General features: G+C 34.6%; 6 protein-coding genes across 6 annotated transcripts; 2 read left to right on the top strand and 4 right to left on the bottom strand.

The window, feature by feature from the left end:
- Window positions 1–6,065: 6,065 nt before the first annotated feature.
- LOC132547616 (uncharacterized) lies at window positions 6,066–30,413 on the bottom strand. Its single transcript, XM_060211400.1, has 8 exons — window positions 30,369–30,413; window positions 23,153–26,417; window positions 17,541–17,904; window positions 17,105–17,181; window positions 11,962–14,529; window positions 11,612–11,796; window positions 11,008–11,223; window positions 6,066–9,587 (listed from the first exon to the last, which is right to left on the bottom strand). The coding sequence occupies exons 1-8, from the start codon at window positions 30,411–30,413 to the stop codon at window positions 9,543–9,545; spliced, it is 6,765 nt and encodes a 2,254-aa protein (XP_060067383.1). The 3' UTR covers window positions 6,066–9,542.
- A 41,292-nt stretch (window positions 30,414–71,705) lies between these two features.
- On the top strand, window positions 71,706–84,332 carry LOC132547613 (uncharacterized protein CXorf65 homolog). The gene is made up of 5 exons (XM_060211397.1): window positions 71,706–71,773; window positions 78,717–78,803; window positions 79,812–79,928; window positions 83,397–83,468; window positions 84,167–84,332. Exons 1-5 carry the CDS (start codon window positions 71,725–71,727, stop codon window positions 84,316–84,318), a joined length of 477 nt encoding a protein of 158 aa, XP_060067380.1. The 5' UTR covers window positions 71,706–71,724; the 3' UTR covers window positions 84,319–84,332.
- A 4,621-nt stretch (window positions 84,333–88,953) lies between these two features.
- Window positions 88,954–105,449, bottom strand: LOC132547615 (mitochondrial sodium/calcium exchanger protein-like). Its single transcript, XM_060211399.1, has 17 exons — window positions 105,317–105,449; window positions 103,320–103,489; window positions 101,712–101,870; window positions 101,258–101,310; window positions 100,717–100,774; window positions 100,390–100,501; window positions 99,489–99,656; window positions 98,212–98,295; window positions 97,415–97,489; window positions 95,527–95,696; window positions 94,595–94,727; window positions 93,919–94,040; window positions 93,127–93,204; window positions 91,849–91,924; window positions 91,531–91,611; window positions 89,538–89,602; window positions 88,954–89,283 (listed from the first exon to the last, which is right to left on the bottom strand). The coding sequence occupies exons 1-17, from the start codon at window positions 105,447–105,449 to the stop codon at window positions 89,092–89,094; spliced, it is 1,929 nt and encodes a 642-aa protein (XP_060067382.1). The 3' UTR covers window positions 88,954–89,091.
- Window positions 105,450–106,656: 1,207 nt separating this feature from the next.
- LOC132547609 (uncharacterized) lies at window positions 106,657–107,471 on the bottom strand. The gene is made up of 2 exons (XM_060211392.1): window positions 107,444–107,471; window positions 106,657–107,071 (listed from the first exon to the last, which is right to left on the bottom strand). The coding sequence occupies exon 2, from the start codon at window positions 107,066–107,068 to the stop codon at window positions 106,742–106,744; it is 327 nt and encodes a 108-aa protein (XP_060067375.1). The 5' UTR covers window positions 107,069–107,071; window positions 107,444–107,471; the 3' UTR covers window positions 106,657–106,741.
- Window positions 107,472–107,828: 357 nt separating this feature from the next.
- Window positions 107,829–121,821, top strand: LOC132547595 (uncharacterized). Its single transcript, XM_060211375.1, has 7 exons — window positions 107,829–107,982; window positions 109,268–111,740; window positions 112,174–112,302; window positions 114,591–114,734; window positions 114,935–115,022; window positions 117,217–117,331; window positions 120,298–121,821. The coding sequence occupies exons 2-7, from the start codon at window positions 109,394–109,396 to the stop codon at window positions 120,394–120,396; spliced, it is 2,922 nt and encodes a 973-aa protein (XP_060067358.1). The 5' UTR covers window positions 107,829–107,982; window positions 109,268–109,393; the 3' UTR covers window positions 120,397–121,821.
- Window positions 121,822–123,364: 1,543 nt separating this feature from the next.
- On the bottom strand, window positions 123,365–142,849 carry LOC132547603 (coronin-1B-like; the record flags this gene model as incomplete). Its single annotated transcript, XM_060211387.1, has 9 exons — window positions 123,365–128,044; window positions 134,722–135,051; window positions 135,555–135,656; window positions 137,484–137,544; window positions 138,474–138,619; window positions 139,645–139,743; window positions 140,354–140,470; window positions 142,116–142,291; window positions 142,597–142,849. Coding segments are annotated over 9 exons (1,413 nt in total), but the record flags the coding sequence as incomplete, so codon positions are not given.
- Between the last annotated feature and the right edge of the window lie 1,330 nt (window positions 142,850–144,179).

The following is a 144,179-nucleotide window of genomic DNA, read 5'->3' as shown; positions in this document are numbered from 1 at the left end:
AGATGTGTTTAAAGCTTATTGATTTGACCTGGTGATTTCTTGGTTGGTGACCTTATTATTAATTGAGTACGTGATATAACATACATTGGCATCAGCAGTGAAGCAAAAGATCTAAGCCCTTTCTACTTTAAGCATCAGGAACACGTGGTCCTTATGTATATTTTTAAAAGTCTTAGTCTAAATCTTTCTTGGGTACCTTTGTTTTGCCCTTATTTGGTTTAAGATCTTGTTTGCCAGTGTTTGTATATGATGTTGAAACCACTGTTCGAGAGGAAGTACAAAATATTCAATGCTATGAGGTGCAAATACACATGGTGATGCTCACAGTGACTAGCAGTAATAGTTCTTTACATGGACTAAATTACCTGCCTTAAAATTTTACTTTTCTTTGCTTCGTATTTTAGTTTGTTTGTATGTATTTTTCCATATCGTATCCGTATGCGAGTTTTAGTTTAGCCCTATGCTATTTTCTCACGTAAGGTTAAGAAATACATTTTTCAAATTTTTAATGCTAGCCGTTGTTAATGTGCCTTAAGTTAACAGTCTGTGCTACAGGATGTTCCATCTGTATAAGGATGATCACATACAGGTGTGCAGTTTGTTGGCATTTTGTTGTGTCATCCGAATCCTCGAATCCAATACAAATGCGGTCGCTGTCAGTAGATATTGTTGTTGAAGTATGAATAACAAAACAGACGCAAAATTGTGTTTTTTTTTTACATTAATGTACGGTTGTTAACGTGTAGATAAACAAAACTACTTTTAAAATCAATATTATGTTAATGTTAATCAGAAATCGCTGCACAAATAATTTGAATGGTTTTAATCTTAGTGAAGCTTTTGTCGAGATTTGTTATCATCGCACAGCCAGATCACCTTGGTCACTAATTCCGGATTTCCTGAGGATAAGTGTTGGCTGGATGACAAACGTGAACTACGCAGATAACGTGAATGTTGACCCATAAACCAGGCCAAAATTTATAAACGATTTGTACTATACAATATATAGCTATGAAGGGTCCTCATGGGAGTTAAGTATTGCAGTATAAAAACAAATGGCCTGACCTATACCATATCCTGAGACTTAGTAATTTCATATCAGTAAGATATAACGCGTTATGTAAATAAAGTGAGTGACATATGCTGTTGATATCAGACCGCTGTAAAAGTGGTGCATATTAGCTCTTAAATAACCTTATGATTTTTATTAGTATTTTGACTTCATGCGACAAAATTTAAATTTTACAAAGTATGGTTTCCCAGCAACTCAATGATAATTTGGATTGCATTCATACAAGTACAAATATGTTATGAATTACTACACAACACTATGACAGCATTTAGGCGCCATGTTGACCTACGTTACGTCTTTAAAGTAAATTTGTATTTTTAATCATTCAATCATGACTGCGTCTGCTAGTCAACTTTACTGACGAGGCACCTGGTTTAAAGGGGCATTTGGATGAAAGTTTGGTACAATCATGATTGTTATTTTCTCTGATTAATGGCAACTAACAATAGTGTTTTCTTATTTGTTAATTTCTTTTAATATATATTCTAGATTCTGATTTTTTAGTCTTAGCGTTATCAAATGTCACTCTATAATTCACTGACTAGTTGATTGATGTGTCTGACGTTTGCTTGTTTTTGTAAAGAGAGACCTATCATAGGCTATGCTTTTGCCCAATTCCTTTTGTCATCAATATCCTGACAATAAAATATTTTGTAGTGCAATAAAGACATTACGTCAATGATTTGAACGTCACCTCAGACACAACGTGTTATATATCATATATTATGATTCCGTTTCTTGAGAAATACCAAATTTTCAATTCCTGTGAAACACAAAATTTCTACCATCTAAGCCGTACCGTCCCTGACAAAATATCAAGGAACGGATACGATCGTGAAATAATCACAATGCGATAAGAAAAAGATATTTGGAAAGAAAACCTTTTGTTAAGTTGTAGCTCAATGAAGAAATACCACGGATCTCGTTCATATTCCGAGCAGGTGTTAAATCTACAAGTATTACAACATATACACAACATAATTTGGAGGAGGCATGTTTCCAACAGGAAATGGAAGGTTCATGTTATCATGTTATTTTGAAGCTTTGTAGTTGACATCACGCTGTAAACGAATCTGGAAATGATTTAATGGAGTCCATAGTGTTGTTGACACACAGGTTCAGGCAAGGGAGATCAATACAGGCTTATTGCTACTTGTTTTGTGATAGATTTCATCCAAATATATGTAATTAATCTAAAAAGTGATGGTGGGTTACTTTGTATCCGGAAATTATATCATCAATCAATGCTGTGTCCACTTTTCCAATTTCTGTGGATTTCTTGCGTATCGAATAATGTGACCAGAGTACTCGAAAGCATGTATATTTATCTCTGCCGACCCCCGTTGATAAGGTATTGCCATTATTTTAGGACGCTCTTGTTTTGTTTCAGTTTAGTTTGAACGACCCTATTCATTGGCACTATCCTTTGAAACGTCGGGTAATTGATACTGCTGCTGTGCGTGGTTTTCGTTCATCGAAAGGTGTATGACGTTTTTAGACTCGTAGTTCGGGTATCCTTTTATCATTCTTATTTGCTATGCAATAGTGTTTCTTCTCCACAATTCTTTCGCTTGTGGTGAGCCAAAGAATCAAGGAATCTAATAATAAATCTGGTACAGAATGAGCAATTGCACCAGTTTGGTCGGAAGTTCTTTAAAAATTTCATAGAGCATTAAAAAGTATCAAAGGATTATTGTAAAGTAATATCACTGTAACCTTCAGTTCGAAGTTTGAATGCCACTGGTATAAATGCTGGTTATTCTTAAGAAGCTTTCGATTACGATACACACGAATGAAATTTACGTTCTGGTCATAAACATGTACTGAACAATATCATCACAGAAACATTATTGGAATGCATCTCTTCTTTCCTAATAAAGCGATATTGAGTAATTTCATTTTAATAGCAGGATGCTACGGAACCACATTACATAACTTACGCAATTTTAATCAAGGCCAGCAGGATTCCTTTCCTTATCGAATTTGGAGAAAGTAAGGACCACCTGTCTGACCATGTACCAACAATGCGATCGCCAAGTGTAGTTCTAAAAAATTCTTCAACTGATTTTTATTATTCTTTTAGAACAAGAGAGTTTAACATTTTGTCAAGGAGACCATTAAATGATGGATTAAACTTCAATCAAGGAGAAAAGTACACCATGAAAACAAGAGCACGGAAGGTTTGTCCACTGAGTGAAGTAAACAAGCGCCATTTTTTAAACTCTCTAAATGGCGCTTCAACGTTACCTTTGTTACAGCAGAGTGAAAACTCTCCATTTTTGGTAGCTGCTGAAAATTGTAGAGGTATGTAAATATATAGCAGATTTCTCTTATCAAATGCAAGTGTTTTAAACGCCAGTATAAAATCTTATCTACATTTGTAAAGAATATTTGCAGTATTCGAACAAACCGATTTTTATTAGAAACCTACCAAGTAATCGGACATTATAAATGTATAGAAGAAGCGATCGAAGTAAACAAGTTTACAGTCTTTATGGTCATTTATCAAAGACACAACAAAAACGCTACTTTATAAAAAGGACTGCCTGCCAAATGTGTAAACAAGGAAGCATGTTCGCGTACGTTCATGAACTACACCATTTTTTTTTTATACATGTATATCATATTCTGGTGACAAAGCATATTTCCAATTCCGGATGTTACACAACTATAATATAGAACCACGCAACAAGTAAGAGTCTGTTATAAACATATATTTATCATCCTAATTAGTTGTCAAAGGCTGGTTATTACAAATAGCGGTCAGATGTAGCCAGCAAAACGGATATGCATAGCTATCTGTAAACTAAAATTGTGATATAAGCATGGAAAAGCGTTACTCTGACTCGCGATGATAAAGCAAAATATTATTATACATACATACATACATACATACATACATACATACATACATACATACATACATACATACATACATACATACATACATACATACATACATACAATGTATCGATATGAATGATATTTGACCCAACACTGGTAATAACGATAAAAGATATATATCGTTTAGATACCTCAAGAGTATTGACATAATCTATTTATTCATTTTTTTTCTCCCTATTTCTATCAATTTTATATACCTGGAACATTTTATCACTTTGTCACACTGTGACTAAACTTTTTTTACTACTTTTGTTTTGTCAGAAGCATCCTTGCGGGGGGATTGTTTGTATTTACTTCGTGGACAGTCTGCATTTGCCCTTTCTCTTTGATCCTGTTGCCTAGTCATGATGCTTCTTATACTTGTCATATCTGAAGTATTATGAATTTTATGTTGCATTCTTGTTATGAGTATAAATCTTGTACAATGTGGTTTCTTTAAGAATATACAATTTTAACATTAGTGTATTTATTTAACTGATCACATTGTAGAAACATTTGTTCATCCACCTAGATTATTCCGTTCGCTCGTGTCTTAGGTTTTGCGATTTAGGCCCGGGACACCACGAAACAGCTGTATAATTTGGTTCAGATTCTATTCATAACTATTTATTTCTAAAACTTGTGTATGTATTACTCATTTACTACAGAACTAGCTTTATGTAACCTAAAGCGCCGTCAGACGTCATGTTATTCAGAATTATGCTTTGTATTCAATTTAATGTTGTTTGTTATGAGTGAGGTGCATACTGAATATAAACAACAGAACTTGTGCTATTAGAATTAATACGAAGCAATAATGAATGACAATGGCTGTTACACCGGAGCTTGAATAGTTCATTTATTTTGGCATTTGGGTTCCTATAATTCATACAGACTATTTTTCTCTACCCGATTTCACAATAATTGACACATTGCATTCGATCGGTGCTCTAGTATGCTCGTACATCTCAAAGGCAAACGTCATGAGTTATCACAAACGGCCACTCGGTATTTGCGAAATCGATTGTGACAGTACATTTTTTATACACATTCAATTCGCCCTTTTGGGATTGAAATCGATTAAGAAAAGAAAACATATTTTCATAATTAACGGTTCGATCTGTAACTCTGGCAGTTGTATCTCAGAAACTTCCTCTGGTTTTACTTCATGACAAAATGTCCCTAGCAATTCACTGGTGATGAGAACAATATAATACAAAACTTAATTAGCAAACAACCTTGTCAATGAAAACAGTTCTGTTTCATTAACCAATATGTGATGGTAGAAAATATTTGCAAGGCATCTTTGGCTTTGAGCTCGGTCGGCATGCTTCTCTTCTTATCTAATAAAAGTTCGAAAAAAGGAAAGAAAACTACCAAAAAAATAATGAGTCTATTTTATTTTATTCTTATATGGCATCACTTCTTTTAAATTCAAGTATAACAAAGTACAAACCATTAGTTATAAAATTTTGCATTATTCATTGTACAAACACTTAATTATACGTGTACTTACGTTGCAATACGATATAAGTATATCGATTACTTACAAAGATACTTTATAATCACTAACCCCCTTGTCACACCACACTTACATGTTCATACAAGTTCATACATTTTACAAAAGACATGAACATTCAAGGTACAGCCCAAATCAAATCCGAGATATTAACTGTATTACATTTTAGCCTTTAATACATTAAAATGTCATGCTTTAAAGTATTTTTATTACCGTACATATCAAGCAAGGCAAACAAATTATTTATTTCACTTCGTTCCAGACAGAAAATGAACATTTATCGAGAAAGATTATTATATTTGGTACAAAATACTAGCTGAAGAATAATGGTGGGTTTTTTCCAAAATTAGTAAACATTGTTTGCAAAAACAGCTGATATTAATTTTGTTAACGTCTAATTTAGTAACAAATAACTACGTTTTCAATTCTTTATACAAAAACTCTACGTTAAAACAAAATTACAAAAGGAAGAATCCGCACAAATTTATTCAATTTTAAGAAAACAATAATGACATCACAGTATATCAACTAAGGGAATATTTTAGTTGTAAACATATACTATGTTATATAGGATTTCAATAGAAACGGTAACAAAATATAAAACTATATAATATAATCAAGACTTAATGGCTATAATAATGATGGTAAGATTTCAATAATTTCAGAAATACATCAAATTTAACAATACCAACCTAATAAAGCACGCGAATAATTCCACAATATATATATATATAACAAAACAGAATACGGAAGGGTGAAGCAATGACGATGCTCTTATCTAGACAAAGAAGGTTCGATTCCCCGATTGGGCAGGAAAATATATCAAGTCAACCGTCATACCTCGTTGGTTTTCACCGAAGACTCCAGTTTTTACCTACAGACCCCTCGCATACACAATCAGACCAAACAAGATTGATAGATATAAGTGATAGCTCGTTTCACAATTCTTGAAAGATGAATACATATACGATACCGTTTATGAGAAGAGTACAGACCGTCCAACAGACCTAATGTGTGAAATCACGACGCCAAAACCAAGCTGAATTTAAAATCGCACCATGAAAAAATGACAGATATTCCTATAGCCTTTTAAGCTTCCAAGTGTACGCCCTGGACATCACTGAAGAGTTCTAGACGAACAAAACAGCTGTATGATGCAGAATAGTTTATTGTTTGTCTCTACTGTATCTAACTCATAGTAAGTTATAAAATGGTCTATTCACTTGTTTGTCTTCTGTACATTCATTAAGATACACCAATTAATATTTTATTGTGTTTTGACGTCAATGTTATTACAAAGAGAGAAATAAAAAACGGTATAACCTGTTACATTTTCGAAAACTATCGCAGAACAATAAAGTAATAGCGCAAATGTTCTATTGAAATCATTTTAAAATATACGACATTTATTAAACTACTTGCACTATGGAATACCATATCAACATTTTAAGAAACTATGATTCCATCCATTATTTGTAACATATTGTATCTAAAAATAATTTCGAATTGAAAGATGCTATTCACAGGTGTTTCTTTTACAATATCCTCTGTTTCATATACTATATGGCACATAGAAATATCATCCGCAATATCAACTGTAACTCGTATTACCGTCGTATCGCTATATTCACTAGCAGACGTTAAGAATATAAATTATCATATTTATGTTTCTATCGGGATATTTCAATCGATAAATGTTGTCTTTTTTTCATTCCAATTCTTGAAAATTCAGATTCGCAGTAATATATATTTTTACAGTATTACATAAATATGCGATAATGGAAGTCATGATTCATCAAAATGTTCGACTAATATAACCTGTTATATCATTTCTCTCCGTGAAACAAATAGAATATGGCACTTTTAATTTGATATCGTTAAATTGAATTAAACTTCAATTGTTTTAATCACTAAAAGACTTACATTGTATTTATAAATACATTTTACATCCCCATGTGGGATTAAACTTCATTACTGGGTTTTCATTACAGTTATTAATAGGTTGACTTGACATAATTAATTTTATACCTGCAAAAAGAAAGCATATGACTACATCGACAACTCACACTAATTTACAAAACGTACATTAACTAATAACATTCATTTGATACTGTTTTTCTTTGCTTCAATGCAATTTAAATACGTATGTTTGATTAGAGGTAAATCGAATTGGTTCCCAAAATCAAATATGTAAATTAGATTATATTTATCTATCGATTTCCTAACTATCAGTCATATGTAATTCTAGGCATGTAATTCTAGGCCAATTTATAATAACACAACACACTCACTGAACACATAAACATTGTAATGCCCTTGTCTCTTTGAACTGTAGATTGGTCATGGCTTTCGTATAATGCTTTTAAATAAGTTGATGAAGAATGAAATGATTAAATCATAGAATAATGAAGGATATGGATTGCATTTCACGGTATCTATCTCTAAACTACGGACCTTTGATAGGTGGTATGTGCTTAAACCTAGGAAAACCTTAATTAACACAGAAAGGAACATGCCAGTTTCAAATATATATGTATAACAATTATTCTGTTGAACAGAAGGAGTAGAGACAATGACATTTCAACAAATATTATTTAAAACATCAAAGGCACATGATAAAGAATTGAGCATTATTTTTCAAGCAAAAAGAAAGTAATAAATCCATTGCATTACACGAGCATATTATCTAATTCCTGCTGATAAATTGCTTAACTGCAGTACAATGGTGTTGTCATTTAAATTGACCACATTCCATGATAACGTCATTTAAACCTCTATGTACAGTTTTCCTTTTCATTCGTTGCTGCAGTTATAAATAGGATTTGTCTTGCTGATACAATACCTGTGACGCCATATGTTAGTATTGAAATTCACTCAAGGAAAGGGGGAAGGCAAAGGATGAAACACGCAAATTCATCAGTTATTGTTAATATTTAAATTACTAGTGTTTGAGAAGTGTATGAAAAATAAAATATTTTCTTGAGACATAAGTTTCGAAGTTTTTCACTTTTTCCCGTGGGCACTTTAATTCGTGGAATAATGTTACTCACACGAAAAATATTTATGAACGTTATAAAGTGATTTAAGCTCGTTGACAAATTATTTGAAGATTAAGAGAATCTATAAAAAAAAAAGAACGAATAAAACTGTGATTTGTTTTTACAATTAATCACCAAGGTAAATGCGTAAATCAAATGCGCTATTTCTTCGGTAAATGTCTACAATTACTAATGCTATTTTGCCTTGATATAATGTACAATAGGTTTACGAAATGTTTTACATATTGGTGACAATAAACACACAAGATTCTCAAGCAGATAATACACGTCTATACAGGGTCATATAGAAATACAAAATTATCAAATTCAGTCACAAGACCACATTTTGACCTCCATAGACAAAACGGGGAAAACATTCTTTCGTGCGCAAAAAGCATGTTTTACTTTTTTCACAATTTTGTTGATCGAGTCATTTGGTGTGAATTATTTATAAAGCAAATAGACGAACAGATGTATTTATGAAGACTTTGTAAGAGGATATTACAAACCTTGATGTCTTCAATACAATCACACAATAAACAGCAGGTTTGAGCCAATATAGTTTTACTATATATCAGAGATAATACTGTTTAAGTAATATCTATTACCGTTTGAAGTTTTCAATGATAGTTCTTGGCATAAAATTGTTCAGAAATTCGTTATCTGTCATGCTGATAAAACATTAACTAAATCTATACATGCATGTTTCTCTTAGTAACTGTTTTTGGTATATGTATAAGCAGACATAAGATTTTTTCAGACAATATACACTATGCACAGACGTAAAAATCTTTGCTAAAAAATACTTGGAAATGCACTGATCTGAACTTGTTAAAGGTAAGGAATTCTAAAGCAACATAGATATATGCACCCACAAGAAAAAGCTGCTGTTTGAAGATAAATGTAAAAGTTGGTTTCCTGCAGAGGGACCCCATCGCTTTATATATTGCTAGTTAAGGATGGCATCCAAAATACTTAATCAAATGTGTAATTGTTTTTAAATCAATTTGGTCGGCGTCTTTCAAAACATCTATGAGGATTTGCATTCGTGAGAATGTGAGACCCAGTGGTTCAGCTGCAACATACAAATGAATAAAATATCATCAACATATTACCAAAGCAAGATGATAAAACATTTAGACACTCTTTTTAAAACAATATTATACAATTGTTGAAGAAATAGTTCTTGTCGGAAAGTACATCATAGGAACGCTCGAAGATGATTTTTTTTTACTGAAACGGGCTTACATTTTTTCATGGTATCTAATTTTCGCGGTTTTATGCCATCGTTTATAACATAACTTCATTTACATTAAGTTTGATATAGATTGCCACTAGTGGCACATATGCTACTCAAAGCTACTGTAGTAAGCAAAGCTGTGAAAGTTAAGAACGATCTTAACATTATCTTGATTACATCGAAGATTTATAGAAATATATTTGCACTTGCGAAGCGTAATCACTATACAACATTACCATATCAAATCGTCTGCCATACTAGTCTGGAAACATGGACATTTGACCTCGCGCATGAAAATGTTACAGGAACTCCTTTTGTCAAACACGTGTATATATAATAATAACATTTCTTTTTTACATTAATAAATAATTTTATTTACGATCTGGTTTAATGAAATGATTCGTGAAAATGTTTCTGATATTTTTTTTCTATCACATTTAAGAACATTTTATGGACGCATGGCAAATGTTTCAATAAGCTGTGAGGAGTCACCAGTGACTGTTTTATTCATGAAACCCCCTCCCACTAATGACCGTCTTTTCCGGAGTTATTCTGTCACATACTAACAAGGATTGTTTTACAGCAAATTTTGATGAAAGAACATTGATGTAAATATACAATGTTAACCATGTTTATGGTCGGGTCGGTGGTCGGGTGGCGCACTCGCCTTTCACCTAGCCGACCGGGGTTCGATTCCCGGAACGGACGTGAAAAGGTAAGGGGTCACCTGCCCGACCACGTGGGTTTTCCCCGGGTACTCCGGTTTCCTCCCACAATAAGACCCCTCGCGCGCTTACATCCGGGCCAACAAGAGTGATTAGTATAAGTTGACATAACTTGTTTCGCAATTGTTGTAAAATAAATAAAGTTTATATATATGTTTTATGGAGCAGTTCCTTTAGGAATATATTCTAAATGGCGTGATAACGCATTCCATAGAATATATTCTTAAAGGAATTGCACCAGAAAAGCATGTTTTACATAACAGTAAAATCCAACCCCAATATAAAACATCATCAATGTAATTTCGTATTTTTTCGAATATCGATGGAACAAATGTTTTCATATCTACATAATTTTATCAATGAACTCTTGTTATCAATATATCACAGACAGAATAGAAATAATGATTTACGTCCTTCGTTAGTACAAATAATTAGTAGAAGTAGTGGACAGGTACTTTAACTCTATTGAAGTATGAATAGAATGTAAGATAAGATTAGTAAGTATTCTTTGTAATCAATGATCAGCCTACCTGACACGCCTGACTACAGTACCAAATAAGTTTGCAGTTAGAACACAGGAACATGGCTGTCTTCCCACAAACTTTACAGTTGCCGTTAATCTGTTGCAGCTGTGGGGGTGCTTCTTGCTGTACCACCGAAGACGAATACCCAGATGTTGTGGGTAGATCCTGTGTATATCTAGCGCTTGGCTGAATCGTTGAGGACGTGTGTACCTGGCCATAATTCTGAATTTCGAACAATTTTTTTTATTAATTTTATATCAAACAATATAGAAGCAATTCCACATTAACGTAATGTGACATTATATTGTCGTGGGACTCAAATTTCGTGGTTGAACAACAATGTGCAGTTTCCTTGGCACCTGATTCCATGAATAAATCTTAAAGATAGATCTAACGAAATTCACTATTACTAAACCCAATTTCATATTTTTTCTTTATCTTTAATCATTTCGTGGATACCTATATCCGTGAATTAAGAGTCGTCCTGAATTCAACAGAAATACAATTCCCACAAAAAATAATAATTTAACAGTAATCATTACTATCATTTGAATAGAATCATAGACAACACTGCTGCATTGTTTAAAATAATTGAATATTTATGTCGTACCGTTGATGTACCGTTGTTGTTGCTGAGGACATTTGTAGGTTTATTTGGTAAAGTCGCCTGTTGAACTGCTGTATGCGCTCTCACTGCACTTTCCGGTCTATTGTTCAAATGTTGGTGATGAGTCACACGAGGAACATTGTTACTTAAAAGTTCCCCAGGGACTGCGGTATTATGATGTTGTTGCGCTACAAATTGTATTGAAAGGTAAATTTTGAATTCAGTATTTACTCTCGGCTCAAATTTATTCAACATATTAAACAATTCTTTTAACGAATTAATTTAAAATATAGTATATAAATTTATCAATATCTGGAATTATGTCAGTGGCAAAAAGTAATATATTCACATACCCGTGACGACTGGATATCTGTTGTACGTTGTATTGACAGCAGAAGTCGACTGAATCACCGCAACTTGTCCGTGTGAATTAGTTTGGTTATAAGCAATAGGATAGCGAGTATCACTAGTCACATCATCAGATGTTTGGATACTTTTTTGTTGCTGCTGCTCTGATAAACTCGTCTCAGTCATGTTTGCAAAAATGCCGCTGGTACCAGTTCCAAAAGGTACTGTGCGAGCACCGACAAGAACCCGCTGCGATTGATGATTATGCGTTGTTTGTGGCATGGAGGGTGTTGTAGCGCGAGGTCGCTGCAACACCAACAATTGGTCTTGGTAGCCGGATTCGCGAGAAGGCCTGGCAGGAATTATATTGTTATTGGAACTTTGGCTTGTGATGTTGACAGGAACTCGAAGCCTATTCGCCAGTTGCGTTTGAATCATTGGGTTGACGTTTTGATTTCCATAAGGTGTCATCAAACGTGAATGTCCCGACGTATGAACTTGAAGATGTGTCTGACCTTGACCTGTGCTTCCAGAAGCAACTTGCATTTTATTTTGTTGGTGAAACTGCTGCATGTTACGTTCTTGTGGTTGTGAATGTTGGTTCTGGTGCTGTTGCTGATACTGTTGTTGCTTATGCTGCTGCTGCTGCTGTAACATTTGTTGTCGTATTTGCTGCTGCTGTTTTATGTGTTGTTTCACATGTTGTTCAAATGGTTGTTGCTGTTGGTGGTGTTGTCGATTTTGTTGTTGTATTTGATGTTGCTTTGATTGAAGTAAAATGTGTTTTTGGGTTTGCTCAAGCGTAATCAAGTCATTTTGCGCTTGCTGGGGATTATTTGGCTGCATTAACATATGCTGACGCGTTTGTTGTTGTTGTTGACTTATCCTCTGTGTATACTGCTGTTGTTTTCTCTCTGCTTCTTTTATCTTTTCCTGTGCACTTTCTTGAATACTTTTAAAAAGCTTTGGATCGATCTGAAAACTGTTTGGAATGTCTGGTTTACCTGATGAAATTTTTTCTTTTTGATTTAAATTTTCAGAATCATCGAATCGTTGGCGTTTAGCTAAAGCTTCATTCAGTTCACGCTGAACTACCAGTTCAGTATCACGATTCTTATCATTTACCTGTAATTGTTTAACAGGCTGTTGCTGAAAAGTGTTACCTGAGGAGGTTGTGCTTAAATTCTTAACTGTGTGGTCGATAAGCGAGCAATCCGCCGGAGAAGACGAAACATGTTTTATTTCTTGCTGGCTCTCATTTTGAACTTTAGTTTGAATACATTTCTCGGATCTGACAATCGTCTTATTTTGAGCTTCAGATAATACGGCTTCATGTACACATGGTGAAGAAACAGTAGTTTTTGCATTTGAAACGACTGACTCATCATTAATTGTGTTAGATGATGACTTTTTAGCTAATTTTGTCTTATGCTCCAAAAAAGAAGGCAAAGGGTAAATCAATTGCCCTGCGCTTTGGAATGGAGTTTGACTGTGGGCTTTAGGTGGTTCACTCTTTGTTGGTAGAGGGTTAGCAAACTCAAATGGGGGCCTTGTAAGTGGATCTTTTCTTTTCATATATGGGCCTGTGACATCGATATTCGCTGGTTTCGGTGCCTTGCACCTGTTAATTTCTTGACAAAGTTCCACGATGCTCTTGCGAATATTCATATGAGCAGGAGAGGGATTATCTGGTAAATCAGTGCGTTTTTTCTGAGGCTGGCGAGAAGTACCATGTCTTGGATGGTAACGCAAAGCATTTTTTATTTTTCCAAGTAATTCAGCTTGACATTTGTACTGTTTCTGATTAGACTTGGGTCCACGCATTGTGGTTGCAAGGTTGATGGCAGGCGATTGATTAGGATCTCCATTTATTGGCTGGATTCCCAAACTCCCACCATTTAGATTTCTAGGTTTCCTTTGCATGCCTAATTGTCTTAATAAATTTGCTTTTTCGTTCTTTAACTTAATAAGTTCTGCCCTTTCCCTTGCCATTCGAGCCTCGCGTTCTTGAATTTGCCGATACTCTATAAGATGTTTATACACTTCCTTGTCAAACTCTTTCGTTTTTTGAGATGCTCCTAAATTTTCCGCTGTGGATGTATTTGACAAGTTGGTATCGTTTGTTTGACCTTCTATGATATGACTCTTTGAGAGATGTCTTGCATCATCTTGCATATGATTCTGGTTAGTTTGAACACCACATTGCGGTGAAGCATGTGGCGCTGATGTTGAGGACACGGAACTTATGACTTGATACGAACTTCCTTGAACAACTGTCGAGCAAGTACTTGCATTGTTCGATACAGGGACAGAACTGAGAGTCGGAATGGTATGACCTGTACATTCCATACCTGGTGTTGAGGTCATCCTGCAGGAAGAGTCAGAAATTCCGATATTTGATTGTGATTGTTTAAAACTTCTTTCATTCTTTTGGACAATGTCTTTGGCTTTATTCGATAAATCTGAAGGATCATTCTCTGTTGTTTGTATGATGCATGGATTTGCTTGTATATTTCCGTCCAATGGCGTTTTAGGCTCGAGAACAATATCTGCAACCGACTGGGTTCTCTGCTCTGTTTTAAGTAAACAAAACGTACGTTAATTTTTTGGAAAATAGTAAAGAAGACACACAAAGCAATAACACAGTAATGCAAATGTACCAGACCCATAATTCAAGACATTTCTTAATTTTCATATATCTAACAATTTTAAACCAACGCCACTCTTCGAATTAATTAAAACGTGGCATGCAAGTTACGACAAACCTGGGTGACTAAAAGTTCACTAGCATGTCATCTACCTGCAATTTCGATGATGTACAAAAAAAACCCACAAGGAGGTAGCATCTTTGATATATATTTAGTTAGATACAGCAAAGTCACACAAAGAATAAACTACACAATACAGTTGTTTTGTCCTTCTAGGATTCATTAGTAATGCGAAGGGCCGATAGTTTGAAGTTAAGGAGGGTATAAAGATTTTGATATCTTGATCAATTTGTAACAAATAGCATATGGTTTATGATTTTTTTTCTGAATACTCGAACTTCATTAGTTTATCTTATCTCTAAATCGTTAATGTAAACAGAAATGCATTTGATAATTGATAAAAGAGTTTACAGTATCAACGCTTCTTCAAAAGTTTTAATGATGATATACAATAATATCAGGTTTTACTGGGCGGCGTCGTGAGACTGTTAATATACATTCAACAATAAGATGTATCGATACATGACAAAATTCAATATAAAGGGCCAAGTATCTGAAATATCTTCACCAAATCGAAAAGAGCAAATGTGACAAACAGAGTTTGTGGAAAAGGAAGACGTATCGAAATTAAACGTAGATAATATTATCTGATTCCACTGAATTGAGACAACTACAAGAATTTTTAAACATCACGTTTTTAATTACATTGAAGCATGGCTCGGTTAAACACAGGTATTTATGGAGTCTTTTTTAAAATCCAATATTTGAAAATTTTGAATTTTATTAAATTACGCGAGAAATGCAACCTCCAATCTTACGACTAATTGTGTTGTTCATTCCAACACTAGCACCTCTGATGAGTTTTGGCAGGGGAAAAAGTTGTGTGATACCGTTTTTTGCCTTATTTGGCTTTACAGAGTCTAATTTATAGATGCTTTTCTCTTGTGTGTCTTTTTATAATCGTATGACATACAAATGTATGACGCGAATTCGACATTACTTGGCAAAAGTCAGTCATATGTGATGGTACGTGCAACAAGTGAATATTGAATACATATCCTGATACATGCTACATGAATAAACTGCAATTACTGAGCATATACTCTGATACATACTGCGATGATTTTATAACGACTTATGTCACACAAAGTCATATATAAAAGAAGGATTACCAGGCGGTTATTAAACGTATACCCTGACACATATAACAAGGATATACCCTGACACATACAACAATGTTTACCTGGCGACGACTGTTAAACATATACCCTGACACACACAACAATGTTTACCTGGCGACGGTTAAACATATACCCTGACACATACAACAATGTTTACCTGGCGACGGTTAAACATATACCCTGACACATACAACAATGTTTATCTGGCGACCATGAAACGTTAACCCTGACACATACAACAATGTTTACCTGGCGACTATTTAACATACTCTGACACATATTACAAAGGTCAACCTGTCGAGTATTCAACATACTCGGACACATATTACAATGATTACCTTGTGACTATCAAAGATACACGGACACATAAAACAATGATTAACTTGTGACTATTGAACGTTTCCGTACATATGTAACAAGGATCATCGTGTAACAATTGAACATATACCCTCTATAAAAACAAATAATACCTGGCGCGTATCACCCTAACACGCCGACACAAAAAATAAGGTTTTACATGCGCCTTTACACATATTCCGGCACACGCTTTGCAGATGAACGTGAAACTGTACACTATACTGTAAAAATTTAACATATACCCTGACACAAACATCAAGGACTATACTGTAACTATTTGACATATACCCTGACACAAACACCAAGGACTATGCTGTGACTATTTAACATATACCCTGACACAAACACCAAGGACTATGCTGTAACTATTTGACATATACCCTGACACAAACACCAAGGACTATGCTGTGACTATTTAACATATACCCTGACACAAACACCAAGGACTATGCTGTGACTATTTAACATATATCCTGACACAAACACCAAGGACTATGCTGTGACTATCAAACATATAACTTGGCACGTGCTACATGACAACCGTAAACAGACATATCGACACATACTATAAAGATGACCTTGCCACAATTAAACAGATACCTTGAAACATAATACAAAGACCATGTTGTGACTATTAACCTTTTATGCTGCGACAAACAGCAATGGTCATTCTGTGACTATCTAACACATACCCTGATATATACAAAAAGGACTAACTTATTACATCTTCTCTGACACAACATGTCGTGTATTTAGCAAATACAAGGACTACCTGGCAACTAATTACATCTCCTTTGACACAACATGTCCTTTATTTAGCAAAAACAAGGACTACCTGGCGACCTATATACAACTTATTTGACAATACAAGACATGTATTTAGCGAATACAAGAAGGATTACCTGGCGACGTTTTCACACATAAATCGAGAGGTGCGTTTACAGGACACGGTTCGTCGTCTTTCGTAGTGTCAATAGTGCTGTAAATATACAGTGAAATGCATATATATATATATATTAGAAAATAGTGCTTCTAAGAAAAATTACACACACGTACTCTGTCATATAAATAAATAGATCACAGCAAAAAAAAATTAACGTCATTTTTGTCATCATTTTGATTTCTTGATTTGAAAGTCTGGAACACATTTTGGAAATATACAGATGTTGGGTCTTTTTATTTGTTAATTGTGTCTATAACAAGAAGGAACATACGTCGGATGGCGTTCTGTATGTCTGCCAAGAGGGAGAATGTATGACGTATTTGTTTGTATATATGTCACGTGAAAGTATACACATGATGTGTCAGTCATTATGGCATAGGGGTATCTGCCGGTACCTGATTCCTTCTGACGTCACTTCCACCGGATGTTGATTTTCAGTGCATTCGATATTTGGGTATTCATCTACGGCAGTTGTCGTAGATACCTCCATCTCTGTGGTATCTTCGGCCATGTTAGTCTTAGTGACATCATCCGGGCACTGTTTTGAAGTATTACATGGCTCTGACGTTGGACTTGTCTCTTTCTTGTCACTGACGTCCTTTTCTTCTTCCTTCTTGTACTTGTTTTCCAACCAATTGTGGCGTGGAAACTCCTGCACGAGCCTGTCCATATCAGCGACAACTGGTTTCGACTTCAAGGTACCCTGTATATTTACTCGTCGTCTCTTCGGGGGCAAAATGGTCGGTAACTCATCTTCATCTATTTAAAAATATATTGCTTGGATAAGTTTCGTGTAAATAACTCCAATATCATAATTCGGAGCTGGAATACTCCGTCATTTCAACACACCAAATTTTATCAAGAGATAAAGTAAAAGAATAAGTTCGAAGTGTAACAGTATTTGATTGATTTAAGTATGTTTTCCTCTATAAAGAGATTTTTACATGAGTTTCCGTTTATGTGAGATTCATGAAAAGAATCTAAAGATCGTTTCAACTTTACCGGGTCTCTGGCGAGCTTACAAACGTTCGTAAGAGTATAATAAATTGGATATCATATAAGACCGAATGTAAGATTATCAAATTACTCAGACACTTTTGCAATATTTGTAATAAACAGTGTTTTTACTATACTTATCATCACTCTTTTAAATCAATACTCTCGATCTATATCGCTTTCTTTGGTGACGTCACAGTAGTATTAACGCATTTGTGTTTGTCTATAAATGATTTATATCTAATAACATTTGTGTGAAGTCATTTCAATACCTTATATATGGTCTCCAATTATTACAATGTAATATATGACTAAAAACCGCCATGTTATTATTTAAACCTTCCTTCACATTAGATTGTGTTACGCATGTGTAATTCGCAAAATGCTACACTGGTATGTGTACTGATGAAAAGTCAGTCTTGTGAAATACGCAAAATACTACACTGGTATGTGTACTGAATAAAAAGGCAGTCGTAGAAAAAGGGCGTGTATGTAATGTCGTCATGTGTTCTTCTCGTATAGAAACGATGTTCACGTACAATTATAATTCAGATAGAATTTTAGAGGTGTTACTTTCTTTCTGTATATTCATATATAGATTCCTTATAAAAGGCATGAAGGGTATTGGGGGATTATCATAAAAAGAGGGACAAAGTATTATCGTGACAACCAACACAAAGGAAAGGTTACCCCGACAGTGGGAAACACGATTTGAGCTCAGCTGAGTTAACAAATTTGATCTGAATATCAATATCGCCTTCATTACATTTCTGTTATCTTAACATATATTTCCACATGTTTTGTACATTTGTCGGCATAAAATTAATTATTTGACATAATGTCCTATATGTTTGCCGGCACTACTTACTGTTCTTCCAATAACCTGAAAAATGTCATTCCAGGTCGTATGTAATCAGATTGCACAGGAATGCATCGCAATTTTAGTTTCCGAAAGACATGTTATAATCCTTATCAGTAGTTTTATCCGGAACAGGGTCAAACACACAAACATCAATCGATTTCCGAACAGGACAGAGATAAAATATAGGACGAGGTCATGTTGCCCATGACATCAGATCCTGTCTATATTAAGCGTGTGCACTGATAACCTTAGCAGCAGAGACAATTGTTTTGCATAGAGACGACATTATTATTTGAACTAGTCGTTTATTTAGGGTAATACGATATACAATGAATTAGTCTTATATTCTAAAAGCTGCATTAAATTGTAGTATGACCCAATAGAGATTTCAGATTAAATCGCCAATAAAAAAAAATTAAAAAAAAAATTAAAAAAATACGGAATCGACGACAATTGCATTTAATTTGCAAACCGTTAAACCATGTTTAACATAAGGTTGTCCGGTAATAACATGGAATTTGAATCCTAGACACTAGTACTAAACTATGTGTATATATACACTCGTGTACTGCAAAAGAGAGAGCTCTTTCGCTATTACAAATACAAGATTGACCTCTAAACTACAATCGTTGTCTCTATATTGCCATGTGTAATATTGCATATTCCATAAAGATAACCAAATATATGAATAGAAACTTTGAAGAAGAACTTACCTGAACTCGGCCATAGATACATAGTGTCTACAAACACCCTACGTGATAACATCTAGCAATCAAAACCGAACAAATTTTGTTTCTGAGGTCGGCATTGCGAGTTAATCCGGTAAATCTAGTATAGAGGGACATCATTCTAACGGATGTAGTATAAGTGGCGAGCCCGGTACAAATGAGGAACTTACCACTTACGCGTTTACTTCCTCGGCTCGCTATTGTTCTCACATGAAAGCACTTGTTAACGGATTACTCATACTCTTTTATCCAATTACTTAATTTTTTACCGAAACAAAATAGATAAATTATATAAGTTTGTTGGTTTTATAAATTAGTGGTTTGTACAGCATTTATAGATAAACTTACCATCATTAAATTGAAGTTACAAAATATTATTTTCGCATTTTTTATCAACGAAATATAATTGTTGCAGGTATTTGTAAAATATTTAGTTAGGAATAGATTCTTGTGTTATTACCATTAATCATTGATTGCAATACATGCTGCAATTAACAATTGGGTAACAAATATATGAATAGTGGCATTTTAACTATTTGCAAACAGCTATTGAATGGCATTGATATGACGCCAACTTGTATTCATTTCATATGACAGTTAAGATCAATGGGAGGCACCGAGGAAAGAAAGGTTACGCATTCTTATAAGTCGGACAGCAGGACGCGAATATTTATTTGAGTACGACACATAATCGTTGTTGCACAGTCAAAATGCTACAATACGAACAGACAGACAGACAGATAGAAAATAAATAAGGATCACGTTCCCAGACTATATACACTATTCAAGATAAATAACTTTTCTCCGTATATCTAAATAAACCTTACAAACACACCAGCAAAGAGCATGAACTCCATAAAAACAAAACAAAACACCGTTCATATGCCTAAACACAATAGTAAACCTTCACAGCAGCGGAGGGCAAGATTCAACGGTACAACAGACCAGGAACCTGTATATCGCGCCAAAAATATGTCTGAACATTCTAAAAAATTTCTAACAAAGAATGTCTCTACATGATAGCATATTCTACAATTAAGGACGGTTGTGTTTATTTTTTTACTTACAAAAGGATATGAAGCTCTTAAAGATGAAGTGAACTGTATCGTTCCCGCGAGGTTTATTTTCCTTCAAGTGTCTAAGTGAGCAACAGAAGAGATAATTAATGCTTATGTTTGCTTAGTCCATTTTAAAACTCTCGCGTAATGCACTTTAAGTTTATCCTGCAGTAAATTTGCATCACTTGGTAAGATTGTTACAGAACGGCTGCTGGGTCGCGTCCGTCAATAATCAACAAAAACATAGTTCAAAAGTGCGATTAAATTATTATAATAAAGATATGATGTGCTATTAAATAAGACATTTCAACATTTGAATGTCATTTTCACAAATGCCCACTTTCTACTTTTCGTAGAGGTGTTATCACAAGGCACAAAAAGCATTACGTGTTGTTGTTTTGGTTACATCACGCGAGGCCATTCATTTGCTGGAAGTCCCGATTTGAAATTGAAAAAAACAAAAGAAATAAGTTGACACATTCAAAGGCTTAAACAAGATGGTGAGAATGTTGACATAGTAGTCAGTAATGCAGGATTAGTATTGTTGAAGGGTCTAATTTAGTAACACGTGGTGCCGATCTGGTCCAAGCAGTCATGGCACTGTTTAGGCTACGTAGGGTCATGTATATTCTACGACAGACTCAGCACTCAATAATATCTTGCTAATGACTGGCGACCGAGTATTCAAATATTAAGGTACATGTATGTAACAGAGCTGTCAAATATATCTGACCACCTACGACCATTTTTTTTGTATAATAATTTCGCTTGAAATCCCTAATGCATTATAGATATCACGTAATAGATAAGTGTTCATGTACATTTTAATGATGCGTTGGGTGTTTGTTTTCAGATAATCTGTCAGTATCATATTGTTAGTGTTTCGTTGGCGTATAAAAACAACTGTTTTACCCGGGAACACATGTTGTACAGTAGACAAGACAACAATATTACTCATACGCCATTGTATTTTTTCGTCCCGAGCAACATCAAGTGTTTTATTTACTTCATCAGGAATTGAAGTGACTGGATTTTATTACTTAAATCGAGGCAACGCGAAACGGAAATGTTTATATGAACTCAAGGTTCAACAAGAAAACATATCAACACGAAAGCATGTATAAACAAGATAACATGTGTCAACACGAAAGCATGTATCAACACGATAACATGTGTCAACACGAAAGCATGTGTCAACACGATAACGTGTCAACACGAAAGCATGTGTCAGCACGATGACATGTCTCAACACGATGACATGTGTCAACAATATATAGCATGTCTCAACATGATTACATATGTCAACACGATAACATGTATCAACACGATGACATGTGTCAAAACTATAACATGTTTCATGTGTGACAACATGTATCAACACGACAACACGATAACATGTATCAACACGATGACATGTGTCAAAACTATAACATGTTTCATGTGTGATAAAATGTCTCAACACGATAGCATGTGTCAACATGATAACGTGTCAACACGATAACACGTGTCAACACGATAGCATGTATCAACAAGATAACATGTGTCAACACGATAACATGTGTCAACACGATAAATGTATCAACACGATAACATGTGTCAACACGATAACATGTATCAACAAGACAACATGTATCAACACGACAACACGATAACATGTATCAACACGATCGAATGTATCAACACAACATGTGTCAACACGATAAATGTCTCAACACGATAACGTGTGTCAACACGATGACATGTATCAACACGACAACATGTATCAACACGACAACACGATAACATGTATCAACACGATCGAATGTATCAACACAACATGTGTCAACACGATAAATGTCTCAACACGATAACATGTGTCAACACGATGACATGTATCAACACGATGACATGTGACTACGAGATAATATGAAAACTCACAAACACGACAAGAACGATATATACAAGTCACGACAAGAACGATATATACAAGTCACGACAAGAACGATATATACAAGTCACGACAAGACAGCATGTGTCGACAAAACTAAATGTCTCATAAAGAAAACGTGTTCCATCAAACGCGGTAAGACCTTGTAGCAAAACGATAACTTTATCTCCAACTCAAAAAATGTGTATGCATAATTCACGAAAAGCAATAACTTTAACAAGTTGCTTTAACCAGATAACTCCACCATGTCTCCTTTAGATTGATTGGTTAATAACATTCAGGCGGCGAAATATGGAATTGTGGAGCAAAAAGTAAATGTGTTGCAAGGATAATACAACTAGTTAACTGCAAATTACAGATTGTAAACTGACTGCTTGCTTGGTTGACGTCAAGCAAATCAAACTTTCGATATCACGTGGTCTGTGTTTTCACTTACCTAAAGGAGGTTGATCATCGCCCTCAATAAGTTTCTTTATGTCAGGAAAGTCTGGCGCTTCTGTCTTCCTTCCTCGTTTCCCCCTCTTTGCAACTGTAAGGCGTGACCGTTTGGTATATATTCGTCTTGATGTACTGCGACCATTTACTGAATTCTTAGACCGAGTGCGTTTACGTTTCTGTTTGTCATTAATTACGTTGCCTGCACTTGGATGATCAGTAATATCCACATTTGTTTTAACCTGAGTTTTTCTAGGAGATCTGGAAATGATAAGCGTTAGCTTCTCTTCTGTATTTTTATTTCTGGAGGGTTTCTTTTTTACAACTTCCTTCTTGCTAGCATATTTACGTTTTTGTCTACTAATAGGAGTGTTAATGCCATCTGGTTTGGTAGTGTTGTTTAACGTAACTGAAATGGGGGCGTTGGACGTTTTCTTCCCCCGAACCTTCCGCTTTCCAGCTATGTGCGTTACATCTACGACTTCTGGAACGTCCGTTGATTCTGGCAATGAACCCGATGTTAAATCCATATCCTCTCCATTGTTTTCGCAAACAGGTGTTTCCTTGTTATCCTCTGAAATTATTTCAGGCGTAGGGCTGGATACAGCAACGTTAGCGTCTTTATTTGTCTCGTTCGTATCTCCTGCAGAATCTTTCGCAATATCATGATCTTCCGGAGGAATGACTATTTTTAGAGATTGGTGATCTTCGTCATCGGAGTATCTGACGGTAGCGTCACTCGCATCACTATCATAACCTGTTTCAGTTGGAGCCTTTTCTTCGGAAGTGACATCTTTTCCCTTCACTTCAAGATTGTTTGTATAAAAGAGTGCTGTGACTGCACTCTCTGCTTCGGCCTTGTTGATGCGATCATCACTTGTTTCCACTGTAACGGTCACCAAAGAAATCATATTAGTCTCCTGATTCGGATCAATTGCAGTTTCTTCGACGGAATCAACATTCGATACAATATGTTCCTCTGCTCCGATAAAATCGACATTTGACATAACATATTCTACTGCATCGAGAGATTCCTTATTTGCTATAACTGATTCTTCTAATTCTGTAGTTGAAAAAACGGATTCCTTGGTATCGTTGGTCACATCACTGACTTCCTCTGTTACTTGCGTGAGACCGTGTACAAAAGTCGGTTCTGTTGAAACTATGTTTGAATCTACTGTCGACGATGTCATCGTTTGAGAATCAACATCTTTCAATTCTTCTACTGTGTTTTCATCACAAATTGATTTGTCGTTAGCATTAATCGACCCCTCGCCTACGGATTCGGAACACTCGGCATTTTGAAAAGAATCTGCTTCTTGCAATATACTAGAATAGTTATCGTCCTGAACACTGTTCGATTCTAATGCCACGTCCAAACTTTTAACCTGCTGTGTGCTGTCAGAGCTATTTTTATTATTAGGATCATTCATTTCAACATCGCCAATATCATTATCAACAACACAACCTTGACTCTCGTCCTTTGCTGGATCTGATGTTTCGATTGTGATAACGTTGTTCGTGCTTGACGAAGCTTCTAGTGCACCGTCCGAAATAGTCTCATTCGTTTGAACCATAATGACAGTCAGAGGAGTAACGTCATTCGAATGTTCTCTTGTTTTAGTATCAGTTTCGTCTTCAGCGTTACCAATTACAACGGAACTGTTCTCATCTAGTTCCCCGATGTCGTCATTGAAAGTCGCATCAGCTGTAACGGCTAAATCAATTGACTCCGGCATTGACAAAGGTACGGATCTGATAGTCGTACAGTCTATTGGTTCTAATATAGGTGGTGGAAGCTGAGACGAATCTCCTTCATTGGTAAATGTTTCAGAAACGCTTAGTAACGAAGGAGATTCATCTGATATCTCAAATTGAATTGGCAAAACTTCGTCAATTGGAGGTGAATCAAGTGCAAACGATTCAGTTTGCGTTTCGATAGATTGCTGCGTGGGAGGACCAGGTATTTTCACTGATTTCAATTTTGATTTTAACTTTGAAATGTTAAAGTGAGGAACATGTGTCATTTTTGGTTTATTTGTTAAGTCTTCTGGTGCATCCGGAGAGCGCACAGCGATATTTGGACATGTTAATGGTTCCTGCATTGGCGAGTCAGTTTTTACATTAGATGTATCTTGCTCAATAGAATTTATGGATGAATCACTACATGGTGTTGTTTCGGTAACTTTGAGTGACGATGAACATGTTGATAGAATTTCTGTGACGGATGATAATGGGGAAGCACATGATTTAGGGCTTTCACACTCTTGTGCATTAGATGATTGAAGTTTTTGCACTTTCACTTGTATGTGTTTAGAAAACATATCCGGGTACTTTTTCTGTAAGGCGAATTCGACTTTACCTGATGACAGTGGAAGATCGTTAAGACTTATTCTCGTTTGTCTTAACTTTGGATCATAATAGTTCGTTGCATCAAATTCACATTCTATTTCCTCAATGTTGTCCTTCCTTTTCGAACTGTTTGCCAGTAACACTGCTTCTGTTTCATGCTGAAGAGTGGCAGAGTTTTCCTTCATTGACATTGAGTCTTCTAACCCGTCCAATCCTGAAGGACAAACTATGTCTGTAGTTTTTGTTACACTGGAATTAGTTTTTATGTCATCATCTACATTGTGCGTTTCCTTCAGTGTCGGATTAGTTAGTTCTACATCGTTCAGTTGATTTTGAATAAGACACTTCGTTTTAAGAGCACTTATATCATCATTGCCACTGCTTCGATACATCCAAGAGCTATTACTCTTTTTTTCACTCACTGGACTAGGTCTTCCGCCCCGCAAACGACTCCCTCTAGGGCGCCCAACGGACCTTCCTCTGCCCCTAGGCGTAGGCCTGGGAGAAGGGAATGGCCTTGAATGATGTCCCCTTCTCGATAAAGGACCTCTGCCAAAAGAGAAAGGATAATGACTACTCGAACCACGCCTCCCTTGCATATCCGTTTCCTGACACTGTTTCACTGGTCGGATTGTTAACTTAGGAATTGGCGGTTTATCTGGATGATTCCATCCTGAAGTTTTTTCGCTATCATACGTTTGTGAAGAAATCCAGTATAAATTACTGTCAGAAGGAACACAAGATTTGTTTTCATGTTCATAAGGAAATTGTCTGGCATAATGCAAGTTTTGGGCAACATTGTAATCATTGGGATAATCCCATCGTAGGAACTGTTGTGGGGTCGAATCCATTCCGAGCATGGCGACACCTTGGCTCCGTTGATACTGGGTATCGTAGTATGGCAGCGGGCGTTCCTGGAAAACAAGCAAAGAAAACGATTCTAAGTTACAAAATAGTGGACAACTTGCAAAGAATCTGCTCATTATACAGAAATACATGGTCAGGATATTGATGATGACAAACCTTGAAAAATAAAAAGACAGAAAAATTGCAATTGAAATGTACGTAATGGGAATAAAGTAAGAACGCTGAGATTAAATGGCAGCCTCAATTGCATATTGGCTTTATTTTTCAGTTTAGTATTTTTTCTTCATCTTTCATCATCCTAAAATCCACAAAAAGCTAAATAATCAATAAAGAATCAATACGATTACATGAAACACTCAAGGTTAAAGGTCATCTACCATGGTAACGTTTATTGATATGAGATTATATATTACAGCATTCGGAGAATTGCTCACTGGACCATTTCGCTATCAACTTATGATGTAATAAATAATTAACTACTTAATGATATTGATCGTAGATACGGTTACTCTCAATTGTAATGCTACCAAACTGTTTATCGATCCAGGTTCAGGTTTAGATTGAAACTGAATGTCATTTGATTAATGTCGCAACCATGCCGGAATGGAATTATTGTGGAAATGCTACAACTTATTTACAAATAGTAACTCGTTCACGTCAATATGATGATATAAGCATTCGAAAAGAGGTGTGTCAGAAGTCGCAACTTTTCATTCCCCACATGTGGCAATAATGATACGTATTTGTATGTCTGTGTGTGTGTGTGTGTGTGTGTGTACTCGCATTTACCGGCTTTAGATGTCCAGTTTGAGTTTATACACCCTTTCTCCGAGGTCCGATCCTTACTCCGAGGTCCAGACCTGGGCCTCATTCTAGTTACTTAAAAAGGCAATTTATAACAATTTCAGTTATATATATATGTGAGGGTGTGTGTTTGTGTGTGTGTTGGTGTTTGTGTGTGTGTTTCATTAACACTTCTACAACAAGGTTCCAAAACGTCACGCAGTAGTGTATTTGATACACTGCTCCAATCAAAGTTAACATTTTACAATAGTTCAAAACAACAACTTTACCTGGATCGCTGATGTCCTAGAACGACGTTCAGAATTGATTTCAGTCATAAGTTTTTTTAACAATCCACCAAATATTGCTGACGTCATACGAAAGAATAATCCAAATATCGTGTCAGTATTGAAATGCAAAACGGACCCAGCAATGTTTGATATATAACCGAACGTAGGATCCAAAAAATGCTTACGTCATACACAAAATCAAGAACACGTCGGAAAGGTTTTGATTGAAAACAAATTAAAACATCCTATCAATCATCCCAGACCGTCAGTATGTATACAGATAGCGCTGAGCATTTGGTCACCGGCCTAGTGTTATGCCTTACTATACAGATAGTGTATACGCGTTTTACACAGCATTGCACTAGTAAATGTAGGCCAGATATGTACGGAGAGAGAGCTATGTCCACCACTACGTTGTCTGATAAGACGGAAATACTCAACAGTATTCAAACAAACAGCGATATGTTCCCTTCTCCATCCCTCCACTCATTGAAAAACGTGAGTCCGCATTTAACAGCTGTAAGAGTTAAGCACACATATAAAACTCTACGCCAATAGCAACACATTTACTATTAGAGGACTATAATGAAATGTCGTATTTATAACAAGTGCATATACGTACGTGGCAGTCGCGGACGAAGTGAAAGTACACTTTAATTGCTCTGTGCAGGGATAGACGCATGCTGATTGGCTCTAGTAAAGTCTGAGAGCGACACAGCACCGTTTTTTGTTGTATTTGTCTCAATTCGGGATCTTGTATGAATAGAACGATTATCCTAAGGATTTTTCATTTCCTTATCTTTATTGTTATCTCACGGATAATCCAACACTTTATGGTTACAGTAAATAGAACGCATTATATGAATGAACATTAGTATGTGGGAACACGTAACTTTTATCACATGATGGGAAGATTGTTTACACAAGTTACGTTTTAAAAAAAATCGATATCAATGGCATAATACATATATATATATAGATATATAGGAAAGCCAATCTTTGAAATATACAGGCACGACTGAGATCAGCAATAACTATGCGTGTTTTGTTGTGATGAATATGGTGGCCCACCGCTTTCAAATGTCACTTAATTTTACGGGGCTTCGGGTATTGTTTAACTGCACGAAGGCACGTGTAGGTTAATTGAATAAATCTATTTTGTTTATCTTACCAACATCTATTCTTCCTTTGACACGTGACAAGATAAGCAAGTCAAATAGCTGCAGACACAAATACTTTACAAATGCAATTAGTTTCGTTATCTTTATGGCTATCATAATCAATAAATCAGACATGGACGAGAACCTCTACATTATCATGAATTCGTATTACAGAAAACAATTTAATTAACGGAGTACACTTAATTTAAAAAAAAAAAACAAAACGTACCTTAGTCCTTCAGATTTGTTCCAACATCAGCGAACATTTTACATAAAATAAAAACCGGCACTCACATAAATAATTCCTGTTTCAAGCATCCACATCAACGCACCAGTGCGTGACAGTCGATAAACCCTACACTTAATCGTTTTTATTTGACGTTGTTTCCGGCTCCTAAACTTCCTGTTCGACAGTGAAGCTTATTTGTTTTGTAGCACATCGATTTCTAGGAAATACCTATGAAGAATTATTTTTCTAATGTTCATAAATCGACTTCATAAAGTCCAAATTTTACACTTTATTGTATACTGGCAAATGTTTGTCCTGGTTTAATTTTCACTGTTTTCATCCATGAATAGGGAGGACTAATTTAAAATGAGGGGCGAAATATGTTACATGTATCTGGCCCTTTTATGTAACCTTGGTAACCTTGTCAAATTATCATGACTAAAACAAGGACAAAAACTTTTATTAAATCAATTACAAATGTGTTCTTGCATACTAATTTAGATTTAAAAAAAAAACTTGGCAAAAGTATTAATGTATTTCCACAAAGAAACACAAAGAATATGCCTGAACAATTGATATCTGTTCAATGTACGGTGCGATTGACGTTGAGGAACATGCAATTCAATCGCCATCCGCGACAAAAATGGAAGTCTTTATCGAATAGAATATAAAAGGCTGTTCAATTTAAGTAATAACGGTTTATAGGATGATGAAATGACTCTAACTGATGAATAGATGGTGACCTTCAAATCTTGAAATCTATTAATATCAAGTCATAAAAACAACATCAACACGTGGTAAACATATCACAAGAAAACCCAGTTAACAATATATACAATGTTTGATGGCTGGCGACAGCTGTCATCATTTGGCAACATCTGATCAAGTTAATGTCAGCTAAAGCGGCACTCACAGCACATACGGGTAGTTAATCAGGCAATTAGACCAACTGCAAATAATATTATCGTAACGATGCCGAGAAAGCACGTGTACAATCGTATTTATATCTAAAACAGGCATATTACCTGCTACTGCTATTCACAATACACAATAGGAATTAGTGCATGCCTTTGAACAAGTGATACTCTTAATGAGGTAGTAACATACAAAGCGTTTCCGTATATCATCCGTTGTCATCAGCGCTTAGCTTGCCCCCTCCCCCTCCCTCCTATTCTTCCCCCTTCCCAATCCATGGCGACACACCCAATAAATGGAAAAAAATGTAAGGGTGCATTCGAATGGACATAATATAAAATTTCGTGAAAAAGTATTGGACTCTAGAAATTCCACCGAGTCCTGTGTGAGTAAGTCATTTGATCGATTTTGGTTAACCACCGTCAAATATAAAATGAGACTGACTGAAAAATAGAGCTGAAATCAGTATAACTGTTTACTCATATCTCTCAAAATTCAAGTTTTACGTACATTGTGCCATTATTTGTGACAAAAATCGAATCCGGTTATCGTCATTTACACTTCCGCATGTTATAACTTGTGACATTACAAAAAAAGGTTTTAAAATATCATTGTACAAACCTGAACACTCGTACGTCCTTCCTTCACGTCCTGTTCACAAGTCATATTTAATATGTATTTGTATGATTGTATGTTTACCGACACACTGATCGAGCCTGTGTATGTCGGTTAAACCTTACGCGCGTCGTAACCATTCTGTTTGTATGCATTAATGCGTTTTACGGTCTTGCCGTTGTCAAACAATAACATGTAAAAGCGTTGAAATCATTGTGTAGCGATGACCGAACACCACAAAAGAGAGCAAATTGTATTTGGTATTGTCGACAGGTTATCATTGGTCTACCTATCTTCAATAGGTTTTATTCGGAAGTCCCCAGTGTATTATAAGTTATTCATAAGTCCAAACCAGATGTGTTGAGAGGTGATTGGCTACGCTACGATATTGATATTTTCATGGCATATATTATTGTCTATCACGCTCTACTCAACACGTGTTAACGATGCACAGGGGTCCATCGTTCCATCGTTAACCACAGAATGATTCATGCATGATATATGCCGAATGAATCATTTAACAATATTTTTAAAATATTAATTTTTTTTTAAATAATAAAAGGGCAAAATTAAAAATACCAACATCATGAATTTCTGAGTGTTGTTCACTTAAACTGCTATATTCATCTTTTTTTTTATTAATCTATATTCGAGTCGTACCCAGTTCGGGAGAAAAAATATACACACAAATGTACTTTTAACAATAATGAAACCAAAACCTGCAAATATTTGTTGTCATGTTTGCGATACGAATGCGCCTTTTTCAGTTTGCAAAATAAATTCACTGTAAAACATTTATCTTATTTGCAATCAGCGTTTATCACACGATCTATCTCAAAATGTAATGTATGCAAAAGTTGGCGTGATAATCTGACATGAAAGGTAAATGACATTGTACCCGTTAAATATGTCTGGAGATTTAGTTAGAAAAGATTGTGATTGCGTCAAGAACCACAAGGACAAAATCCAAACTCAAAGTCAAATTCAAAGAAACCGGAAGTCACGATTCAGCATAAATTACAAGTGGTAAAATATTCAGAAAGGAAAAAAACGTTTGTTGCAAGCGTGATACCCACTACGGTGTATCGTATAGATAATAGAAAATTAACTTCATATGAACCATAGGGGTCACAGACATCGTCAGACATTGCAAGTAAAAATGTGTCTGATGTTGAGGTAGAGATGGTTATGGTCGATTACAAACGATACCCCATTTTATGTCACCTAGATGTACACATAAGGTGAAATATTTGTAACCAGATCAGGCGTTTCAGGAGAAACTGGTTTAAACAGACTAACAAGGACTGCTGGAGTACCACATCTCTGAACCGGACCACAGACTGCGATATAAAAACATTTAGTATGTATCATGTTTACATAATTAACAATACGTTGTATGCTTTATGTGCCACCTAAATGTCTCCAGATTTCGACGTCGGTATTGTTTTTGCACATCTTATTTCATCTTTTTGATTTTCCCGAAATGAAGATGCCCGAAAATCTGACATATGTATTTCTATATTTTGGTGTTTAGTACTTAAAGAAGTTTATCTATTGATGGACATTTAGCTATAAAAAAATATATGCCTGCATTTATGAATAAAGGCTGAAACATGTCTAACATCATTGTGTGGTTGTGTAGGACTTTTTTTAAAATTCATGTGTCTGCTTGTATATAAGGACTCGTTTTCCGTGTGCCTTTTGTAATTGGATATGTCGCTTCCGTGACGTGGTTACCTTTGTCATGTCATTGAATATTTTTATATTTACACAAACCAGTTTGTCATTGACCTGTCCACACAGTCCTATAAAATAGCCAACATTTAAATGCCAGATATATGTAAACAATTTCGTTTAAGCCTCATCGTCAGATTACATGCTAGAAGCTACGTATGGACGATTTAGTAAACATGTTCACATTTGCTTAATAACTCTTTAGTCTTCGCTAGTATAATATATAAAAGCTTCATTGTTTGTGATAAGATCAAACTCAATAAACAATAAACAAATGGTTTCTGAAATACCATTAGTTATTTCCGTCAACAAACGCTAGTATGAATACGTGTGGCATTTACACATATTAATTCACTCCACTTCGAAATTCGAAAGTTATGACGTGACGTCTTTGTCACACTGTGACAATACAGCAATACAATTGTCACACTGTGACAATACAGACGGAACACGTCTTTGACACTGTGACAGTACAGAAGGAACATATCTTTGACACTGTGACAGTACAGAAGGAACATGTCTTTGACACTGTGGCAATACAGAAGGAACATGTCTTTGACACTGTGACAGTACAGAAGGAACATGTGTTTGACACTCTGACAGTACAGAAGGAACATGTCTTTGACACTGTGACAGTACAGAAGGAACATGTCTTTGACACTGTGACAATACAGACGGAACACGTCTTTGACACTGTGACAGTACAGAAGGAACATGTCTTTGACACTGTGGCAATACAGAAGGAACATGTCTTTGACACTGTGACAGTACAGAAGGAACATATCTTTGACACTGTGACAGTACAGAAGGAACATGTTTTTGACACTCTGACAGTACAGAAGGAACATATCTTTGACACTGTGACAGTACAGAAGGAACATATCTTTGACACTGTGACAATACAGACGGAACACGTCTTTGACACTGTGACAGTACAGAAGGAACATGTCTTTGACACTGTGGCAATACAGAAGGAACATGTCTTTGTCACTGTGACAGTACAGAAGGAACATATCTTTGACACTGTGACAGTACAGAAGGAACATGTCTTTGACACTGTGACAGTACAGAAGGAACATGTCTTTGACACTGTGGCAATACAGAAGGAACATGTCTTTGACACTGTGACAGTACAGAAGGAACATGTCTTTGACACTGTGACAGTACAGAAGGAACATGTCTTTGACACTGTGACAGTACAGAAGGAACATATCTTTGACACTGTGACAGTACAGAAGGAACATGTTTTTGACACTGTGACAGTACAGAAGGAACATGTCTTTGACACTGTGACAGTACAGAAGGAACATGTCTTTGACACTGTGACAGTACAGAAGGAACATATCTTTGACACTGTGACAGTACAGAAGGAACATGTCTTTGACTCTTTGACAGTACAGAGGGAACATATCTTTGACACTGTGACAGTACAGAAGGAACATGTCTTTGACACTGTGGCAATACAGAAGGAACATGTCTTTGACACTGTGACAGTACATGTCTTTGACAGGAACATGTCTTTGACACTACAGAAGGACTTTGACTCTTTGACAGACAGAGGGAACATGTCTTTGACACTGTGACAGTACAGAAGGAACATGTTTTTGACACTGTGGCAATACAGAAGGAACATGTCTTTGACAGACAGGAACATGTCTTTGACACTGTGACAGTGTTTTTGACACTGTGACAGTACAGAAGGAACATGTCTTTGACACTGTGACAGTACAGAAGGAACATGTGTTTGACACTGTGACAGTACAGAAGGAACATGTTTTTGACACTCTGACAGTACAGAAGGAACATGTTTTTGACACTGTGACAGTACAGAAGGAACATGTGTTTGACACTGTGACAGTACAGAAGGAACATGTTTTTGACACTCTGACAGTACAGAAGGAACATCTGTTTGACACTCTGACAGTACAGAAGGAACATGTGTTTGACACTGTGACAGTACAGAAGGAACATGTTTTTGACACTCTGACAGTACAGAAGGAACATGTGTTTGACACTGTGACAGTACAGAAGGAACATGTGTTTGACACTGTGACAGTACAGAAGGAACATGTGTTTGACACTGTGACAGTACAGAAGGAACATGTCTTTGACACTGTGGCAATACAGGAGAAACACGTCTTGGACACTATGACAAAACATTAATACGTTTGTCACACAATACAGGAGCATGTTTTGAGCATTGCGACAACTTTTCTTGCCAACAATTCAAGTAAAACCGTGGCAAAGAATCCTACCCTAAGAAAGAGCATTTAGTTTATTTACTGTTCATTGTGCAAAAATGAAACTTTTCTACCTCAAGGAATAGGAATACCCATATATATGTCAGGAAACTCTTAATTAGAATATAGAAAAAAATAAGACGAGCGTGACTTATAACATTTTGGAGTTACAGGGAAACACTTTAAACAAAAGGAAAAGGAGAATAAGGTTACGACAATTATTTATGAAATCAAATCCAATTTTATCTAAATCAGCTTAACTCATAAGATTGCATAAAAGGAAAACCTGAAGACTGAAAACAATATCTTATTTAAAGTTTTTCCCAAAATCCCTTCAAGTAATTGGAAAAAGCAGTTCAGATACAAGATTTATCACCAAACCATTTGAAACTGATTAAAGAGTTTAAGCTTGAGCATGAAAAAGATATGGACCCAGGTGTTCCGGAAAGGTTAGTAATTTCTGCTCCATTTTCAAAACAACCAAAGAAAGTCTTAATCTATGTCACGTTAATGTCACTCTGCTACAACGAAATCGCTATACACATTATTGAGAATTTAACACATGTCGTTTATTATCACACAAAGAAATGTTTCAATTTTCCAATGAGACTATGGTGGACAAAAGAAAATTTCCCCATAGCTTTTTGTCAAACAAGATTCTCTCGAAATCCTTCAGTGTAATGTTTTTGACAGTCAGTTTTCTGTATTGGAAATCAACCTTCGATATGTAAGCACACAACGACGTTAAAGACCGTAACACATAAAAAGCAGTGTTCATAAATCGATATCATGTGTGTTTAGATGGAAAGAAAACTGACAGTTTTTTCATATTTCGCTAGCATTGAAACGGATATTGATCGTAGTCAGACACCATAAAAAACATAACTGTGATAATCGACTATGCCAAATATTGTCACTGACTCGACGTCAGCATTCATTTCGGGTGTGTTAAAGGTTGAACAAAATACATCTACAACTGATCAGTGTTTTCTACTTTTCCAATGCCACCGTGGCATTTTGCTATTTAACACCAAGAACCCAACAGCTGCTGTAAACACGACGACGACTATAGTTTCCATAGAAGCGTTTGGTAATCATTGTAAGTGGAATGATGTCATGTTACAGAAGCTCGATAGAAGAAACACGAGATAAGGTTTGTTATATAACACAGACATGAATACTGATATTCGAAATATAAAGCAAATCATTATTATGACGATTAAATTTTTAGAGTGAAAATATCACATCGAATGGCACAATATGTGATATTACAGCTCATGCAATCTTTTGATGGTAAAATTGGAAAGGAAAATTAGAAAGGATAATATTTGTAAATCTATTGTCTTTTAAATAGCTTTTTTTTTTTGTTTGGTGTTCGTTTTTGTAAGAAAATGACAATACAAGATTTGATTAGAAACAAAACAAAACGACATATAAAAAAACATGAACACATGCACATGGTATGTGAAATTTTTACATAATACAACTATGAAAACATTGTAGTCTATGAGAATGAAGTAACGTTGTGTAAAACGACTATGGATGTTATATGATAAAATTACATACCGTCCATTTTTAATTGTACAATCTTCATCATGATGTAGAATATGCTAGTGCTCACAATCGTCCGGCCAGGTTAGATATACATATATAACGACATAGAATATGAAGACGTACACATAAGCTGTTATCAAACGGTAAAATTTGGATACCGCACAGCCTAGTTGACCCGTATTGTGTATTGAGAGATTACTATCGACGTCTTGTGCGAGACGAGACACAATCACGGTATTATAATATCAACAGTATGAATGACATTAGTCTTCAGACAGACATCTCAAAACAAAATGATATCGCGACGGTTGAATGGTTCCCTTGAACAATGTATAGATCGCCAGAGACAAGAACAAAGAAGCTGTGCATTTGCATGTCACCTATTACAAAGAACATATATTAAGGTAAAACAGGATTTTCCTTCAAACAAAATTTGAAAAGACCGACTTCAATAGACGGAACCATCGGATTGTGACGCATCACAAAAGCTGAATAACTGATTCGCTGCTTGGTTCAGTAAGTGTACAGCTAATTATTTGCAATTACTATATGCTTTGTTTAAATAATATTTAATTTTCAATAATACATATAAATACATTTATCGTGTTTCATTGATAATTCATTCTTATGCTATTCGTTTCCGTCGTATATTGCCAATAATAATAGTGTTGGATGACTTTGTGGCATATGATTCAAGAGAATAAGAAAAATGTAATTAACACAAACGAAGATTTTATATGGGGTCGTCATTTGTACATTTATAATAATCATAACTTGACGTGTGTCTGTCTTCCTGTCAACAAACAATTAAGGCTACGACAAAAACGATCTAACTGGGACAGTTTAGACAAATGACGATCATGTTTTGTCGGTAATTGAACAATCATTAAAAATAGTGAAAGAGTAAACAAAAAGAAAATACCAACATGTCAACATAATCATAATCCAAACTCAAATTCAATGAAGCTGTGGCAAATGAATAAAAGAAAGATTTACGCACAGCTTCCTAAAACAGAACAAGGATAATAAGACCAGGTGTTCCGTAAGAGAAGGCGTCTTCTGTTTCATTACCAACACCCGCCAAGTAAAATATTGTCAATCCAATTAAATCATAAACTTTCATGTTTGAATTGTTCTAGTTTTATCAAAAGTTTTATCTTCCAATGTGTTCAGTTTTATTTTGATTTTCTCCCATTGGAAAATGCTTCTGTACATCCGGTTAGGAGTACGTCATAATTGTTCCGATTTTGTTTAAAATGACAGATGATATTGATGTCACGAGATAAGCCTGGAAATATAATCATCATGATTTTATCAAATTTCAAATGAATTATTTATAGCATTGATCCAAAATGAAATGCTCAAGTTACAATGTCCCAAAACCACCAGCCATATGGCAAAGCATTAGGTGGCACAAACAGATGATAAATATTCATAATCGATTCTTGGGTCTATGTGAATATTACAGAACAGAATAGAAGTTCAGTCATGCTCTGAATACGTGCAATGATGTCAAATTTGTCCATGCATGTCAATTCATATATCAATATCTTAAAAGAACTGCGTAAAATATCTTCACCAGCCTGACACAATATATAATGACGCCGGGTCTAGAACGGGTTCGGTCAGGATGTGGGACGTAAACACTTCATGGTTGGACAAATACAAGATGTTGTCTGTGTGACTACGAAAGCCTATTAGTGTCACTTTGAAAAACAAAAAAACCTTTTTTTCTCGTTAAAACGCGTTAATTATCTCGTTATAACGCGTTAGTTATCTCGTTAAAACGCGATAATTATCTCGTTAAAACGCGTTAGTTATCTCGTTATAACGCGTTAGTTATCTCGTTAAAACGAGATAAAATGCGTTATTTATACAGTTATCTATCTGAGAGATGTGACGTTTACGGTCAGGCTTCGGAATGAATTCGCTCTATTTCTTTCGTGAAGAAGCTATCGGATGAAGGGAGTCAGAAGATGGAGAAATTAACTTGTTAACTGATATGTTTGCTTCTCAAATGTAATAGCTAGTTTCTAGCCTAAAGACAGGACCAAAAAATAATTAACGCGTTTTAACGAGATAACTAATGCGTTTTAACGCGATAACTATCGCGTTTTAACGAGAAAACTAACGCGTTTTAACGAGATAATTAACGCGTTTTAACGAGATAACTATTGCGTTTTAACGAAATAACTAGCGCGTTTTAACGAGATAATTAACGCGTTTTAACGAGATAACTATCGCGTTTTAACGAGATAACTAACGCGTTATAACCAGATAATTAACGTTTTTTAATGAGAAAAAAAGTTTTTTTCGCTTTTCAAAGTGACACTAATAGGCCTTCGTAGTGTGACAGCTCTTACTATAAATAGAATCAAATTCGTTCGCCAACATATCGTCCTGGCTGTATCAGGTGCGTGCATATGGATGTATTCATTACAGGAAACTGTATATTGTTCATTCACATAAAGATACCGCTTCAAGCTTGTATATTTTTACGACACAAGAGACTGTCGTAAATGAAAGCGGAGAATTGCCGAGGAAAATATTTCATTAGCACATATATATGATTACAGGTGGTATGGAACAGTCATTTAGTCCTCAAAGCAAGCAAAGATTGTTGTCAACCTATAAATGTTTGATATTAATTTTCACGGCCTTTAACAACACCAACAAACCACATTAAACTTAATATTCTTAAACCAAGTCAAGTAAGGATCGAACTCAATATTCTAACCTATTCACACATGTTCACACAATGACAGTCTTAAGCAATAACGAGATCTGAAATTGTGGTTTTCTGAAGCACCTGGTCTGAACTTCAGAATACACACCAATATTTCAGAATTCCAGCGAAATGACTTATATTGAGAGTTTTGACGTCCAGTTTATTATCCGAAAGAGAAAGAGAGAAACTTTCGACCTAGCACTTTATTATGGTAGCGAAAGTTTCCTACCTTAAAATATACACTGCATGTACTTGTTACTTTTGCAACCTGAACTCTCCCCATGATACCTATGATAATACAAGTGTTTGCTGTATGCAAGGGCCCCGGCATTAATATTCATCAGATTGAATTATAAAGATATTGATATGTAGACGTGATTTCTTACTGTTTACCCTTCACAACACTCCCGTGACATTCCTGGTGAAGATATGCTTTGAAAGACTCTAGCACAACGTAATAACCCGCCGTGCGAAACATGACCCTACCGTAACGAAGGGCAACTCTGCCTCAAGTCTTCGGTCACAAACACTTCACTGAACAATGTAAGTAGCGACCCAGGAATATTTCTTATGACCTTTGGGAATAAGGTTTATACTTGAAAAAAATATGTTGTCAATAGCTATTAAGGGAAAAAAAAGGTCCCCATGACAATATGTTACCCAATATACAACTATAAAGGTGGAAACGCACCAAATGGTTATATGCATGGTTTATGAAGAATTTTAAAATCCTTTTTTTCAGAATTTTAAGCTTTAGTTGTTAACGTGTTTTGCTTTTTCGTCTCACAACGGAGAAGTAAGACCAGGAAGTTTATACACTGTTTTGATATAGGTTTATTTTTTAATTAAGGTGAACGAAACGACTGAAATTTGAATGGCGTTCTTTTTAAATATAAAAAATCTATAGTGTTCAGCTTTGAACAGGATTTAGAATGAGACGAACTTAACTATCATATTTCCAAACTTGTATGTAAATGTATTTAACTCGTCGTGTACCAATGACAACGGGATCATTCAGTAATCAACACAGGTAAATATTAGTCCATACTTATATATTCTAAAAAAATATATACTCTGTCAGTAGGGGTGAGGTGAAAGTATGCATTCGAGTTAAAAATATACTGCACATGACTTCTGGTGGATATTTTTTGTGATCATTAGTTAAAATTCAATAGAGAACAATAGTATTAAGCCCCTGCAATATTTACAGCAATATTCCTCAATTACAGATTTGAAGTAATTTTGTCGATCACAATCTTACACTAAATACCAGGCTTAAAATAACTGACACGTTAAATATGAACGTTGTAGTATCATATCATTCATTTTAATGTCCAAGTAAAATTTACGCTTTTGAATACGTAATGTTATACCTGACTAGAATAGTGGGTTTTGACAATGAAAGGAACAAGTTAATAGTATTGCAGTTAGGTCTCTAAATACATTGAATGATTGATTTTGTTAATTCATCTAAATCACGCACAGAAACTTAATCAGACATGATCAACGGACACAGCATTTGACTTGTTTTTTTAATGAAGGTTTGAATGTGAATTTGAAAAGTGGAACGTACTATGAAAACAGCTTCTCCGATGATCGAGTCAAGTTTTTATAGTGTTAGCAAACTGAAATGTCATAACTTGACACGATTTCGTCTTACTTCGACCATATTACAGTAAATTAACGTTCTTGTCCGTCAGCAGACTATCGAGATTTCTGATCTCAAGAAGTTTCCGGCGATTTATATTCATGAAACAAAGTATAGTGACGTCATTATCATGTGACTTTTCCTTGACAATGTGTCATACACGAATATAGTAGGTTTAAGTTGACTGGTATGAAGCTGTAACTCTACATCAGCTTGACAATAAGCCTTAAAACAATATAAATAGAAAAATCAAATGGGTTTCTCAGTCAGGGGACCCAACAACGGTCCTCGCTATGTGTGTGCTTAAAAATATGGTGTTACCGAACGAGGCATTTTGAACGAAATATAGTAAGAAAGAAAGGAGGTAAAAATACGAAATAGTCTCCCCTTACAGTTATGAGATGAGTAAAACAAGTACTAGTGTTCTGATACACCTGTAGGGTATGTAAATATCACTTTTGAATATACGTTCAGCAATACACAAATAAATACAACTGTGACTCGCCACTAACGCTAGCGGCTTTATACGGAGATGTTTAGGAAAACATATATCGTATGAAACAAAGATTATCAAACAAATGACAGAGGTGTACTTATACCATACATTACAATGAAAAAAACATCAAATACATGCGTACTTTTGAACCGTGCCACTTTTCCTCAGATGTGACGAGCAGTGTAAAGCAAACCTCCGGGACCTAATTCAAAGTCAGTTTGGAAAACTGCCCATCCAGCAACCTCCAAGGTAAAGAAAAAAAATCACAGAGAGAGGGGGAGAGAGAGAGAGGGGGGGGGCGAGGGAGAGAGAGAGGGGGTTGAGGGAGAGAGAGGGGGTTGAGGGAGAGAGAGGGGGCGAGGGAGAGAGAGGGGGGGCGAGGGAGAGAGAGGGGGCGAGAAAGAGAGAGAGAGGGGGGAGGGAGGGAGAGAGAGAGGGGGAGAGAGAGAGAGAGAGAGAGAGAGAGAGAGAGAGAGAGAGAGAGAGAGAGAGAGAGAGAGAGAGAGAGAGAGAGAGAGAGAGAGAGAGAGAGAGAGAGAGAGAAACACGTGAATAACATTGAAACGCATAACGGTCGCTCGTCTAGGAATCAAAGAATACAAACCATCTAAAGCATTTCATGACTCAAGTAACCCATGTTCTGTTCTATTATGTATGTTTAGGCACATCATCACCTTGTGACTTTATCAGGCAGGAGTGTGGTGATTAACTACTAACCTACTATCACCTGCCACGTGTATCGATTGGCGCATGTTTTAGCACGTGCATTACTCGCATGATTCCATGGTCGTAAGCCGTATCACCAATAGAATGGTTTCTAAAATCAATTTTTCAAACGGCGTGTTGGCTTAGCAAAGGGTTATTATAGTTCAGTGACATAGCAATCGTTCTGCATGGTATCAAAGTGTCACGTGATCAGCAAATAGGGTTCATTTATGTGACACTAATAAGTCGATTGTATAATCAACTCTCTTAAAATAACATGTTAATGATTTATCAAGGTGTCTCACGTGGCTGATGTAACGTCTATGTTGGCAAATCGTTTAATTTTCTGCTCAGCCAATGATACCCTATTTCACATGCTGCCGTGTTGTACATTAAAAAAACCTTCGTAAATTAGTGCCTTGTCGTAGAAGAGACAAAAATGACCTTATATCAAAATAACGAATGACATGCCGGAGCTGTTCTTGAAGCCTTCACGTTTAGGTAAAACATTAAATGGCCAATATACACAGAAGAATCAGTAAGAATATCTGATTCAATAGTTAAACAATATTACATATACATATAAGCCTATTCCTTTATCGCACGTAAAGGTTGATTCCAATGTATTTATAGACTTTCCTTAGATTAAACACGTCGAACTGGTTTATCACGGCCTTGTAGAAAACCCCATTACCACACACCTGGCAAAGGTAACATTATCACATAAGGCTTTTTTTTTTTATCTTTTTGTCAAATCGAAGGTTTCTTTTGTAAAGGCTAAACGACGCTGTCGTTGATAGTGTTAACATGAAATGGCGATAACATATCTTAAAGGCGTTTTATTGATACTGTTAGTGACGGGGGACGGTAAAATATAAGTGGTTGGTCAGAAATTCATTGGATACGCACTACTTAACAAATGATTAATCAAACATCTCTTCGATAACTACTGTGCCGACAAACGAATTGATGAATTTTCGAGAAAATACGCCCCTGGTCAGGAAAGCATTTTAAACGATTCCGTGACCTTGCTTAAAAAGACAAAATTGAGCCGTCAGCGTCTTTCGTGGGAATCGTGATGTCGAGGACAAGCCCTACAAAAGCCCTGCAAGGCCGTTACTGTAGAAAAATAGAATACAAGAATTAAGAAAATTGAAATTATCAAATTTGATATATTCTCAAAAACTCCAGAAAGCATATGGGCTATATACTGTGAATACACCTATCGAAACACTGCATGACCAGTGATGAATACGAGGCTACAACACCAGTATACCTATGTCCCAGGTAATCTAGCAATGTATTCGAGAGAGACTTGAAATCGGTCTTTCGAGATGGCTTGATAGCATAAAAAAGACGCCTGTATTTCAATGTTTGTTTTGCAAAATTAAAAGTGAATTGCATATTAAAATACAAATTTGAAATTTGACACAACTGAACCAAATAATACAAACTCCATTACAAAGCTGTTCTTCTAGGCCTTATCAGTAATGCTAAGAGCCTAATTTTGTAACCTTAGGAGGCGACTGAGTAAAGTCAAAACTGATCGAAAGCAATATATTAATTCTCGATATAAAACGAAGATGTGTGATGTTGTTTGTAATAAATTGAGAAAAACCATAGAAAATGGAATTAATTGTGATATGTATACAGTAAGAAAATGAAGGTTGTTAATATTCAGCAATAAGACACTCACTGTGTTAAAAGTATTACAAATAACATGCGTATTATCTATACAAAACCAATGTATTTCGGAACGTTTTCTTCGGGTTGGTAATGTCAAGAGAATGAAAGTTCTTATAACACAACCAGCAAAAGATTTGATGCTGACGTTTCGATGACTACAAGGCCACCTTCTTCAGACCAATAACCAATGTGGAGCGTACTATCACTGACCTACGTAGAGGACGAAATGGTGAGGCAGCAACTTTGCCATAATCGTACGTACAGGTCGAAAATAGTGTGACGAGATGGTAAACAGACAAAAGATAAGATATACACTAGATGGTTAGAATGCACTGTAGTCAATTCGGCTACTCTTTGTCATTTGTCTGTGACCGTATAGTCATCGAAATGTTACACTCTGATCTTCTAGTAGTTGGATTACATTATATATCAAATGAGGAAATAATCGCCGTTTTTACATGGTTTTGATATCTTTTTTTTCACGAACAAAATATTTATCCGCATTGCTATTACATGTTATCCAACACTGGCTATCGATTTTACTCCACACAAGCACGATCCTAACGTTGAACACAGAACCTTCTGAAATGGGCCTAAGCATACCAAGTGTGGTTTTCTTGTATCTTCTATAACATTAATGTCTGACTAAATGCAAATAGGCAATATGTAAACAAAATCACGACTGTGTAATATAAAATTATTACATTTTCGTGTGTGAAATATACAGAAATATCTTACCGATGAAAATGTTTTTTTGTAGACTTACAGCAAAGAAAAGAGAGATCACAAATCATCTTATAAAATTGACAAATTATAAAGCCCGGTACAAAAACACAAAACCAGAAGACTGAAGGTGTTGTTTACTAGTAACACGTACTTAAATTCTATGGTAGACTTTCATTGCCATGGAAGTCAGCAAACAATGCAACGCAAATTACCTTATCAGAGATTAAATCCAATCCCTAAAGCACTCGTGTGTCTTATTTATTTTGTATCTTTCACTCTTACTGCGCACTCGTGAAGGATAATAAAATATTAGACATACTTGTGAAATATATTTGTAATTAGTGAAGATGCTATTAAATATCCTCTATTTACCACATCGGTTGAAATCTTTATTAGGGCATCCTTCTAAGTGGGTAAATATAATAATAAACCGATATCCGAAGCCATACTTCGACTTTGATTTGACTTGAAAGTTAAAGAAACCGTATTCTTATAAAGACCCTTTCAATTTTATTTATAACGTTTTTACAACTACAGTTACTGTAATATTTTTTGCAAATTTCTACTCGCAAGACCCATTTCAATATTTCGTGTTCTAATTATTGATCTTTTGCGGTTTCTTTAAAACACACTTATATGGCTGTCTTTGTCTATACAAAGCACATTCACAATCACGTGAATCACTCACTCTACAATTGTAAGGCCTTCATATTTTAAATCCTCACATGTAATTGTCCCGTTGTACAGCGTAATGGCAGACTGCCCACAATAACTCGATCTCCGCGGCTAAAAACAGCATATGTACCCAATCGCAACCACAAGTATGTAGACAAGAATGATTTGAAATAAATATCCGCTGCAATAGTTGCCATAGGAATTGAAAAATCTTAAAATCGTTACCATTTCAGTTGTGATATAGGACAGCCATCAAAATAACAAGACTCGTTTCATAGATATCATATGATATTGAAACCTATGTAAGATAAACATGTTTTGGTCACTTAGGACTATACCACATTTTCAAGAAGACTTATCAACAATCTGGAAAGGAATACATTGCTAAAAACAAACACATTTACTCATGTAACACTAATTCCACAACATCTCAATGAAGTTACTAAAACAGTGAAGAGACGACCGAAATATCAACAATCAAATCCAAACTCGAAACATACTAAAACTAAGCCAAAATAAAACTAGAAGAAATATTTAAGCGGAGACACCTGTAAATGTACAAGGAGAATGAGACCAGATGTTCCGAAAGGTGTAAGCGTCCGCTCCGTTTTCAATAATACTCGACATTTAAATCTTGGTTAAGGGGTGTATGTATATATTTACAAGCGGGAAAGAAATACCTGCAGATTGTTGAGGTCCTGTGGCAGTTTTCACAATATTATCCAACAGCTGTTAAAATTCTCCCTAGGGTTTAAATGTTGACAATAGTGTTGTTACAAGTATTACGTAATAACTGTATTGGATTATCAGTAAAACATATTTATACATGTCACTGCTATTGCATTTTTTTCTATCATTCCGGAAATACAGGACTTCAATAGAAAACATTTAAGAGCACAGTAATAGATACTAGTCACGTGATGGGGCTACATCAAAGAAATCTTGCATCTGTATTTGTTTTTATTTATTTTTATGCTATTTTAACTTTATTCATTTTTTTTTATATTTTTAACTTCTATGGCTTAAATTACTCATGTCATGTGCACGTGTTTCGTTTGTGAATTGTCACGTAATCCTATCTCACATAGAATATCAACCTGATGCAACTTACTGTAGACAGTAGAATTTCGGTATCGGAGAACTAAGTTTGTGGGCAACAAAGCGTGTTGCAAACACGATCCTTGGGCTTCTACAAGGACTAGAAACAATGAAGATTGATTCGTCATAGTTTGAATGAAACAGGATACGGTGTATTACGACGAAGTATGTTTATAAGTGTCTTACATTTTTGTAATTTCAGCTGTTGATTCCTATGCCGATGTGTTATATTGAGAATTTAATATCTTAATATTCAAGTTCAGAGTCCAACATTAAGTGTAAAACAGTTGATAGATGCTGCATACTATAGAGGTTCTGTATAGGGTTACTTTTAAAGCTAGAAATTATGAATGCAAATTTAAAAAAAAAATCATAGGCGCTAATTTCACAATGCAATCTTACAGAGCAAGATTTAAACATCCGTCAAATATACAAATCTTCCGTGTTCCATGCAATACGTCGGTAAAAATTTTATCGTGTTTCAAACAATGGGTCTTTAAACTATCCACGCCATTCCCAACAACATACCCGTCAAACTATATTTATCAAACCCACTACTGTATTCATTTCTCACCAACTTTCTTCAACTCTGAGTCTCCTAAGTTCGATCAAGCTCTCCAGTGTATGTCTGATATGACATACACATATTTCATATTCGTCAATCTTTATCCTTGTGTCAACAATATATTTGCTATGGATAATCATTTACCTGATCTTAGACCGATATCTATATCGTTTTTGCTGTTAGTATAGATTTAAGTGAGTTGCAAGTTCCTGTTTTACTGTGTGATGCAGTTTAAACTGGGCTTTGTCACAAATGTCTCGCCGTAATAAATTGCATCAACCTTTTATCGCTTCAATTGTGCTGATGATATTAGATTTATGCTTACAGATTGATTGGTTTTCATCATATTTGTATGTAAAATATGTCTAGAATAAAAAATAAGTCAAGAAGAAGCGGATTACCAAGACTATGACTCCAGAACTGTGTTCATGAGATAGAGCTCAATGCCGATGAACTCCGTGCGCTACTCTCTGAAATTTCAAAAGAGTAACTATAGTTCACATTTCATAATGCATGGTTTTAATGAAATAAATAAATAAATCGCATACTACTTTGATGTACCTTATTAATTCACGTTTTTGGAGAAGGATGAAGATACACGATATGGTTTAGTATCAAATGTAAAAAGTAAACAAATTTGTTTCCATATATTAATGAATATGATCGATACACTAGCTTAGGAAGAATTGTTATCTATATTCAATCAACCGAAAGTCCATGTAGAAGTCGGATTTATAATCATAATATGATAATATATTAAACACATCATCGTCAAAATTATCAATGAACCATGAGCCCAATAGTACGATACACTCTGTTCTACATGTAAAGATGTATTCAATATACATTTCAGAAAAGCTAAACTACAATAACCTGTTAAAGAATATCTATTTGTGTAAACAAATTAATATCAGGCAATAAATGGAAATGAAAATAGGGGATATGTGAAACGTTTTTATAATAGTATGTAGACATATTAGCAAGCATGTCGTCAATATTATGATTAATTCTCATACGTCTATGTCGCAGGTTTATGTGTTACTTCAGAGGCGATACTTCAAACTACAACAGAAAAAGCGATACCGCTGTTTCATAGTTCTATTTTAGTAGGAAAGTTTTTTTTAATTTTACCTACGTCCCAGGAAAAAATGTTTCCATTCGTTATTACTGACTTTGTAATGAATACGGGAAAAGGTGAACTCATCACAAACAATTAAACATAACATACATCTATCATATGAGCTATGCATTTCAGTATTAATGGTGTCGAATTACGGTTCCCTCCACAATTAAATTGATTTCAGTCTTTGTTCGCACAATAAAATATATACACGATCTGTTAGGTGTATATTTGAATTTTAGTGTCGATCATGTTCCTAAACCATAAAAAAGCTTCATAAATGTTTACATTAAAATCATATAAAACCTTACTTGTATTGCCTACGTTTGTGTTCGCTACGAGTTGCATTCCAAGGTCACCGAAGAGGAATTAAAGGATAAACTTATATCTATATCATTAAGCCATGACACAAAACAATGTCAACTGAACAAACCACAAAATTTGTTGTTATGGTTCAATAACACAAAACATATGAAGGTTAACCTTTATTTAATCACAGAAAGCAATATTTGTGACTATTTTCCCTTTGATGATGAAATACACAGACATTTTGGCAAATCAGACGTGACATTACAAAATGACGTCGACATGTTTATGTTACGGGAGGATAGCACACCAAATGGCCCATGAAAATGTTCGTTTAATCATGGATCGCACTTTTCACAGAAAAAAGGAAATATGCAATCACGTATTATCATAACATTGTTCATTATCTGCATTTTTATTTAAAATCATATTTATGACACGTCTATGAGGAAAACAGCTTTGTCAAACAGTCTTTATACGTACCTGATGAAACCCTGCCAGATTCCAAAATGTTCATTTTGTACTGTGTTGATGGTCAGATGTATTGCGTGTCGATTTCGTGTTGTCTACCTAACGTTATTTACATGTGAACTGACATATTTTGTCCTACATACGATGTATATCTTATCTACAGCTTACCTCAAATAGTCATCTGCCAAAACACGCGATACGTGTTTTATAGGATAACTGCATCACGGATTTCATGCATGGAATACTACTTTTTTAGAAGAATCAATAATATGGCCTCGCTTTGCGATAGCCTTTGTACAGTTGGAGGTATATGTGACTCATCCACTGGATGTTAATTCATTTACATTTTGTTACCATGTAGAATTATATAAATAACTCGACGTTATCTCGTATAGCATAGATTTACCTTCCATCTTGTATTCGCGTTGCATGGTCAAATTCCCGTCAAACATTCAGTTATTCCCACCGATAAAAGAGATCCTGTTTCCTCCACGGCCGTCAGACAGCAGTAGACGCGGGTATATAATGGCCGGCTACCTTTAATGTAGTTGTTGTCTAATAAAATGACTACCTATGTATTGCTTTTTAACTCTCCAACTACGCATGCTCCTGAAAATGAAAGTAGTAGATGCACACCCGCCAGAAATATGACAGATTAATGCATGATTACAACTTATAGAAAGCCTGGTGTTTTCCCCTTATAGTCAGAGTAAAATAATGTTATGTTACTGATTTGATTGGTCGTGCACAATGCAGTCCTTGTATCCATTTTCAGGTGCAAACACAATCATGTATTTAAGTTACTATGAAGTCTCCAACACGGTAGTGAAGTATATATAGCTGACCTAGTTACAACTAGCAGGTGTACTATGTACACAATTCATGTGTGCGTCGTTTGACAAGCAGTCAATTGGAACATGGGCTTGGCTAACTGTATTGAAGTATCGGTCGTATATCTAGAATTCTCTATGCGTTGTATAGGTGAAGTATGACTCATATCTGAGTATCTACCCGGAGTAGTGTCTGTGTACACACGTTTTAATCTGATATCTTCGACACACCACTGAATACTAACAATGACAACGAATGGGTTGGATATATGGGCTGCCGTTTTTTAACTCAAGTAGATACACGTATGTATTCGGAAATTTCGTTATTTATTGGTGGTAAACGTTTTATCTGTAATTATTGCTATACAGATTATTCAAGATCATAAATTATTCATAAAAGATTATTGAAACTTACATGATAAAAAAATTGTTAATCACTTATCTCACAATTTTCAATCAATATCTCACGTGACAATCTAACCCTTCCAATCATATAGGTATATGACCAAAGTTGCTTGACAGGGTAAATTTGAATGTTGATTTCTCATCGAAATTTCTTGTAATTAGACTTTATAGCACATACTACATATGCCAATAAACATATAGTTCACACAGTGCTCACCAAAATACTATTGGTACAGTTATATATTGTCAGGTGTTCGAATAAAGTACATTATGGCGCATATGTAGCAAAAATCATGTGAAGAATACAATATTGTCATTGTTTCTGTCAGAATTACATTTCTACGTGTTTGCTTTGTTTGATGAGGGATACAACAGGGATAAAACTGTGGATACAACGAAGTAATCATAATAATAGAGGTCTAGGGATTTTTTTTCGTAATATCTGGAATACAACGGTTTATAATTTAATGACTAAGCAATGACAAATAATATATTTCATTGTATTTTCAGAAATGAAGTAAGCATTGAAGACAAATACCATTGTAATATTTGACTTACGGTGCTTCTACAAAGTCACGTCCTTAAGATTTTTACCGTACCATTGGCGTTAATGCAGTGAAGAATTACGTGATGGATTTTGTTTTGTTATATCATAATTCATTAACTACAGTATCACTTACATCGTATCTCATAAATTTACATAATTCCAAATTTCTTATACCCGTTCTTATAAATGATTCGGTGACTTATTTAAACAACAGAAGAAAACACCGTCAAAAAACGTTAAAACTGATAAAGCTAGGGCAAATTATGCGCAAATAAATTATTTCAAAGGAAAGAACAAAGAGGTTACGACCAGACATTCTAGTAAAGAAAGTGTAATCGTAACCTAAAGTTTAAACCTAGTCCAATTCATGTAATGACATGTATTAAAAATAAAAACCGGGTTACGTTGATCGAAACGGCTTCCCAATAAGGAAACAATTATGAAGGATGTTAATGCCTTTTCTGTTCATACAACGAGGTTAAGTAACAATGGTTTTGATATTTATGAAAAATCAAAGGGATATTCCAATCATTGGAAACCAGCATTATGAATTGTATAGACTAGGAAACTTCAAACCTGTGAGGAAGAGTCTTTCTATTTCAAAATAAATTGGCCAAAAACACGCTTACCAGAAATCGAAATCAGGTAAATCAGGCAAATATCGGCCGCTTGTCTTTTTTCCTGTCACCATTTCTTGATGGTAACAGTCTTGTTTTATCCCTTGCTGATTACAGTCAGATTAAAAAACCACCAAACCACCGTATGTATAAGTCATCCATCGAGAACCAAGAAATCACAAACCTGTTAATGCTTGAAAGATAAACACTATCGTAATACGTGGGTTATCTAATAGAATGTCAGTTATAGTTACTGATAGTCAAAATAGGTACATAGTCGAGTAATGATAACTCGTGATAACCGATACCTTGTGACAACTTTACCTTCCACAATCTTACACAGTATCTGTAGGAGATAACAGTGATTAATATTCATTAAGGCATCCCTTACAGCTGTTTTGACATATTTAAACACACTAAAATTTTTCATGATCTTTATTTTCTATGAACTGAAATCGACCAATTCAAGATGGTTTTCTACAAATCCATTTAACGCATGTTATATTGTCGCGTCATCGTGTAATTTGTCATTTTTTTATTACAAGGTCACATGTTCAATGTAGCGCGGAAAAATCAAATTAAGACGTTATTCTTTAATTGTTTCATTTTCGTTGACATATTCTTTTTCTTTCTTTGAGCTATTATAAGTGTGGAAGAGGAAATTGATTGGATACTTTAAAGGACAAAATACATGTATATCGTTTTTGTGTACATTAAAAACAAATAAGAAAGCGTTGCTTTAAGATTTTCAAATATTGACGGCAATATCTGGTCATAGCAACATCATTTAATCAGATAACTATTCAAGCATTGCCAGTTGTAAAATACATTAACATGATCACATTCAAAAACTTCCAATACAACTATGAAATATGAACAAAAGAAAGATTTACACGGAGATTTCAGGAAAAGTTCAAAGAGAACAAAGACCGATACTGTATTGTCTGTATTGCTCACATATATTGGGAACAGGTCCCTGAGTATCCAAATAACTACGACATGCAAACATTGGGATCAAGTATGGTGTAATGTTTCTTTAAGTTCGAATTGATCTATTTCAGTGTTTAATATGTATAACATGTCCTGGTTTACGGATATTGTTTTTGTGCTGTCTATATGTTGTCAACTTCAACATTGACTATAACTATTTCAACGTAATAGGTAGGACTTTCGTTTTCGGCATGATTGTTTCTCGTGACAAAACCTTTCCGGTGATACCTTGTGACCTTTGCACTTCCTGTGAAAAACATTAATTTGATCCATAGATATTGCATCATAAGAGGTATGGCTTTCATACTTGGCTTGTGTGTTCCTTTTGACGAGACCTTAAGGTAATTTGTTGACCTTGTGACCTTGACCGTGACATTTCACCTACAATTGAAAGTAGAAAAAGAAAAAAAAAGTAGGGAATATTGTTTTATAAAGTATGCATGCAAATAGCATGTCTTACAAACTAGTTTTACTGTCCCACTTCAGAATCTTGTTACAACCATGGGCACAATGTTTCATGAACACATCTTGTTTCAAATTGTAACACTTTTTACGATGACGCAAGAGAATAACATCAACATAAAGTCATTGTCAGAAACTATCCACAGTACATATATCGCGTAAGTGGTACGGCAGACCAAACGCAATAGCTTCAGTGTTATATAAGAATATTTGATCGTATTCCCAAAACTATCATTGATGTTTTGAATTTCTCGGATAACCTGTAAATTTGAGAGTGTTTGGTGTGCTTAATTTGACAACGTTGCCGGGGTATCATTAATGATTTTACTTTTCAGCAAAGTAGAAAACAAATTCATTCACAAGTATTTTTAAGGTACGTGATTCACCGGAAGGATCTGTTCATTTTATTTTGCTGGGTTAATCGCGGCTGGATCATTTTGAGAGAGAGTCTTCTTCTAGTATCTGGTGGTTGCCATACTGAATACCATAGGAGTGGCCCATCGCATGAGATATAGGAAATAAGAGTCTAGTGTCTTGTCACTCGCTAGAACTGGATTATTCAGCATATTCTATTTGGTGGCAGTGTGATGTGTTCTGCTATGATATCCATTTTCAATTTCCCAAGATATTCAAAATATTTCGACTGATACACCGAATCTAGAGTGCAAAGATTACCAGATCTGTGTCAGATCTATAAGCTGAATTTTGAGATAACATAAATATATATCAGAATAAGGGCAAATGGTAAACGCATATCTACTTCACGCTAAAATTCACATTCTGTTATACTGCAATGAAAGATATTTTTAATACATTCATCCATGTCGAATTTAAGCGTGTTTCCATGTCTAGCCTTGTTCTATAACAAAAGTATTCGATGATACAATGACATAGCCGGTTTGTTCGGTTGCAAGTAAAAATAATTATCATATGATTCTTCGTTTTCAGTTCGTCGACAGCTCAGCTGATGTAATATATAAATAAATTTGGACAAAGCTTTGCATTGAGGCATATTGGCAATTTCATTATTTACTTAAACGTTGCCAATGGAACGAACAAAAGCTTATCTAAATGCTTTTAATGTAATGTTGACTTTCAATTGAATTATTTTGTTTGAGCTCATACATTATATAAGTATTGATTTAAAACCACATCGACACATTACAAAGTGTTACACTAATACAACTACCCAATCAGGCGGAATTGTTTAATCATTACCACTGATGCAGTTACCTAGCATTATAACAACTTTTTATCATATTGTCTCGTTATTCAGTGATTATTACAATGCAATACAATAACTTCAACTATGGTCGTGGTGCCAACGAAGATGGCTCTCTCTCAAGATAAGTTAGAGCCATTGACTTTGATCATTCCCTAGTATTTCTGCTGTAATATTGTGTAACAAATAGTGATATAAATATTCTCCTGTTGAATTCCGCCGGCAAATCGATTTCATTAAACATTTTTTCTTACATCATAAAAGAATGATCGTTTTCAATGCTAACATGGGAATGAGGCCGCATTGAATCTATATAGAATCACCTTGTTATCATTGAAACGACCTGAATATCGTCTATGTACTGTTAAACCTAACATTCTGTCAGTCTACGATCATCATCAATGAAATAAGCATTACAGTCTATCATCATGAATAACAAAGTCCAAAATTCCGAAATAAAAGCTAGGAAAATGAAACGAAAACATGTTCCATCCTAGACTCATAACGGCGTGTTAAATTATTATGAAAAGTGTATAGATTATCTTTAAACTGAAACAATGCATTGTAATTGTAGACATCAATAATGACTGTTTCAAACATGTTTGTCGACTACGCTAGTTAGGATTTGTCAGTGAGATGGCAAAGGTTGAAAAATAAACAGTGAGAGTTGACCATTGATGTGAAATAATTAAAAACATTTTGAATCCATAACACGTTTGGAGGTAAATCGTTTGATATAACACAAGGGACTAGGAGATTTGAACGACATTCGAAATATACATCGTTTTAAAGGTAACCTTAAGAGAAAAACAGAATAACCTAGAAGGCAATTTATAAATCTTTATCTTGTAAGTGGTAATTTTGAATATAGATACTTTCATATGGAACTGGTTCCAGTTCTTCATTAGCCGTTATTATTTTGTACTACAATAATCAGCTCTAGATTTTTAAAAATAAACACTATTTGATGATTTTCCCTTTTGAATCAGCAATGTAATAATTGATATGTTCACAATCATGAATGACCGTAGATCGAGCTATTCAAAATAGCAGAGTCCTCATGTTTCGATATTATGACTTCATAAGAAATACATTACTGTAGCTCAAACACTTCTACTATTGTAAATCACTTTTGATTCACGTTGGATTTATTTTCCCATTCATACACAAGGAGATTTAATCACGAATTCAAATCCCTTGCGTTTATTTTTCATATGATCACAACACTGAACTACTAAATACATGTAACCATTCTATTCAGGCATTTTCAGAAATAGTGAGATTATTCTGACAAACAATATGAGGACCAATACAAAGTCATCAGTTAACGATATTTGCGTCTTGCAGAGTCTACGACCCTAATAGTTTATCACTCGCGAGTTAGCAGTTATTTCTCGTTCATCACACGCGAAAGCATAACTTCGCAAAAAAGATGTCTATTTGACAGTACGTTTCGAGTTCAAAATGGTACTAAATGAGTCTATGATCTCCCTGTGAGCATATATATACTGAACTGCCATAGCAAAACATTTCACTTGTGCTTTGCACCCGTTCATTCGGTCATCCACCATGTAAACGTTGGTCAATCCACGTAAGAAATGTCACGTTCCCAAGTGAGAACAAGGTAAACAAAAAAAGGAATCATTAGACATATTAACAAACAGCTCATGAACTAAATATTACAAAAAAAGTCACTCAAGTGAATATGGCACCTTTTAATACAATGAATCCTAAGAATGGACGGAGGAAAATCCAAAGCAGTCGAAAGAAAAAGTCAAAATCAACATTGGGAGGGGTACGTATGTGCCTCAGATAATTTCAGATCAGCGTCAAGAGAAATCAGGTACATATGTAACTTACCTTCTTGAGTGACGTGAGGTGAAGCATTTAACAACTTTTTCTGAAAGCGAATAACAAAAGTGTACTTACGTGATAGCGATACCACGCATGATAAGGTGTATTTCGATCCATGGTTATACGACTGAGGTCACAGACTCCTACAAAACATTGATGAACAGACGTTGGACATTAATTCAAATAATTTTAAAATCATTATTGGACAGTGCTATTCATTTGTGTGTCCTTTTAATTCAATTTTAAAGATTGCATACTGTATAATGAACCATTAAATAAGAAGACAGTTTTTTTTATTAATCGCACAACGTATCATCTGTGATAAATATTTAGTGATATATTTAATCCACTATCACTTAATACCGTCCAAATTGCTGTTGTTCGCGCGTAAAACAACCAATAGAATGATCCCTATATACTTGATCATGTTAAGTCATTACTGAAACTATTATCGGCCTGCTCCAGGTGTTGGCAGCGTGCTTGTAGTCGTCTGCATGTTATTATCCAAATTCTTTTGACAGCTGAAATCACCTAGATTAAATAATTGAATGAGGAATTGATGCAGACAAATAACATTGGATTAGTATTATGGGAAAATGCTTCCTTTTTGAAACAGTACAGTGTATATAAGACTTAATAAAAAGGACAGCATTTCTTTGATGAAAAATATACATCTATATTGTTTTGGTATTCAATAATTAGAATTGTTAGACAATAATACTCGAAAAAGTTAATTTTCTTCTCAGCGTTGAAACACACGTTCATTCAGCTATGGTTGTGTTTGACTTTGCCTTGGTACTATCACAGTTGTATTTAATTAAAGATATAAAAATAGTAACCTAATAATGTTTTTTTTTAATTATTTTCTATTTGTACCAATAGTCGTACGAAACAAACATATCTGCACTAATGCTATCTCATTTCCAACTGCACAGAAACTTTATTCTCAAACCGTTGGAGATTTTCGGAAAGGTTTATGCTTTGATAACAAACGTTTGAATTTCTGAGTTAAGAAAATGTTGGGCTGTTGGTTACAATAACGCCCGATTGGAAGAAATGATAATTTTGTATGTATTATATACACTTCAGGGATTGATGCTAAATAACTCATTGTCTTTATATCTTTATATTTATCTACTAAAATGATTTAATGATATAATGGAAAACTAAAATTTATTTTATACGTGTCAACGTCGCTGACAGCAAGAAGAAGTAGAATCGGAATCTGGTAAGCGATTGATGCAAACTATCACAATGTACAATGTGAGTCTACTTTAATGCATTAATGTAACGTAGACCAACACGTTTTTAAATATCATGTCGTATTTCTGCCATATGACATCAACTATATCCATTTACAGTAATGTTAATTAGTATACAATTAATGAGAGTTCAGAGTACAATTATAAGGATACATATTCCTGTTGTGATATGACAAAAAAACTTTTGTATGTACTAACAAATTATCTTATATCTTTGAATATAATACCAACCTTTGTCGAACGACCCTTTTATCCGCTATTTTCCTATACAGACGTCAACAAGAGACGCCAACAGAAAATATTCGCCAAATAAACATGTTGACGTGGGCGGGAAAAAAAGCAGGTAATGTGACCCAGAATCTCATGCAGTTATCTCAGCGTTTAAACATACTTTGACAAAGCATTACTTCAGAATAATGAAGAGATAATAGTATGAATCTGTGCTTTACACACAGTGATATCGCGTCAAGGAATAGATAGTACAATGTTCAATGTTCACAACGCAGATATGATATATGAAATACAGATAAAGTCATTACCTCTCGTATTGTGCATGCTGGTGAAATATACACCTATCTATCATATGCATATTGACGTCTATCGTTTACCTATTATGAATCGAATTTTGTCTATCAAATCTTCATAACATCGAAGACAAGATATATCATATTCTGGAATTGTTTGTTAGATAAATGACACAACGGATCTAGAAATTAATTAATGTAGTTACCATAGCGGGATCGAGTTGCTCCAAACACCACTAGAGGTCCTTTTGCCAATCTATCATATTTTGAAAGAAAAATCAATGAATGAAGATAATTTCTCAATATTGAATTACGTAGCTTATCTTTTGATGTAATGGACGCTTTATATTAGTTCCTAAGGGCCGGCGTAATTTATCTTAAACATTTGAATTCTTAAACCCACGATGCAAACCATTTGAATACAAAGAACCAGACAACATGAAGCACGGTCGACGGGAAAATGTCCTATAATGACATAAAATTCTTAATATGCACTTTAAATTATAATTTGGCTGTGTCTATAACTAAATTTGTATTTGCATGTTCTAGTCACTTGTGTGTCACTCTCCAATACTTGAAATTCGGGTGGTTGGCACTGCTGGTGGACTTGAGTCTCTAAAACTTGCTGTAGCCTGCATGCCACGTTTTAATTTATCCGATTGTAACACAGTTAAGCATATACTCATAGACATGTTGTTCTATTGAAATCTTGCAATATTGAAAATTGTGAAATTTCTTTAAGTAAAAGTAACTCACTAATGGGTTTTTGCCATCTCAATCGATCACTTTTTAAAAATTATTTTCTCATTGCCGTTTTCTATGTTACCCGATTAAGGTCTTATGTATCGTCGGTAAGGTTTAAAAATGATGATACAAACATATCAAAACACATCAAGAGAATATCAATAAGGTAACATACTCATAATTCAAACTCAAATTTCATTTCATAAAACTAGGACAAAATATGAACAAAAGAAAAATTTACACGGAAACTCCTGAAAAAGAACAATAAGAATAAGATCATGTGTTCCGGTAGGCTAAGCGTTTTCTGCTTCATCTATGACATCCGCCATGTAAACCTTGTTCAATCGAATTTAAAGAGCAACAGTTTCATATCACACAAAGAAATAGAATATTTCTCAATGGGATCACCATGGTGGCCATAAAACTTCCCCATAATCTTCATCAACCTGCTCGTTTTGAACCCTCATGCTACGATTTTGTCAGTCAGTTCATGACAATGGGAACAGGCCATTTAATATCGAATTAATTGTGACATGTGCATACCAAAGTTTGGAAATACAGGGATATGTTGCTATCCAGAGATGGAAAATTCACAATAGGGAAATTGAAATCATCACGTTTATCTTACAGCTTGATGGAAAGCTGTCCATGCTGGCTTCGTTGTGGGAAAAGATCGAGATAAGAAGCCGATGTATATGAGTCTGTCACACCTTTGTTTTCAAGTCCTGGTGGAAATATACTATGGGCGTAGTCCAGATTTTTTTGTTATTTAGAAACAAGACGTCATCAATATTTCGGAAGGTGAAACTAAATTGCAAGGTCCTTGTGGCCTTTGATAAGCTCTTCAATAATAAAATAGCCTCGAAGAAAAATAAAACAAGAACAAGTCAGGAAACAGAGGGGAGCAGTTGGTTCCCATTTTAATGGGTATGCCAATAGTCTGCTGGAAAATCTTTCTAACAGACTTTACGAAGATGTAGTCAACTTTGTATTTGATTTGGACGTAACCTCTTGCTAAGTACGCTTCAGTATAGTTCACAACCATATATTCATAGGAGAAAACAACTTTAATAACAAAAGAACGAAGACGTTCTTTCAGCTTAGAATGGGGTATGATGGTGGACGGAAGAGGGTGTCGAAGATTGGTCAAAAGTTCTTTGGAGTTCTTGGAAATCCATATGCTATTAATTCCCCTTCTTGAGTAAACAGTATCAAAACACTGAACCCAGCTTTAATAATACAAAGAATGACGGTTAGTAGTTTAGACAAAGATTTGGTTGAAGAATTAGACGAGCAAGCTAGTTGTTAACATGAATTCCAGTGAAGTTTGGGATCCAGTATAAACGGGGGAGGTCCGTATCCTTATCATTAATAGGCAATCTAAATGATTGTATACTGAAGCATAATAAGCTGGTATTTCGCCTTCTGAAAAATTGCATTATAGGTGGGGTTTCCATCGTTATCAAACAAGCCGCCCAGTTCTTTTTGCACAGGGAAAATGTAATAATATCTACATACAAGGATTGTTTTTGCACACCTTATCTGCAGGAACAATAACAGACCTATCATGTATATCTTAAAGTGTGGATTTAACATTAGTATCAAGAAACGTTGACCTATGTTTTGTTTTCATTTTAGATTTCAAGCCGAAATAATGATGGACCGAATATAGTTAACTCATTCAGAAAGTGAATCAAACGAATCAGATGTATGATGCAGTTTAATTTATCATCCGACTATACTGTTTATAATTCTAAATTTGAATTAGAAGGTGCTGTTCTCAAGAGCGTCTTTATTTCAATCTTCCTCGTCATGTCGCGAATCTATTCATTTCATGTATCACTATTCCATGGAGCCTAAGGTATGTATATAACAAATCGTTGCTACCAACAAAATAAACAATATGTTCTAATATTCAAGAGGAAACATTCACCGACGCTTTTTTTTCGTCGCATTAAAGTGGTTACTTCCGCTTAGCGCTGAAGTTACCGCAGTGCAATATGTTAATATATGTAAACATCATTTTTTGCATTTTGCCCTATTTAAAGGATGAAAAGCGTTGAAATGCGGTAAAAATGTTCCCTATTAAGTATTCATGGACACGTCCCATTTAACTGATTATGCAAAAAAACCAACAAAAAAACCAACAAACAAATGAATAACACCTTTCAGTAAAAATCTAGAACTAGGCACAATAGAGCCAAATGATTAACTAAAATGGAGCATACAGCTGTTACCGTCATTATTGACTGATATATTTCCTGAAAGAAAATCGGTCAACTCAAACGTGACGAGGACGGAATTATCACATAATAAGACACCATCTGGAACATTTCCTATACATAATGAATAAAATAAGGTTACAGGTAATACATATTCTAATACCACAGTATGCTAATTAATATAAAAATGTATACTTACAAAAGTAATTGATTACAACCATATGAAATCCACAGTTTGCTGCTATGCTCATGTATTCAAGTTGTGTGAAACTTAATCTGTCCTCTTACAAGGTGTATGTGTATAGTTGCTTTCGTTTTACCTATGTGTATTAATTACGTAACCCTGGAAATACCGTGTAGTAGTAACATTATCAGCACTAATCTATATTTAGATATCATATGGTAATTTCAGTTCTCTACGATATACACACGGATAGAAACAGAAAAGAACAGATCGTGGTGCATATGAACCAGTTAGATTACGTCATAAGTTAGACGTACTGTTTTACTCATAAATTATGGAAAACAATTAGGTTCTATACATTAGTGTTATTTGCTTTTAAGAGTTTTTTTGTTTACTGCGATCATCATGTAAATGCAATAATAACAGCGGAGAAAAAACTTGAATATAAATAAATTACCACTCGAGAACATTGCGAGCACTGCTATAGCAGCAGAGAATTAATTAACTATACTTCTATAGCCACAGAAAACATCACGTACACTGCCTTAGCAGGAGAGAAAACATCAGCTTCACTGCCAGGGCAACATAGAAAATCTCTAACATTGCCATAGCAACAGAGAAATCATCAAGTACATTGTCGGCAGACAACATCGCAATGGCAGAAAACGTCACGTGCTACATCAAATATGCAAACAAGAAAACTTAATACATTGACTTGTCAACATATAGACACGACATGTACGAGAAGAAATGTTAATATCACAATCAAGGTAGTTCAATACCTTGTCCATGCATTATGTTATCAAGTCTACATTATTGATCATAAATAGCCTTGTTCAAAGTGCATTCATTTTGCAAGATATTAGTGGTTATGTGTAAATATCTATCGGTCGCTCTTTAATCTATTTTTATAGCATTTCCTTAATAAGCAATGGAAGATATTTCAATCTAATATAAATATTTCATAAAAAAGTAATGAAAAAACGTATTTGATAAGCTATGCAACATTAAGTATTCCCTTTGATGCAAGAAGTGTTTTCGTTTCGGTTGCTGATAACAGGCGACAGATGTTAAATATTTCAGCTGTGTCGCCGTGACAACATTCTACCATGTAACTAATACCAAGATAGTTTTCAAAAATGTCTATATATCTATACAGTCATTATATCGATAAAATCAGCATCAATATATGGCGTTCCAACGATGCATCGTTAGTCGGCTGTATAAGTTAATACATTCCAAATTGCACGTTTTACACATTCTTTGCACGCAAGTTATTTTTTTAATAACATCGGGACAGTTTGCTTCAAAACGTATCATATAAGCTTTGAGTTTATTTAGGCACCAAGTACGTCAGGAACGCAACAGGAAAATACCAAGTAAACAGAATCATAACCCATGCTCACATTCAATAAAACCAGTGCATAATATGAAAAAAAGGAATTACAAGGAGGTCTCTGTATAGGTAAAAGGATATTAAAGCGACTACAATGATAAAAACACTACGAGAAAACGATATAAAGCGTACTATTTTCCGATAGTATGTTACAAAACTAAGACTTTCTGTTAATTACTAAACCTAAAAGTCACTGCAACCATTTTTTATTGATATCTAAAAAATAAAGAATGTAAACAATGCGGTCTTGATCTAATTCATACATTACCGCTCGTAACCCTGATGCTGCGCATGCGTATAAGCCTAGAAAGAAGTAATATGGCGGACGCAAATACGAAAAGGAGACGAGGACCTAAAAGTTACCTTACAGAAAGTGCCAGAAAGCGTAAGAAAAAGGAGTCAGAACAGAAAAGAAGACATGCAAACATTTATATTAGACAGGAGATCGATAGATGGCGAAAGATAAAGGGGGATCTTGGACCGAATACGGATTCGGACTTCGCGAAGCTGCTGCTTGACTGGTTAGCTTAACGTCAGTCCTATTACTATAACGTATCCGCCTGTCATTGATTATAATCCAATATCCAGTGTTGACACGTAAATATGTTATGAACAACACTAATGAAAGAGCAATGTGACAAACGTTGAATGGAAATAATTATGTTATTAACTTGAATTTACTATCGACAACGTGTTTTTCATTGATTGCAAGGTGGGGTCCAATTGGGGGTATACGTTCTAAATGTGAAAATATGTCGTTAATGGTGTTACTGTGAGAATAACGACCGTGATGATAAACATAACCTTCATAATGAACACATAGACACATGTTGAATGGTAAATAATATATATTAATGTGTACAGACAAAGTATCAATTCCTGTGCATTTCTGCACAATGAGTTTTTTTCTTTTCTGATTATAATTACCCCCTTTGGGGACCCACTAGTATAGCGCCCGTGATTGACATAGACAATTCTCCCACGACAAGCCAAAACAAAACGAATTACTAAGATTGATTGTTAAAAATTACATATTATAACACTCTAAAATCATTTACTGCAAACGAGAATTAGCAGAAAGGCGTAAGCGTTTGTTTAAACTTTCCTCGTATTCCATTTTTTCTTTGTGGCGGAAGTAAATGACTTCGTCACATGACAAGACATGTGACCCGCTCGGCTTTCTTCGTAATAAACCGAGCGTGAACATGTTTATAAACAATAGTCAAAGATAAACAATGTTCCGACACCGAAAATATGTACAAAAACAACAAATTTGACGTTATAGGCGCGTGTGTCGCTTTATTACGGATATAATCTATTATTAATATGCCGAATTCTCCATTTTTCGATGTTGAAATCTAAGATAATAGCCGCTTTAAGACCAGGTGTCTCTAAAGTGTAGCCGGCTTAGGCTACATCGACGACATCTGCCGTGTAAGTATTTGTCAATAAGTAATGCCACGTTCTCTAATGAGGCATTCAACAACGGCACCAACACGCAAACTAACGAGCAGAAAGCAAGTTGAGCTTTGTATCGCAGAAAGAAATAAAATATTTCGCAATGAGATTACTATGACGACAGTAAACTTCTCCATACTTTTTATTAACATCCATTTCTTGAAATCCGGTGTTATGAGTTCGTCCCTCAGTTGTCGAAATCTTGCACGAAAATCGTGATAGTGGGAGCAGGCCCTTGAATATCAATTAGCGGCGATAGGTAAACTTAACAATATTTTACGATGGAAAATTTACAATACGGAAATTGCTATCATTACGCTTATCAACCATCTGGGAGGAAATCTGTCAATGTTAGTTTCGCTGTAGGAAAAGATTGAGATAAGCAGCTGATGTAGTAGAGGCTATCGTGTTCTAATACTAGTGGATATAAACGTTGGACTTGGTCATTAAATCTATATAAAGACAATACGTCATAAATATATCTGAAAGGGAAAATGGAAGGACTTTGCAAGGTCTTTATGACCTGTGTTGATAAGCCCTGCAATAAATTCAGCATCGTATGAAAACACAAGTCAGCCGGATGGGCATAGTTAGTTCTCATAGGTATGCCAATAGTCAGTTTGAAGATCTTACCGCCAGACGCGACAAAATTTCGTCAATTAGAAACTCGACCTTTTTTACGATTTCATCCTCCCCATAATTCCTCTTTGATTTGGACGTATTTTTAATGAAATATGCTTTAGTAAAAATCATAACCTATGTAATAGACACTTTCTATTTTTTTTAATGTCAAAAAATAACCATTCATATACTGTATCGTAAAATGTATCATGTTAACATCAATAATTTGTCATATCAATTTCAGGAACTACAACATAGTATAGAACATGATATATGTATCCAATTAAATAATCACTTCCGAGTATCAGTATACATATATATTTTTTAACTCTGTTTACTAACAGGTGCTTGTATGTTTATCTGTATATATTGTCCTTTAGAAATCAAGGTCATTAAAAATTACGTCAATAGCTCTTAAAATCCACAAATTGAAAATTTATTGACTTTTTCTTTAGTGAATCCATATTTGACATTTTAACCTAGTTTGATATTTCTTACACAGTCAAATTTAGGCTGTATGATTCAGATAATTATTTAAATTAGCTATACTGTAGCTAATTAGTGTTAATTTTGTTAGTGTTGGATTCTGTACTGTCCTTTGAAAAGGAAGTTAAAATTAGTATTGCTAGATATATTTCAATCAACTAATCGTCAACACCTCTTATGTAAATCACGGTCAGGTGATGTTAGTAAGCTCACGATCTCAAATGACAGCAAGAAAATCTATCAGACCAACAGGCACACGTCATAGTACCGAACGCATATATGATCATATTGTTTCCATTGTTGTATACCGTGTACTCATTTAGGAACATGAAATGGCGGCCACCGTCGATGACACAGAAGACAATTATTCTTATATTTTTTTCCCTGTTATTTTTGTTATCGTATTTGGGACTAAAAAAACCTGATAATGAGGTCAAGATAGCGACCATAACCCTTCCCTAAAGTCGTCATCAAAACATGTATATTCTGAGATCTTCAAAATCCACGTTCCATTAATTCCACATCTTGAGTACTGTTTACACTGGGAAAACGTTTGGTCACAGAACTAAACGAACAAACAAGAAAACGTTTATATGTACTTTTGTTGAGTTCATAAATCCAATAAAAACGAGTAAAGTCCGTATCCTGATTATGAACGACAGATCCTCAAAAGGTCTTTAGAAGTCTCTAAAACCCACATGCCATAAATTTCACTTCTAGAATAAACAGCTTCACATTAAGACTGTAACCATGGTGGCAGGTAAAAGCTTTCATCAATGTTTGGTAGAACAAAATAGACGATATATCAATAAAATTCTGTTTATATGGCTTCTTGTTAAGTTAGTAAACTTGTAAAGGTGAGGAATCCAGTATAAAAGAAGGTGATCCGTGTCATTAATTGTAATACTAAACAATTCCATTGTTTTCAATCAAGCATAGTTCTTTTTTACGCTGGACATGTAATAATGTCGGCAGACAAGAACCACGTTATTGGACGTCTTTTCTACATATTTGAAGGACTCGAGGATCCATCAGATATATATAAACTTTACCTATTTTACAACAATTGCGAAACAGGTTATGTCAACTTATAATTATCACTCTTGATTGCCCGGATGTAAGCTCGCGAGGAGTCTTATTGTGGGAGGAAACCGGAGTACACGGGGAAAACCAACACGGTCGGGCTGGTAACCCCTTACCTTTTCACGTCCGTTCTGGGAATCGAACCCCGGTCGGTTTGGTGAAAGGCGAGTGCATCCATTAGATAGAAATATTCAATTAAATTCTTCAAATGTAAAGACTACACATAGTCTTTACCTTATCAAGCGATTAAACGTAAATCATCACTTCATTTAAAACAAGACAGGAACATAATTGTATGTTCTTCTTGTGTTTACATTGCATAGCAAATCAACAATTATGTTTTGTGTACAACAGAAAGACTATTCAATAACCTCAATAGCACAAGCAGAAGAGAGATAACTCTGGTAGGTGTCTACTTCATCGCACAATGGTTTATATCTACTGTGTACTCCCAAGCACTATGCTATTAACAGTGTGTATGTCGTAGTACTATTGTTAAATCTAGTGTGTAATTCCTAACACTAAGATGTGTTACAGTTTATATCTCCTAGCATTATGGCATATTACTGTATTTAATTCCTAAAACAATTATTTATTTTAATATATTTTCCCTAGCCCTAGTGTATTTAATGTGTGACTCCTCGCACAATACTTTGTTACAACTTATAATTCCTAAAACTATGATTGATTCGATATTCAATGTCCTATTTCCATTGTCACGATTTTTGTGCAACATTTAGTCAACTGACGAGCACATGGTTTCAAGAGATGCAGGTTGATGACAATTCTGGGGAAGATTCATAGTCGTCAAAGTGATTTCATTGAGAAATATTCTATTCCTTGTTCGTTTGGAAGCTGGACATGTTTGGTGCTCGTTTGTTAGTCTGTTGGTTCCGAGGTAATATTACTTGTTCTCATTTGAGAGCGAGATATTACAGGTTACATGGCGGGTATCGTCGATGGAACAGAAGACGCTTACTTTTCCTTCCGGAACACCTTGTCTTATTCTTCTTGTCTCCGTATAAATCTTTCTTTTGTTCATTCCTCACCCTTGAATTTGAGTTTGGATTCGAATTATGTGAATATATTGGTATTTTCTTGCTGTTTTTACGTAGCTAATTTTTTCCTACAAAATGGTTTATTGTAGTGTGTAATTCATAGCGCCATGATTTAATACAATGTGTATGGCATAGCACTATGGGTTACATTCGTGTGCTACTCCTATCACTAATGTGTATTACAGTGTGCTACTCGAATAACTAATGTGTATTACAGTGTGCTACTCGAATAACTAATGTGTATTACAGTGTGCTACTCGAATAACTAAGGTGTATTACAGTGTGCGACTCCTACCACTAAGGTGTATTACAGTGTGCGACTCCTACCACTAAGGTCTATTACAGTGTGCAACCCCTCCGGCTAAGGTGTATTACAGTGTGCGACTCCTACCGCTATGGTGTATCACAGTGTGCTACTCCGATCACTAAGGTGTAATTCAGTGTGCTACTCCAATCACTAAGGTGTATAACAGTGTGCGACTCCAATCACTAAGGTGTATAACAGTGTGCTACTCCAATCACTAATGTGTATTACAGTGTGAGTCTACTTCAGATTTGTTGTATTACTTTGTGCTACTCCGATCACTAAGGTGTAATTCAGTGTGCTACTCCAATCACTAAGGTGTATTACAGTGTGCTACTCCAATCACTATGGTGTATTACAGTGTGCTAATCCAATCACTAATGTGTATTACAGTGTGCTAATCCAATCACTAATGTGTATTACAGTGTGCGACTCCAATCACTAAGGTGTATTACAGTGTGCGACTCCTACCACTAAGGTGTATTACAGTGTGCGTCTCCTACCACTAAGGTCTATTACAGTGTGCAACCCCTCCTGCTAAGGTGTATTACAGTGTGCGACTCCTACCGCTATGGTGTATCACAGTGTGTTACTCCGATCACTAAGGTGTAATTCAGTGTGCTACTCCAATCACTAAGGTGTATTACAGTGTGCTACTCCAATCACTAAGGTGTATTACAGTGTGCTACTCCAATCACTAATGTGTATTAAAGTGTGCGACTCCTAGCACTAAGGTGTATTACAGTGTGCTACTCCAATCACTATGGTGTATTACAGTGTGCTAATCCAATCACTAATGTGTATTACAGTGTGCTAATCCAATCACTAATGTGTATTACAGTGTGCGATAATCACTAGGTGTATTACAGTGTGCTACTCCAATCACTATGGTGTATTACAGTGTGCGACTCCTACCGCTATGGTGTATCACAGTGTGCTACTCCGATCACTAAGGTGTAATTCAGTGTGCTACTCCAATCACTAAGGTGTATTACAGTGTGCGACTCCAATCACTAAGGTGTATTACAGTGTGCTACTCCAATCACTAATGTGTATTACAGTGTGCGACTCCTAGCAATAAGGTGTATTACAGTGTGCTACTCCAATCACTATGGTGTATTACAGTATGCTAATCCAATCACTAATGTGTATTACAGTGTGCTAATCCAATCACTAATGTGTATTACAGTGTGCGACTCCAATCATTAATGTGTATTACAGTGTGCGACTCCTAGTATTAAGCTGTATTACAGTGTGCGACTTCTAGCACTAAGGTGAACTACAGTGTGCGACTTCTATCATTATGGTGCATTACAGTGTGCGACTCCTAGCACTATGGTGTATTACAGTGTGCGACTCCTAGCACTATGGTGTATTACAGTGTGCGACTTCTATCATTATGGTGCATTACAGTGTGCGACTTCTATCATTATGTTGCAATAGAGTGTGCGACTTCTATCATTATGGTGTATTACAGTGTGCGACGCCTAGCACTATGGTGTATTACAGTGTGCGACTCCTAGCACTATGGTGTATTACAGTGTGCGAATCCTAGCACTATGGTGCATTACCATGTACATTTCTTAGCATTTATATCTATATCAAGGAACTTTTACTTTCGAAATATTAGTTAATATGCATATTCACATTGCTTTTCTGTGGTTGTTTTTAAATAATAAACATTGATTGATATTTGATCCGAAGTACGTTTAGGTAGAGAAACAGTGAAGTCTGGGGATGAGGGCACAACGTATCGTCAAATATTGAAGTTCTGATCATTTCGTCCGGGATCGGCCGTCGATACGGAGATATCGCTCCTGAACAACTTTATGTATACTAAGTGTTATCAATAGAATATCTTATACGAGACTGTATTCATAATTTACGAAACAAGTCCAAGATTTGTTAACGATGATCTGGGGAAGCGAGTGTATGATTCTATTTATCACGTAACGTGCATCATATGAATACTGATATCACATTTTCTGTTTCTATATCTCTCTGTGACCTCACAATGTGTATGACGTCGTGAAGTTATGACGTCCAAAGGGATTCAGCCAATCAAAGTTCAGTAAGGTCAGACTACACATGTATCATCATACCAATTATGAAATGGGTGTTATTAGACCGATTACAGAAAAGAAAGGGGACAAACGGAAGTGTGTGTGTGTGTGTGTGTGGTGGTGGTTGGGGTGTGGTGTGATGACGTTCCAACAGTGAGACTGTTGCACTGTTGCATGATTTGTGCGATAAATATTATCAAAGATAGGATTTCCATGTTTACGAGATAATTATTTTAGGTCAGTTTAAACTGTATATTTTATCAAATATTCAAAAGTACTATATATATACATATCACTTATGGGATGGGAAAAACAAGTATATTCATATTTTTCCAAGAGAATAAAAAGCTGAATATGTATTTAAAATAATTTTTCATAAGATTGGTCATTTACCATCACTATGGTATTCACTGAATTATTCTATGTGTCTGTGACACACATGATAGCTGAAAAGTAGAGATGTAACGTCAGTCCTAATGTTATGCTATACATATACATCCACATTTCAGTGCAAACTACATCTTGAACAATCCACATTACATATACAAGATAACGTTATGTCACAAATGGTGGTGTATCTTATACTGAAACCCCAAAAAAGTATGACAATATGAATATTATATCTAATATTTACTGGAAAAAACATATTTTCCTAATATCAATAGTTTTGCACGTGCTGTTAATATATATATATAGAAACAATTAAGAAGGTACTGATGTTGCCATTATTCTGCGGGTGTATGTAATTATTTAGTAGGATTTTCCCTGAAAAGAGCAAGCAGAACATTATATCTACATAATATATACAAACAAAGTCTCACAAATGACTAGCACCTTTACAATTCGATACACTAGAACTAAATACTAAATTTGACTAAATCGTGAAACTGGTTTTCACTTCGTGGAGTCCTAAGTAATGTGAAAAGCCTGAATCACGAAAAGTTAGAAAGCGACTTGAGTTAATTAAAACTGCCTAAAATAAATATCAAAACCAAATAAGGGTGTTCACTAACCCAAACTTTTAATATTGAATAATATCAAAATATCATGTACATATATATCAATTTTAATCATATGTTCATTACTAGATTTTACAACAGAGATAAGTCTAATGGTTTAACATGGCGTAGATTTATAAACACAGCCAGACTTCCTGGAGATATTATTTGGGATACTGCACACGAGTTAAGAATCCGTGCGCCCTTGACTGGTTAGTTTTATTAAGAGTTTAGTCAGCTGTTAACACAAAGAAGCCAAGATCAGGAAAAACTCGCCTGTTAGGGTATTGATGTTGGTTACAACGTATTAAGTCTCATAGAGGAGGAAATTGAAAACTTTAATTTCCTTGATTCTTTGTTAACATGATATAGATTATAGTGCTTTGTACATGTTTGTGTATATCACTACATTCCGGTTTCAGTTTTACGACCATTAACATTTTACACTACATGTATATATATGTATATAAATGGGGTGCTCCTTTTATGCATATTTTATCTTTTCATCAGCTGTTATTTTTTTGGCTACGCGAGCAGAATTATCCAGCATTACATTAATAACTGCTATGGTATTGATGCCTTTGAAAACGACACCGCGATTGAAATAGTGAATGCACATTTCTTTGTTCAAGGATTTATAAAAAATATTTTTTTATTTAGTTGTTTTGAAGTGTTGCAAATTGCGTTTGTGTAGACGCTTTTATTTATTAGCATAGAATTATTAATGGTGTCTTCGGTTAACAATGTTGATAACAATGGTATGGTGTGTTGCATTGACAAGGTGTTGGATACTGTTTTATGTTTCTGGGTGTTTACGAAAAGGAAGATATTGTTTCCGAGTGTTGACAAAATGTGACATATTGTTTGTGTGTATTGGCATCAATAAATATGTACTTATTGGTCCTCTGTGATAAATTGACAACGTGTTGTTCTGTCTGTTGACAAGGTGATATATATATATTACATATGTATGTCAGAAATTAAAAGTTTAAAATCATGGTATATACTGTTTCTGTATGTTTACACCATGGTATTTATTTCTGTGTGTTGTCAACAACAATACCCGCTATCTTAACCCTGCTATATCAACGTAAGTAATGTCACGTTTCAAATGAAACTTTCTGTTGGCGTTCGCCACTCCAGTTAAAAAATTAAATATGAAGTCTCTAACAAGCAAACAGACACAATTGTATGACAACTACTCAATTGGGGGAGGTAGAACAGAGGCTTTTTTCTAACACACTTTGTAGTTCTAACGTAGGATAAGCTTTGTTCCTATAACGATATTCACTAAATTTATAAATAGATAATGATAACAAATACAATACACATTACGATAATTGTCCAACAAATTATTGATATAAACTAACCTACGTGTCTTGTCCTTTAGTGATGTAAACAGGCACGACAGGAAGGTGATCTTATCCTATATCATACCATTTGGGGAATCGAACCAGGACCTCCTTGGTGAAGCCGGGTGCACTTATCCATTGCGCCACACAGCGACTCATAATAAGAAAATAGTGTCTAATTTATAGGACACTGAATTACGTAATTCGGGCATTATGTTAACACACGTGAACCTGTATACGTAAACGATGTTGTTTGTTACCTGTAAATACCAGGTAGCTGCGATATGCAAATCCCGGCTTATATCTGCTCCCATTAGCGGGCGTTGACGGGGGTGATTTAATCATATAAATATATGTATATAACAAAACATGTCCCGACCCGATACCTTTAATATCAACACTTCACTATAGCATTGAACACAGGTCACCTTACAAAAAAACATACTGACAAATAACTCAGTAAATATATACAGATTAATATTTTCTGTCCTATATATGTTTCGGACACATGAACAACACAAGTGATTGTTACTCCCACAGCACGGGACGAGATTTACACCTGGATTGAATATAACGGAGGATTGATCTGAACGGCTCCTCGCTTGTGAATATTTTACCTGTGGCCATCACACCTGTGTATTAGGTTACCAATATCTCAACAGTGTGTTCGTAGGTATATGCAATAAAGGATGTGATTCTCAATCCACACAGACGGTGCTAGTTCGGAAGTGAAAAAAATTGGAGTTCAATTACAGAGTAATTCTGTAATAGTGTACAAATATCTTGGTGACAGATGACTGTTTATTTCGATATGTTAAAGTCGGTGAATTTTGGCAACATCTTTTTATCAACAGTGGCTTAATACTGTTTACCTGAGGTTTACCAGTTTACCTGTGCTGACAGGAGTAAGATACGCGAAAGACTCAGTATGTCAAATATGCCGGACGAACAAACTTTCATTGTGGTGAGATACGGTGGTAGGTATATCGTTTTTTATAAAAAAAAAAAATATATATATATATATATTAATCACGTAATAAATTTATATATCAATAAATTTGAACATATCATACTTACCAAAAACTCAATTTCAACTTATTTAAGGACTTCGTTAAGCCTTTCATGTTGTTTTTGCACGATGAATTTCTTTCTTGTGTCTTTTAGGTTTCTCCTATTGTTTTTACAATAGTTTAACGCTCATAAGACGTAATCAAGATGTATACTTATGTCAAAGCCCAGTTATAACGTAAAATTCACAGTGTCTTCTTCTCAATACTATATGTTTGTAAAATGAGGATGTTTCAGTACATATATGATATAGAAACGAGTCTAAGTCTATCACGTATATAATATAGAAGACAGGTGTCTATGTCTATCACTTATGATAAAGAAGACAGGTGTCTATGTCTATCACTTATATGATGCAGAAGACAGGTGTCTATGTCTATCACTTATATGATGCAGAAGACAGGTGTCTATGTCTATCACTTATATGATGCAGAAGACAGGTGTCTATGTCTATCACTTATATGATACAAAAGACAGTGTCTATGTCTATCACTTATATGATACAGAAGACAGGTGTCTATGTCTATCACTTATATGATACAGAAGACAGGTGTCTATGTCTATCACTTATATGATACAGATGACAGGTGTCTATGTCTATCACTTATATGATGCAGAAGACAGGTGTCTATGTCTATCACTTATATGATACAGAAGACAGGTGTCTATGTCTATCACTTATATGATACAGAAGACAGGTGTCTATGTCTATCACTTATATGATACAGAAGACAGGTGTCTATGTCTATCACTTATATGATACAGAAGACAGGTGTCTATGTCTATCACTTATATGATACAGAAGACAGGTGTCTATGTCTATCACTTATATGATACAGAAGACAGTGTCTATGTCTACCACTTATGATAGAGAAGACAGGTGTCTATGTCTATCACTTATATGATAGAGAAGACAGGTGTCTATGTCTATCACTTATATGATGCAGAAGACAGGTGTCTATGTCTATCACTTATATGATACAGAAGACAGGTGTCTATGTCTATCACTTATATGATACAGAAGACAGGTGTCTATGTCTATCACTTATATGATACAGAAGACAGTGTCTATGTCTACCACTTATGATAGAGAAGACAGGTGTCTATGTCTATCACTTATATGATACAGAAGACAGGTGTCTATGTCTATCACTTATATGATACAGAAGACAGGTGTCTATGTCTATCACTTATATGATACAGAAGACAGGTGTCTATGTCTATCACTTATATGATACAGAAGACAGGTGTCTATGTCTATCACTTATATGATACAGAAGACAGGTGTCTATGTCTATCACTTATATGATACAGAAGACAGTATCCATGTCTATCACTTATATGATACAGAAGACAGGTGTCTATGTCTATCACTTATATTTATCATGACATTGGTATTTATTGTAATTCTGTGCTTATCTCTCCTAGAAAAATGAGTTATAAGAAATAAATGTATACATCTTGATTTCATATAATGTTCCTTTAAAATTAATTTTAGATGAAAATAACATTATATGGCGGTAGGCCATAGTTTATTACCCTGATGAAACAGGACAAATCTACTTCGTTACGTTTCAGTTATCGAATGTTTAAGTGACTATTGTTAGAAAGTGAGTACATACTTCATTTGTCTATTTCCTATGCAATGTTACGTTTGATCATTATTTTATGTCTTAAAAACGCGTTTGGAAAATGTGAGTGTTTGAATAATAGATGCGTGTGAAAGGAAAATGACAAGAGATGTTGACCCGAAACGATCTTTAACTTGGCATGAAGTATAGGTGCCAACATATCTGACACCTCAGTTCTAGAGGTATTCATGTGGTACACATTCAATATCTCTCTTTGTATCGATCGACAAAGATCAGTACACTAAAAATGGAATCTTACAACAATGAGTTGCCGACTTGGTCGAGGGATCAATACTGCCCCTGAACGGTGACTTTACACGAGACTTCATATAGAAAATCGAACCACACTGATACGAGAGACCTTCATAAATATAAAAACACTTCAACTCAATGTTTAATTCATTCTTTGATTATAACGAGAACACTGCACTCTTATACATGGCACAGATAAAGTACTGGTTAAAGCCGAATCGCCTAACATCTGTTGTGTGAGTCAGTAACTGTTTTGTAGGAAGGATTATGTCTCTCAATTCTTGATCTGCTATATTCTTTAATTTATGTTCCTCCGGGACTTAGACATGTCTACGGTAGATATACCTAGGGCTTATATTTGGTAAATTGTAACTGATACATAGGGTGGATTATGTCTCAATTCCTGACCTGCTCTAGAGCTTTTTCCTATGTATTTCTCACAGACATTCAAGGTTTTATATTGTAAATGTGCCTAGGATTTACAACAGGTAAATTTCAGTTTTTCATTCTATATATCTGATGCATTTGTAATGTATAGTGCAATGTTTTTACCCTGTATGCTTTAAGATAAACAACATTATGCTATTTCCACAAGAAAACGGGTTATACTACACAGTCACATAACACCATTGTATTTAATATAACTTTTTCTCAGTAGAATTTTCAGGACAAAGAAATCACATGTAAAAGTCATGTAATGTTGTATTAACAAGCTACATCTCCACATCCACATTTGTCGTCAATATATATACATGTATGAAAGAAATTGAACTACCTATCTAACATTACCTCCATTTGTATGAACACTGTTTTAATCAATCACAGCGTGTTTATTGTTAATATTCGGCCAGATCAAAAGAATTTTAGATAATGATTTTTCATTTTAAGGTCTTATATGTTGACTCTTGAGTGTTGAACAACCTAGGAGAGTTTGTTTTGTCGTGAACAACCTGATTCCAATTATTTCTTTAAAAGAACAAAAAAGTTGACAGTCAATATAAGAAACCTTACAATATCAATAATTATTATCCACTCTCGACACCCGTAAAGCATTGCCCTAGTGTATTATGCTAGTTTCATTTTAAGATATTCAAGCGTGAATGATGTATATATACCAAATTGAAAGCAAACATCGCCTTTCAGTAGAATACGTCTTAAGGATGTGTGTGTGTCCTAGTATAAAGCCATAATAATAATAAGTGTTTACACCGATCTACTGTAAAGTTGTCGAAAGGCTGGCTGTTTATAGACTTGCATTGTGTTCTATCGACCTTCTGTGTGTGTCGTCAATAGATGAATATATATATATATATATATACGAACCACGTTACATATAAATAGAAAAACTATGTGAAAGAAAAAAAAATATTTGGCAATATTTCGGATTTTAAATTTGACATTTATTGTAAGGTTTTGGCAGCCGCTTGTGTTTTCATTGGAAGGATTGAATACCGACAACAACAACCATTGAAATGTTGACCGGTTATTCCAGTTTATTTTTCATGAAATGGAAATGAAAAAGAAAACCTGAATAGTTTATTACTTAATTCTAAACAGAATCATAGTAGTGTAAAATATAAGTTTATTGAACATGATATGGAAAATGTTTTACATTTATTGCCCAATAAAGTTGTTGTATAAACTTATGTTGTATCTAAAACATCTCTTATGTATCAACTGCATTGAAAACTAAATATTTTAACTGTAGCAATCGTGAATTACAAGTATTGAAAGTCTAAAGTCTAAAAGATGTCACTTTTCATTTACTGGTAGTGACACTTCAAATGTTACATTTTCCATTTATTTCTATTTCAAATTCTTTTTCGTTTGTATGATATTGTATAGGTGTTATTGTATCTTACTTTCAATACTTTCTTTGTACAAGAAATGGTATTCAAAATTTTAATTGAAGACACCTGGCGACATGCTAATGAAAAACATTAAAACAAGTTCCTTCCCCTTTCTAACGAATACAATACGCTTATTGTTATTTCGTAATAACCACGTAATGACCCCCTTTTAACGTTTATTTTTCAAATGAGAAGTGGAGCAGAAAGAATTGAGGCATTGATCACAAGGACGTCACTCTCGCAAAATATGGTCTTTGTTCATAATATATCCACACCAATATGTTTGAGCATGTAGTTATGGGACAGGTGCACATCCCCATTCAGATTTTGACATTTTTATCAATTTTGTTTTTCATCCGTGGCTTCCGGTTTTCACAATGTAGGCCCTTAGCATCGCTGACGGCTCCTAGAAGGATGAAACAGCGGTATATGGAGTTAAATTAACAATTTGGCTGTACCGTATCTAATTCTAAATGTGTATTAAAAAATGCTATTCATTTGTGTGTCTTTTGTAAAATCTTACAAATCAACACAATATTTACACTGATATCATTCATAGAAATAAAAATGTAACGTTACCCTTCATCAGCGAATAGAATTTAGGGGCTTAAAAATCAACAAGAAAATACCTACACGTCAACATAATCAAAATCCAAACCAAAATTCAATAAATCTAGGTCAACAACAAGAAAATACCTACACGTCAACATAATCATGATTCAAAGCGAAATTCAATAAAACTAGGTCAACAACAAGAAAATACCTACACGTCAACATAATCATGATTCAAAGCGAAATTCAATAAAACTAGGTCAATAACAAAAAAATACCAACACGCCAACATAATCATAATCCAAACCAAAATTCAACAAATCTAGGTCACCAACAAGAAAATACCAACACGTCAACATAATCATTATCCAAAGCGAAATTAAAGAAAACTAGGTCACCAACAAGAAAATACCAACACGTCAACATAATCATTATCCAAAGCGAAATTAAAGAAAACTAGGTCACCAACAAGAAAATACCAACACGCCAACATAATCAAAATCCAAACCAAAATTCAAAAAATCTAGGTCAACAACAAGAAAATACCAACACGTCAACATAATCATGATTCAAAGCGAAATTCAATAAAACTAGGTCAACAACAAGAAAATACCTACACGTCAACATAATCATGATTCAAAGCGAAATTCAATAAAACTAGGTCAATAACAAAGCAATACCAACACGCCAACATAATCATAATCCAAACCAAAATTCAATAAATCTAGGTCACCAACAAGAAAATACCAACACGTCAACATAATCATGATTCAAAGCGAAATTCAATAAAACTAGGTCAACAACAAGAAAATACCTACACGTCAACATAATCATGATTCAAAGCGAAATTCAATAAAACTAGGTCACCAACAAGAAAATACCAACACGACAACATAATCATAAGCCAATCTCTAAATAACAACCTAGGTTAAATACAGTATAACTGTAACTTAATTTACCGTTCGATATGGCAATTCAATACCAAAATGAAATGTAATTATTCAGTCGTATGTGCTTCAAGCTTGTTTCATAGACTTAAATCGTGAACGTTTTAACAGAAATTAACTTAAAATGATTCAGTATGTTATTTGACAGTGTAATTGCAGATATTCCAAATAAAAAAGCGCAATATTTTAACAATTTGGGCGATTCAGAATTGTTCTCGTTGTTAACACATTGTCGCAAATATACTCAGGTTTCTTGAATAAATCGATAACAGTTGTCATTTACAACCAATTCGTCAACAATTTTGGATACATGAAAATATAATATCAACAATTGCTAAAGTCTACAGACAAATATCAATTTAACATATGATATACTGAAGGTGTATGAGTTTACATCGATCTTGTATATACCGATAACTTTGATGACTCTTCTACTGAGAACTGAAGGCAATCAGTGCATATATATTAAACGTCGATACTCGCACACTTAAGCTATATACTTAATCTTCTGACGTTTGTGTTATCACAAAGGAACAGTATTTAAGTATGCTTTACGACTCACAAGTTTGATTGTATCCTCTAATCCCATGAACAGTCATGGTATCGCATGCTTGCCTATTGAAAGATGTGTATGACACATTGTGTATGTTTATTGCTAGATCTCAATGTTTTGTATAGAAACTAACAGTTTCGTCGTATTAAAGTTGATCCTTTTGAAATAATATACAGGTAATGAAGTTAAGTGTTGTCAGGTGATAACAGTCTGTTGATATTGTTTGACTATTGAATAACCTTAGTGATACTTAATCGGCAACATAAATGAAAATAGATACCAACTGTCTTTGTAGACCTGCTGAACCGAACAGATTGTCTAGTGAGATTAAAAATTAAAAGATTCAAACAAAATATTCTATTTATGGTTAAAACGACACGTATTGTACCTTGTTTTCGGTTGATAGCGGATGCAGCCATCCGTGTGGTGATTATGTGTTTAATATGTTACATGGTTAGAGTGATTCCATCAAACACTTAATAAAAACACAACAATACACCCAACAGCGTATTTGTATATAACAATTAACAGGTGTGAATCAAGATGATTTTGTGATATTTGTACGATGAAGGTATGTTATTTTAGTAGATCACATGTCGGTGTTGTTACGTATACAGATAATCACGTGAACTAAACTGTAAACACAAAACATAGTACATCTATACATAGCATACCATCTTAAAATCAGAAATCTGTCTACATAAATCACCATTAGATTAAACAAAACCATACAGGTCACAGTCTTAAGCTTTTAAATATATAATTTAACGGAGAGAATTCAATAATTAATAACACGGATTATAGTTTTTTTTAAATTTAGACGTTTTGGCACCAATGTTTTAGGGTGTAATTGTATATTATGTTGATATAGAACACAGAGGCCATGTAAGTTATTGTTCTATAAGCATATTTTATCCAAAATATGTTAAAAGTGCCATCTGCACAAGACCTAAACTGTCAGCTAGTGCAAGTCCCCAGGATTAACTAATGAGATATTGTTTTTTATTGTTTAATCTTATTCAATGATAAATTATAATAAATATGACTTCTTTTATCATTGATATCAGATGACGAGTCAGCACTCTTCAACCCCTATTGTGCAAGTCATACATTAACGGAATGGATAAGAAAAAAATGCCGATGTGAAGATGACAGTGAGTATATCTTATATTTGAGTGGTTTATCTACAACACATTAAATTGAAAACATGGATACAAAAAGTAGTATTGTATCGATGTCAGCTCTAAATTGTATAATGTATTTTGATTTTTTGAATATCTAGGTTCCCCATTCCACGACGAAAGTCGTAAAACAAATTTGTCAACTGACAGGTCTTCTTCAACAAATTGATATGATTCATGCTACTCTAATTGTAATAGAATTCTAATCAGTTCTTATTCAGTTAGAAATAGCAATGATAGTATAACTTCTGTATATTGATATTTTCTGCATTTGCATTCAAAGCATTTATAGTTTAAATAGCCTTCACACGTATTGTACATATGTATCTGTGTATAAATACCTTGATAAATGAGCACTTCAGTTAAATATGATTACAAAAAAATACCCCATGTGAAGATGATTAGGGAGGATCTTACAATAGACTGTGTCATGGCGGTTATCTAGTACCTCTTATAACTAAATCACTACTTTGAGAAGTTGTGGACTAGGCTGTCTTATTTAGGTCACTATCCTACAATAGTTAAAGGGTACAAACGGGTTTCGTTTTAATTGGTGATTAAATATTAACCTAGAAGCAAATTAAACACAAAACTGAAATATCATTTTACAGCTTCTTCATGACACTATACTCATGGTAGTTAAAGTGGACAATCAGTTTTCATTAAATTGGTAATTTAATAATACACAGAACGGACTGTGCATATTGAAATATTATTTTACGTGTATAATATGACAGGTCTTGGAGTTAAAGTTATTAAATACATAAGCGGACTTTCATTCGGAGACTTAAATATTAAATGTTACACAGACTTTCTTTTTTATTGAGTTTTTTTTAACACATTCTTTTCTCGTTATTGGCTGAAACCGACATCAATGTATGTTCCAAAATGACAACAAAAAAAAAATGTATTTTTTCAAAAGTCACAAATATAACATATTTACATATACGTACATGTATTTTATGTGTTTTACCTCCACAGTTACGATAGACTTGGTCGACCTTGATGGTCAAGTAAAGAATCTCCCTACCAGACCTAAAGACTACGCGAGTGAGATGGTGACAGGGCGGGAAACATACGTTCTTATACGGGTAGAACGTAAGTAAAGACATCACTGTTATGATCACGTGATCACAATATTATTGTGATTGTCTAATGGATATTGATGTAAGATTCATTCAATTTTGTTTGGAGGTTAGAAGAGTAAAATTTATAACACAGTAACACTTCTTTGATCTTGAACAAAACGTCAAATGATCAAGTACACACGGTGTAATGATCAACGCAAGTTGACGTTATACGTGGTAATGAAGTCTTAAAACAGATTTAAGCATCACCGACACAGACAGGACAACTAATCACAAATTACAAGAACTAGAAAATGATTACGAAAGGTATCCACCAGACATTTAATACCGATATAATCTTAATAACTCAAATCACAACTTATGTCATCACATGAAAAAACTATAAAACGTCTGAACATCTCAAAGACAATACTTAAAACAAATCAATTAATAATCGCATGAATAAAAGTACTAAAGATGCTCACGATAATCGTCGATTGAAGTTAACATACCGGTTCTACATCGAAGGTCTTAAATGTTAATTCACTATGATAACATATGATTGTGTTACGTCATCAGGTTACCTACATCTGACGTCACACAATGAGTAGTAATTACTATTCCGAAATACTATATAGATATATTCATTACATACCGAGGAAGTCATGTGATAAATGAGGTTCTTGTGATATCACCTTTGATTAATATACATATCACGTTACTTATCATTAATACACTGTAACGGTGATATCTACAACATTTATGCCATTACGGGACGTTAGGTCATCGATATATGTTTGTTCACAATTTGCAAATTGTATGCCCTTAGCATCAGTAACGAGTCCTAGAAGGAAGAAATAGTTGGGTGATGCAGTAAAATTCATTGTTGATTCCATTGTATATAATTCTTAATTTGTAATGCAAAGTGCTATTCGCTGATGTGTCTTTTGTACAAACTACCAACAACTGATAAACATCTCAACATATTGAACACATCGAATTTTTAGTTACATACCAACTCGTTTGATTATAATGACGAAACAGGGGGAAACACTGGTGTTCATTGCGTTATGAAAGTCCACACCAGCCATTCAATTTTATAGTCATCCAGTATCACATTTACTAATAATTGGTGACACACATGGTAATACCCGCCTAACAACTCATTTGGGCCTTGTAGTAAATCAATACCAGCTATCATTACCACACGGTTATACTAATATTGACTATCAATCCAGGTGTAATTATCCCACTCATTGCCCCGTAGTTATATCTTACACACAAAGATTAATTTAATTATTTCCATTGACATTTGTAACGTCATGAAAAAGAATTGATTTTCTCTCTGTTAAAATTGTTGACATGGACAATAAAATCAATATGACTGTGTTTGATAGCGCCACTGTAGAAAGAACATAGGAATCACATTACACATCAGCTTTCTGTACATGCATATATTGTTAACCAATATTAACAAACCTGTTTTATAAAACATCGATTATCCGGAAAGCAAATTTTATTATATCCTAATTAATCCATAGGTGGGCTTAATTGCACCAATGTATACCCTTCAAGTTTCTAATTTCCTTTTTGATAACAGGTAATTACTAAATCAATTTAGAAAAATGAATTAATGAAGGTTTTAGGTCATGGTCCCGGTTGAGTCTTTGTTTCAAATTTGAAAAGATATATATACAGACCGGATATTTCACCTACTTTATACACTTACATGTGTACATGAACATTAAGAATATTGAAGTTGTATAATTTAATTTTTTAAAATCAAAAGTGTCCTTACTTTTCGAAATAAAGGTACAAACGTTGTTCGTTCACGACGCATCACCATGACGTTCCACATATATAAAATGCCATTGACCTACATTCTAAGAATCAAAATTATGCAATGGATAAGAGAATTGTCATTAGACTTACGCAGCCTTAGCATATCATTTTCGGTTTAACATCAACTAAGAAACATTCCTTGCATTTGAGTTTTTATCTCAATGTGACCTTATGTGGCGGTGTTGTTGATGAAGCAGAAGACGCTTACTCTTCCAAAATGTCTGGTCTTATTCTCCATGTACGCTTTCAGGACTCTCCGTGTAATTCTTTCTTTTGATCATAGTTTAACCTAGTGTCGTTGAATTTGGTTTTGAATTGAGATTCTGTTTGAACACGTTACACCAACTAATTAGCCTACATATAAAGTATTGGACAAAGTGGTGACAGTATGTCCAATTGTCAGGGCCGTTTAGCAAATTTATCGCAACCATGAATACGGATATTCTTAGCGATATTGTAATTTTGTTTTTCTCAATATATTTCGTTCTGAGTGTTTAGTGAAATAAATGCTCCGGGTACTTAAAGTATAATTAAGTAGGACACGGAAACGTTCCTGCGACAAACACACCTTTATCTTCCTAATTTAAATATCTTTCCTACAGCCATGTCCATAATTGTCTATAACTGATAGGACATTAAGCTAGTCACTGTCCTATTTCTCATACATACATATATTAACTGTGTGTATATATATATATCTAAATAAACATTATCTGAGTATAATCTATATCAGCTCTATATCTCAGAGTGTAAAGATAATGATACTGATTTACATTCCACATTTTAAACTGTTAAACATTACAAACTTCATTTTAAAAAAAAAACGCGAAATTTGACCGTGATGTCGACCACGATATCGTCTATGTCTAATTCTTTAGCCTTAAACCCGGTCCACTTAAGTTGATCTTTCTAACATACCTATTATCTGTATTAAATTATCTCTCCACAAGCCACTTCGGTAATCTTAACGTACTTTTCATATCCTATTCAAGTAGTATATCTTATTTACTTAAGTCATAAACTTCACGGTGTCCACCTGAAGGACAAAATTTACCGTCAATAACAAGGCTTGTTGGTAGTATGTTTTATATATTATACTGGGATCCCTTCCCAGTATTGACACTTCCTTGCAATTAAATAAAAAATTGTTAAATATGTACAAATGATAAATAAAATTTATTATGATCAGTTTGTATTGGAATCAGCATAGATCTGCAATTTACAGAGTGAAAAGTGGGTGAGTTGATCGATGTGTAAGGTTTAGAGTTAAATCGGTAATTGGAAATCATTGTGTAACGAAGTGGCTTAAAATCAAAAGCAGAAATCATGAAAGTAGCTAAAAACAGTACTCCTTAACGCAAATATCCTGTATGGTATAGTTATTTAACTATTGGCTGAAATAGTAGTTAACACATAAGCGGATATAAATTATTATTACACCAAACGGCAATGTTATCTTGTGATATATCCCAGGTGCCTTACAAGTATGTGCACATGTTGGGCTGTAGTATGAATTACTTTACTTATGCGTTGAGTATTTTCACGACAATTCAAATTTACGTGCAAGTCATGATTAAAATGTTCTGAAAAAACAACGTTTTATGTAGTGATCGTATCTTTGCTAGACTAAATAAATAGCTTACATTTTTTGTTACAGGTTGTAACGATGGGAAATTTAGCTACACATCACTACTCAACAACCTTGCCGAAGTAAATCCCGAACTGAGTGGTAAGGATACATATGTACTCTACAACAGAAATTAAATAAATTTAAACATTCATGAATATGTATGGACAGACATATAATGAATTTCGGAGCAATATACCTGTGAATTGCCAATGCAACTCATATCTTCTAACAGGTGCTGTAGTAGCTTTAATCATATATTAATTTCAGAAAGATAATGGGGGCGTATAATTGAAAGAACATGTTTAACACCTAAAGGACTTCATTATACTTTGTATACGTATTGTCACTTCTCTGACAACAGAATTCAGTCTACTTTTTTTGTTTGAGTTGAGTTATTAATTATATGGCGTCTCCCCTTTAATACCATTCAACCCTGGTCCCGTAGGTATTCGGAGTCAGTCTAATAAGCAGATATGACGTTGGGACAGGTAATCCCAGTCTACGTCTGGTTACCGCAGAGCGTTTCCCCAATGAATCTAAAAACACTGTAGTTCACAACCAAGGCATTGATTCCCTCTTAATATACATTATACCTATTAGTTGAATTTTCAATATGTAATTACATTTATTCCTATGTAAGGGCCACTTTTTTATTCCCTGTGTTTTGCAATTCCAGGTTATTGAACCTCTATATAAAGGCTACCTGTGTATAAAGGTCAATTTTGAGCGACGTCTATAGACAGTTTTAACCTTATTGCTATACTATTAACCGAACATGTTTTTGTTTTGTGTTTCAGTTAAACTGTCAAGTATGTCCAGACCCACAACAAGAACTAGTAAAAATAAGAAACAGAAACCACAGGTGAAGCAGGTCAAGGCGGCGCGGCAAGAGTCCTCTCAAGGAAAGAGGCCAGGAAGTAGTGAGAAACCAAAGAAATCAGCAAAATAAAAGTGCCTCGCTCTATGACCATTTTGGTGAAGCTTTCAATTAATGGCAAGCATCATCAATATGAAATGCCCAGTACACAAACTTTCTTTAAACTGGCATTTGAATATTTTTATATGGAAATACATCGATATCGTTAGGGACGTTCTTGTATTTGAGTACCATGACATTCATACATATATACGTGCTGTGTAAATTGTAATTGTTTTTCTTCTCTGATATAGAAGTAGTAGTTGGCTGCATGTGTTCTTCAATCTAACCATATTAACGTTTCGAGACATATATGGTATTGCATTCAGTAGATGAAATCATTATCAAACGTTACTTGTAGTAATTGGTGATAGCAATAAAGGCATACTAAATTGTACCTTTATTTCTCGGCAACTTAATTCACCGTGAAAAAAAACTCATGCCAGATGCGTCTCGTCAACGGCTGATACAATTTACAAATAAATGACCAACCACTCAACAGACCTCAATATTAGTTGTATGCTTCCATTACCATGATACCCAAAATACTCAATCTGAATAATGTGTCTATTCTTAGTAATATCAAAAACAATAATGACTGTGACAATTTCTGCCTTCTCTGTCGTTTAACGGAAAGTGGTCCTTTTTGTAAAATTGATCTATTCAGATTTATTATTCACTTGAATGTGTTTACATAAGAAATATGATTATATTTGGCAATGACCTTTCAGTGATCATTTCCAGCAGGTTTCATTAACATCGTCTAGGACAACCAAAGTACAAACTCATATCTGCGGCTAGGATGATCACTATGGAAACGTCAAAGGCCAATATTGTTAGTAACATAAAATATCCTTAACACATCAGATATGATAATATACCACCTAGTTTCATCACAAACGTGTACTGGCCATTTCGTTATTTTAGACTTTACACATTATTTTTGTAAAACAGCTTGACTTTGATATTCAGTTAAGGTCTTTCCTTCTTCATTTTATTTTTATCAATCAAAATTAAATATACATGTGACTACACAACAGAAAATATCAAGCAAAAGCATACTGAAATGAATTCACTTTTAAATGTGTGCAATCTGTCAGAAATCTTAACTGACAAATGTACTGCAAAATGCAAAAACAACCTTCAAACCTATGACTTGCTATTGACTAAATATCAGAACTTTCAAACATACAGATGACGTAATATGCAATCATTACTCATAGTACACCAAACGGTTTCTTAAACTTTGAATAAAGGTCATCAAATGTGCCTGCTTTACCTCGATATTTACCATAAAAATCTATGTGAAAGCTTGCTACTTACATGTTGGAAATTCTTGACGGCTTCGATTTCCCAATCGTGAGCTTTTGCTTTCTTAATAGTAACCACCGTGCTTTCCTATCTACCATATTTAAATGATCTCACTTGGTTTGTGGATCAAGATTTCCACGAAAGATGTGGAAGGATGACCGGCCATTCGGACGTATATATCTGCATAATCGGACTTATATCATCTGAAAACATAGCAAGAACTGTTTTTCCCCCAAAGATTACCGACAAGACCTGGTTATCCTCCAAATGTTATCTTCAAATACACGTTAGATTAAATAACATCAACATTCAACACATATCATGTCAAAAATACTATGTTTATTCAAAATATACAAATACATCTATCTCATACTGTTAACCAATTTTCTTTCACGACAACTAACTTTCACGAGTTTTGTTTCATAACAAGTTTGCGATGGTTAATTCAATGTTACTATTTGTCATCATTATATTATCTTTTATTACATCCTGAAAATAACAATGAAGAAAAAGATGGTTTACAGAATAACATGCGCTTATAATTCAAAACAAGATGTTGGAAATCGCATTTTTTCCAATAACGATTGGTTATTAATGCACAAAGTCTTAGAACCATGTAACATTTAAACATAAATATGAACACAATATCAAACAATGTAACAACGAAATCTCACATGTACAATTTCCGTGGATATTTAAGTACAAACAAGTTTTAAAAAATTGTGTTCACTTCTGATAGTCAAAACATAAGTTAATACATGGTTTTTCCCAATAAAATCTTGCATTGAATTTATGGAACGTTCAGGTTCCTTTAAAGATTCCACAAACGTACATGACCATGGGAAATGTTTGTTTGAATGCAATATTCAAATATATCAAACTATAAATCCATGGTCACCCTTTATTTAGATAAGTACACGGGAAAGGATATGGGTGAACGGATATCAAATTAATTTGAAAGAAAGAAGATAAATGAACAATCGACTTGCAACATACATCCATACATACATATACAAATATAAACATTGAACATACTAATTCTTGAACTCAAAATATATAGATAACATGTGATATGAGTAGCATTTCAATCAAATCAAAATCCAGTTACATTGAGGAAAGCTGGAACAGTTGCTATGGAAACATACATGCATACAAAATGAAAATTGAGTCAGCCAATGATATGATATCGACAACATTGCACCAAAACGTCAATTCAGCCTTGTCAGGATGTACTCCTCTGATGTTTGACCGGAAGTAGGACACAGTTTAATATCAAATGAATTCTAACCATATTTATTTGACTTAAGTGTTTTAACTGATAAACCGTAGGGTTTAAAGTAATAGATTAATTGAACTAATATACTTAGAATTCTCAAGGGAGCACATCCTTAAATCAATTTCCGTAAGCATGCATCTTTCCTTTTCAAAGATATAACATGAAAAACTTGTAAACATTAGTGTAGTCTATGATAATGAAATGTATCACTGAAGGTTTGTTCTGACTTAGAAAAACTTATCTTAAGACAAAACCATATGGCTATACGGTGCCCATGGACTTTTGTCAATGGACAAACGTCATTTTTCTATGGACAGATAAAGTTTGGGATCAATCATAATTCCGTTTTCGTGTCTTGTAGTATCATCACTCAAGCTCATTAATATATATCTAGCTGAAAGTCAGTGTCAATACCGGTCATCAGTTTAAAATCAACCAACGGCAAAATCAGGACGAATATCCAAAGATATGTATTCTTTAAAACATCATCGTAAGATTTCAGCAAAATTACATGTAGGATATAAATACAAATATTTCTGTCTACTGAATACATCATTGTAAATTCAAAATAAGGCAGGCTACTTTGTTGAAGCAATTTAAATACTGACTACTGTATCATTTATCTCCCGAATTGTTGTAACCGCCTTAAAATTTAGAATCTGCTGAAGGAAGTCAGAACTAAATAAGGATCTATAATGTTTTCACTAGTAAATCCATTACAAGTCATCGTTGATGTGTAACAGAATTTTTAAAAGACACAAGTAAATGATAGCTTTCAATACAATTTTACTTTTAGATAAAAGTACATGTCAAACAATGAATTAAGTTGCATCATACAAGTTTTGTTCAGTGACTCAAAGTGTAAAATTCTAAAGACATGCAAGAAAAATAAAAATCAATTGGGAGATGAATGGAGGTGCATCTACCCAAAATTCAATAATTTCGAAATTTTGTAATATTGGATCATATTAAAACAACGTTGTATACATACAAATAATACTACAATACAGACACAAACCTGAGGACATCTATTGAAAAATAGTGTACTTAAACGTAACATTACACAGTTGAGGACACAATGTGTTCGGACATGAACAGAACACAACCTTATCAAAATAAACCTGTTATTCATTATCATCAAAGGGTTGATGTAAGTGGCGAACTTTGATCCCAATAAAACATTTACATTGGATGGATTAGCATAATAATTTCAAATATCATTTTATTATCTTATAATTATCAACTCTGGGTCTGTTGAGTCATGATGTCGTTACTCATGGTCTTTTGAGTCACGGTGTCATTGATGCACAGTCAGAAAATATACTATGACATTAAATTTGGTCAAAAAACAAATTATCACAGACAAAAAAAATTCTCCATCATTTGATATTTTTTTCTGATGTCATTGTTCATAATCTCGTCTAACATAACTGCAGGATATTGGTTATTGAGATGAATAATTAACAATTTGTCATTAACAGCGAGTGTTGCTACAAACACCTGCTAGGTAGTTATCACTGTAAATATAACAACACACACACTAATATTGTATAATGTATACTTGTAGTGTACTCATAAATAATGAAAATATATAAATAAACATTGTCAGTAAAACATGTAAAAATTATGAAATAAAAAAAATAAAGATATTTTATGTAAGTTAGGTGGAATATTTCGCAAGACGTTCGAATTATTCAAACTATGATTAACGTTGTTTATATATTCAGTTTTTGTTTATTATATACGACTATCGTTGAACGACAGTAAATAATCAGCCGAACATTTTAATCAAGTAATGATGAATTATGATGTCACAACAACAAATCGTAAGATTACACCTACTTCCTACATCGACTTGTAACCAGTACAGCCTCTGAGTTTTACTTATTTAGATAGAGCATTCTTCTCTAGACTTAATGAATACACAATATCTGAGGTTAAGGGTTAATTGAGTAAAATGAAATAAACGATTCTACTTCGCAGAGAATTAATCTGTAATTTTTTTTTCCTGACTTTTTATCCCATTTTTACTAAAGTTCAAATTAAAAATAACGAAAATATCGAAAAATAGAACTGTCCGAAAATACCATTCAAAATAAAGTAATTTTAACAAACATTCATACTTGCATCACAACATTTGATCACACTTAATCTAGAACAAAAGGTTGTAGTAGCAAATTAGACTTGTCCAAAATTCGTCATCCCTTACAGGAGAAAAATTATATCTTCACATCAATAACATTTGTCTCGGCTAAAATGGCCACAACCAGAAATACTATGTACAGTACTATAAGTATCAAACCGTACATACGAGACATTTTAAATTTAGACAGTGGAACAACTAGAAGAGACACGATTAAGCTCAACATAAGGAATGCTGCCAGCACAACCTCTTCGAATGTTATCTCGAGCTGAAAAGAATAAGAATCTTGCATATATTTCCATTAACATGAACTGCTTAGCACAAAATCACATGTTAATTTTATAAGTTGATGGAACCTAAGTCAATGATAAAGCATTTCTTCTTTTTTTTACATTTGCCATATCTTACTACCAGTGGTCTGGACGTACGTGTATATGTCACATTACACCTTCGATTGTCCTTGCTCAAGAGTCATAATCATTGTCAGAACTATCTGGAAGCAAAGCTGACATTTAGTCTTACCTGATAGTCACTTCCATTTTTGATTGTAGCCACTGTGAAAGGTATACCTATACCAAGAAGTAAATCTAAACAAAGATAAGGAATCAAAGACTGATATAACGTATTTGGAAAGCATTACACATCAAGGTAAAGAATAATGGTTAAAGCATGTATCTTGTTTCTGTGAACGTCTGAAGTAATTCTATATCCTCAAGCAATCACAATAGTCCCTGCAGAACATATAAATGACTCTTTCACCAATCCATTGATTTGATAACACTCTTCCCACATTATCTACAAGTCTACGTGGCAACTGCATCTTTACCCTCTTGTCTGAAGCACCTGTGGTAATGTCATCTGGATTTGAAAGTCTACTGAGGATGATTTTCTCAACAGTATTGAGATACATGCCACCAAGAGTACACCTTTCATTAAAATCGTGATGTGAACTGGTTATCGAAGACCACCAGAAAATTAACAGAATTCATTTCATACATCAGACAAATCAGGTTTCCTCGTATGTCATCTATCTTATTACATGTGGGAGTAGAACCTTTCTACATCTTGTCCCAGTCTCTTCATCTCAGTAAACATACAAAGTTCTCATCCTATTACTGAAGTGGAGAGTACATACTACATGCTAGTGGAATTTTCCTTTAGTCAAGTGTTGAATGTCTTGCTAGAGACCTAAGGTTGCTAATTACTACAGATTACAGATTTGGTGTTGATGACCATTCCAAGGTTAGGAGCTCTACAAGATTGAGATACTTCCTTGGAGATACCAAACCTGGGCTACTGTTGTCGGAGACTTTGTAAAGGAGGGAGTAAAAGAGAAGTTGTGAGTATGGATGTCCTTATAAGCCCTGGAAAATAGGAATTTCCCTCTAGTCGAGTGATAGAGTGTCTGTCTAGACACTGTCTGGTCACTAGATTCAACCTTACCTTGGACATTTTTTCTGTTACTACTTCCTATTACACAGCCATCTGTGGTGCTGGGGTGATTTAATATTCTTCTGCAGATGAAAACTGTTCACTGACAAATCAATGTTTTGGTAAATGAGAATCAGTTCCTGCCCCATTATGAATACTTTTTTAAAAAGGGTCGAAGATTTAAGCTTGGACCAAATGAATTGCCCAACATAGTTATATCTGAAGTGAAATGGAAACAAATGGTGACAATAGATATTGGAATACATAAAAAAACAATTTTCAGAAGAAAGTCATATCTGTTTTAGGCACTCAAAAGATAGAATGCTCCACCCCAATAATGTGTCGGAGAAAAGAATGTGATGAGTTTTGAATAAGCTTCAACTCATATTCCAAAAATAAGTCAATGTCATGTAAACTGAAGAGATTTTGCTGTTCTTCTGCTTCCTGATCTTGTTTCTTCTCCTCTTGTTTGTGTAATATTTTCCTTTAAAGACACCAGCAATTCATTTATGATCTTCAGCATTTCGTTACGATTTTAAACAAATATGTATCCCTGAATATGGTTTACTCTTTTATTTCCACAGATATGCAGGTTGAAAAAGACCACAGCAAAGTATGGTTGCCACAATGACCTCATATATTTAGGAATTGTGTGATATGAAATGTGTAAAATATGCCAGACAGTTTCTTTGTTATTAAGTCAGTTCTCTTTTTTTGAGAACTTGACCCACTGACTCCGTGTAGTCTTTCCCGAGTTTGTTCATAATATTGTCTAGCTGTTTTTCTATGTCTGATTCCATCTTGCACACCACATAATTGTACAAAAATTTCCTCAGTGATGTTTGTCATCTTACAACCAAATTTTAATATAAATACCATAATTTTCAGGGAAAATTTAGTGTACAGATTATTTCTGGAACCAAAGAGTATATTTCTGGATTGTCGAGTCACAGTCAAAATAAAATTGAGGAAAATTGTTCCCTAGGATTCCCGACCTGAAATGCAATATTTCGAGACTACTGAAACACAGATGACTGGGATAGGATGGTATATGGTTTATTGTTTTGAATTTGTGAAAGGATACTAAATAATGGTCCACCAAAGCAGGCTGATATGCCCATCCTAGGATAGCCTTGTCTAGCCATTACTGTATCAGCAATCAAATCTGTTGGTAAACAAGTTAGCATTACTTCAAGTACAAATACATACACTTTTGTATAAACATAAAAATGATTTTATATCATAAAGAACATTGCAAAACATTAATCCTTTAGAAGATGAAGCAATACATCAGCATTAGGAGTTCGGCACCAGAAATGTATATTTACATTTTGAGACTAAAATCTTAATGTAAATGAAACTTATCACAGGAAATATATAACTTAAGGATACTAGGACTTACCACCAATACTATTTCCCCAAGCAAGCAGGGTGAGACCCAAAATAGCATTACTGATATTGAGCACGATCCCAAAAGTCTGAAATGTAAAGAAGTTTCCAATTTCAATATTTTTATTTTTAATTATCTTTTCTTATAAATACTTTAACTTATAGGGAACAAATATTATGAGAGAAAAAAATGCAACTTCAACTTTACGGTTAGATAAAGTAATACCTATAAGAAATATGCCAAAATATGAAAAGGCAATAGTCACCTTGGGATATTGGACCATCAGTCTTAAAATTTTTTTGAGATTTTTGACAAATGAGGCATTCAGTAGGCTGCCTTGAATTAGGGTACCCTAATATACACTTAGTTGAAATAATGACAGTTGACAGACTAATCCTTAATATTGTGTGTACCCTTCCCGAACAGGTAAAGCCTCTCTGATTCAGAGTTGCAAGTAGTTCATAAGAAAATTGACTGTCTGTTGAGGAATATATTTCCATTCCTCTGTAAATGTATTGAAATATCTGTCTAATTTGTCCCACAAGTGTTCGATTTGGGACAAATCAGGGCTTTATAGAGATCAATCAATAAGGATGATGTTCTGGGCTGCAAAATTTTCCCATCACATATATTGTGTACAAAATATGCCTCTCTCCATCTATTTCTACATTGCCTCTCAGCTTTTGGTTTCCCTTACCAATAGTATTTCATGCAGTTTCAGCTGCCATTAATCTCCTGTCATACAGATTGGCAAGCCTACTGAATCAATCTCAACATCATAACATTACATACTGATGCTCGAATCTCAGTCTGTAATTAATTCTTCCTACTGAAAATGTATTGGCAATCATGTGTCTTGATGATAGTCAAAAATCGACACTAGTTTGAACGGAAAAGGATGCATGAATTTGCAACATCACAGTATATTAGTAATTTATATGCACCAGTATAGATAAATTTTTTGTCACGGATGACTGATTTTTAACATATAATGGGTGATTGGTAAGGTGCCCTTATATTCCTCTTACTTTTTAATAAGGCATAGTATATTCAAGAAATTTTTTTTACAATTTAAGAAGCGTTTCTTTATCCTTTCAGTATATATAATTTCCATTCTGTATTTCCTAAAATTATGATATAATATTGCTTATGTTCTCTTCACAACTTTTCTGGAGTTCCTGCATTAACCTTGTCAAAAGTTAACATACAAATTTATATACCCGAGATTTTGATCTGTAAATACAAAGTTTAATTTCAATTGCAATTTGATGATTCTTGTGCTCGTTTTACCTGAAGGATGTTGACAATTTCATTGGCCACAGAGTAAATCCAGATACAAGCTACAAGAAAACCAAGATAGGCAAAGACCTGAAATAAATGGAAATCATAAATTTAACTGAAACGTTGTGATATTCCATTGATACTCAACGATCTCATGTGCTTACTTCAAAGATCATTTCTAGTCAGTTAACTTTAATTACTTTTTAGATACAATGAATTAACAATGAAGTGATGCAGAGAATTAATACTCTTAGCATGCACTATGTCCAGTTTTCAAGACAATCTACCATCTATCCTTACTCAGGACGTACAACCAAGAAATCATGTTTTGTACAATAATATTAACTATCCCCGACTGAAGGACAACAGTGTTAGTGGGTAGTTTTCTTGTGGTTCAAAGAAAATCAATCAATGGGTAAAAACTTCCAAAGAAAAGACATAGCTTTCCTTGATAGAACATAACACATGACAACATTATCCGAAGTTTTACTATTTGTAAGTTTTATTTTGTGGTTCAACGCTAACAACGAAAGTTTCTTAACAACAAACATTTCACATTAAATATGTACAGTATGCAAGGTGTCAAGTTGGCGCCAAGCTTATTTTAAACCAAAAATAAAATTAATCTTCTCATTCATATGTGCCTACCTTCAAGAAGATGAAGATAATGGAAAAATTAAGGTGGTTAACAAAGACAAATACATAGGTCTTATCTTCAACCGTTAGGTAAATGATTCTGAATGCCTATAAATCACCCTACGAAAGACTGTTAAGGTAAGCAAGTCAGGCCACAAAACTTACTGGATGATATTTTGGTTGTACCTCATCTTTTGAGGTAAAGAACACAAGAAGGGACAGACCAGCTCCTATGATGAGACTTAGTGCCCACAGTGGAAACGTGCCGCCAATGGTATCAAATCCAACTGTTGGAAGTTTAAATAATAAACATACAAATTATCATAGTAACCAACGACAACAAAAAGGTTACTACAACAAAAAACAAAACAGGAAACAACCCATAAACAAAATAATGTTATCATATCATCAAACAATTATTTCAGTACTTTTTCATTACATAAATTAAATACATTTTGTTATATGCCAATTACACTTAATATTTTGAAAAAAGTTTTAAAACTAATCGTACTTCTTATAAATTATGGTCTCCGTCATATTCTTTGTTTCCACCTGTATTTCCATAATTAACTTCCCTTGACCCAATAATACCTCAGACATTATACATAATTATATTCAGTTAAAATTAAGTCAGCTGATGTGACTTTATACATGTAGTGTTTTGAAAAAGAATGACAATGCCATGTTGTAGGACACCTGCTTTTAGCCTTTTCTTCACACAATCTACAGCATAGCAACTTGCTCTCTAAAGCAGAATTTTTTTAATCATACTTCAGATTACAATTGTTTGTAATAGCTTGTTGATTTAGAAATTTGAGTACTTAAGGAATACTTAACTTGCCTTTTGTAGCCAGAGAACTAAAAAACAGTCCTGTGAAACATTGTAGTGAGTTGAGGTAGCGATTCCACTTATGTTTGTCTTCATCATAGTCAACTACAGGCACGGTGATGACAAGCAGAAACATAATCGGGGCCTGTAACCATCAAAATGTACAATATAAATGATCAGGTGACTGCCCCGCATGTGGAGGTCTAGTGATAAAAGCAGTTAGACGGATACATGCAGATAAAGTTTCAAATGTAGTACATGTACTGTAGTGCAAGAAATTTTGAAGACAAATGTTGGGTATCTATGATAATACATGTAGTAGTATGTGAAAATTGGGAACAGAAAATTGACAATGTCATTGAATGACTGACAAAATTAGTACTGATATTAACATTTTACATCTTTTTTATTGAAATGTTGGTAAATAAAAACTGTCTACATCATGGAAAGTATCTGTTTCATGTTTCAAAGTTATTTTTAATACTTTTTGTCATTTTCCTAATGTTTTCCATATTTTTATGCTAAGAGCATAGCAAACACGTTTGGCAGGAACAAGCACAAATATTGACAAAGATTTAGATAATGTTTATGATATGTATACTTTTACAATCTTATAATATTTTGTATTTTTTCCATAATACATGTACACAAAACAATTTTACGTATATAGATATCACTTATATCTATATAGTCTTAGTGCCACAGAAAAATAACATAATAGTGGTACTACAAGGTTGTGTAATGAAACCTTCCCTTTTCATTATTACTTAATTAGTTATTAATAAACTTAATTGTTACAGTAATGCTGATGATTATATCCAGGTGAGCTAAAAACGTATCATAGCATTATAAAATCAAATCAATTTACAAATTAATCTAAAATATAAGTATAAAATACCATGATGACATAGATACAATGTACAACACAATGATTACACAGATACCTTAAACACTTCGTAGATTTTTGTATATATTTTCATTTCAGGCCACTTTTCCGTGTCTATGGGGTTAATGGCTGACAGGAAGTCTTTAAAGGCACCTCTGGTCTCTACATCATCACTCTCTTCCACAGACCGGTTTATTCTGTCATCAAGAAGAGGGTCTCTCTCTGATGCTGTGAGATAAATGTGATATATATGGTTCATATAATGTAGCTGTATCCTCTCGCTCTGATGCTGTGAGATAAATGTGATATATATGGCTCATATAATGTAGCTGTATCCTCTCGCTCTGATGCTGTGAGATAAATGTGATATATATGGTTCATATAATGTAGCTGTATCCTCTCGCTCTGATGCTGTGAATGAATGTGATATATATGGCTCATATAATGTAGCTGTATCCTCTCGCTCTGATGCTGTGAGATAAATGTGATATATATGGTTCATATAATGTAGCTGTATCCTCTCGCTCTGATGCTGTGAATGAATGTGATATATATGGTTCATATAATGTAGCTGTATCCTCTCGCTCTGATGCTGTGAGATAAATGTGATATATATGGCTCATATAATGTAGCTGTATCCTCTCGCTCTGATGCTGTGAGATAAATGTGATATATATGGTTCATATAATGTAGCTGTATCCTCTCGCTCTGATGCTGTGAGATAAATGTGATATATATGGTTCATATAATGTAGCTGTATCCTCTTGCTCTGATGCTGTGAGATAAATGTGATATATATGGCTCATATGATGTAGCTGTATCCTCTCGCTCTGATGCTGTGAGATAAATGTGATATATATGGTTCATATAATGTAGCTGTATCCTCTCGCTCTGATGATGTGAGATAAATGTGATATATATGGCTCATATGATGTAGCTGTAACTGCAAGGTCTTTACTTTTCTACCAATTGTGAATAATCTGAGAACAACATAGAGTGAAGGATAGCTTAGACTGGAGGACACATAAACCATAGGATAGTGTAGACTGGAGGACAACATAAACTATAGGATAGTGTAGACTAGAGGACACATAAACCATAGGATAGCATAGACGGGAGGACACATAAACCATACGATAGTGTAGACTGGAGGACAACATAGACTATAGGATAGTGTAGACTATAGGACAGCATAGACTAGAGGACACATAGACTATGGGATAGCGTAGACTTGAGGACACATAGACTATAGGATAGCGTAGACTGGAGGACACACATAGACTACAGGATAGCATAGACTGGAGGACACATAGACTATAGGATAGTGTAGACTGGAGGACACATAGACTATAGGATAGCGTAGACTGGAGGACACATAAACCATAGGATAGTGTAGACTGGAGGACAACATAGACTATAGGATAGTGTAGACTGGAGGACACATAGACTATAGGATAGTGTAGACTGGAGGACACATAGACTATAGGATAGTGTAGACTGGAGGACAACATAGACTATAGGATAGTGTAGACTGGAGGACACATAGACTATAGGATAGTGTAGACTGGAGGACAACATAGACTATAGGATAGTGTAGACAGGAGGACACATAGACTGTAGGATAGTGTAGACTGCAGCACAACATAGACTATAGGATAGCATAGACAAGAGGACAACACAGACTTTATGAGAGCATAGACTGGAGGACACATAGACAAAGGATCAAATAGGTGCTGTCCTTCAGAAATTGTCTGCAAACCTTACCTATATCGTTTTCTTTCAGCCTATGTATAAGAATGTATATAGGCTGAAGAAGAACATAGGTTTTAGGTTTGTTGACAAAGGCTGGAGGACAAAATACATGTAGGGTGGAAGCCACATTAATGTCAGAAATTGATACAGAGGGGTGGACAACCATAGGCTTGATGACAACATGTAGGCTGTACCTGAGCTGCTATGTTTGCCTGGAATGGTCTCATATGGTTCATCCTCTTCATCATTCCTGACCTCACCGTTCTGTACTAAGACACAAAAGTCAAATAGGAATAGCTATATAGTAAAAGAAAGCAAAACTACAAACTCTTGCATGGCATTGTGAAGTTTTTCATTCCTTCCATTGAACAATTGTCTCAATTTTACATAATTTATAAGAGGCCCTTGTATTGTATTCCAATACACAGTCATAATACTGAAGGAATCATTTTTCTTAGAATGTAACAATTCTCTTTAATATTAGATGTGTTTTCAGTTGCCATTTCACCTGAAAGATATAACTATGTAATCTAACACTACAACAAAAACTGGATACATCTTTATCTTCCAGTAGTGGAAATCAGCCAGAGTATTGTTAATGAAAAAACTTTAAATCCATACGCTTCATGTATGAATGATTCAGCTTGACAGATGATATTTTCTTACAAAATTAATCAGTATTTTTTGAAAAAGTAATCCCTTTTTCCTATTACGATAGGCATATTAAAACATTCCTATACTATCTAGAATTGTACAACACCATTTTATTATCAGATTACGAAGACCCAAGACAGACATAGGTCATATAACACAAGCCAAACAACACATCTGACAAAACTTAGATTCAATAACTACATTTAATTCCAATGACATTAAAATATTGACAGCTAATATTTGTTTAAGGATCCAGTTATGGCTTCAAAACTGATCAAATGTATGTAAATTGCTTCTACAATAGGAAAATCATACATAACTAAATAGATGTACTTACATGGAATGGAACTCTTGTACTTCTGATAAATATAGCGCCCAATCACAACCACGAGTACATAAGCAACATACATCAGAATGAAACCTTCAAAAGAAACATCCTTTTTACTTATATTGAATAATACACAATGTCATCATGATTACAAAACAAAGAAGGCGGGCATCAAAATACATTGTAAATGTAAACTGTTTAAACAATGTAAAACAAAGTAGGCGGGCATCAAAATACATTGTCAATGTGAACTGTTTACACAATGTAAAACAAAGTAGGCGGGCATCAAAATACATTGTAAATGTAAACTGTTTACACAATGTAAAACAAAGTAGGCGGGCATCAAAATACATTGTAAATGTAAACTGTTTACACAATGTAAAACAAAGTAGGCGGGCATCAAAATACATTGTAAATGTGAATTGTTTACACAATGTAAAACAAAGTAGGCGGGCATCAAAATACATTGTCAATGTGAACTGTTTACACAATGTAACACAAAGTAGGCGGGCATCAAAATACATTGTAAATGTAAACTGTTTACACAATGTATAACAAAGTAGGCGGGCATCAAAATACATTGTAAATGTGAACTGTTTACACAATGTAAAACAAAGTAGGCGGGCATCAAAATACATTGTAAATGTGAACTGTTTACACAATGTAAGACAAAGTAGGCGGGCATCAAAATACATTGTAAATGTGAACTGTTTAAACAATGTATAACATAATGCAGTCTTATATAAGAGATGTAGCCACACTCCCTTGTCAGAAAATGGTGTATTTGACACATTAGACTAACCACTGATTATAAATGGCACGACGACCCAATAACCAGCTTGATCACCCTAGATCCCTACAACTGGTTTAGGGACTAAAACACTGTTCCCTATATATATCACTGACCAAATAACCAGCTTGATCTGCGTAGATCCCTACAACTGGTTTAGGGACTAAAACACCGCTCCTCATATATATCACTGACCAAATAACTGGTTTGAACTGCTTAGATCCCTACAACTGGTTTAGGGCTTAATACAGTGCTAGGTGCTAGAGCTCTGACATTCTAATACATTGCTTTAAGTTTGAAAAAAACAACAAGCTTAATTTCTAAAAACAAAGTGCAAAATTTAAAAAATCACATTTTGACATTTAGTCAGTTCCATGTTATACAAAATATAGCATAAAGAAGGTAGGAATCAGGCAGATAAAGGATTGTTTTTGTTTACAAATCCTTAGATTTTTATTTACTACCAAAACAAAAGTAAAATTCCCTACTCAAATACCTATAGCCTCTATTTTCCTTATCTCCTTCTTCCAAAGAATGGTGAAGCTCCAGAAGGCAGCAGCTAAATAAAAAATCACATCCCTGAGAAATGGACGCTGCATAGCTTGGAATGGACAGATCACAGCGATGGACCCTGCTACAATTGTAGTCACAAACACACCAGCTCCTGTAATAAAGATAGTTGTCTTAACATAAACACAAGCAGCAGAAAGCATGTACAGTATATAACATGCTTTTCTTTCAGTATTGCTACATCCAGACATAACATTAAGCTTTTAATCATGGAAAAACAGCAGTTTCATTAATAAGGAGCATGCACAATAACTATCACTAAAAAGTATATGATTGTGATACATTGTTAAACATCAGAAATCCAAATTAAGAGTAACTCCATGTTGTGAAGAAACTTTCTTTGTTTTCATGGCAATTAACAAAACACATAAAAAGTGACAAATATGACTTCATATGAAGTAATTGTTTGTAAATTAAGAACAAACGAAAAATCATTTATCCTTGAAAACAATGTCTTTGGTTTAAATAATGAAATAAAATAGTCACTAAAAATTTTGGTTCATTGTACAATCATGCATTTAAACCTGAACAATAATAATGTATATATACAAACATCAATTTCTTTTTCACCTTTGAGTTGATTATTTCATTGTAAACTTTTTTTTTAATTTTTTTTTTTATTTATATTTTATTCATTTTCACATTTTCAAAACAAAACACATTTACATAAGACATGGAACAAATGGAGAAAAACATATTGTACAACATAAAGATAGCACACTAATTACACCAACAGGTACAATAGACAAGATGAGTCGAGGTTCTGATAATGTAAAGTGTAAACTTAACAAAGCATTCTATCACATGGATTTTCTAATATCTCATACCAAACAGGGCTCCGATAGCTAATCCAGCATCACCATTCTTCGCATTGCCGATGGCAGCAATAGCAGAGAAAATATCTGGAGCACCGTTACCAAAAGCCAGGAATGTAACACCCTAAATATTAGTTAAGGAGTATATAGACTACCATGTGATCAGTGCATTTCATATTCTTGACATACACGTAAATCTTACAACATGAAAAAAAATCATGCTCAGACAATGTAAGCTTGATTGTCACAAATTCCAAACTTCATATTCCATATACTTATTCAGATGCTATTGGTTCTGAATCCATGTCAAGTCTCTGTGGTGTTCACTATAAAGGATACAGCTACATTGTGACTGAGGTGCATGGTTTCCGATATCACAGATAAGGCTGGGCAGAAGCTGGAATTAACCAAATACATTGATGTGAAATCCCTGAAGTCACAAATCAACACACAGCAACAGTAAAAAAATGTTTATCATTTCTCATTCTAAAATGAAATGCTAATGAAACAAATCTCCAGCAAAGATTTCAGGTGTGTGTATTATATATCTCACATCAAGGAAACATCTAAGCTGCGTTACTATGGTCACCATCTATATATATATATATATATATCATAAAAAATTGACCTGTGAAAATTATAAACTACATAGTAATTCTATGTATTTCATGATTTTCAAAAAATAATTTTTCAACATTTTTCTCGAAAAATTCGTTGTCATTGTAAATTGATCTATAACTGATAATATCAATATTCAACTGTTACAAAAGTCAACAAAGCTGTATCATCAAATCTGTGATTGGACTAGAAGGACATAAGGACAAGAAAGGAATTTGTTCCTTCAATCTCCATCAGTATCTAATTTGCTGAAGTTACTTACAAATCATCAGCTGTAACAGCGAGGCCTATGAACAGGAAAATCCACCATATAAACTGAAAGTCAGAACTCGTTGTAGGAATAACACAGGCAAAATATATTTTTTCTTAGATTATCTACAGAACATTCATATTTTTCTTCAGCATGGTTTACAATACACTGTACAGATGCTACTTCTGATATCACGAATTTCAGCAAAATCTCCTCACACATATCATCAAATAAATATTCATAGCATACACTGCAAATTAAAGCTATCTGGTTTCATCCCAGTTAAATTGTTGATACATGTGTCACGGGTCACAGAAAACAAATTTTTTATGTTAAGATAAAATGTGAGATTAAACAAAATCTTATTTACAATGAGCTGTTTACTGCAGGATATTAGAAAACAAAAAATTACAAAATGACTTTACAAAATATTTTGTTTTAATCATTTCAATCGTTCCATACTAACCAGAAGAATCATTCCCAACGCAACTAAATGTCCTCCAGAACCGAAGTCACAGTATACAAACTGGGTGTAATCCAAGAAGCCTTCGTCAATCTGACAGTCATCAGTCTGTTTCACAAAATCACACCTGTCATCCTTTTTCTGGTTCAGCACTTCCCGACACTGAAACATCACACATACATCTCTATTAGAGAGTTTTGTATAAGTGTACAAAATACCTTTCCTCCAGATCAAATAAGAACACTTTTAAACAATTTAATTACAGGTATGTATTTTGAATAATTAACATATGTAACAAGAGGCCCAATGGGCTTAAATTGCTCATCTATTCTGCAGTTTATGAGGAAGATTTCATTAATTACATCAAACTTCAAAGCCCAGTTCTCAAACAAGTTATCAAGACCCTGTGCTTATAGGCTATTGAAAACAAGTCTTCCAAACATTATAAGATGTTAGATCCCTGTGTCATTGAAAGTAGATCAAGGTCAATCATTTGAACAAACATGACAACCCTTCATGCAAAGTCTGTTGGTTTTGGTACTGAAAAACCTTTGTTGATAAAAACCAAACACATGAAATATCCTGATCTAAATTAAATAATTTGAAGGGAATTTTATTGGTAGGTCTTAACGATTTAAAAATGGTTTTATCTTTTTTCCAGAAAACTCAGTATGGTACAACACATAAAGAGTGATACATATATATCTAGGTAAGCATTGTTAATTACATAAAATGTCAATATTTGTCTTGTTACTAATATCAATGACATAATTACTTACCCCGGTATACAGCCTCCTATCTTAATCCTAATGTTCTGATTAAGGGAGTGAACTCAAATTTTATGTGAGTGTCTTTGAATACCATATATGTCCAATTGTTGTGGTCTTACATATCAATTTGGGTCAAAATCATTTGTTTGAAGATAGGAACAGCTTTCCAACTCAGTGTACAACTGTGATAACATTTCTTAGTCATTCAGTAACATTCATCAACAAAATTATCAACATGCTTGAATTCCAGTTGACCTAGAATGGATGTCAAAGTCATTCTTATTTGAAAAACTTTTAATGATTTCATATATGATAATTATATATGTATAAGACCCTTTTTTACTCAGATACATTATGTAGTGCCAATAGTTAAGTATTAAAGGAGCAGGTCGAGAATTATGGCTAGAATAGAGAATCAATATTGCAAAACAATGGATTAATATCATGGCTGAGAATTTGGCTTATTTGTGTCTGTTCCTTTCAAGAACGTTATTTACTATTTTAATCACAACACACATATAACACAGATAGTTTTGTAAACATTGTTTCGTAAAGTGGGTCAAGTAATCTATCTTAAGAAATATGAATGATTGTATGAAAAAGAGAAGTGATATTATCATATGTAAGTTACTGCAATAATTCCAAAGACTTTGTCCAATGCTGAACCCGTTTCTTTTATGAACTAAACACATTTACATCAACGCCGGTGAAAATGAAAGCGGGTCAAGGCCATTTATGTCAACAACCTGAAAGGTCTCCCAATATAAGCAACGCCAAGTCAGACCATGACTATTGAACTATTTTTAATCACTATGTTTAAAAGTGACATTGTACAACTTACCTCCACATCGTCATCATCGTCTCCAAGTACTTGGGATGTGGTGTTCGGTGTTTGATGACCTGTCAATCCACGATGAATATCTCCATCATCAAACGATTTCAGCTCCCGTAAGACAACGGAAGGCGTTCGCCTGGGTACATGGCGGATTACTTGAGGGGTAGAAAATGTCTCTTGGTAAAAATAATAGACCAAGAAGACAGCTGATATAAGAAGAAGTCCGAGAAATTTCCTTCCTCCTCTGTCGGTGTCAAATTTGTATGACCTGAAGACCATTTTATTGTAGTATGTTTCCAGCCCATGGGTGTTGTGACAATTCGATGTATCTCGTTATGTTCGGTATCAATATAGGTCATCTTATCATAGAGATCTATATTGTGTATACAAACCACAAATGATTATCACCACATAACTGCTCTCTGGACCCCACCAGCAGTGAGCAGTCAGCTGCCTAATTTACATGACTGCCTTGTTTGGGTTTTTTTTTCATTTTAGAGTTATTCCCCTTATCTCACAAAAAAGAAATCAGTATGCAACGTCGGATTGTGTATTCCATTCTCAGTAGGGACAACAAAGAAATATCTATTTATCTATTTACCTTTTTTAAATAAAATATAAATTTACTCTATGCCTCAAATCAGAAACAACCAGCATTCCATATAATTACAGTCATACTACCCTTAGTTTTTAATACATTATTAAAAAAAAAAAAAAATTAACAGAACCTCTGTATTTGTTATCTTGTTTCATTTAGGACTTTCATTTATTTCCTTCTATAACACTAAAAAAGAGTGTGTGAATTATTTAGTGTGTGTTTTTGTTTTCTCATACCATAGGCACTGAATCTGGAATAATTTGTGTCCCTAGACATATATTGTCATTCGATTCAGAAGAATGCATTGAATGCTTTTAACAATATACTTGATTAGTATTTAGAAACTGCAAACAACGTCAGTATGATTGCTTCTGAAGATGGTATTAGTACAGTGAAGAAGAACAGTTATCTGTTTAATAGAAAGAAGTTAACTGCAACACCCTGTTTAAGTATTCGGCTCGTGTTTTGTTTTAAAGACGATAACAGGGTTCACTTCCCAAACTAAGCTTTATCTTCTGTGTAATCAAAGGCCCAGAAGACCTAAGTACAACAGTTTGAGTTATGTCATCAATGTGTATATTATGGACTGCAAGGGATGTCATTTTTTTGTTAGAATTTGTCACAAAAAACTTTACATGTACAATGAACACAAATTTTGTTAATGGCAGAAAATTCTGAACAGAAAATTCAAGTTCTGACCCTCTCTCCTGAAGGCACACCTTCCTTACTTACTATATCCTCTATATCTCAAGTTCTGACCCTCTCTCCTGATGGCACACCTTCCTTACTTACTATATCCTCTCTATCTCAAGTTCTGACCCTCTCTCCTGATGGCACACCTTCCTTACTTACTATATCCTCTATATCTCAAGTTCTGACCCTCTCTCCTGATGGCACACCTTCCTTACAATATCCTCTCTATCTCAAGTTCTGACCCTCTCTCCTGATGGCACACCTTCCTTACTTACTATATCCTCTATATCTCAAGTTCTGACCCTCTCTCCTGATGGCACACCTTCCTTACTTACTATATCCTCTCTATCTCAAGTTCTGACCCTCTCTACTGATGGCACACCTTCCTTACTTACTATATCCTCTATATCAAGTTCTGACCCTCTCTCCTGATGGCACACCTCCCTTAGTTACTGTATCCTCTATCTCTCAAATCCTGACCCTTTCTATTGACTTACACACATCTGTACTAATCATATCCACTACCTCTTAACTTGACCCTCTCTCCTTACCAGCACACCTCCCATACCAACCATACATCCACTACCCATTACCTCTCATTTGTTTACACTCACTCCTGGCCCTTACTCCTGAACTTGACTCCTAGCCCTGACTCCTGACCCTTACTCCTGACCCTGACTCCTAACCCTTACTCCTAACCCTTACTCCTGACCCTGACTCCTGATCCTCACTCCTGACCTTGACTTCTGACCCAGACTCCTGACCCCGACTCCTGATCCCGACTCCTGACCCTCACTCCTGACCCCCGACTCCTGACCCTCACTCCTGACCCCCACATCTCCCATATTGACTATATCCATCACCCTCCATCTCGAGTTCTGACCTCTCCTAACCAACACACCTCCCATCCTGACTGTATTCACTACCCTTTACTTCTCAAATTCTGGTCCTTTCTTCAAAACAGTACCTGTTATATCCTGACCATCTCTTTAAATCATTTGCAACTTTAACCTCTACTTGTCACCATTTTGCTTTTTAACCCTCATTCTTAAATGGCACATCTTCCATCCTGTCTCTGTCAGCAACCACCCCTCAAGTTCAAGTTCTCTTTTCTGACTAGTATCCCTTACTTTATTCTGAACCTCATTTCTATTCATCACTCTCTCTCCTTAATGACAACCCTTTATTCTTGAACCTCCCTGGTAACCTTCAATTAGGTGCATTTTTTAGCTATCAATTATCAAATCCAGACCTTATCTCCTAGTAACCATCAATCCAAACACAACTGGCAACACAACATCCTTATTCTTTCCAATCCACTAGCCAACACCACCTCATTACATTTCTTCTATTCTAACCAGTAAACCTGACATCCTGGCTCTGTTTCCTTATCAGCTCTTCTTTATTCCTGGCCCTCCTTTCTTAACCCCGTCATGCTTCACACCCTGGTCATCTCTTAAAGGCACCCCTCCAATTATATGCAAGACCTCACAAAAATCCCTCAAATTTGACCTTTTTCCTAACCATCTCTTTTATTTTGGCCCTCTTCAATAGCCACCATCCCTGTGTTCTGGCCTTCTCTCCTTCAACATTTTTTGTCCTAACCAATACTGCCTCCAGTCCTAGCTACCATTGCTGAAGTTCTTTCCCTGTTTCCTGCCTGACACCGCTACTCCCACACACACACACACATCATTCATCAATCCAGGCCCTCTCTCCTAACTGGAATCCTGTCTCCAATCTTAGCCCTCTTCAGTCTCCACCATTTTCATTAGCCTTCATCCTACAATTATCCAGTTCTTGTCATCTCTCCTTACCTGCCCCTCTCCAATCCTGCTGACACTCCTTACCAGAACACCTCTAATCATGGAACACTGTCGTAACCTGCCCCTCTCCACTCCAGGCCCTCTCTCTTAATCAACACCCTTCCTTTATTTCTGTTTCTCTCTCCTACCTAACATACTCTTCAGTCCTGATCATCTTCACCAGCCTCTAACCCTCAATCTTTGGGCCGGATATGAATTTACTTCTGAAAACATGCTAGAAGGAATCAAAAGTTTACAAATAATTTAATTGGATTGAAATACTACATTTGAATCACTCAAACAATATTGGATTATTGAAAACAACACTCGAGTCAGGTTTTTGTTGCATCATAAAATACTACTGATGTGGAGCCTACAACTGCAGCATTGTGGACTTGGTTCTTGGGAACATCAATCATATCTCCTGGCTCCAAGGTTACAGTCTGGCCATACATACAGAACTGAAATCTTCCAGTCACTATGGAGTCCTTCTTAGTCCAGTTGTGAGTATGATCAGGGAACACCATCCCAGGGGGAAATTCGTAGCGCGTAAAGCTGTACCCCTGAGTCTTCAATTTTTTCTCCATAGCTTGCTCACATAATTTACCATCAACTTCCTCGTCCCATTTTTCAATTTTCAGTTCTTTTGATGTGCTCATAGTCTAGAAATATTATAAAAGAATGGAATGAAATCATAATTATGATGCATGTAACATAGTGTCTTAATCTGTGGATTTACAAAAGTGTGTGAGAGAAGTATTAATTATCAAAAGTTTTCGATAATTCACCAAATTTTAACTATTGTCCCCTTTTCCTTAAAAACTGTATATGATCTTGTTTCAGGATATCATCAATACACGTATATTTGTTGAACATTATATTTTATCAATTGAAATGGAAATGCGAGTGATTGTCATGACATCAGATTTAAAGATAGTCAGTAATAGTTATTTAAATCTGGGTTATCTTTATAATAGATATATCTACTGATGTAAGTATATACGTCACTGATTGATAGGACAACACAATAATACCTGCTCACAAGCCAAGTTTGTGTATAGCGAAATCGAAAGTAGAGCATGTGCAAGTGTCATATAATTAAAAAAACGGAGTGTCATCGGCGTGGACGACATTCACAATCATTTATAAAATAATTCATATTAAAGACACAGTGACATTACCATATATGCTTTTAATAATAAAAAGTAATAACTTTTCTTGCACTTTCGGCTTACATCGTTATTCACAAAAGAAAAATAAACCTTGCCATCGCTGATTGGAAATAAACCCCGTTTCATTTATTAGACAATTTGTTAGAAACCAATCGGAACGCCTATATACTTTATGTAGTGCTTGATGGAAAATGAAGGAATTCCGAATGATGTAGAAACAATATGGCTGCGTCCATATCAGGACACGAGGATGTTAGTGATCAAGATTGACACATTTCTCACTTAAAACTACATCAAAATAATTTGTATTTGGCATTTCAAGTATATTCATAATCAAAGTATGTATATTATCAACAGTGACGATGTAATACACAGCCATTCGACCGAGGGCATGACATCACGTAAGTCAGTTTGAAGATAGTAGAAAAGCTCAAGCAATGTTTTCTTCTTCTTTATAATTTATCAGACTGGACAACCGGTGTACCTAATCTGTGTCCTGGGATGAATGAGTTTCCTGCGACATATTTATGTATTCAGCAGTTCATTCCTCAAGATTTTTAAATATTTCTTTTTGTATTATGTACTTTCCATCAGTGTCTAGCAACATACAACAACTATTCTGATTGACCAACTGAAAAGTATTGAAATTTACCGTTTAAGTTGATGCAGGGCATGCACAACTAACACTATACTTAACTACCAGGTAGGAGTTATTGTCCTGCGAGGTTGTCGCACACCCTGCATTTCATTAATTGAGATTAACTGGTATACATGGGGACACTGTCACTGATTGATAAGTACAGTTTATTCATAATATAGACCTTAACCTACTTTCAAGGTCAAAGGTCAACTATGTTTAAATCTTTAAATGACTACTCAATAATTAAAGGGCCCAAAGTGCTGATATTTAGTTTGTAACATGCTGGAATGAAAGGCAACCAATTGTTTCCATATTATTGATTTTAATAATTAGTAATGGCATTTGTGTTTATCAAGAATATGATTGTAAGTTTGCAGAAAATATTTTTTATTTTTGTAAGCTGTGGAGTAATTTGGATATGGTTGTTTTAATGCTTTAATATATGATGTCATGGTGGACATATTGGATTGATGATCTATTGAAAATGTTACATGTATATCTTCACATCTGTACCTACAAATGACTAAATAGACTATAAACATATCTCTTACTGACCAAATGATTTGGATTCCACAAATGTAGGAAGAAGAAGAAAAAGAAAGAACAATAACAACAGGACTTTTTAACAAGATGGTGAAAAACCCTAATATGAAAGAGAACAATGATAATAGGTCTTTTCATTAATTGGTGAAAAGCCTTAATAAACAAGTTGTATTCATATAAACCAAAACTATATTTCATGAAAGTTTCTCCACTAGAGTACTGCTTCTGACAATTAACTCATATGAAAATGAAGGTAAATCTGTCCAGTCTTTGAATCTACCAGGTAATTCCAAAGATCTAGAATAAGAAAAAGTCCACTTGAGAGCTAGGCTCTTGTTATACATGTATATGTAGTTTTCCTTTCATTTGGACCTTACCTGTTCATTCTCTCTTGTTAAAAATTCCCAATTCACCTGTCAGAGCCATGTATTAGTGTATTTCTCTGTATTTTATTCATTCATAAAACCAGATACATGTCTATGTTTAAATCTTACTTCTTGTAGATCCAACAACTGTTGTGAAGGTCAGGGGAAGAATCGTTTTGCACCAGACGGAGAAAAATATCGGTGTATCAGCAGGAACTTTTCTTTATTCAAACTTTATCTGTGTCAGGATTTAGTAAAGCAATTATGCAGATCCTGCATTACCTGAAGTTGCCATGGAATACTTACATTTGGTACAAAACCAGTGTACTTCCTTTCAGAAATTTTCCTTTTTGTCAAACAAGAACTACCAGCATTCTTATAAAATTCACAGGATGCACTTATTCCCAACCATTGTGCAAATTGGACATTTCGCAGAAGGATGTCTCAAGACATTTACATATTCCTTTGAAGACAGTTCCCAGTAGGTCACACACATGTCCTACTATGTCACTCCAACACACAAAATTCAACAGTTTGCATAAACATCATTGTGAATCATCTGTGGCCAAGTCAGTGAATGAGTGGAAGATAAGTCAATTAAAACTAGCCAACCATGCAGAATCAATGTACCAGACATTGGTTAAGAATCATCCTTGGTTGTATCCATATTCTAGAACAGTTGCATTCTCGAAAAAGAAAAACATCAGAAAATTGCAAGATGTAGAACCGGAAATGAAATCGACTGAGATGGAAAATTTAATTATGACTATCATGAATTCATTGGATAACATGGATGCAGCTAGTATTTCTTCTGTGTATCTTGATTTTAACCATGCAGGCCTAGAAAAGACACACACCCTGATGACAAACCTTTTTACGCAGTTGCATGTAAAATGGGAAAGTGTTGATTTTCTTTCACTTGGACGATATTTATCAGCTGTAGAGCACTACAACGGCAGTCACATCTTGATTGAAATGGAAATTCTTCCTAAATTTCAATGTCTACTTCAGAATGATCAGGTCAGATACGAAGACAATCCAAAAGAGTTTCTTCAAGTGCTGTGCCAACTTTCCTCCCATGGTATACTGCAGCGGACAGAAAATGATTTAGTATCAGATTTGTTACTTCAAATACTATCATTGTGCTTGGATGATAAAGTCATTGGTAATGACCTTGACCTTGTTGTTCCAGTATTTGAATTAGTGTCCTTGTTTTTGTTGGGTGATGATCGACTGACCTTCATCGAGTCCAATATTCATGATATATGTGAAAAGATTTTGAAACAAGTAACAGCTATAATGTTGAAAAATGTTCAACAACTGAATCTCCGTCAACTCTGTGCAGTCTTGGCAATGTCAGGAGAGGAACAAATGGAGTTCTTGTCGAAACCATTTTTGGAAAATATTCAGGCTCGTATGGAGTTTATTTTATTTGAAACACAACACTTTTCATCATACAATATCTTAGAGCTCCAACAACTTGCAAATCTTTCCTGGATGAAGATTTCAGCAGATGGAAGAGACAGACTTGTGAATTTGACATGGGAATGTTTGCAAAGTTCTGTAGAAGAAGATCATTTACCTCTAGAAATGATAATGTTCTTGAAACGTTCTGGTCTGGTATCTGACATGTTACTTGACATAAAGATTCCTTTAAGTGTAAAACAATCATTGAAACAAGCAATTCTTGATGTTGATATATTGAAACGTCTGGAACCCACAGATTTTATTGATTTGTATGACATAGTATCAATGTTTTTCTCAACAAAAAATGAAGATGACATAATCACCCAGCAATTACTATCAGAAGTACGCACTAACCCCACATTAAAAATGACAGGCAAATTACCACATATTCTCTATACTTTGCTTATCAATAGAGAGAGGCATCCAGCAGTTCAAAATCTTATCTTAAATAAGAAAGTTGTAAATAGTTATAACCTGTATGACTTTAAAAAGCTTATCAATTTCACAGCCAGGTGCTTTGGTGATATTTATTACCATAACCTTCATCAGAGACTTAACAAGATATTTTGTAGAGAAGGGAGAGAAAGGTCATTGGCCCAAAATAACATTCATCAGCTTTTCCTCTTGGGATGGGACAGAAGCTACACAAGCAACTATGTAAAACTGTGTGGAATTCCTAGCTGGCGACTACAACAACGATTTCGAGACCTTACATACCCTGCTGAGAGTTTAGACCAGGATGTGCTGGAAGCTCTAACCTACCTGTGTTACAAAGGGATAGACCATCATCAGATTGAAGTTGCCTGCTTGATGGTTCTGTGTTTGCCCACTAATCGGGGGTCTCTCTTGTACAACATTCTGGTGGACTACGCACTCAAAAACCAGGCAGCTATGAAAGCAAGTAATCACAGGGACCTTCTGCAAATCATAGTGAGAGCAGGACCAACCTTCACTGAGGCAAAAGTAGTTATTCAGATGGCCAATGACTTCATTGAACAATCAGAAACGGATGACATGGATCCACGTGTCCTGCTACAGATGCTTCGTAGTATGTCAGAGTTTAAGGTTTTTCCACAGCATTGCATCAAAAAAGTCTTCCAGAAACCCTATTTCAACAAACTGTTGGAGTTACTGCAAAGTACAGGTATACAATTTATGTTTGTTTTCAACCATAATATACTTATTAATAGACTTAATGCTTATTACAAACATTACTATGTTATTGTCAAAACTGTTGTTCTACACACAATAGATAGTTTGCTCTCCACGTATATATTCTTTATACTGAGCTTCTGGTTTTTGTAACTTTCAGTGTGTACGGTATGTTAAAGCTCAGAATTAGTGATAATTGGCTCTGGCAAAAATTCACATTGAATAAAAGACAAGAAAAGAAAAATAATTAAAACAGGCCAGTGTTTCTATTTGGCATGCAGTTTTATATTCACAATGATAGTAATATGTTCAGAGTTTGGACGAAACTAAATATGATGTCATTTCTACTTTGGCAATAGTTAATAGATTCAATTGATAGTGCTGCAGTGGCAAGTATTTATCTAATTTTATTTTTCTCTTTGTAGATTTGTCTTATAATCAATCAACTTTACTATTGGACAACATTATTAGGGTGAACAGAGCTGTGTGCCTTCTGTATCCAGAATATGGTGTGCCTTATCTACAGGAATTGATAGAATCCCCATCAGAACCAGGTAAATATGATGTGTTCTTATCGACAGGAACTGATAGAATCTCAGAACCCGGTAACTATGATGTGTTCTTATTGACAGGAACTGATAGAATCTCAGAACCAGGAAACTGTAGTGTGTTCTTATATACAGGAACTGATAAAATCTCAGAACCAGGTAACTATGATGTGTTCTTATCTACAGGAACTGATAGAATCTCAGATCCTGGTAACTGTAGTGTGTTCTTATCTACAGGAACTGATAAAATCTCAGATCCTGGTAACTGTAGTGTGTTCTTATCTACAGGAACTGATAAAATCTCAGATCCTGGTAACTGTAGTGTGTTCTTATCTACAGGAACTGATAAAATCTCAGATCCTGGTAACTGTAGTGTGTTCTTATCTACAGGAATTGATAAAATCTCAGATCCTGGTAACTGTAGTGTGTTCTTATCTACAGGAACTGATAAAATCTCAGATCCTGGTAACTGTAGTGTGTTCTTATCTACAGGAACTGATAAAATCTCAGATCCTGGTAACTGTAGTGTGTTCTTATCTACAGGAACTGATAAAATCTCAGATCCTGGTAACTGTAGTGTGTTCTTATCTACAGGAACTGATAAAATCTCAGAACCAGGTAACTATGATGTGTTCTTATCTACAGGAACTGATAAAATCTCAGATCCTGGTAACTGTAGTGTGTTCTTATCTACAGGAACTGATAAAATCTCAGATCCTGGTAACTGTAGTGTGTTCTTATCTACAGGAACTGATAAAATCTCAGAACCAGGTAACTATGATGTGTTCTTATCTACAGGAACTGATGATAAAATCTCAGATCCTGGTAACTGTAGTGTGTTCTTATCTACAGGAACTGATAAAATCTCAGATCCTGGTAACTGTAGTGTGTTCTTATCTACAGGAACTGATAAAATCTCAGATCCTGGTAACTGTAGTGTGTTTCTTATCTACTAAAATCTGCTGAAAGTGTGTTCTTATCTACAGGAACTGATAAAATCTCAGATCCTGGTGACTGTAGTGTGTTCTTATCTACAGGAATTGATAAAATCTCAGATCCTGGTAACTGTAGTGTGTTCTTATCTACAGAAACTGATAAAATCTCAGATCCTGGTAACTGTAGTGTGTTCTTATCTACAGGAACTGATAAAATCTCAGATCCTGGTAACTGTAGTGTGTTCTTATCTACAGGATTTGACAGAATCTCATACACAAACCAGACAGAAACTTCACAAGTAGATAATCACTTTAACTACACATACATGTATTATCACATTGCCCATGTGAAATGAATGTACATGTAAATGGTTCACAAACATTTTTTTTTTTTCATGTTTTTATTGATTGAAGAGACTGGAGGGATGGAACCCAATAGGAAAAATGGTGCACATTATTTCAAATGCTTCTTTTGTAGGAATGCCAGGATTTTGTCCCAATTTATTTGGTAGCATCCATTGGTGAAAGGAAATCAATTTTGTATAAGTCTTCAGTCTTGGCCACCGAGGTTGGGAGAGATGGGGGCCCAAAATAGGAAATCACACAAATTCTTTAAGATCCTCCTTCTTCTGTTATGCTATGATTGTATACCAATTTGGTAGGAAGCATCCTTAGATAAAGAGAAATTTTACATAAATGTATAAAACTGGTTGCTGGGATGGGGCCCAACAGGGGATATAAAGCAAATTATTATAATTCTTTATACTGTAGAAATGTATGTTGTCCACATTTGTTCGGGACAAAGCTCAAAGGTAGAACACTTGTAAATCTTTAGAATCGTTTCCCAATAGTATGGATAAAGCAAAACCATATGATATAGCTATACATGCCCTATGTGCCGGTGCTTGAGGTCATCAGTCAAGTTTAAAGGTCAAACATCACCGTTGACCTCTTTTTAATTGAAAAGATCATGTGTAATTAAAGATACCTGGTGAATTCATTAATAGATTAATCTTTCTGTATAATTAGATCAGAAGAAAGAGATGAGGTAGTGGAGGATATCAGTGCTCACATTGTTTTTATTTGGGAATGGTTGTGACATTATGCCCTTTAACATCCTTGTCTACTATTACACTTACATGTAACTGACTAAAATATTGTTGACCTTGTGTACCTATGATTTCTCATCAGACTAAGACTTCAGACAAGATTGTTCTGTTAAAATTTTTAGTTATTCTCTCATTTATTTATACATATTTATACATTCAGCAAACAAAGGCATGATTTTTAGGGTTCCTTGTTAAGAAGTTTTGTGAACATACTTTTTACTATAAAATATTATTATTTATTTATATGCAGATATTAACACAGCAGTGAAATCGGATGATGTCCATGCCAAGCTTATCTATCTCTTACATAAGCAATGCATGGTGGATGTTCTGTCAGCTGAATTTGGCCCGGAGTTTGTTCATACCAACCACAAAACTGCAGGCCTTAATATAGGTAAACAATGCTTATTATATAGCGAGCTTAAAATATCATTGATTTTGCAATAGTAATAATTTTGTTACAAACGTATCACAAAATGTGAAACATGTATATATATATATATATATATATAGTCATATCTATAAACAGTTAGAGAAAACTCTATTTCATTCAAATATGGACAAACAGCATCTTCCTTTTTTGTATTGGAACAGATATTGCAGTATATTTTGATGAAAACCTTGACGTAGTGAAACATTCTCAACTAGACGAAATGGAAAAGGCAGGCAAACATTACAAAAAGTAAGTCCCTTAGAGTTATATATGTATCATCTTAGTATATTAACACATGTTTAAGTCCTTCCTTTTTGATCAGTGAAAGATGACATGGCAGAAGCGGAAATAATTTTCACTTTTCATCACTGTTTACATCATTTTTAAATGTCTTTCTTTGGACTATTATCATCAGAAGGTGAGCTATGAAAATTGCCGTATGTCTGTCATCCGTCCATACAATTCTTGTTATTGCTATTTCTAGAGAAGGTTTTCATATCATAGTTGTGCCCTTTTGATTTTGGAATTAATCAGAAAAATACAATAGCTGAAAAGCAGCCAACTCCAATTTCGACCATGAAAGATTGTTATATCCATTTCTTGAGAAATACTGGATGGATGTTTCTCAAATATCAATTGCAGTTGTCTCTCACTCATAGTTGTGCCCAGGCAATTTCTGGATTGATCAGGAGAGCAAAATGGCTGGCAGACAATCGTTACGGATTTTACAGCTAAAATTTTTAGGTCATCTGACCAGAAGGGTCTGATGACCTATTGTGATCGCCTTTTTTTTGTGGGTTGTCCGTTGTAAACATTTTCAACTTCTTCTCAAGTTCTACATGTCTCATTGAGCTGAAACTTACCTGAAATGATGGCGACATGACCCTGACCAAAGTTTGTTAATTTCGGGTTTGTCCAAAATCCAAGATGGCCGCCATCTTGAAAACACATTTTCGACTTTTTCTCAAGTTCCACCAGTGTGATTGAGCCAAAACATGCATGAAATGATCATGACATGTGTTACTTCAAACATCCTCTGAATAACCAGAACACCTAGGGCGATGATATTTGGCCTGTAGCATGCTGGGATGAAGGTTTACAAAGTTTGTTGAAATAAATAACCATAACCCACTTTCAAGGTGGTGGCTGAGTGCCCTTGATTCTTAAATCCAGGTGAAATAAGTTCAAAATTTGAAATCTTGTATTTTATGTCAGATGACCGCTAAGGCCCATGGACCTCTTGTTTATCACTCTTTCTGGAAGGGATTTTCAAATTTCTGTTAATTAAAAGGAAAGAATAGGGAGGAGGAAAGAAGAAAGGAAAGGATCCAAATTTTTAAAAACGCCAATAATTATAAAAAAATGATCCTCTGGTATCTATAACAACAAGTGGCCCACAGCCTTAACAGTCATATTACTTACATAGAAGCTTACATAGAAGACATTCTTTGTACATGCTACTACACAAATGCCACTACTCTAAATCTTTTGCTTGTTGAAAAAGAAATTTTAAGAACTCAACTTCTTTAACCCAAGAGACCTTCAATATAGGTCAAGGTCAATTATTTGAATAAATTGGTAGCCCTTCATCTCTGCATGCTACAGGCCAAATATCAGCACTCTTTGCCTTTTGATTATTGAGAAGAAAGAGTTTAAAGATTTTTAAACATTTGTCCCCTGTAACTTGAAAATTGGTGAAGGTTATTCATATTAACAAACTTGGTGACTCTTCATCCCAGGATGCTACAGATTTACATCAACACCCTGGGCATTTTAGTTACTTAGAAGAGGTTGTTTGGGGATTTTTACATATTTGACACCTTTGACCTTGAAAATGGGTTAGATAACCTGAAAATAGAAAAGAAGAATGGGAAGGATCCATGTTTTAAAGAATAATGATGTGGATTCCTCTGGTATCTCTTGTTCTTTACCATATCTATCCTGCAATAAGCCTAGGGGGCCAAGCAATAAATCTTGTATTCAAATCAGGGAGGTAAAGATTATGATCGATGTGCCCTGTAGTAGTGGTTTCTGTTTCTACTGTAAAAATTATAAAATAAAAAATTACTGATGAGCTTATTTCTAGGCATTGCCTTTTGTATACGGTTTATAGTTGGAATGATTTCATTCCTGTCTCCCAGAGACTCTGCCCTTCATTTCACTCTATCAGGATAACAGATCTTGTAGAGCAATAAGCTTCACAGCTGATCGCGGACAAAAATGGCATGGTATGGGAGCTTTTCAAGTTTTGAAACAGGATCAGAACTCATTTTATCGTAAATTAATGTAGATGTTAATGCTGAAGTAATTACGTGTATATGTCTCTTGTTGTGATGATTATTGATCGGTACATTAGTACTTTGTTAGTTTGTTTATATTGTTTGGTTAATATTTATATTGTATTTGTGCATATATACATTTATGTAAATGAACTCCTTTGCAGACTTGCGGTTCTTTGTCTGGAAAAGAAGGATTATAATTTGATCACTAAAGGAAAAACAATGGAAGTTGAACAGAAGAGGGATCTTCTCATAGCTCAAGGATACACTGTTATTGCTGTAAGTATAAAGTACAGATTGTGTAACAAACCAGTGATATTTGTTTTCATACTGCTGTCAGATTTTGAGCTTCTCTTGCCAAAGACTGTCATTGGGCAGCATCCAATATGTATTTGGAATAAAAATATTTTGATCGTCTGTTTAAAAATGAGATATGATATCTAATTTGTCCATCAATTTTCATCAACCAAAGTCTATATGATTAATGGCAAAGGAACATGAGCTGTTATAGGAGTCCTTTAAGTTTTGTTTGGGGGTTAATGTTCAGCTTACAATACATTGCACAATGATAACTGGATACCAGATTGAGGGGCCATTTCTTGAGAAAGTTGGGAAGAATATTGATGTGTATGTTTCGCACGGTCCCAAGTTGTGCATCTTTGGTTTTGAGAATCGGTGTAGCAAAAGAGCAGCCAGGCAGCCATTTTCCATTATGTTATCACTTTTTCTTGGAGTCTTGGAAGAATAGTCCTCAATCTGTATGTTCCACAAGTTCAATAGTTCAGTGAAACAAAATGATGCTCAGCTGCAGTCCATTTTGTATTCTTACAGTTGAAATTTGCTACTGCTATTTCTGGGGAAGTAGTGGAGGGATACTTCTCAAACTTCATATGTTGATTCCCCTCTGCTCCTAGTTTTTAAGATGGCCACTAGGTGGCCATATTGGATTCACACAGTTGAACTTTGTTACTGCTATTTCTGGAAAAGTACTGGTGGGATATTTCTCAGATTGAATGTGTATGGCCCCAATCAGTCCCTGGTTATACCTTTTCAATTTTGCATCTATTCAAGAAAACAAAATAGTCGAGAGGAAACCATCTTGGATTTTGACAGTTGAAGTTTGTTATCACTATTTCCCAGAAAGTTATTGTTGGGTCTTTCTTAAATTTCGTATTGGCATTCTATTTTTATCAAAGAATTGAGTGGAAAAATGAGAAGAGGAAAGTGAAATGAAAAGATCAATCTTGTATATAACCAATAAAGATTATTCCATGCTGGGTACTAAGATCTCTGTGATCTCTTGTTCTTATAACCCTGAAATCTTATTGTAATGCTTTTCATTGTAAATATACTAGAGGAAAAAAGAAGGGTATATAATATGTTATAACTAAGAGGTATATCGAGGAGGAAATTGCCAAAATATTTTCAACAGGGTTTCATCTTTATTTAACATCATCTCAATTGATATGGTTATTGCATCAGCAGCGTCTTGGATAGAGATCAGTTTTCACAGACATTCTCTAAACAAAGTTCAGCTCATTAATATTCCTGTATATCCACTATTGGAATCAATGTATGCTTGACTACGATGCCTCATTGATGCAACAAGTATGCAAGCACATGTGACAGGTCAGATTACATTAACGGTTAATTTTTGAGGAAATATAAGCGATACTTCATCTCATCCAACACGTGTTATATAGGCAATATATCCGGTGACATTGCAGACCAGGGCAGCATATTTACATTGATCTTGATCAAGAATTTGGTGATGGTGTGTGCAAGCATTGTCCTGTTGCAGTGTGGCGTTACATTGCTGCACAGATTGAAGGGCGTGAGGCTGGTTGATTTCATCATGGTACCTGATGTCTGTAAGTTTGCTGTCCACATTCTCAAGAGCTGTTCTGCCACAGAATGAGATGCCACTACCTCAGAATGGACATCGTTGAATCATACAACTATCATGGAAATGTTCACCAACACAACAACTATCAAGATTAACCCTGGACTCATCCAAGAAAAGAACATGTGCCCAGTCCTGCCGTGTGAAATGTATATGTCGTCTACACCAGACTAAATGTGCTACACAATGACGTTGCTGAAGAACAGGATCTCTTACTGGAAGTCATGGATGTATGCCTTGTTGAAGCAATCGATTACATACCGTTTGGGGACTAATTCTTCTAAGGCCAGGAATACTTCTAACCGTCAAAGAAGCAGTTCTGAGTCGTTCATGGAGATGAAAGACAGGGGATATACATATCCTGGCAATTAGACATTACACGTTCTCTGGTGGTCCGAAACTGTTGGTACTGTCTCTACAAAGCTTTTTCAGTATTTCATTGCACATCAAATTGTCTGGTAGTGTCAGTATGACGTACAGCAGATTCATCATGCCTGCGACATGCACCTGTCAGTTTCATTCAACCTTAGAATGGCGAATCACAGATGTTTTTCAAAGTTATACTGGTTTTGTGTGTTACAGGGTTTTACACTATTCTTTTACACAGGTTTAGGCAACAAATGTGTTTGCAATTGACTGCTGGCTGAAGAACGTGAAACGCACACATGGTCCAGACAGACAAACTTCATGTGCAACTCATGTACTGACCAGTGTAAATGACAGAGAGGCTTTCTTGTCTAAAGTTTCAAGCTTTAATGAAATTGAGCAATACATGAACCTTTAATTAATGAAATTGAGCAATACATGAACCTTTAATTAATGAAATTGAGCAATACATGAACATTTTACACATGCATGGTTTCTTTTTTCCACTAATATATAAAAAAGACTGTTACATCATAATCAAGATCCACCACTTTTGTCATTGGGAAGTTTACCAACATTTTAAGTGGAGAATAACATTTAAAATGATAATGCTATTAGCTCCAGGTGCAAACTTTGAAAGGTTCATAAAATGTATTTGGGGAAAAATTGAATCATTTTCTTCATACTCTGACTGCCCAAATCATGTTTATTTTCTCCAACTTCCTTTTTCCATTTGAAGAGATATAATTTATAGCTTGCGGTTGTTTTTATTAACAATTCAACAATTTCAGGTCAATATTCAATATTTTAGCTGAAAATAATTCAAACAGAAACTTGTTTGAAATATTATTACTGTATTCAAACATTTGATAGTGTTGAATATTAATCTACATGTAATTACAGGTATGAAATATGTTGATTGAATAGGATCAGTCTTTAAATCATTCAGTCACATTTAATAACTTTTTCTTTTCAGACTCCCTGCTGGAAAAATGAAAAATACAAAATACTGATGGAAAGGGCACAGCATCTCCTGTTTGAAATCTATGGCTCAGTTGGCAACAGAGTCATGTGAAGGAACAATTTCTGTCTTGGTGGACTGCTTAGAATTCAACTGTGCATGAAGCAAGATCAATTACCACATAAGATAAAATCATTTTAGTAAAGCATTTGATAAAAGTACCTTTGTGTTTATAATGCAGGGTAAAACAACCACAGCAGCTTCTGAGTTTGAGTCCTTCAATTTATCACACTTGTCAATTCATCACAACTGATGAAACCCAAACAGAGCGAAACATGTTGATAGGTGTAATAAATTGAAAAATTCAAACTTGGATCCTTTGTGGATGTTTTACCTAGGATTGATTATCGCTACGACCTAACCACCACGCATCCTTTCAGGTGTCCAGCAGAAGAGTATAGGATACTTGGATCGACCTTATGATAAATTACAGCGTGGCTCTATCCCTTTTATTTTTACGTTTACAAGATTAAATGTTTTGTCCACCAGGTGTATGTCACATGTTCACCTCAAAAGTAAAGTTCAACCAAATATAGGATTTGATTAGTAAATGTATATGATACTAAATGTGTATAATACTAAAAACATATCTATGGTGGGTATTCCTTGAAGATAATCTAATTTATCATGATATGGCAATAAGCATTAGACAAATTTTTTTAAAAGCACTTTTTCAAACCTGTATGTAATAGCAGCTGTTGAAATGCACGTGTTCAGATGTTTGGTAGTTGGTACACATTTCTATGCATTTCTATGAATGTCATGTTTTCTTTGACATGTACAGGCCTAGCCCTCTCCATGACAGTCAATTTAATCAGATTGATTTAATATTATGAAATAAAATAACTTTTGCCAGACTATCTTCCTGTCTATAAAGAATTGTAAAGAAGTTTGAAAGAAAGTATGATTTATAAATGTATAATTATTAAAGAAGAGGTCCAATGGGCCTGAAGTGCTCACCTATCTGTAGCTTACACAGAAGACTTTATCAGTTCATGAAGCAAATTTCTGCAAAATTGAAAGCATATTCCCCAAGCACACTACTCAAATACCCAGTACCTCAACCAAGGAAATATTACTTGTTGGAAAGTAAAAAGTCCTTAATACATTTGACCCTGTCACCTTGAAAGTAGGTCAGGGTCAATCATTAGAACAGATTTAGTTGAAGTTGTTGAAGATTTCAATATATTTTACCCCTGTGATCTTGAAATGGTTGGTCTTTGATGGTAGATTAATCTATGTTCATATTAGAGGTTTACCATGTGCATTGAAATTTAAGTAGTCTTTGGAATTGGCTGGTAGAAGTTTTCCTAGATTAAAGTTTATAATAAACAGTGAGGTAGGTTTACCATATATAAGTTTTAACATACCTTAGAAATTATCTATTTTCAGCTGAGTAAATAGACCAGAGATAATGGATAAATATTTGTTGTTTGGCAGCATAACACTATTACATATATTAAACTATAATACTTACTGCATTAAAATTGATTAAAACCAATACAGAGTCTGTCTTTATTTTACCATAACAGACCTTTGATGATGCATCTCCAGCTACACGATGTATTCTTTTTATCATTACCCTTTGTACCTTAATTCATTGTTGAAATACACTTTGTGGTTTTCATATAATGATCTTTCTCATATATTACACCACTCAGTTTACTTTTTAAGAAATCTATGATGTAATAATCCAAAATCAAAGGTTTTTTATTTTTAAATATGATTCAAATTAAAAATTCAGTTACATATTTTCAATAATATTACTGTACTTCTATGTATACAGATAACTGTAGAGTCTCAAACATGCTTGCCTAATTGGTGTGCATAACTTAGTGAAGTGTCTTTGTCCAGACAGAAATATACACTGAAACATTATTATGTTTCGATCAAAAAACAAACAAGGACATAGTTATCAAGGTCTCCCACCAACGTTCATTTGTAAAATATGTACATTTAAAGTGAGCAACCTGGAAAACTGGAAAAGATATCAGCCAATCAGGTCACAGTAGCCTCATTAAATATGTGCGGAAATTGTAGGATTAAGGTAATACGTGTACCAACCAAGTTGAATATTCCCTGCCAACTTTATTGGGCAAGAGATAACTAAATTGGACATTACTAGCAAGAGGAACAATATAGTTTGACCTTAATTTTGTTCTTTAAAAGTTGAATCTTTTCCTTCCTGCTGTTTTTTTTTTTCTCTCTTTCTGTCCTTTGAAGGCAGTGATAATGATCCTTTACTGTCCAAAAATCAAAATTATAAAGGGCACACAGGCTAAAGACCAGGCAGAACCAACATATATTTGGGAAAGGTGCAGGAACTTCTCTAGAAATAGTGATAAACTGTGATAGTCAATACCAAGATGGCGCCTAACCACCATCTTGTTTTTGCGATCAGTCCCCAAATATTCATAAACAGGGACAACTGTGAACCCAGAAATAGCAATGACAAACTGTCGAATGCCAAGATATTTGTCTAATCGGTCCAAAAATGGAAAAATGTACATGTTTTACTATGAACTGATTTAAGGTAAACCGATATGTTTAAAATGTGATAATGATCCAAAGGAAAACACTTTTCCAGAAATAGCCATAACAAACTTCGAAATCCAAAATCAAGATGGCTGTCTATTGACTATTTTTCCCACTCAGTTTAGAAATAGTCTACACGCCAAGGGACCAAGGCAAACCTACATACCAAATCAGAGAATGATACGTCAAACGCTTCTCCAGGAATACCAATAACCACGGTTCTTTTAGGATAGATGACGGACAATTTGAATAGCCTATCTACAAATATTTTCTAATTCGTCACTCAACATTATTTGTTATTCAAATAAATGACAAAAGATGTTTTGTCAAGCTGAGCATAAAACCAAACGGAGAAGAAAACATAAAGACTGATATTAAGTCAACCCCCATGAGGAGCAATCCTACCAGTGGGTTTGTGGGATTCCTTTGATTCATTGTTGATGTTAGAATAAGTCCTTACGGTAAAGAAGTAACACAAGAACACTCATCCAGTTGGTTGTATTTTAATGTTGAAAGAGCATTTAAGACATTTAGAGAGACATATGCATTGTACATATTATAATCAGTCTACAAATCGATATTTTGTAATTATTACTCTTAACATATATACCTGAACCTTGACACTAATTAGGCTTAAGTGCAGGTTATCTGTGTTATACAGATAGAAAGCCATTCTCAAATTTCAGTATTTATTTTCAAGCTGTAATATCAACATAAATCTGATGATTGGGAGGCCTTCACTCCATTAAGGTGTATAAACAAAAATTACGGAACAAAAGAAAGTTTGACTGTCAGAAGAATTAAATATGATGCCAAGATAATTTTTTTGTAGGTTTTGTGAATGTAAATCTAAAAGCAAAATTTCACAACAAAATTCAGGTATTTTCACTGAGAGAGAAAGCTTCGAAGACGGTCAAATCTTCAGAGAAAATCACGCTAAATATGTTAATAGTGCAGCAGTTTATTTATGCAGAGTTTTCCACCTGGATTTTTTTTTCTTGAAGCTTAAAAATCTTAACAACATGTACATATTTCAGTAGTATTGGACTATTTTTTCTCAACACTTTACATTATTTTGATCAGCATTTTAACAAAATCGTTATTTACATATAGGTTAATTGCTTAGGTGCGATGGAAGTGCATGTTTTTGTCAACAGATATATACGCACTTTAGTATAAGATCATGTCACCTGAAAAATTTATATAAAAAAAATCAACTTCAATAACAACTATAACAAATTGTATCCATTCATCACTAATTAAATCCATTAATTTCATTCGCATGCTCAGAAATTCATAGCAATACTGATATTACTATAGAAATGACTGAAATTCTTATAATTTAAGCATAAAGTAGCCAAACACAGAAACATTGCTGTAGGTTCCAGGTGCTTAACAGTGCCGCTAAAATATTGTGAAAAAATCAAAACAAAAGTCACATGGGAATATGAATAATTATTAGAATAATTTTAATTCTGCTCCTTCCGTGAAGACAAGTCTTTGATTTTTCTAAGATGATGACTTCAGCTTGGTTTTGTTTCTAATGTGAAGTTTCAATGATACCCATACTACTACATGTGTCCAGCCAGATCCTCTAACAAAACAAACAAATCACACATCTCTCAATAATAAAGACTCCAGCCTTATAATAAACACAAAAAAACATGCCTGGTAGATATTTAAGGGCACTTAACTCACATTTCCTCTCAGCACCAAGTTTAATCGTTCTTACGTGGAATGCTCTCTATCAACAAACACTGCTTTAAGCCTTTTATGTACAGTCGAGAAGCTACAAGTACATCTCATTTTTAACTTATTCCAGAATTTATGTTACTAAAATGTGGAATGATATCCTCTTTCGTATTCAAATTTTAAAAGACAGGATTAAACAATGATGCCAATTTTTTTCCTCAATTTTGTTTTTTTTTTTTTAAAACATAAATATCAAAAGTTTTTTTTTTCAGATAAACTGAAAGTACTTTTCACTAATGAGCAACATATAACACTACAAAATTTAGGGACATATGCAAAACTGTACTACAAGAATAAGTTAAATACATATAACTTTATAAAATTTCTGGAAACAATTTTGAAATTAGACAAGTACTTGTGTGATATTTTCACTACGTAGCAGCTACAAATGTATAATGATAAAAATATAACATTAAACAAATTTAGGTAGATAAATATACAAGCTATCAATATACAAATATACATATTAGCTCATGGAAAGAAATGTACACATAGCAAAAGTGTCAACATCATCAGCATATTTTATAACTAAATATTCTTATAAGATTACACGACATAGGTATACCCTTGTAGATGATTTGAGTGTTATGTGATTTAGCAGCCAAGAATGGGTCAAGTGTAACTTCTGCACAGGTCAAATACAAATATGTACAGGCCAAGTACTTGTGTGCAAAGGTAGGATATTACCAGAACATTACAGAAACTGCCAGGGCCGGTTCAGATTGTGTTCAAGGGAGCGAAAAATTTGTCTTTACAATACAATGCATTTATAGAACTGAAAATTTTCTTTGCACATTTGGCTAAATTCTCAAATTTCTTAAATTTATAGATCTTATCTAATTCTGAACCGAACATCAAATACTGAAAACCTTGCTTGGCATAAGTTCATGTTGAGGAAATATCATCACTGTTCTCTACTGAACCCATAGTATTGTATGATAAGCTGTTCTAGTAATAATGTATAATAAACAGACCTTTCTAGTATCCATGTATAATAGACAGCTTATTCTTGTATCAATGTATCATAGACTTGCTATTCTAGTATTAGTGAATAATAGACAGGTTATTTTAGTATCCATGTATCATAAACAGGCTTCCATTATCCATGTATAACAGACCACCTATTCAAGGAAACAATGTAAAATAGATTACCTGTTCTAGTATCCATGTATCACTAACTAGCTATTCTAGTATCCATGTATCATTGACTAGCTAGTATTCAGGAATAATAGACAAGATTATTCTAGTATCCACATACAATAGAAAGGTTATTATATTATTTATGTATAATAGAATCACTATCTTAGTAATCATTCATTTTGTAACAGATTTTCGCGTTGGTATGTGACAGAATAGTAATTCAGTACGTGTAATAAACTGACCATTTGCTATGTAGTGCCTACATTTGATTGAAGGACAGTGCATGTTACCATCAGCTACATGTTTTTGTTTATATATCCCTGAACTTCTCCACTTATAAGCACGTTAAAAATATAACAGCCAACAAAAAAAAAGCGGCAATATTCCAAAACAAACTCGGAAAGTTACTGCATAAAAAATACAATTCAGCAAAATTGTTTCATATACAAAACATCAAGCAAATGAAATTGTATAATGAAATACATATGCATTATAAAAGTCAAAAGGGAGGGGAGGGGATAGCGTTATTATTAAGGAAGTCAATAGTTTGATAACATGTAACCTCTCCTATAATACCAGAGGTTTTAATCCCTATATACACATAAACTATTGATTTTTTTATCAGTCTTTATTTATAAGATCAGTTAAATGTATAAACTCTCTTTGTCCCAATATATTCATATCATGTCCATTATTGAATACAATAGTTTTGTTGTATACATGAGTTCTTAATGCTATTTCTGTAAAAAAATTACTAACAAATATTTGACACCTAAGGCTGCACAAATTGTACCTAACATTCAGAGAACATCTCATCAAGGTATGGTAACACTAATATAAAGGCAAAATGCTGATCTCTAGGAATATAAGACAATCTACCATGTTATAATCTGGATTTCAGCAGCAAAATTTCACGACTTTTTTTTCTCCTCAGAAAATGAAAACAAAATTATTTCGCTCCTAACAACTATACTAATGTGTGGGCACGTTAAACCCTTCGGATTGGATGTGAAATTGTTCAATATTTCCTTGGTCTTCAATTGTTGCCATTTCTAGGATAACTGGACAGAATTTACCTTGTTGGGTCAGGATAAAGGTTATAAAGGTTAAAACACAATAGGCTAAACTCTGCTGGAGTGTTTAATGTGTTTAACTTACTGGGAGGAGGAAAATCACACTTTAAACTTTCCCTTCTTCAAGAAATCATTAAAATTTCTTTCCTCAATCTTGACATATATATTGAAATGGTCCCTCCTGTTTTAACATCCAGCATATCACAACTTGCTTCAATTCAAACACTTTAGCTTTAAAATACAATGTGCTTTAATTATATTTTCTAGCAATATGTACTAGATTTTGTAATAACATTTGACATAAAAATGAAAAATTCTTTCTTAAGACCAACATTCCTGAAACGACAATTTGATGCTCAGCTGGTTAAGGAAATCATTTTCAAAATCAACAATAGTAAAAGCTAGATATCTGCTGCACATGATAAGCATACTGTGAACATTAGCCTTTAAGCCACCAGAACATTTACAAAGGAGTATCATTATACATAAATTTTACATTACCAACACACCAATAACCAATAGTTAGTGCTATCCAATTAATGTCAATATCTCCATTCATATTAACATCATTTTGTATTACTTAAGATTTAGGCTGACAACTATGATGTGTGATGCCATGCATCTACTGTTTCTCATATTTATCCAATCTATAATGTCATTACCTAATTGAAACTTTGTGAAAACAGGAGCACAGTACAAAAATTAATTTATACACTATGTTACAATGATGTGATAGACCTTGTTGAATATTTTTTCTCTACACTTACAAATACTGTACATATTTCCTCAGTGAAAACAATACAAATGAAGAAAACTTGGTAAGTTACAGCTGTATTATAGAATAACACTTTGATCGACATGCTACCTTTAACAGTGATGTGTTATTTATCCTTGCATATTTTTGTCCTTTTCATTGCCGTACATTTGTGCAGTAGGCATTACCTGGAGAGGTGGTGATAATTGTACCTAGCACTCCAACCACTTATAACACTGATAGGTCTTTATTGCAAAATAACACCAGATATATATGTTGTAACCAGTACCACTGGGTGTCTGTATGTACAGTAACCACGTTAATTTTCCTTCTCTTGTGAAGCTGCCTCTAGGGCTGCCACCCTCTTCAGTAATTCACTAATTAGACCCTCTTGTGCCTCCACTTTATCCTGGAGAGTTGTCACCAGTCCCAGTAGTTTTGAATTGTCCTGCAAAAAAAAAATCATACAGGTTTCTTAGCAAAACCGATTATACCTCATTTTCCAACACACATTACTTCATATTTCCTGTGTCATATTTGGCACTTTGTATTATTTATAATTTTTTTATATAAGTTTGATGCAGAACACAATTTAAAATTTAAAATCATATGATTGGATGAAAAATATCTTCTCATCATTTTGTTGCTGATGAAATACAGTAAGTTCTTTTACAAAATCATTACCTTCCTTTTTGCTGTCATTTAAAAATTGCATAATTAAATAACTTTCTTACAAAAAAAAAAAAAAAATATTGTTTTAATTTTTAGAAAGTGTAATAATGCTAATTCATTGCTTGTGTTTCTATATATTAGTAACTACACATCATTCCCCAACATGTCCCATAACCTTTGTGCTTTATCTACGTGTCTACAACACTGGCAGCTTGGCTGTACACAATGGCAAAGTAGGAAATTTCAACAATAGCAAATATCACAAAGCACTGTAAAATACAATCACAGATAGAACTTAATCACGCTCTTGTCAATCAATTAGTTCTTGGCCCTGAATAACTGTTTTCAGTATTAGTCTGTTAAAAAACAACATGATAAATAAAAACAACCAAAATATATGCAGGTACTAAGCACATATCATAGGCACATATCTTCTTACAACCTGCTGTACTGTCATCAATTCAGCTTGAGAATGAAATACATTCTTTTAAGTAAAAATAATAGATTTCATACTAAAAAAATCTCTAGTTGAGAACCACAATTTTGAACTGGAGCTTGCCCTATTTACTGAAATAAATTTGAGACTCCTGTTCAAAACTGGAGAACGAACAGGTAAGCCATACCACATTTTATCTGACCTTTGAATATATCATTTGGACAATAACTGTTGTGTTCTTACACTTTATATATAATACTTACTTTTAGACACTTACACAAAGTTACTGACAACTTAAAATGAAATTATCTTAGGCAGGGAAATTACTACATGAAATTATCACAAGATCTTCATTCCAATCTTTCTTTTCTCTTTTCTTCATGAATGATAAACAGAACATGGCTCCTGTGATAAGGTATAATTTACAACACACATAAAGAGACCTGGGATATAACCGTCAACAACAGCAACTACAGGGTCCACAAGAACATCTACATTTATCAACAGAATCGCTTTCAACATTTCTTCTGATCTATGGGCACTGCTTACCTAAAATTAAACATCTTAATATAATGTCCTGTATTTTACTTGCAGTAAGCCTTTGCCTGGTAACAAGCCCATTCACACATATAGCTATACAGAAGAAAAAACAATAAATTCCATTTCATTGTCATGCCATACAAGTTAATATTCAGGCTCACTCGCCTATTTGTCTTGTAATAAATCCAACTCTGATTTAAGGCAGAATTAATATGCTAGTACCGTGGGATTTCTATAATATGTCAAATCCTGACTTTAAATCAAACTTATGATTTGGCCCCCTGGGATTATTATCCTGTATTTAGTCCATCTCCGCATTCATCAGCTGGTTATCTGGGCTTATTGTCCTGTAATAAGTCCAGCATTGATGTGTTGGCCATCTGAACTTATTGCCTTGGAATAAATTTGATCAAGACAATTAGTCAGAATCAATGTATTGGTACTATGAGCTTATTGCACTGTAATCAGTTCACCTCTGACTTGGTCAGCATTGGTATGTTGCCCCTGGGCTTATTGTCCTCTAATAAGTCCACCCCTGAATTTGGATCAGAGTTAATGTGCTGGCTGCCTAGGCTTATTGCAGATAGATAATAAAGCCATTAAACACAAATTTTATTAATGCATTAGTAACTAAAACTAGTTTCTAGACCAATCCATCTAGACTACCAATCACAGATACAGTCCACCAATTTTCTGTAAAAAAAAATTTAATCCATTCCAGTCTTAAACAGTTACCAAGAATGATACATGTGTAAAACATGCTACTACCATACAGAGTTTTTCAAAAATCAAAATTTTAAACATGAACTCAGTAGTTTCCGAACTTTCAAACAAAATAACACAGCATAATGCATGAATTTTTCATGGGATAATTCTAAAATGCTTGAATGTATACTAACGTGAGGATGACTATCTCAGGAAATAGATTCATTGACAACTGTACTGCATTTCATGTTTATCTTTACAGTAACCTTCAGGTATTATGATTTTAAGAATAATTTTTTAACTTTAAATTACAAATGAAGAGAAAAGTAAAGTGATGAAAAAAAACCCTGCCTCATTCTTCTACATTCATGGCTAATGAACTGTCCGACACATGTGTTCAGTGTATATGTAACAACCTAAGTAGCAAATCTATCTAGCTGTGTCTTCACTTTGACATACAAAGATAAGAAGACTGTTGTGAGATCATTTAATTATGGCCTGCAGAATGATAAACACAAAATTACTATTCAATAATGTTGTATTGTGTAAACTTTCATAGGTTTATTTATAAATTGTAATTGCCATTTTTTTAAACATAAATGTTTATGTAATTTAGATACAAAGCGTTGGAATCAATTATAAATAAATGAGGTCTAAAGAACTCAATATTCCTCTTACTTTTCTACTGTTTTAAAAATTTTATTGATCCAAGAGAGCTCAAGATCTACTATAGAACATGGAGACAAAGACTTAATTATCCTTAATTGAATTTTAACAGGTTAACATAAATGTAGTATATGAATGATTAAAATCTTTTTGATAAAGAATGAAAAAAAATTTAATGTACTGAAACACAACACTATCAATAAATAAGATTCCTGATGTTACATATTGCAGAAATTTGTGGGATTACTGTTTTAATCGATATGGCGTTGAACTCTTCTAATATCAGAAAAACAAAAATTCAATATCAATGCATTATTTTGATTGGCACTATCACTTTATATCACACAAACAAATTACATATAATTACACCTTTGCAGTTTAACAAAAATGAAAAAAATTGTACACCAAATGTTGGAGAAATGAAGACGCCGACCTTGTTCTATTCACCACAGTAATCTCTAAGCCACTAATGAAGTTTCGGTATGAGTTATCGATTTTGAGGAAACATTTTGGCATCCTTGCTAACATGCCTAAAATCAGTGTATCAAAAATTGGGGGGAAAAAAGGAAATGCTGTAAATAGAAATTCAAATTTGTGTACATTTAAGAAAAATGGTGCAAGATCTACCCAGCAAACGAACAAAGGGCAGATTTAGTAACAACTTCCAAAACTGAAACGAAGGTTCTGTCTGAAGCTCGAGCAACAAAAGTAAACTATGAAACAGAGTTAATCCAGTCACCAAAAAGTTTCACCAAGCTAAGAACAAAGTTGTGGATTAGTGGAGCGTGCAAAAACACCAACCTACATATTAGGAATATATTGCACTAAACAAACAGAACACAGGAAGATACATATACATATATATACGTTTTAGCATTTTTCTCCATTTTCTTCATCCGATGACAAAGCCTCGTATTGTGATACTCTTTCCTCTAAGGTTTTAATTCGCCTTTCATGTGCTTTTACAATAAGTTTGAGTTTCCTGATATCGTCGATCATGGCCTGTGGATCAAAACCCTGGATCACAAGAAAAATGAGGAACAAATATAAGGTGAAATGATAAGGTGAGGTCTGAAATCACAATAGTCAAATTTAACGTGAGCTGGAAAATCAGACTGTCCTTTTGTACTAGAGTGGAAAACTTAGTTGAACAAACCCAATACAACATCAATGTAGTTCAATCATGCAGTCTGTGAGTTATCTCCCCTTAAATATTACATCAGGAAAGGTGTCAAATATTTTCAGGGAAGTTGATGTTAGTTATATATATATTGTACACAATCATGTATAAATATCTAAAAAAAAATTGCCAGTACAATCAATATTTCACATCATTTACTACAACTACAATAGTTTCTTGGGTAAAATATTTCAAACTCTTGCTAATCTCTTTCACTGATGTAAATTAAAACTGCATAAAAATTATATTATATGTCCATTTCAATTACCCAACATTATAAATACAAATGTATTTTGTTTCGGGATTTCCGTTGAGATGACTCAGCAATTGAGAAACTATGTAAAAATTACTTCATTATGCTTTTTAATCTATTATGTATTGTAATTTAGTTCAATAAAAACTGATAGATTTGAAATATTTCATTAAACATGAAAGCAAAGATTATTCAGTATGAAATTTTCTGCATGTGATGAATGAAAACCTTCTAATTAGGAGCTTGATATCAGGTAGGCTTGGTGTTCAATAATTAATTGAAGCCTTTTGAGAGATTCATGGCTTTCTGTAACAGCAGCTGTGTTTAGGTGCCATCAGTAAAACAACAATGATATAGCTAGAACAAAAATGTGAAAGTGTCGCTAGTTGTCTGGGTGATAAATGTAGCTAGTTGTCTGGGTGATAAATTAGCTAGTTGTCTGGGTGATAAATTAGCTAGTTGTCTGGGTGATAAATGTAGCTAGTTGTCTGGGTGATAACTGTAGCTAGTTGTCTGTACAATAACTGTAGCTAGTTATCTGGGTGATAAATGTAGCTAGATGTCTGTACAATAACTGTAGCTAGTTGTCTGGGTGATAAATTTAGCTAGTTGTCTGGACAATAACTGTAGCTAGTTGTCTGGGTGATAACTGTAGCTAGTTGTCTGGGTGATAAATTAGCTAGTTATCTGGGTGATAACTGTAGCTAGTTGTATAGGCGATAAATGAAGCTAGTTGTCTGGGTGATAAATTTAGCTAGTTGTCTGGACAATAACTGTAGCTAGTTGTCTGGGCGATAAAAGTAGCTTATTGTCTGGGTGATAAATGTAGCTAGTTGTCTGTCTGATAACTGTAGATAGTTGTCTGGGTGTTAAATGCAGTTAGATGTCTTGATCCTAACTGTAGCTAGTTGCCTGGGCGATTCTTGGCTGTAGAAAGTGTTTTGTGCAGTATTAAGCAGAAGTAATGGGCATACAACGGCATCACAAGCAAATTACTGTTAGTTGTTTGGTATTCTGGGTTATAAATATTGTTTTTATTTGGTAGGTTAACACTGTTGACATGCAATATACATTATAGACTACTATAACTGATTATTTCGGACATGAAGGACTTGGTTTCTTGAACATATGCACCAATATCATAATAACTTATTGTGTGATATCTGTTATTCTGTTGTGTAATTATAGTCAGGTCATGTTTGCATAATGTTATCAACAGTATAGTGTTGAGTATCACGATATGTATCATGATACATGAGAAACAGACAATGTTATTTAGGCATGTCTTCCATTGGTCCTGGGAAGAAACTGTGTTCATACATCAAAGTAAAGTATGACATTGCATTGATATGACTGCTAGAAATTCAATAATTAAATTGTTACACCACTAGTGACAAAGTCTTTTATTGAATGACAGCAGTTTTGTCCTTGTCATGAATGATTGGCTGATTCAAGAGATTCTCATCCTGCTCAAACATTTCAGAAATCCAAAATTAGATTTACAGGATAATACAACAATCCAATAACACTATTACTAGTTCTTACGCAAATATAGTAAAAAGGGACTTCTCTCTGAATTTCTTTGTTGAATGACAGACTACAGACATCCTCTAAAATTTATCATTTAATGGAATGGTCTAGTGCACCATCAGCTTTTGAAATATATATAAAGAAAAAAAATATGAGACTGTCCAGACAGTTTAAATTCATACTGTATTTGTTTTATGAAATACTTTTCAACCTTTTCTTTTTTTTCTGACTATCGTTAAGTCTTCTTTCTATCTACTCTAACCAACAACAGGAAATCAGCATTTTGTTAAGATGAAACATTTCGGGATTTTTTCGAAAAATAAAAATTATTGGGCTGTTCTCCATCATATACAATGATTTAACAACCCTTGAAAACAATGTTTCTCACTGGTCTTTTCCCTTTGGGATATGTCACATTCTCAGGATGAAAAATCATTGTATTAACCTGAAAATGGGTCAATAATTGCATTATAACCATGATTTTCACCATCAAATGTGTAAAAAGTATTTTGTTCTCATTATAAGTGATAAGACTGGAGCTACTGTATGTCATAAAAGGAAGGAGTCTGCCATCCTTTTTTTCCTGTTGAAAGTAGTTGCATATAAAATCTTATTTAAGAACCTTTTCAGAGAAAACTGAGTTGAATGTAGGGATGACTGGACAACTTTTGTTGGAAGATATCAGCAAACTTAAATACAAAATATGCTGCCTTCAGAACAGTTGCTTGTATCTTTCAATGGATGTTGCCCAGTGATCTCTACCTTCAACCTTGTTGACTTTTTGAACTGGACTACTTTAACCATGGAAACATTCGACCAGATGTTGGACCTCTTTTTCCTTGTATTTTTATTAAAGAAAAGTCAATATCAGGAATGTGACTTGAAGCAAGATAGAATCTAAGTACAAGGTAATGTTTAAAGAATATGAGAGTTGTTCCTTGTTGATGGAACAGTCACAGATCACATGAATGTGTCAAATGTTGGGTGTAGCAGTGTCACTTTTTATTCTGACACCAGTCTTGTCACACTATAAAAAAGACAGATTAGATAGGGATATTAATGGACCAAGATCCTCAATGTTTCAGGATAGCAAAACTGCCATTTACATGTCACAGAGTTCATGAACTTATTTGATATACTTACATCTGGAAGAGAAACTGCAGGTGCTGCATTTTCAGAGACTGCAGGTTTGGTTTCTGGTTTTGGTTTTGGAGCAGTATAGGCTGGTTCAGCTTTCACAGGTGCTGGGGTTGGTTCTGGAGTCTTGGTAACAACTGGAGCCTTGGTAGCAACTGGAGCTGGGGCTGGAGCTGGAGCTGGAGCCGGAGTTGGAGCTGGGGCAGGAGCAGGTGCTGACTCTGCCTTCTGAGGCGTTGCCGAATTCAGGTTGTCCAAGATGTTAGCCTTTCGTATAGGCTTGGCACTACTCTGCTTGGTGCCTTCCATAGCCATAAACTTATCTCTCAAACTGAGCTGTAAATAAAATTCTGGAAATTGATTACCTAGTAAAACATTCACATGTCAGACATCTAAAAATTTACAATTTTGATTTTTTTCTTGGTTTTCTTGGTTTCTAAAATGCTTTGGCAAATCACTTATTGCATTCATTACAATGTACATATCAGTAATACTCTCAAGGTTAGGGCATAACAGTATTTTGAAACAGTTGAAAATATATTCTGCTATATTTGTGTTTCACTGAAACTTCAATAACCACTTAAAATATTTTTATAGCAAATAAAATTCTCTGTGGTTATACTTCATGAGGTCTGCAAAATACAGAGCCCACTGTGTGCTAGGCAATGTTAGAGAATGTAACCACCAGGGGCTATGCAATATGACCTATGTTACCCTTCAGGGCAGGAGAGTTACCATCCAAGAAAAGGCAATATAACAGAATGTTACCATCAGGGACAAGGCAATACAACAGGAAGTTTCCATTATTTGGCAATATAACAAATAAAACAGCATTTTACCATCAGGGGATCGGCATCCTTGCCATCGATCCATTCATCTGCTGTGAGACCTGCCTGGTCCTTGGCTGTGTCCGGGTAAATGTCATCTTGGAATAGGTCAGACTACAACAAAAAATTATCCAGCATTTCTCAAATGTGTAAAATAACTTTATAACAATGACCTTTCTATTCCTGACACTGGCTTTGACTTTGAACTGACAGTATGATATTCTGGAAATGGTATCTGCTGGGTTGGCCTCATGCTATACGTTTGTTATTTTCCAGGGGTTCTTTAGTACTTTTTTGATTTATACAATAAAAAAAATTCCTTGTTCCATAACTTCTTTGCAGAAAAAAACAATAATGAAAGATTATAGCCATCTCCTATCCTTTTTTAATATATAGGGATCTGAACTCAGTTTCTCACACACAAAACATGAATAAATCACAAATTTTAAAGTAAGCTTTTCCCATGAAACAATTTGTCACCACAGTAGTCAAAGGTTACAAGAGATCTAAGAGGGATCTTGGTGCCCACCAATGTTTTATCTTTATTTACTCTTTCAAAGCTGGATCTTTTCCCTTCTTTTCTTTTCTCTTCTCTGTTTTTGCTCTGAGTGATAAGAAATTTGAACATTCCCTTGACAGAAATAGCAATGATAATCTTTACCTGCCAAAGCCAAAATGGTCGCCTGGAAGCCATATTGTTTCTTCTGATCAGTCCAAAAAACAAACAGGCAAAATAAAGACCAATGGGAACATACGAATCAGATCTGAGAGATCAATTCAGTACTTCTTAAGAAATAGGGATAAATATCCTTATCAGGCGAAATCCTACATGACTGCTTTTAGACCATTTCTGATCAGTTTCAAACTAAGTCAGCCACAACAAGGGACCAAGAGGAACATGTACATGAACTTTGAGAAAAATCTATGCAGTAGCTCTCAAGAAATAGCGATAACAAACTTTCAATGTCAAAATCCAAGATGGTGGCTTGTAGACCCAAAATCAAATGGGCACAACTAAGGATCAAGAGTAATCTACATAGGAAATTTAAGAACAATCCATCAAGCAATTATTAAGAAATAGCAATAACAAACTTCCAAAGTCAAAATCCAAGATGGGTGCCTGTCAGCCATTTTATTTTTCAGACCAGATCAAATATCAAACTGACACAACAAGGGTCAAAGAGGAATCTACATATGAAATTAAAGAAAGATCCATCAAGTGCTTCTCAAGAAAAAGTGATAACAAACTTTCACAATCAATTTTTTTTCTGATCAGACCCAAAATGAATTATGCAAAACTAGGGACAAGGGGAACTAACATATGAAATTTGAGAGTGATCCAAGTAGTAGTGATAACAAACTTGCAAAGTCAAAATCAAAGATGGCTATCTGTCAGCCATTTTTGTTTTTCTGATCAATCCCAAAATGAAACAGGCACAACTAGAGACCAAGGGGAACTCATATGTGAAATTTGAGAGAGATGCATCAGGTACTTTTCAAGAAATAGCGATAACAAACTTGCAATGTCAAAATCCAAGATGGCCACCTGTCAGCCTTTTGGTTTTTTTCATCAGTCCCAAAATCTAACAATCACAACTAAGGACCAAAGAGATTTTACATATGAAATTTGAGAAAAGAGTCATCTCGTACTTTTTCAAAAAATAGCGATAACAAAAATTGTTTACAGACGGACAGATGATGGACGGATGACCATGGATGTAAGGCAATTTGAATAGCCCATCATCTGATAATAGCGGGCTCAAAATAGAGGTCATAGTGACGTATTTATGGTTAAAGACATGCAGAATTTCGTTCAAATGTTGTGTAATAACATGTCATGTATACTGCAATAATTGATTGCCAAGAAACTGAGATTTTAATAAAACGTTATTATGCTTTATGTACTTCTGGTTAGACAGATCCAGAGAGACATTTTCTTACCTTTCGGGGCACTGTGAATGGAATCACTTCACACAGGCCATTGTTGAGGATTTTGTAAATTCTGTAAAGTAAAATGACCATGTATATAAGGCCCATGATGTATGATGTAGAAGTCAGTGTATGTTGGGAAGTTGTCCATTTCACCACTCCAACAATTAATTAATTTTACAAACGCAATGATATCCCAACAAAAACAGCTATACAATTTCACTATTATATCACCTATGAATGACACCAATTGATTTTTATATTTTTTCCTATAAATCACTTATAATACTTCAGACATCTATCTATAAATAAAATTCACAAGAAAACAAGAGGCCCATGGGCCTTAACTGTCATCTGACCATAAAGATACATGAAAAAGGAAAAATAGGCTTAAAATAAATTGCTCAACTACTTTACAGCTTACATAGAAGACATTGTTGCTTCATCAAGATATTTTCGTCAAACTTGAAATGTTCTTTATACATGCACTACACAATTGCCATTACTGCGGATGTATTGCTTGTTAAAAAAACAGCTACAGGCCCAATTTCAAGACCCTTGGGCTTTCGGTTATTGAAAATGAATTTCTTCAGCATTTTAATACATTTGATACCTATGACCTAGACAGTGGGTCAATGTCATTCATATTAACAAAGTTGGTAGCCCTAGCATGTTACAGGCATAAAATCATCATCAGGACCATCTCAGAACCATTTCATTGAAGTTTGAGCTAAATCCCACTGATAGAACTTGAGAAGAAGTTTGGAATGTCAAAAGTTTACACGTGGTGGAAGGCAGACGGTGGATGGCGGAAGGCGCCCACTGACATCTGACGGCGCACGGTGGACAAAGACGGAAGAAGCACAAAGTATGGACCACTGTACCTAACTAATATAGACATCACACACATTCTCTGAGACTAATGGTTTGTTCTGTCTGATCTTTTCTGTCTGATATATTCCTTACCATCGACTATTACCCAAACATCACATATTTACTTACTTGGTTATTTCGCAGGCTTTCATGTCAACACCTCGCTTGTTCTGATATGCAAATCCTCTCTGAGCATCTTTAGACTGATACAGATTCAAGTAATGTGCATATGGGGTCTCATCTGTGATCTCATAGTACCTAATGATACTGTCTCCCTGTAATGTAAACCATTTACATTGCATTACATTGCTTATCAGTTGATTATCAGGCTATACCCAGGGCTCTCGATCTGCCAGATTTGGGGACAATATTCCCCAAGTTTTCCCAATTATATGGACACACCCCTATTTTCCCTAAATCTACGGGCCCTGGGCCCCTGGCCCTAGTCCCAAAATGGGGTGTGAGAGCCCTGATACCGGCCCATATTTTTTCCAACCAAGTTACAATTGATGGCATTGGTGTAAACAGAAGATGAAGAAAAACCAAGAGGCCCACAGGCCTGACTGGTCATCTGACCTACATAAAGACCTTTATCTGACAGAGGCCAAATAAGCCTAAAATAAATTGCTCAAGTTACATAGAAGACATTGTTGGTTCATAAAGACATTTTTTACCATTACTACAGACTTATTCCTGAAATTTTAAAACCTCTACTCATTTGACCCTAGAGATCTTGAACAGAGATCAAGGTCAATTATTTGAATAAATTTGCTTGTTTATGATAAGAATGGCTTTGTGTAACTTATAACAAATGATATTGGACTATGAGAGTTTGTCAGCATGCACAGGGCCTTTGCTTATATTTAATAGTACTGCCACCAATGGAAATATTGTTCAGTAAACCGTACGTAATGTCAGAATCTATATCTGTACTTAGACAATCCTTGAAGGCTCCCACATCAAACAATTCTATAAATGCTATTTTACATTTTACAAACACATCAATAATATCATAAAGGACTATCAGTTTATAGTTTATTTGCAAACTTATGTTAAATGTTTCAATGAAGATCTTAAAGTGCCTTCCATTGTCTGTTATATCAACAAACTTGGTTGACATAACAGTTACCATATTGTAAGAAACAGTGCAGTTTAACTTCAGGTGCAGTCTATATGTGTATCAATAAAAAAATTCTCTAAAAACCAATCCTGCGGCTTATAATCAGGTGCGGTTTATAGCCAGAATACACATTACTTGCAAGAAAGTTGACAGATTTACAAGGGCTCCAGTATCACTTACCTTTGCTGCCAGAAACAAGATGCTTAGATCCGAGTCATAATACGGGAAAAGGACTCCGTTGTTATTGTCAATCACTTCCGCAGCAAGATTTTTCAAGTTCTGAAATTTTTAATTTTTTTTTTAAAAACTGCATGTGATATTTTTGGTAACACAGTCTTATTTAGAACAAAAATGTACTTGAAACATATTAAATTTGTCATATGGACTACCTAGCAACATTTTCTCCCCAATCTACTGTATTTCAGTCAAGAACATTTGCCAACAATGTCACCAAGTTCCCTTGTATAAGGAGAATTGACAGCAGCCGCACAAGGTTGAAGTTAAGTCCTAATTTCACAACATTGTGGTCACCTATGTTTGGATATATAAACAAGAGGCCTAGCAGCCTTGACAGTCACCTGAGATCAGCAATATTGAATATGAAGGTTAAAGAGGAGTTGTTAAGGGTCATGAAACAGAAATTGTGACACTGAATATAGTAAGCCTTCATCAATACATGCATACCATCAAAACTTTCGTCCTATACTTATAACACATATAAAATCCTATACTGATAATTCTTATTAAGTTATTTCCAGTAAAAAATAACCAACATTATGCTCAAAACTGCTATTTTTCTATGAAAATTACTGTAATTTTTTAAAACACTTCCTCCCCTAGAAGAAATGAGATGGACTTGACAGTATGTGATACACATTGGTAAACATACCTTATCCCACACACAATACTGCCGCTCGCTCATGCGGGAAAATCCAGTTGTAAAGATTCTGCCATCTTTAAGGTACACTGCTTGTGCCGGTTTGCTGCTTTCATGAGTTTTCTCTTGCTGCAAAAATTAACGACAAGCATTAAAACAAAGAGATCTAGCGGCTTTGCCCATCACCTGAGATAATATCGAACATAAAAGTTAATTATAATTATCAAGTATCATGAAACAGATATTGTGACACTGAACAGAGTAAGCCAGTGTCAATACATGAATTCCATCTAATGAAATCTGAATCAATTTGACCCCTTTTGGCCAATCGTCAGCCCCTTTAGGGTCAGCCAGGATAAATATGGTATATCATCAAGCCATGATCCTTCATTGGAAATTGAACAAATTATTCTCAACAAGAGGCCCAAGGGCCTTATCAGTCACCTGAGTCACAATGGTTCTTGTAACATGTAATAAAAATGATTTTGATAAAAAAAGTAATATAATTTTAACTATATTTTACACATAATGCAAATGTAAATTGTGTATACATTAACCGCTGTCCCGAGGTAAGGCTTCTTACCAAGTTTGAATTAAATGAAATTTCACTCAAGATTTAAATTTTCATATATAAAATTTTCCATCCATAGAACAGCAGAACATTTCAGTCATTTTGACAAAATTTCAACACCCACCCATCAGCACAAGTCAAGAACAATATGTGGATCTCATCAAACAGTCAGCTTAAACTAAAAAAAATAAATTCTTACAAAGTTGGAGCTATTTCTGAAAAAGAATCAACAATTTATGCCCAAAAATATAATTTTCCTATACAAAATTTAGTCAATTTTACCCCTTTCCCAGGAGAAAATTTACAATTTGGTAAAGCATCTGAAGGCCTTTCCATCCAAGAACAGTTCTTTATTCCACCATCCTGGGACCTGAGTAAAAAGATTTTGAAGTTTCAATCAATTTGACCCTTTTTGGCCCTGCCCCTCAGGCCCTTGGGGCCTGGGGATCATATAACTTTGGTGCTCCTTAAGTCATGGAAGATTTTTATAAAATTTCATCAAATTCAGTGTTCCAGAAAAAGTTGAAAATGATAAAAGTTAATGACGCACGATGACGGACAAAACAGGATCACAATTGGTCACTCTGAGACTTTGCCTCAGATGAGCTAAAAATCTAGTTTTCCTATATAAACTATAGTAAACTTTACCCCCTCTCCATGGCGAAATGTCAGACCCTGGGGACCATGAAATACAAAATTTTGGTAAAGCACCTTAAGATGCTTCCATTCATGAGGAGTATTTGATTCTACTATGTCTTGGGTGTTCAGACACACGATGCCAGATGAAGGTGATGGCAATGGGTCATAATGAGACTTTGTCTCGGCTGATTTAATAAAGTAAGGCATACGTAAGTAGAGCATGAAGTAATCTAACTATTGAATGATAGATCTGAATATATATGCCAACATGAGTAACCAGCTGAAAACCAAACCAAAGATAATATAAATACTGTAAGTCCAGATTTTGTTACGATATGATAGACTTATATTTGAAAAATTCATCATCAAGATTAAAATCACCTTTTGCTACAAATGCAAAGAGTCAAACTTTAATCATTAAGACTCTTTTTCAACAATCTGGAGTAATCCATGAGGCCAAAACTGTAGTTTCAATGATACACAGTATATTAAGAGTATTCTAGGAATTATCATTTTAGATGTTCAGAACGAGTTATTAATAACTAGATGCGACCGTTTACTTACAGCGATAACTTTTCCTGTTCTAGCGTCAATTATCCTCGTCATCTTATCTTTACAAGTGGTCACAAATCTGCTTCCATTAAAGTTAAATGATGCTGAAAAGATGAGGTCAGGCACATCTATCTCTAAGAAGGCTTCTCCTTGTCCAGCGTTCCATAAGATAATTTTATTATCCGAACCTAAAACACAAAACATCTCAAATCACCTACTTTTTGGTCTAGAACGACTAATACTCTGCAGCTAAACATTTATAAAGAAAAGACCTGGATAGTGAGTGAAGAGTTGTGTGTCGCTAAAAATAAAATTTTCTGATATTATATATCAACTTTTGAAAAATAGGAAAAATAGATAACAAAGAGTCATGTTCAACATATGTATGACAATGTGACATTGCAGAGTGACAACACTATGAAAGTGCCCTGGAATAGCCACATCAAGCTTTGTACAGTATTCTAGGCTGTAAAACCTTTATAAACAAACGTACCTGCAGACAGTAGAACATTGGCAGCCACAGGATGCCACATGACAAGGCCCACTCGCCTCTGGTGATGCTTCAGGTCTACAACAGGCGTAGTCATATTTGTAGTCAGCCCACAATCAGGAATGTTCCAGATCATCACAGAGCAGTCATCACTTGCGCTGGCAATGAGGTTGTCATTATGTGGACACCAAGCAATGTCTAGCACAGCAAGCTGATGTCCAGTAACCTGCGGGGTGTCACGCTCCACACGACCAACCTGTTATCAAATTTCACATGTAAATTTACTTAATAACACATCGATTGACATGCTCTTTTATCACATAAATAAATATTATTGGTTTAAGACTATTGCCCGTTTCATAAATTTTGATTTCACACATGTGTAATATGACCAAGCAGATAAGTGATTGACTGAAAGTTCACATGGTCTCCATTGTGATGTCATAACTTCATACCATAACATATGCATTTTGAAATCATTAAAGAAAAGAATTACAAAATATGACTACAATTAATTTTGATTTTGCATCAGTCTAATAAAATTTTATTTACAAAAATAATTGCACAAGTATAAAGTTTTCTGTCATAAACTTGAGGTTTTTTAATGTAAAACCAATTTTCATGATGTAATACTTACCATAACTTTAGTATGCAAATACAGTACCTACACCCATCTTTGTATCCCAACAACAAAAGATTCAAAAGAAAAACAATCCCGCCCTCCCTACGATCCATGAGCCATCACGACAGGAACGCAGAGTGATCTCCCTTCCTCTAATAACCTTTATGGCGTAAACCCCACAGAGGGGCAGCCAGGCAGATAAGGAAGAGGGGAGGATAGGGTGGGACTCCATAAAGTTATGGTAAGTATTACATCATGAAAATTGGTTTTACATTAAAAAACCTCAATTTCATTTCAGTAATAATTACCATAACTTTAGTATGCGAATTCGTCTTACCGTAGTGGTGACTAGAAGCCAGGCAGCCCCTTCAGCACAACCAAAGTAGTAGGGAGGGAGAACAGAGTGCTAAAGTGAAGGAAGGGACCTCTCTGTGAAAGAGCAGGTGTACCCACATGCCGCCGTACGGAAAGACATGGCCCGGGGCTAACGAGGAGGCCCAGCCACTGACTATGCCACCACCAAAGGTCCCAATGATACAGGCCTTCTGAGTGGGAAGCTAGGGATCACAGATAAAAATCTGTTAAGGTATCCCTGCCCTGCCAGAATACTGCAGACATGACCTCCTGAAAGGAGGACTCATTGAGAGAAGGGCCCAGGATGAAGCAAGGGCCCTGACCTCGTGAGACCGCGCTTTCACTCTCGCCCGAGCCAGATCATCAAAATGCTCGTAAGCATACTAAATCACCTGGCAAACCCACCTGGAAACCGACTGGGAGGAGATATCTCGTTGCCCCTGTTTAATGGGCAAAACAGACGGGATCGAGAGCCCCGCCCCCCCCTGGTTTTATCAAGATAAAACCTAAGAGCCCGACAAGGACAAAGCAACCTATCTCGCTCCTCCGAGCTAGTCACAGCCAGGATCCTGATGGGATCGTGCGAGAACCCCGGAACCTGATTCTTCGC

This window comes from Ylistrum balloti, unplaced genomic scaffold (assembly GCF_031769215.1).
Source record: "Ylistrum balloti isolate Yb309-2 unplaced genomic scaffold, AGI_CSIRO_Ybal_v1 Utg369964, whole genome shotgun sequence".
Classification (NCBI taxonomy): Eukaryota; Metazoa; Mollusca; class Bivalvia; order Pectinida; family Pectinidae; genus Ylistrum; species Ylistrum balloti.
Note: the sequence above shows the minus strand (reverse complement) of the source record. Positions and strands in the feature narration are given on the sequence as shown.

What these genes read in the sequence shown, in the direction of transcription:
- LOC132547616 (XM_060211400.1), bottom strand. Translation starts at nt 30,413, where the DNA reads ATGACTTGTGAACAGGACGTGAAGGAAGGACGTACGAGTGTTCAG. An exon ending in ATGTGTGAAAACGTCGCCAG is followed by an intron (nt 14,530 to 17,104) that starts GTAATCCTTCTT and finishes TACTTAAAACAG; the next exon opens with AGCAGAGAACCCAGTCGGTT. An exon ending in ACTGTAGTCAGGCGTGTCAG is followed by an intron (nt 9,588 to 11,007) that starts GTAGGCTGATCA and finishes TGTATGTTGCAG; the next exon opens with CTGAACCACTGGGTCTCACA.
- LOC132547613 (XM_060211397.1), top strand. Translation starts at nt 71,725, where the DNA reads ATGTCAAATATGCCGGACGAACAAACTTTCATTGTGGTGAGATACGGT. An exon ending in CATTGTGGTGAGATACGGTG is followed by an intron (nt 71,774 to 78,716) that starts GTAGGTATATCG and finishes CATTGATATCAG; the next exon opens with ATGACGAGTCAGCACTCTTC. An exon ending in AGTAAATCCCGAACTGAGTG is followed by an intron (nt 83,469 to 84,166) that starts GTAAGGATACAT and finishes TTTGTGTTTCAG; the next exon opens with TTAAACTGTCAAGTATGTCC.
- LOC132547615 (XM_060211399.1), bottom strand. Translation starts at nt 105,449, where the DNA reads ATGGGAGATGTGGGGGTCAGGAGTGAGGGTCAGGAGTCGGGGGTCAGG. An exon ending in ACCTCAGTCACAATGTAGCT is followed by an intron (nt 100,502 to 100,716) that starts GTATCCTTTATA and finishes ACTAATATTTAG; the next exon opens with GGTGTTACATTCCTGGCTTT. An exon ending in AGCTATCGGAGCCCTGTTTG is followed by an intron (nt 99,657 to 100,389) that starts GTATGAGATATT and finishes TCTTTATTACAG; the next exon opens with GAGCTGGTGTGTTTGTGACT.
- LOC132547609 (XM_060211392.1), bottom strand. Translation starts at nt 107,068, where the DNA reads ATGAGCACATCAAAAGAACTGAAAATTGAAAAATGGGACGAGGAAGTT.
- LOC132547595 (XM_060211375.1), top strand. Translation starts at nt 109,394, where the DNA reads ATGCAGATCCTGCATTACCTGAAGTTGCCATGGAATACTTACATTTGG. An exon ending in AGAATCCCCATCAGAACCAG is followed by an intron (nt 112,303 to 114,590) that starts GTAAATATGATG and finishes ATTTATATGCAG; the next exon opens with ATATTAACACAGCAGTGAAA. An exon ending in AAGGATACACTGTTATTGCT is followed by an intron (nt 117,332 to 120,297) that starts GTAAGTATAAAG and finishes TTTTCTTTTCAG; the next exon opens with ACTCCCTGCTGGAAAAATGA.